General features: G+C 38.1%; 4 protein-coding genes across 7 annotated transcripts; 1 reads left to right on the top strand and 3 right to left on the bottom strand.

The window, feature by feature from the left end:
* Positions 1 to 12,993: 12,993 nt before the first annotated feature.
* npy1r (neuropeptide Y receptor Y1) lies at positions 12,994 to 43,787 on the bottom strand. The gene is made up of 3 exons (XM_084402938.1): positions 43,685 to 43,787; positions 32,725 to 33,566; positions 12,994 to 15,263 (listed from the first exon to the last, which is right to left on the bottom strand). Exons 2-3 carry the CDS (start codon positions 33,451 to 33,453, stop codon positions 14,847 to 14,849), a joined length of 1,146 nt encoding a protein of 381 aa, XP_084259064.1. The 5' UTR covers positions 33,454 to 33,566; positions 43,685 to 43,787; the 3' UTR covers positions 12,994 to 14,846.
* A 5,864-nt stretch (positions 43,788 to 49,651) lies between these two features.
* Positions 49,652 to 51,756, top strand: med28 (mediator complex subunit 28). The gene is made up of 4 exons (XM_084392571.1): positions 49,652 to 49,886; positions 50,188 to 50,254; positions 50,879 to 50,991; positions 51,167 to 51,756. Exons 1-4 carry the CDS (start codon positions 49,725 to 49,727, stop codon positions 51,362 to 51,364), a joined length of 540 nt encoding a protein of 179 aa, XP_084248697.1. The 5' UTR covers positions 49,652 to 49,724; the 3' UTR covers positions 51,365 to 51,756.
* A 138-nt stretch (positions 51,757 to 51,894) lies between these two features.
* tmem144a (transmembrane protein 144a) lies at positions 51,895 to 57,063 on the bottom strand. The gene is made up of 12 exons (XM_084392553.1): positions 56,837 to 57,063; positions 56,592 to 56,750; positions 55,655 to 55,777; positions 55,365 to 55,464; positions 55,197 to 55,277; positions 54,973 to 55,051; positions 54,506 to 54,582; positions 53,421 to 53,539; positions 53,226 to 53,345; positions 53,037 to 53,134; positions 52,897 to 52,950; positions 51,895 to 52,798 (listed from the first exon to the last, which is right to left on the bottom strand). Exons 1-12 carry the CDS (start codon positions 56,913 to 56,915, stop codon positions 52,715 to 52,717), a joined length of 1,173 nt encoding a protein of 390 aa, XP_084248679.1. The 5' UTR covers positions 56,916 to 57,063; the 3' UTR covers positions 51,895 to 52,714.
* An 8,006-nt stretch (positions 57,064 to 65,069) lies between these two features.
* Positions 65,070 to 105,755, bottom strand: gria2a (glutamate receptor, ionotropic, AMPA 2a). 4 transcript variants are annotated; one of them, XM_084390064.1, is made up of 16 exons: positions 105,461 to 105,754; positions 105,094 to 105,234; positions 85,225 to 85,464; positions 82,192 to 82,388; positions 81,983 to 82,036; positions 81,130 to 81,288; positions 79,837 to 80,004; positions 79,654 to 79,758; positions 77,354 to 77,461; positions 77,056 to 77,262; positions 74,868 to 75,235; positions 74,003 to 74,201; positions 72,997 to 73,244; positions 70,388 to 70,502; positions 69,278 to 69,412; positions 65,070 to 67,459 (listed from the first exon to the last, which is right to left on the bottom strand). In XM_084390064.1, exons 1-16 carry the CDS (start codon positions 105,531 to 105,533, stop codon positions 67,295 to 67,297), a joined length of 2,682 nt encoding a protein of 893 aa, XP_084246190.1. In that variant the 5' UTR covers positions 105,534 to 105,754; the 3' UTR covers positions 65,070 to 67,294. The 4 variants fall into 4 exon arrangements, with proteins under 4 accessions (XP_084246190.1, XP_084246189.1, XP_084246192.1 ...); XM_084390063.1 differs by lacking the exon at positions 70,388 to 70,502 and adding an exon at positions 70,937 to 71,051 and having other exon boundaries at positions 65,071 to 67,459; positions 105,461 to 105,753; XM_084390066.1 differs by having other exon boundaries at positions 67,345 to 67,459; positions 69,163 to 69,412; positions 105,461 to 105,755.
* Between the last annotated feature and the right edge of the window lie 420 nt (positions 105,756 to 106,175).

Here is a 106,175-nt window from a genome sequence, read left to right as displayed (position 1 = left end):
GCATTCAGGTTTAAATCGGGTAGACTGGAGACTGGTTTTAATATTTGTTTATGTGGTGTTTTTAATATGCTTTAAGACAAACCATGTGCAAATGCATAAGTCAACACCATTGCTATTTTCTCCTTTAAACTGCAGTGGACCAAAGACAGTAAGACAGTCGCTGGTGTTTCTGATGTCACAAACCTTGTAACCAATCACGTCAACGAGTGGATCTCTGAGCTGGTGTGAGTGAGTGGAGGCGGGGCTAATTTGCATATTAATAGAACTGTGTATACTAAATGAGGCAAGGGTGTAGAGTTACATTCAAGCTATTTTAAGGCATGAAGAAAATGTTTGAAAACCTTTTAAATATGTCATTTTGGTGATCAAAGATTAGTTTTGAGAAATACAATGATTGACTACAGAGGGACTTTAAGGCTGCAATTATGAACTATAAATATCAATTACAATTAGCGTTTTATGATATCAGCATGCTATAAAACAGCTTTTATACATCATAGTGATGACATTTCTGACTACCGGGGGACTTTAAGATAAGAGGCCTTATTTAGATTGTTTGGTAAGCTCATTTAAATTTAAGTCCATAAATATCAACATACCCTACTCAGCCAAGCTAAGCTGAAGAAACACCCTTATTGGCTAGAAGGAAAAAAGCAAGTAATTTAGTAATGTCATACAGACATTTTAAGCACTAATCAGTTTTCCCTCCATGGGTACATTTGAGAGATCTCTCTGCCAATGCCCACATCAGCCAACTGTAATTTATACTGATGCGCAATGAGGGGGAGAGGGCCAGTTAAAGAAATGCATCTCAAACATCTTCTTATTACTCCCCTTCTTTAGTTTCTGAGTGCTAAAAGATGTTAATCAGTGACTGCTAGTCTGGCTGTATGTTTTTGAGGAGCAAAAACTAAACAACTAACAACAAAGCTTTAACGATACGAGCCATTATTTTCCACTTTGAAAAATATGAATGAACCACTCCTTTGAGCATCTGGAAGCAGCCTTTTTCTCTCTTTCGCTGCCAGACAAAGAAACAGAAACATAGGAGCCATCATTAGAGCAAGTGCTTCAACACAACAGACGTAACACACAAAATGAGAACGTCGGCATTGCTGTGAGTTCTCTTCTCTCTTCCGTTTGTACAGTTGAAGAGAATTCCGCATTCTACATCCAGGATTTTTAATGATGTTGTGTGGAAGTGGATGAATAAAGGTTCTCTAGACTGCGGCTGCTGTGAGAGCTATAATCATTTCGGTCCAACATTATTAACCAGAGAGATTAGAAACAATCTTAATGAAGTGAGCTCATAATGAAGAGGACAGAGAGAGGGGAAAAATTGAGGAAAAGAAATTCAAATGGAATACTTAGCATCGTAAGAGACAGTGCTTTCATAATACCAGCACCCTCTTTTTGTTTGGTGTGTTCAGTTTCCTGTCTGATCACTGTGCCTGTGTGTGTGTGTGTGTGTGTGTGTGTGTGTGTGTGTGTGTGTGTGTGTGTGTGTGTGTGTGTGTGTGTGTGTGTGTGGCCCTACTTAAAGGTAGGGTAGGTAATCCTTTTTCTAAAAAAAAAACATTCCAAATTTGTTTAAACTGTCTTTATATACCAATACATAATTAAAATGTAAGTACTCTGAAAAAGAAAATATAAAAATCGAGTGACTGTAGACCTTTTAATCTGCAATAAACACAGCTCATTATTTCCATTCACTCCCACCCCCTCCCTTCTGAGCTCCTTCCAAAGCCACGCCCCCAAAACACATGAACGCTCGACGCCAAACGCTCAGGCTGGAACAAGACGCATTTATTACCTGAGACGAGTGGAGAGGAAGGAGCGCAGTACATACAGTGACATCATGTCAGAATCACATGTAATAAAATACCTAACTTTATCACTATGAATATAAACAAATAAGATTTATTTTAGTACTCACTATCAAGCCAGCATATCGATAATGGTAAAGTTTCATTCGGTAACGAGCTATATTTATAAGGCAAAACTAAAAACAGGTTGCATTGATACACGTTTTTCCATTACCATCAGTTACACTGTGATGAAGGTGAATTTCGTGTAGGATTCATAACATATACGGTGTTTTGCATGTAAGAGTTTCCATGATGAAAACATTGTTGACTCTAATGAAGACTAACGTACACTCCGAGTCCGGAGACAAGTACCGCATCGTCGGTTCGAGGACAGGTCCGGGGTTGAGGGCGAAGCAGAGGAGGTCGTTCAAGAGTGCGGGCAGGGTCCGAGGAAGTAGTTTTTGCCTTGTTTGCCTTCGCTGACTGCATGCAGGTGCTTTGAGCTGAATATTTCCGGGAACGGTGACATGTGATGAGTGCACGCAGGGCAGCGCGCGCAGTGGGGCTCGGGCACGAGACATGAAGGCATCTGATTGGTTCTTTACATTCGCACCGAATGGCAGTGATTGGTCAGAGTTTTTACTGTCCTGCAGCTGCTACAGAGGTCAGATTTTTTTCATTCCTTTTTCTAAACACATAATGTATTGACTACTATCAGGATGGAAGGACCATTTCACCCAGTATAAAAAAAATTGTTTCTGAACAGGATTACCTACCCTACCTTTAAAGGTTGTATCAGCGATTTCAGGCCCAAAAAAGGCCCAAACACAAATTATCAAATTCATCTAATCTTTCCTAACGATCCGCTAGCTGCCCGCCCCATAAGCAGGTCGTCAAAAAACGCGTCTCTGTAGGCAGCCTAGGCTCTGAGATCTGCACACAAAAACAGTTTGGGTGTTGTGAGCATAGTTCGAATTACAGAATCCCCAAAGGGACAGAAATATCAGTTTTGGGGGGGTCAGATCATTTTTCTGATATTGTGAAAAAATATAATTACAGTTGCAATACAAGTCAACTCCTATTTTCACTGTAGGAACATTTTAATATAAAGCGATTTCAGACACCCCTATTGTGGACCGTACCATTTTTAACCACCGAGATAGAGAACGACTTCAACTTCTCAAGCAAGTGTCCACGTTGAATGACAAAACGCTAGTTTCATAAAGTATCATTCTTTTCAACATTCCTTATTTGTATATTAAAAAATATTTAAAATAATCTAATTTAATACAGTTATAATTTTTCAATGTAAATTATTTAATTTTATTGGTAACAGCCTAGTGTCTAATTATTTTAATTGAATATATTTATCAAATTTAAGAATTTGAAATGAAAGATGGAGCATACATTTAATAAACATTAGGGGAAAATGCCCCCGGACCCCCCCCCCTAGAGATACCAAGCTCCACCAACAAAATAATGTGGGAAACACATTAGGCTATATGATGATCTAAAAAAAAAAACCACACATTTAATTATCTTATTATTAAAATACATTATTATGATTTTACCACCTCCGCCTCATTTTGAGCCAGGAAAAACCCTGAAATAGGCAATAGGCTTCTTGTAAAGGTATTACTTTTACCAGTAATTAGAATGGTATTTCAGTGCACTTAACTTCTAACTTTTGGGAGTTGATCAAAACAGTTCTCTTTTGGATATATAATAACAATGAGATATTCTGTAGCCTAAGTGATTATCATTTAGTCGCATGTTTAGACCTTGTATGTGTGTTGCACAACACGTTGCACTTGGCGATCACGGTGGGGATTGATATGGTAGTGGACCATGATGGTCATAGAAGAAGTGAAGGAGCAGTATGATGATATGATATGCAGTATCATATGCACGCAAAAACTATTTTTGGCGAATAAATGGATACGAGAAATAAATTTCGTGCTATAGATAAGCACTTTCACGAGAGTCTGGCAGAGAGTGGATCCTCATTTTCACCTACAGTGTGATATTTCATCATATTATCATGCTTAACACTGAGAATTTGAATAATTGAAATGTGATGATCAGATGCAGATATCTAAATCAGAGAATATCATAGGTTCGGGAGGTTGGCGGGTGGATTATTTATTTTTAACAGCAGATTCGGGGGACTCAAAGTGCACCAGATTAATGAATTTATCTTTAAAATGTACAAAATTTTCTTCCGGGGGGGCATGCCCCCGGACCCCCCTAGAGGTACCGAGCTCAATCCACAAAAATACTGTGGGAAACTCAGTAGGCTATATGATGGTCTACGAAAAATACACATTTAATTATCTTATTAAAATACATGATCGGGATTTTTAGCCCAGGAAAAACCCGGATTATTACATAGATTTTGGGTGGAGAAAAGTCTTTGTTCATCAATTATGCACAGAGTTAATGGCTCAACTGCAAAAACATGTTCTGAAACACTAAAAGTTAAGTAAATGAAATTATAGTATTATATGAAATAAATAAATGAAAATATGTAGGCTATATTATTACGTTTTTTTTTTTTGCGGGGGGGGGGGGGGGGGGGGGGGGACCCCCAAGAGCTTTGACACAATTCGAACACTGTGTGCATGACATCGCACATCCTGCGATGTGACTCTTTTGCAGATACGCACATCGCGCGATTTCGATGCTAAAACGTTTTGTCGTGCTGCTCCGTATGATTGCTATCTTACCAGAGATAGAGAAAAATCCTACTCCATTAAGTAAACGTGTCCGTGTCCCCAAAACGGTTGATAAGCAAAAGCGCTTCCCTCCACGTTTTCTGGTGCGCATCGTTCATTTTTACCACGCATGCGCACCATGTGCCCCCCTGCATATGTGGGTAATTTCGGCGACAAAACTGCCAATTTTATAATTTTTATAATTTTTATAATTTATAATTTCATAATTCTGAGATAATTAACTCAATTCAGAAAAACAGAGCAAAAACTTTTATTCATTAAAAATTATCTCGTAATTCTGAGATAATTAACTCGTTAATTCAGAAAAACAGAGTAGATTATTTTTCCTCAAGTGAATGCAATACGCTTCCGTATGATTGCATCCTCCAGGACGCCACATATTTTTTGGAAGCAAAACAAAAATTAGCAATGTATTTTATGATTCAGTGATGTTTTGTGGTATTAGTTCCATCCTCAAGATTATTGTACGTTTAAATAAAAATATCTTTATACTTCAAAAAATATAAAAATGAACTTCAAGTAACCATCTAAACGTCATATGAGCTGACTTAATACCTAACTAGCTCTTAATTTCCATCCTGTTCCTATTTGACTTGTTGGGAACATTTTATTGCCATTATAAAGAAAATAACCCTAACGCTCGTAAATAATCTTCTTTCAATTGAGTCATTTTAACAAGCAGTTAATTCAATAGCAAACAGTTCAAGATAAATGTTTCAATTCTCTCATCGTTGTGATGAATAAAAAATGCTAGTCTAGTTTACTGTCTATAATCTCCACCCAATATCTCTCATGTCTGTATACTAGCATCACAGATAGTTTGTTTACACACCTCTTATATGGGAATGTCAGCAGAATCAGCATGTACTCAGGTAGCACATGGGATAAACAGCCCCCGCCACTGCAATATTATAAATCAGTCAGTATGTTCAGGCAATTGACTGCAAAACACTGGATGAAACGGTGTGGCATTTTAAAAACATACACCTGCTGTCTTGACACACTGCCAGCATCCTCTTTAAAAAGAGATTAAATGTCTAGAAAGAGAACTGTGCAGAAAATGACTCTGTCATTTCAGGCATTTTTCCAAAGTCCCTTCTAAAAAACAATTTAGATAATTGCACACTATACATCTACAGATCAATCTTATATCTTCCCTTCTGTCACAGTCCTGGTTGCAGCAGAGATGGAACTGTATCTTAGTGCAGCAGTCTTTATTAATGACAAACTCAAACTAACAGAAATACTCAATACTTCAAAAAACTAGCAAAGGTACACACAGACAACGAAATACACTGAACAGGACTCAACATGGAGCTTCATTACGCAGCAAACAAGAGAGGTAAATTAACAAGACATGCCTGAACAGAACTAACTCAATTAGTAACCATGGAAACAAACTGACAGGGGGCAGAGGAGAACTGAACCAATTAACAGAAGATTAACAAAGAAATACAAACATGAACAGAACAGGAAAAGAGATCAAAAGATGGCGGCCATCTTGGTGGAAGACCCAGGCATGGCGGCCATCTTGGCGGAAGACACAGCCGTTTTACTCTCTGGAGCAGATTCGGGGATATCACACTCTGGAACGAACTCCTGGCTTTCACACTCAAGAATGGACTCTGAGATTTCACGCTCAGACCATTTTGACGGTCGTTGTAGAAGTCACACTGCAGGACTGTGAGTCAAATCTTCTGACACCGGCCGAATTTTGCCTGAGGTAAAATTTTACTGCAGCGCTCATTGATCGGCTGTCAGTTAACATTTCAAACTAACGATCAGAGACATCAGATTTTAGCCTAGGATCAGAGGAATCTTTTAGGATTTGCAAAATGAGTCTCAGACTGCCAAATCGTGGCAAAATCGTACAGCGTGAACCCGGCTTTAGATAGTCAACCACAATATACTCCAAGACTGGAAAACTGGACAGCATTTGGTTCTCAGCTGGCTTAGATAATATTTAGACAACAGGGAGAACTATGTTAACAACTATAAATCTGAGAGTACCTCTATTAACAGTGTTGTTACAAACTGTCCGAGACTTGGGTTGAAGATCCAAATGCAGCTTTATTGGGACATTCCAGAATCGTAATCCATCTAACAAGCAAAGGGTCAAACACACGGGCGAACAATCCAAATAAGCAACAGAGCAGAAAACACAGGCAAAAGTGGTAATACGGACAGAGAATCAGAAAACCAGGATAACATTCAGAAATGCAGTGTACAACATACAAGACTTCACAAAGAATGATAGAACACACAAGGCTTATGCAGTTAACAAGGTATTGAGACACACAGGGGGGCAGGGTTTCATATTATTTTGAAGTTTCCCCGGGCGCCGCCATTGGCTAGCGGACCATCACCTGCTGTTAGCATCACATTGACTCCCATTCATTTTGGCGTCACTTTGACAACGAATAACTTTACATCTGAGGCGTTTAAAGACTCCATTTGTCCATTATTTATTTCTAAAGAAACACGAAAATGTATAAAAGGCTCCATTACCTTATAGCTTACGTTATGGCCCCGTAGATGCAGTTTTTGTAAAAATAGGCTAACGATTGCGTCATAACCACGCGACTCTCTGTCTCACAGTAGAGAGATTACCGTATGGACAGGAGGAGAAGCTCGCGGGCAATCGGGGGGACGTGGAGGCAAAATGACAAAGTAATTAATCAGAATACTTAGCAAAAGTTTCTCCTGCTCCTAGCTCATGGACACCTCCTACTCACACTCTCCGTCTCTGCAAGTTTCGGAAGGGAATGATTCAGATTTCTCTTGGCACAGCTACTAGAAGACAGACGGGGTGCTCACGTCACATCTACGTCGTCAAGCTCAGTTTGAGTCTGCGCAGTACGCTCGACCATCAGGAAGTTAGTGCTTCTAATTAACTTCACTTGTCTCCGTTGAATCCAATGGGGTCGCTGTGTCCAGTTTATATACTGTCTATGGAGACACAGCTGAATGTAATCAAGCCTAATGAGTCCAGGCAGTGGATTATGGGAAATGCAGTCCATGATAAGATAGCACAAGAGTCGGGAGGAGTGCCCTCTCGTGGAGATCATGGGCAATCCAGCTGGTGGATGTGACACGTAGTCCCCCGGGCTCAATCCTTGGACCTTTCCTGTTTCATCTGTATGCTCCTATAGGCTAGATTATCCAAAAAAATGAAGAATACACCCATATCTACCTATAGCAAGCAGTTACAGCTTAATAGACTATGGCTTGTGCATTAATAATATGAATAAAAAATATAGTAAGAATTACTTTCTGTGTATCCAAACCAGACCTACAAAAACACATTCAGAAGTTCCTGCCTTCGACATTATCCTTTAAGTTGAAGTCTGTTATTCCTGTATTTTTCTTATGGTGTACACTGTAAAAAATGATTGTGATTTTAACAGTAAAAGACTGTAAAAATGCTACAGTGAAAAACTGTTGATTTGGTAACGGAAAGTTGTCTCACTATATACGGTAAATAACTGTGATAGATCTAATGGTACATTTAATGTAACTTTACTGTAACATACCGTTTAATTTACAGTTTTTGGAAGTAAAAACGAACAAGTCATTGTATAATTTACAGTGAAAAAAACGTAAATTGACATTCCCACAATTCCCTGCGTGACACTTCACATTTGATGTATTTTTGTTGAAATAAATGTTTCGTCATAGTTTTCTTAGTTTTTTTTTCTAATCAGTTATGCACATTAGGGTTTTATGTTACATTTAATGTTGTTAAATTAATGTTTATTGTATTTTTGTTACCATGATGGTGTTTAGTGTTTGTGTGCATGACACTGTGCAGCTTCTATCTTTGCCAATGTTAACTTTCTTGTGGAAGATCTACTTGTGATGAGCTTTGATTAATCATGTGACTCTCATTACTGCTGTGATTGTTGGTTGTCAGTGTATTATAATGGTACAAAACAGATATTAATGCTTAAATAGGTCGGTAAATTAACATTATATCAGATAATGAAATATGGTTTATTACTGTAAATTTTAAGGTAAGTCTGTACAACCTAAAATGTTGCTACTGTATTTTTTACGGGAAATTTCTGGTAACCACAGCTGCCAGTTTTTTTCCGTAAATGTAATGGATTTTTTTTTTACAGTGTACTGTTATGGATGTTTTTGCATGTTTGTGAGATAAACATTGTATCTTTGTCAAATCTGCTTTTATCTGATTTGATTTACAGTATGAATCTGCCAGTAAGTCAGTATATGTCCAGCAGATGTGAAAAAAAGACAGAGAGAGAGAAAGAGAAAGAGGGGAAGTGAGAGTGTGTCTTATATCATGTAATTTTGTTTTGACAACGTAAATGCAAACTATAAAACTGTCATTAGAATATTAACGGTTTCTAAAACCATACTATTATGTAGTTGACATATAATACGTTCATTCTCACGTGTACCCTCACACATAAATAAACACATCCTCATTATGCCAAGATCCTCCTTTTCATTAGAGTTTTTTTTTACTCATTACATTTTTAATCATTTACACTAAGAAATCCATTGTACTGAAAAAATACATAAACATGTGAGAGAACACAAACCCCATTTCAAAATGTCAAAATATTTAATGCTTCAGGGTTTTGTTTTGTTTTTCTTTAGGATGAAAGCCAGCTGTTTCGTACTTGCAGACAGAAGAGGAAAAAGTTGTCTAAGAACCACAACTCTCTGAAATGTCTACCTCTTGTTGCTAGGCAACCGATTTTGCCCGAGTGCCGCTTTATTACACGCAGTGTTTTAGAGCTTATTGGAAACGTGAGTTTGTAAACTTATAGTATCTTGTCAAGTTTTGCATCATAAAACGAAGCCTGCTGTGTGGCGTCTTTTGTCATGGTATCCGTTTGTTCGTTCCCAGTGACTGTCGTCACTTCTCCTTGTTGTCATTGTAGCTCATGGCGGCTGTCAGGAGTGTTTAAGTGCATGAGGCTCAAAAGTGAAGAAGAGGTGACCATCTTCCCTCTGGTCAGACTCATCCTTACATTCATCACATCCTCTCCTATTTCTATTACCCTTCACTCCATTATCCTTCACACTTTCTGTCCAACTGTCTGACATTTCTGTTCGATTAGTAGCCAGCTAGTGATGAATGACTAAAAATGTATCAACTTTTATGTTCAGGAAATGTTGGTGATTTTTCCTGTCACTCGGTCATTAGCATTTTCCATATATACACAATACAATATTGGTATAATTCTAAATATATATAAAACAAATTGCTAATATAGATGTTTAAATATATACAATTTGAACTCTTGTTTGCATGTCCTCAAGCACACGCTCAACACTTTACCACAATAGTAACCCCCAAAACACCAACATAACAGAAACTCTTTTAAATACCAACATAATAGAACATTAAACAAGTCTCCACATTTTCTCATCTTGCTAAAAAATAAAATAACACTTTATTTCCACATTTAGGCTACTCCCTATCTGTGTAATAAAGAATGGGAAATCCTTTTTAGTCACTATAATGCTACTTAAACCCAAATAAAGTCATTCAAGTTGTCTCAACTCAAATGGAATAAGTAAAATGGAAGATTTTTATTTTTTTATTGAACAAGCAGCAACAAGTAATACGCCTTTTAGTATAATCGTAAAAATGTCCAACCTTCTGTATAACGCTTAGTTCCACAGAAGATGAAGACGATGATTCAATAACATAAGATTTAATTTAATACAAACAGCCAATATGTGAGAGTGCACAGAGCACAGACAACAGCCAACAATGAACAAGCAACAGGAAGGAACTTAAATACATGGAGATGATAACTTAAAGACAAACAGCAGTGATGATTATTAGTGTAGTGTCTAAAGGGACTGATCAGTGGCGGGAACACAAAGATATAGAGACGTGTGATGAATGTAAACAAGCAAGTGTCAATGATCTTAACTAAACCTGAATATAATGGTGACACCTTTGTCTTTTTGCTGTGAAATCTTTAATGGTTTTTATAAACTAAATGTAAGAATAAATTATGTTGTTTGGAATATTTCAAGACTGAAAATTTTTTAAATTGTATTACTTGATTATGCATACATTATTATGGACAGATGAAACAGATGAAACAAACAAAAAAATAGCTTTTTGGCAGCAAACACTTAATATAGGTTTGGTTCATTCAGGGATAAAAAAGTACCCCATGTGTAAAATGAAATACTCTGCTGTATCTTTAATGCTGTGCGCCTAATTTTCTGCCAGAGGTCCTGGACATCTTGTTCAGATGCATCATGGATTTGATCACATACATAAAAATACAAAACCTGACAGCCTGTGCCCTGTGCTAGAAATCTTATAATGGGCCGTGGTTGGATCTTCCAACATGACAGTGATCCAAAAACAAACATCAAAATCAAAACAAAAATGGGTCACTGAGCACAAAACCAAGTATCTGCAATGGCCATCCCAGTTCCCTGACCTGAACCCTATAGAAAATAAGTGGGCTGAACTGAAGAGAAGAAGCGCCAACATGGATCTGGGAATCTGAAGGATCTGGAGAGATTCTGTATGGAGGAATGGTCTCTGATCTCTTGTCAGGTGTTCTCCAAACTCATCAGACATCATCAGCTGTTATCTTGGAAAAAGGAGGTTGTAAAAAGAATTTAATAAAAGGGGGCAAATAATTGTTTCCAATGTGTTTTGGAGAAAAACATTTATTTCATAATGTGATTTTCCCCCCACAACAATAAAAGGTTAGGTTTTTGCATAAAAAAAAAAATATATATATATATATCAAAAGGATAAACAATGCAGATTTGTTTTTTGGAGCCATCTTTGATCATATTTACCAAGGGGGCAAATAATTCTGACCAGCAGTGTATACCGGGATAACCTTGTTTCTCTTGAGAGCCCCGTGCTTCGCAGCATAGTTAATGATATGCTAATGCCCGCCCGCACTTTGACTGGATTGGTTACAACATGTTTGTGACGTAGAGGACAGGGGCAATTTCAAACCGCATCTTTGGTAAACTGCAGTTTTAAGGAGAAAATACTCCAAGTTGACTGATGAATTTGCACATGGTTTGTGTTAAAACATATTAAAAACACCACATAGACATATAAACAACATTAAACACTTGATTTTAACAACAAGGGGCCTTAAAAAAAAAAAAAAAAAAACACATAGGCCTATGTAAATTCTTATTTATTTTTATTTATATTTAAAGGCTCAATAAACTGTTCAATTTCTGACTATTAGTTTCACATGTCAGGCTTTACGGTTCAAACGTAAATGTAAAGTGTGCATAGCTAAACACATTAAAAATGGACTATAAGCCCCAAACTCTAAACTTCATGGGGTCTTCAGTTTGCTAAAAGGATTTTTTTTTTTTTTTTAAATGAAACAGCTCAGAGATCCAGATAAGATACAGAGCACACAAAAAACCATAACATGCATTTTTACATTTCAGATGTCATACTACAAAGAAATGTTGTGTCAGAGGTCATGTGCTAATGCCTATAGAGAGAAAAGATCACTGCACTCAGTGGAGCAAATATGGATGATTTTAATGCACTGCAGAACATCTCTGATGTGTCTGAACGTAACAAAGAGACACAATGACAAAAATCATGAAAGAAATGCCATATAGAATAAGCCTAGATATGGGCAATATAAAAACTAGAACATCACTTCAGAATTCACAGGATACTGGCAGTAAAATATTTCATTAAAGTAAAAAACACTGTATTCCTTTGGAATATCACAAGTATACGGATAACAGACAGTTGGAATATTCATAATGAAAACAGCACTTTCTGGAAATACATATTTCATTATTTTGCTTGTTATTTTCCCAGAACAAGATTCCCCCTTGATTCCCTCTAATGGTGGCAAGAGCATCAGCGCTCACTTACACATCAAAATAAATAAATATATAAATCTGTCAAACGTGTTTACTTGGGTTGTGATATTTTTGTTGCTCCATTTCTGGCCCTGTGTCACTAAGCTCTTGTGGGAAGTTAAAGAGCTTTCTCTCACGCTGAAAGAAAAAATGAAAGGCTTCTTCCTTTTTAAGAAATGCATTTTTGCTCACTTGTTTGCACCAACAACTGTGTCATTTTGATGGCATCTTTCGAACAGTCTAAATCTAAATAAAAATGTCTTATTAGCAATTTTCTAGGTGGACAAAAAATGAAGTGGACAATGAAAATGAAGAAATGAACAACTGAAATGACAATGAAAATTCAAGAAATGAATGTGGACATAAACTGAATGAAAGAATTAAGATTATATAGAGTATTGTTTGGAATATGTTTTTAATATTGCAATGTCTAAAAAGTCTAAAATAAACAAACATGGAGAAATAGACATCCAATGAAATAGTCATTATATATATATATATATATATATATATATATATATATATATATATATATATATATATATATATATGGTACATTCTGTACACAAAAAGTACAGTGCCTTCCTCGCATTGAACATACACATGCCATAGCAAAGCTCTATAATTGTGTCGCTTTGTAATCTGGGACTGTTTTGCACTGGGTTGATCATTTTGTGATTATACTGTTATAGTAATTTAGAACGAATCAATCACCAATGTTGGAAAAATCCCAACAATAGCAAATGACAGTCTGCACAAGCAATAGAGGAGCTTGATAACCACTACAATGGCCCTCTATTTATCATTCTGAGGGTAAAGTATTGTAACATATATATATATATAAGGAATACTCAAGGTTTTTATCAAAACAAACTTTTTTTTTCTTTTTTTTTTTGCTCTCACAAATTCAAACGTTACTCTAAAACTAAAACTTCAGTGTCCACATTGACCATAAAACAAATGGTGAAGGCAATACATTGGCAAAACATTTTTTTTCTAATATTGAAGGAATAAATCTAAATAATATTTAGAAAATCTGTCAGTAAGCAACAGTACCTCAATAATAACATGTAATATTCAAGTAGAGGTAATTAATATCATTATCAAATTAGAAATAGCAAAGCATACTTATGTTAAATTACAATCATTATGCATCAGTGCAGAACTACATTGATAAAACAATCTAAAAAATGCTGGGTTGTTTCATGTTTGGGTCAAATATGGACAAACGCAACTGCTGCTTTTAAAATTTTAATTAAAAATTTTGAACCAATGGTTGGGTTTGTCCATATTTGATCTAAACATGGGTTGAAACAACCCAGCATTTAGAGTGTACTGATACATTCCTATGTTTGTTTGTGTAAAATGTGGATTAGGTGAGAGTGGCAAAAAAAAAAAACACAAAAAAAACAAACAAATCAAAGCAAAAAACAAAACAAAACAAAAATCAAAGCAAAACAAAACAAACAAAACAAAGCAAATAAACAAAGCAAACCAAAACAAAAAACAAAGTGTTTAAAGCAGGGGTAGCCAATCCTTCTTGAAAGCTTCTAGCACCCCTAAAGACCTTGAATACCTGGTTCAGGTGTGTTTAATTATGGTTGGAAACAGGACGATGCACCCCTGCCTTAAACTAAACCATTGTGAGCAATGGCACAACAGCCTTGTTTACACTGACAGCGTTTTAATGGCTGGAGGTTGCCGAGCCACTCTGCTCAACTTTTGTCTCATCACCAACGATCGCTGTTACTTGTGTCGTCAGAAATGGCCTATTCCCATTGAAACAGAACAATGTCGGGTCACTTTATTGCTGCAAATTGCTGTCAGTGTGACAAAAACAGCCCTTTACTTCCTGCAGGCTTGCTTTGTCAAGGGATAAATAAGAGGAAAATCTATTTAGTTTTGGCTTTAGCACTCAGAACTCAGAGAAATGAATCCAGATCAGAAACAGAAGCTCAGTGTCTCTCTTAAAAGTCACATCTGACATTCATTATACATTTAAATCCACTTCTGAATTTGTGACCTCTTGGGCTTTGCATTAGTTTTCATTTCTTCTTTCTTCCCTCCAATTCAAACACACAGCAGGAAGAATTCATCTGAGTGATCAAAGCTCAGTCTGAACCTCGTACGATTTCTGTTATGTCTTCAGACTCTTACTTGGTCCCAATGAGCCCTCACTAATGCGGGACATTGGATGTTTCCCAAGTAATGTATTCAGCATCCTTGCTTGATTTTGTATATACAATTTTACAATTATACTGTAAAACAGTAGTTGCTTTCTTACAGCATAAGTCATGATAACAAACGGTATGTTTACTAACAATCACTCTTATTTATTTATTTTTAAATGCACACTTTTTTGAGCTAAATCTGAAGAGACGTTTTATCAAGACAGTGCATTTTACAGAACACAGACACGAGTGTCACTTACAAAACTGTACTAGAGATCAAGGCTACTAATTTGCAGTGACATCTTAGACACATCCGTTTGAATAGTCGACATGGCAACCATGTCATATTCATTCTCCCGTGCTGACACAATCTTGCAGAGTCGGAAAGCCCGAAGGTCACGCTGGAAGTTGCGGTTCAGGAACCCGTAGAACACCGGGTTTATGCAGACTGAGCACATGGCCGTTAGGTGACACAGGGAGAACAGGAGATTGTGGGTACAGTGCATAGCCACTTCATGGTTCCAGTCGATGACGGCATTGAAGACGTTCAACGGGAGCCAGCAAACCGCAAATGCCACCACGATGGAAAAGAGCATGATGTTAATCCGTTTTGTCTCACTGCTACGGTATTTGTTTTCACGTATTCTGTCCATCATGTTATTACGCCGCTGCAGACGAGTGTAGATCTGAGTGGAAGAGAAGATAAAAAAATCTTTTATTTATATCTCATATTAGGGTGGTAACACTTTTGGCCCTGTGGACAGTTGGTACATTATTTAATTTATCCAACAGCAATATATTTTCCACCACAGTGTCATTTCCACCACATATTAAACAATGTATAGTGTTAAATGCCCTAAGGCAATGGAAATTATACCTTACAATATTTTTTGGGGGGGAATGAAATGACTCCTTTGTCTTGGTAAAGCTAAAATCAGAGCTGGTATTTTATGCATTATTTTATTATTATTATTTAAAAAACATGTAAAATCATTTTATTGTATGTCGAATTTTATGTATCATATAAAAACATATATGATACATTTATAATTTATACATAAAAGGCAATTGACAAGTGACAAAAAAGAATGGTCTAAGGGTTCAGAGGGGTTTTAAAGTGCCCCTATTATGCTTTTTTCTGATATTACCTTTCATGTAGTGTTATATAGCTGTGAATGTAAGAGGTCCGCAAAAAATCAAAGATCAAAGTGCATGATAAATGGAGTTATTAGGTGCATCACAATTCGCATAGGCTACTTATGCACTATTCTACGACGTTTTGTAGTACAAATATTGAAAATAGTGTGTTCACAGAAAATGCCAAAAATAAAAAGTGCACTTTAAATACCCAGATGATGCACTTAATTAACTGCAAAAAATGAAGCGTGGAATGTTAGACATTTCATGCACTCAAATGTTGCAGCTTTACGTATTACGTAGCGGATGGGGAGGGGCTATCAGACTCCGATGTTGAATGACAAAATAACCTTATAAAATTCATAAACTACACGGTTGAGTGCATTAGTACATATTTGGGACACAACTATTGTCTCTCAAAAGAAAGAACTGATTCAGAACTGCCTGAAACAAACGAGTCGTCAATAATTCCAGTCTTACTTTCTGCGCGAATTTGCATAATGCCTGCATGTCCTCTTCACTGGCTGCCCACAAACAACATCTACTTTGAACCGGCAGTCACAACCAATCACAACAGACTGAATCGTTCGATTTTGACCAATCACAACAGAGTAGGTTCTCTAAAAGGAGGGGTTGAAAGAGACTGAATACTTTAAGCCTCATTCTGCGTTCAGACTGTTAGTCCAAATCCGATTTTTGTGCATATCCGATTGAAATCCGGAATCACATGAAATGCAATTTTTTCAAATCCGTTTCAAGCTACATCCATATGTGGTTTGAAATCCTATTCAAATCACATTTCTGGAAATCCGTTTCAGTCTGACTGCTCTGATCGTAGTTTATGTGACTTTCTCACGCCACGTAAAACGTAAACGTCCGACGCTGTTATAGGAAACATGCTGAAAGTCGCTGCCGAAACAAGGCTGTGTTGTTCCAAAGTGCAGAAAATAACAATATAAAGGAGACATGTTTGTAAACCGAAAGAGACGACAGCACGGAATAAAGCCACACATACCAGCCTCCTACGGTTCTGCCGCTGCCTCTGAAGGTGCAGTCAGAGCCCGTCTACGGAGAGCCTGTCCACTCCCTATTAAGCCCTATTGTACCGAATTTTGGTTGTAGTACCACCAGAGTTCCACTGGGGGCGCTCGCCATGAGTGCAAAATGAATGGGAGTCAATGGGGCTAGATGGCTAAATTTGTCTCTTTCACCCGATTGCCGTTGAGAAATCTCAGATGTGATTGTAGATTTTGCAAGTTCAACATGGGTTTTAGGTCGAAAGTTGAATGAACGAGTACTTTTGTCGTTTTGATTTCTTACAGGTTGAGTTGTTGCCCATAACACGCTAGCATTCTGCTAATGACGTCAGCATTCTGACGTCATTGACATTTTGAAAGACTTTTTTAAAGCAAATCTAACACCCAGCAATGTGTAATTTCTTTGCATCTCCTTTCGAATACAACATTCAAATTACTAGACAAAAAATTATATCCTGAGAAAAGTGGATTTTGAGGGGTATACCGCCATTGACCTCCATTCATTCTGCACTCGTCCTGTGAGCGCCCTCATATGGAATCAGAGTGGAACTGCAACCAGTTCAGAAGCCGGAAGTGTAGTGAGAGTGAAACTTCTCGCCATATTAGACATTCTCTGGTGCAGTAGACCAGTGAGGCGGCTACACATTGTAATGTTATCAAATTTAAACAAGACAACTCTACTGCAAACCCCTTCATGTTGCATTGCCATAGAAACCAATGCAGAAATTCCATAAAATGAAAGAGCTGCATGCATGGACACACAAATCGGATCTGAACAGTTGCGATACACTCAATAATTTTAGATTAGATTCCAAGCAGATACACAAATAATCGGATTTGGACTGAAAGTGCGAACGACCGTTGTCAGTCCAAGTCCGATTTTTGTGCATATACGATTGGAATCTGATTATATTCAACAAGTGTGAACGGCAAAAAATTACATGAGATGCGATTTTTACAAATCCGTTTAAGATACATTATATCCATTTCAGGCTGACCGTTCTAATCTGATTTCGTGTGGTTTATGTCACTTCCTCGCGCCACGTAAAAAGTAAACATGTCCGACGGTGTTATAGGAAACATGCTGAAAGTCGCTGCAGTGCTGGTCGAGCAGAAAATCACAATTATAATGGAGACCTGTTGAAGTTCGAGACCGGCGGAGACGACAGCACAGGATAAAGCTGCGCATACCAGCCTCTTACATTTCTGCCACTGCCTCATAAGACACAGAAATGCAGTGTGGCAGCTACACATTGTTATGTTGTATATAAAACAGCATCTGTATTGCAAACCCCTCCATGTTGCTGTTTTTGGCGTATACCTACCAACGCAGTGTCATTGCCATAGAAACCAAGCAGATATTCCAGAAAACTAAAGAGTGCCATGGGACACACAAATCGTATCTGAACAGTTGCCATACACATTATGGAGAGTTAATAATTTGTATAAGATTTAAATTGGACTGACAGTGTAGACACTGTGAGAAAAGAGGTTATGCTGCAATGTTTATAATGAGAAAATGAAAGTGCTTTTTGATCTTGGTTGCACATATGGCCTATTTGGAGACCTCCAAAGCAAAATTAGGAAGCTTTAAATAGCATCTAATGTGATCTTTATCAAAAAGGTTGTACACATCCACATTTAGTATATATTTTAATTAGATATGCAGTCTAAAATCAACACCCTCCACCAACAACCACACACAACCCTATGACATGCTTGCCAGAGCTCATAAACTATAGCTGACCTGAGGGCAAACCATCATTAAGAACACAGTGGGGGAAAAAGCTGCTCTGACATTTCAGATGATGATATCGGTGTGTATGTGTTTTCAACACAAGCTGACTGGCAGAATACAAACAGGACCCTCTTTAAGGGCTGCAAACATGATGTCGCAAGCTAAATAATGGTGTCACAGATGAATGTACCTCAGGAAGCACACTCAACACGCCAAAAACAAATCAAAGCAAATGCTTGGAAATTTCTCTTATTCCACTCTAACAACAAACAGAAGACAGATAACAGGAAAAGGAAAAGGAGGAATTGTCATAGTTTTGAAAACCTCTAAAAAAATTGGGCCTGAAAACCTTTTTGACATGCAAATTGCTTGTTTAAACACAAACTAACTTAACTTCAGTAAATTAATACAAAAAATTCAGTTGGACGAGCATAAGAAAATGTAGTTTGACAAATGTAATAAATATCAGTTAAACATACTAGAGTAAATTAATTTGACCTAAACCAAATAAATTGTGTCGACCCAACTAAACTGATTTATTTCAAATGAATTTAATTAAAAACTTTCAATATATTAAATTATTCACCAAAAAAAAAATATCATCAATTACTCACCCTCATGTCGTTCCAAACCTGTAAGACTTTCTTTCATCTATGAAACACAAATAAAAATACGCAACTAGTTTGTCGTTTCAAAAAGTTCATAAAGAGAATGTAAAACCATTCCCATATGGAATGAATCGGGCGGTTTAGTCCAAATTATCTGAATAGAAACGATTGCTTTATATGATGAGCAGATTGAATTTAGGCTTTTATTCGCATTTAAACATTGATCAGCGAACATAAACAGAAGCTCAACCGAACCTGCTTGACGCACGAGAACAAACCTCAGTGGTTCTTGTGGAAGCTCAAACATGCTGCGTAACACAAGAATGAACCTCATTGGTTCTTGTGGAAGCTCAAACATGTTGCGTAACTCAAGAATGAACCTCATTGATTCCTGCAGAAGCTCAAACATGCTGCGTAACTCAAGAATGAACCTCATTGGTTCTTGTGGAAGCTCAAACATGCTGCGTAACTCAAGAATGAACCTCATTGATTCCTGCAGAAGCTCAAACATGCTGCGTAACTCAAGAACGAACCTCATTGGTTCTTGTGGAAGCTCAAACATGCTGCGTAACTCAAGAATGAACCTCAGTGGTTCTTGTGGAAGCTCAAACATGCTGCGTAACTCAAGAACGAACCTCAGTGGTTCTTGTGGAAGCTCAAACATGTTGCGTAACTCAAGAATGAACCTCATTGGTTCTTGTGGAAGCTCAAACATGCTGCGTAACTCAAGAATGAACCTCAGTGGTTCTTGTGGAAGCTCAAACATGTTGCGTAACTCAAGAATGAACCTCAGTGGTTCTTGTGGAAGCTCAAACATGCTGCGTAACTCAAGAATGAACCTCATTGATTCCTGCAGAAGCTCAAACATGCTGCGTAACTCAAGAATGAACCTCAGTGGTTCTTGTGGAAGCTCAACCATGCTGCGTAACTCAAGAATGAACCTCAGTGGTTCTTGTGGAAGCTCAAACATGCTGCGTAACTCAAGAATGAACCTCAGTGGTTCTTGTGGAAGCTCAAACATGCTGCGTAACTCAAGAATGAACCTCAGTGGTTCTTGTGGAAGCTCAAACATGCTGCGTAACTCAAGAATGAACCTCAGTGGTTCTTGTGGAAGCTCAAACATGCTGCGTAACTCAAGAATGAACCTCAGTGGTTCTTGTGGAAGCTCAAACATGCTGCGTAACTCAAGAATGAACCTCAGTGGTTCTTGTGGAAGCTCAAACATGCTGCGTAACTCAAGAATGAACCTCAGTGGTTCTTGTGGAAGCTCAAACATGCTGCGTAACTCAAGAATGAACCTCAGTGGTTCTTGTGGAAGCTCAAACATGTTGCGTAACTCAAGAATGAACCTCAGTGGTTCTTGTGGAAGCTCAAACATGTTGCGTAACACAAGAATGAACCTCAGTGGTTCTTGTGGAAGCTCAAACATGTTGCGTAACTCAAGAATGAACCTCAGTGGTTCTTGTGGAAGCTCAAACATGTTGCGTAACTCAAGAATGAACCTCAGTGGTTCTTGTGGAAGCTCAAACATGTTGCGTAACTCAAGAATGAACCTCAGTGGTTCTTGTGGAAGCTCAAACATGCTGCGTAACACAAGAATGAACCTCAGTGGTTCTAACATATCAAGCAAGCATACTTGAGCTTCCGTTTACCATATCTGGGGCTGTATTCACAAAACATCTTAAGGCTAAAAGTAGCTCCTAACTTATCAGTTTAGGACAAACATTTTAAAATAATGGCTGTGTTAGTCCTAATTTTAGGACTATTACATTTTTGCTCTAAGAGTATTTCACAAAGCACAGGATCGGGAAAGGTCCACGAGTAGGAAATCGAACTGGCATAAAGGCTATCAGCGCAGATAATGGAACATTATTTCTGTCCATTACGTTTAATGGTTGTGTTTAAGGATCTAAAAAAATTGTCTATAAAATGGTAAAAGGGCAATTATACAAATATCTTTGATATAAAGGATTCATAATATTTTAAGTTTTTTAGCTGTAAAAACGTAATAATGTTTACGTTTAAATGTTGCCAAAATGTCCATATTGTATGTTTCAGCATCTATCCAAACATACAAAAAAGTATGTTTTATACCTGCTAATGTTACGTATTAATGCCTACGTATTAACAATGAGACCAGGCTGGAATAAAATCTGTTTATTATATAAAGCTATCATGTCTCTTCAGACAATTTGGACTAAACCACTGAATTCATATGGATTAATTTTACAATTTCTTTATGAACTTTTTGAAGCGTCAAAGTGGTAGTTGCGTGGACTGTCAATGGAGGGACAGAAATCTCTCAGATTTCATTTAAAATATTTTCATTTGTGTTTCAAAGATGAACAAAAGTCTTACGGGTTTGGAACGACATGAGAGTGAGCAATTGATGACAATTTCATCATTTCAATTTTTTGGTTGAACTAATCCTTTAAGTAAGGATAATGAAAAGGGACTACTTTTGAGTGCAGATTTTATTTTTAGTTTTGTCTAACCCTGTAACGCAGCGGTTCTCAACCTTTTTTGGTCACGCCGACCTTTTAACCTGGTGCGCATCCATCCAAAAAGTTGTGTGATTTTGTGAATCTATGGGATGGAGCCGTTCTCAAAAGCCTCGTCTTTCTTTCCTAATGATGTAAAAGCATTCGGTCCATTAAGAACAGAACATCTGTACAAGCTCCACTCACTGAGCATGCACATGCATATGCATGCATAACCGAAACAAGATGAATGAATTAAACATTAGTTCATTACATGCCAACAGATCAGAGTCTTGCTAACACAACTGACTCCAGACTTTTCCCTCCTTCTTATTTCTAGCTCTACTTTCCTCCGTTTTCATTCTCTCTCTTTATTTGATGAATGGCAACACTGGCACAGAGTCCTGTGACCTGAAATAACTGCATGACACAAAACCCAGAGGCAGAGAAAGAGAGAGGCTGAACACACAGATTGAGATGCAAGTGTTTATCTGTAACTTATTATTTACTTCAGCTCACATTTGAAAGCCAGCATTAGCCAGGCTGGAATAGTGAATTTGTATACAGTTTGGTATGTAATTTGTAGGTTTGTCTCTATATCCAAATAATTTTCCATGGAAAGCTGGCTTTGTTTAGTGGGCTGATTAAATGTGGTTCTAGGTCAATTTTACTGACAGCTGAACATAACAAAAGTCCCTCAGTCATTAGGACGCATAAAGTAGTTGGCTCATACAGAATGAGACTGATCTGATGCAATCCGACAGTTGCTGCCCTGACCGGACAGCCAGAATCTTTGTCGGCTTCACATTCTGAAGTATTGGACCGTGGGATGGTTGGATGACAGTAGCACCTAAGGATCCATCTGAATATAATTGTTTTAGTCATTCTCTGTGGTAGTGATAGACCAAAATATTGGCCAGAGCGATTAATTGGCTAGTATGTGGTCATTTTAAGATTGCCAGTTATCAAAAGACACACTGTAAAAAATTTCTAACCTCCCTAACTCAAAATTTTCTAGTGACTGATAACATCTACATTTTTCAATTGGCCCAAGTGAAATTCTGAAAATTATTAAATTAAATTTACAGATTTTCACTTGGGCCAATTGAAAAATTTAGATGTTATCAGTCACTAGAAAATTTTGAGTTAGGGAGGTTAGAATTTTTTTACAGTGCAGTGAATAATGCACTTTTTCAGTTTTTTAAAGACTGTGATGAATTTGAAGTAAATATTATGTAAAATGAATGCTAATTTAACACTTATTTTGTTGTTTTAGATGCACATCTTATTCTCATCATTAAACTGTACTATTTGTAACTGTTTCTTCAACTTACAGTATATAGAATTCTTGAAAATCGTTTACAAAGCCCTACAAACCCTGGACCATAAAACCAGTCACATGGTTAATTTTTATTAAATTGAGATGTATACATAATATGAAAGCTGAATAAATAAGCTTTCCATTGATGTATGGTTTGTTAGGATAGGACAATATTTGGCCGAGATAAAACTATTTGAAAATCTGGAATCTAAGGGTGCAAAAAAATTTAACCATTGAGAAAATCGCCTTTAAATTTGTCCATTTATGTTCGCGATTGTGCTACATTCACTCACAAAAATAAATGTTTTATATATTTACGGTAGGAAATTTACAAAATATCGTCATGGAACATGATCGTTACTTAATATCCTCATGATTTTTGGCATAAAAGAAAAATCGATAATTTTGACCCATACAATGTATTGTTGGCTATTGCCACAAATATACCCATGCGACTTGTGACTGGTTTTGTGATCCAGGGTCACATATTTGCTACTTTTGCATAGAGTATATTGTTTTATCCTTGTCCCTGTGATGGTTATGTTCTGTTTTGTCCTGTCAAAGTTCCATTTTCACTGTGTTTGATCTGTTCCTAGTTTCCTCATTTGTTAATTAGTCCCACACACCCATTCTGTTTCATCCTGATTACGTTTCCTCATGTTTATAAGCCCTGTGTTTCCTCAGTACTTCGTCCAGTATTGTTTATGTTAAGTGTAGTTGTTATTCTGATTTACCCTGCGTGTTCACATTGTTTAACATTCTCTTTATTGAACTTTGATTTTGTGTCCGTGTTAGTCTACACGTGACATTCCCCTGGTTTTCACTCTTAAAATATGAAAATCAATTATAAAAATGATTTATTGCTTGTTTAAAACTATATCTAAACAAAGAACAAAATAATCAGGAACCATTTTGGTATTTATTGTATGGAAATTATTTCTACCAATTATTAAAAAAATTAAAATACAATTAAAACAGAGCTGCCCAAAGTTTGTGGCATCATTTTATCACATCATAAGATATAAAAGTAATTGAGATGAAATATTAGCCTAGAAATCTAGACGCACCCTAGCGGCAGCAAAATTATTTTAAACATCTTGATGTACGTCTGGCTTGTCAGGCTAATGAAATATGAGACACACAAATTAAAAAAAAATTAAGGTAAATATCACATGAACATAATATTGTTTTTGCGCATCTTTCCAATTAAGCTTTAGCAAGTTATCCAAAATGTGTGAAAACATTATATTTAATTATGCGTATTTAGGATACATAAAAAAAGCTACATGTAAAATTAGCCTTTAAATTAGACAAATGACAATAGCAACAACAACAAATAAAATTCAAAACATTTCAATCACCATTGGATTACACTCACCTAAAGGATTATTAGGAACATCTGTTCAATTTCTCATTAATGCAATTATCTAATCAACCAATCACATGGCAGTTGCTTCAATGCATTTAGGGGTGTGGTCCTGGTCAAGACAATCTCCTGAACTCCAAACTGAATGTCAGAATGGGAAAGAAAGGTGATTTAAGCAATTTTGAGCGTGGCATTGTTGTTGGTGCCAGACGGGCCGGTCTGAGTATTTCACAATCTGCTCAGTTACTGGGATTTTCACGCACAACCATTTCTAGGGTTTACAAAGAATGGTGTGAAAAGGGAAAAACATCCAGTATGCGGCAGTCCTGTGGGCGAAAATGCCTTGTGGATGCTAGAGGTCAGAGGAGAATGGGCCGACTGATTCAAGCTGATAGAAGAGCAACTTTGACTGAAATAACCACTCGTTACAACCGAGGTATGCAGCAAAGCATTTGTGAAGCCACAACACGCACAACCTTGAGGCGGATGGGCTACAACAGCAGAAGACCCCACCGGGTACCACTCATCTCCACTACAAATAGGAAAAAGAGGCTACAATTTGCACGAGCTCACCAAAATTGGACAGTTGAAGACTGGAAAAATGTTGCCGGGTCTGATGAGTCTCGATTTTTGTTGAGACATTCAGATGGTAGAGTCAGAATTTGGCGTAAACAGAATGAGAACATGGATCCATCATGCCTTGTTACCACTGTGCAGGCTGGTGGTGGTGGTGTAATGGTGTGGGGGATGTTTTCTTGGCACACTTTAGGCCCCTTAGTGCCAATTGGGCCTCGTTTAAATGCCACGGCCTACCTGAGCATTGTTTCTGACCATGTCCATCCCTTTATGACCACCATGTACCCATCCTCTGATGGCTACTTCCAGCAGGATAATGCACCATGTCACAAAGCTCGAATCATTTCAAATTGGTTTCTTGAACATGACAATGAGTTCACTGTACTAAAATGGCCCCCACAGTCACCAGATCTCAACCCAATAGAGCATCTTTGGGATGTGGTGGAACGGGAGCTTCGTGCCCTGGATGTGCATCCCACAAATCTCCATCAACTGCAAGATGCTATCCTATCAATATGGGCCAACATTTCTAAAGAATGCTTTCAGCACCTTGTTGAATCAATGCCACATAGAATTAAGGCAGTTCTGAAGGCGAAAGGGGGTCAAACACAGTATTAGTATGGTGTTCCTAATAATCCTTTAGGTGAGTGTATATAAAACACACTATATAATTTGAGATGTGGTGGGAATTTTCATACCTATCTTAAAAAATAAATAAATAAATAAATAAAAAAAAATGTCCACTGTTGGACTTAGCAACTAAATGAAATAAACTAGCAAGAGTGTGAAAAATGGCTTTGTTTTACTGTGGCGCAGTTTGGTCTAAACCACAAAAAAGCACAATTTTCAAATGAGAGAGATGGAAAAAACACAAGCGATGAAGAGGGAAAGAGAGAAAGAATGAGACAAATATGGATATGTGTGTATGTGGGTGTATGTGCTGTTCCATTTTTTAACTAACCGCCCATGGTTAATTGGGTGTAAAAGTGACAAGCGTCCTTGACAAAATTCGGTCATTTCACGTGAACACCAACAAACGCTCAAAAGCACTTGACAATCTGATCAGAGAACACTCATCACAGTGACGGCAGAATGCTCATTCTGTCACCCCACACACGCATTTAAATTTTTACAACTCTATTAGCATAATAATCTCCATATTAAACCCATTACTGGGAAGCTGGAGCTTGTCACATGAATCTTCCTTTTCATTTATGCCATTGTTTTATACATTATGTTTTGAATCCTTTGTATTGTCGCATTTCTCTATTAGTAATTATTACTGCTATTTTTGTACCGTTGGCAGGGGAGCGATTATGACTCATTCTTGTGATCTTGGAGGTCTTTTTGCACAGACCCTTTCTTCTCATCTTCTTTCTCACTCTCTCTTACTCATTTATTCTGCCATTCTTCTGACCAATCCCACCCTCTCTCCCTTCTCTTTCAAAACCTAAGTACTGGGTTTGTGTTGGCAATGAGCTGATGTGTCACATCATGTTGGCTGTTGGTCATGTTCAGTCAGAACATACACTCTGCTTTACTGAGCTATGTCCAAAGCCACTGGATTCTAGGATAAAAAAAAAACCTCAGCAAAAATCTTTCGACAATGCAGAAGACCAGAAGAGACATACCTTCTTTTTTGTGTGTGTGTGTGTGTGTGTGTTTGTTTGATTGCATTTTTAAGAATGCTATTCTATTGAACTAGTTTTGTGTCTGCACTTGTATCTGGTTTTAAAAAGTCTGCATGAATTTTCATTTTACTTCTGTAATGAGCAGTGTTGAGGAAGGTCAGTTTAAAAAGTAATGCGTTACTGTATTGTGTTACTTCCTAAAAAAGTAACTAATTGTTTTACTTAGTTACTTTTTATGTAAAGTAATGCATTGCGCTACTTTTGTCTTACTTTTTCACATCTGGGCTGGGCTTTCTTGTTTGTTTTTAATTTGAAGAAAAGTAAGAAAATATCTATTTTTGGCAAATGTAAAGGCCCTTTCACACCAAAAGTGAAATGACAAAGGAGAAGAAGATGAAAAAATGAAACGCAAATGTGACGTTTATCTAAATTCATTTTTGCTTATTGGTAAGGTTGAATTGGATCATCAAAAGTCAGCAGGAAAGACACTGTTTAATAATAAAGTGAGATTAAATACATAAAGTACATTTGTATTATTTAGCATATCTAATTATTGCAGGTTTGCATTTCACTGTTTTTATTCATTTTGAGAAATACTGAATCTGTTTTTGTGCAAGTGGGATGAGCAAACCCAGCAAGCAATTTTGCGTTTAAAAGACCTCTCCAAACACAGCCCTGACGTCTAAAACAGGCAGAATTTGGGCTGTCAGTGAGAATGTAATAGACGTCTAACCATAGCCCAAGAATAGACTAGTTATCTAGAACATGAACATGTCAAAGAAATGAAACCAAACACCTTGTAAAACCTGTTACTTTGCATAGATGATGGAATATCATGCAAGTTATTTCGGCAAATACGACATGTAACCAAATTCAAGGTTATTTGGGCTAGAAGTGGATTACTCATAGCCGGACTATATTGGGTCTAGTTAACCTAGACGGTGAAATGACTGCTATTGCTTGCTGGGAATGTTCACATTTAGTCCAGAACAACAATAACCATCATGTTTACACAGCACACACGACACCTCTGCACCTCACTACAGATTTCTCTCAACATGGGGACAGGAGAGGTTTCAGTCAATAAATGGGAAAACAAAGTAACTTGCATTACTTATTTGAAAATGTAACTCAGATATTTTGTTGTAAATTTAAAAAGTGATGCATTACGTTTTACCTGAAAAAAGTAATCTGATTATGTAACTCGCGTTACTTGTAATGTGTTACCCCAACACTGGTAATGAGGAGTATTTCAGAGTTAAACATTGTTCATTTTATTCATTTGGGATTTGAGTGGATGATGAAAAGAAAGGTGGGATTACAGAATAGTCAGACCGAACGTAAATTTGCTTAAATGTACTTAAGTGACATCAGTGAGAAAGATATTTAATTTTGATTAAATATTGATTCAATTTAAGACAACCACATTTCTCTTTGGAATTTCTTGTTGACTTTTAAGACCGTCCTCAACTCTGTGTTTCAGTGACATCAAGTCAGTCGTTCGCATCACCAGTCGCTAGGTCAAACACTGACTGACTTATTTGCTCTTTTTGCTCAAGGCTTTATAAAGTTTCTTGTTACTGGAATGTATTACCATGGCCGAAATTGACTGTGCAAAGGGATGCCTGGGAGTAAGGGGGAAAAAAAGGGAGTGTTATGTAAAAATGTTTTTCAAAATGTATTTTAGGACCGTCAAAATTAATTTAAGATATAAATTAAATATCCTTAACACTAAATTCTTTAAACCATTTAACACACTTGAAATTGTTTCATTCTGCTTTTTGAAATCATAAAATTATTCATGCTTATTGACAACTCTTGTTTCTAACAGTAAGAATAACGAATCTTTATTTTAAAGGTTTATACATCTAACATTATTGTAATAGTAGAAAAAAAACGGCGTCAACATAAAACAAAATAAATATTTTTATTATAATATCAATATAAAAGCCAGTTATTTAATTTAATTTATCTAAGGTGATACTTAGTTTATCACCTTGCCTTTATTGCCTCTTATACCTCTTCTAATGACTATTACATTTAAATCTATGAAGTATGCCAGCTTAACATTTACAAATAAGTACTTAGATAAGCCTGAATAAATGTCATACTGCAAAGCTCTCAGTGACATCTCACTGACCCCTAACCTCACTGGTCAGACAAAAGCTGAACTCCCCAATAACAAGAAAAGAGCAAAATGTACAGAACATCTGCTTGAATATCCTAGTTTTTCCACAAGAGACGTGTACTAGGCTGTGATACACCAGTCAGGATGTTGTAGGAGGGATTTGTTCTGTTCTGTTCAGACTAATATGGGAATATAGAATAAATTGGGCTCTCCACAGCCCACAGAGAGTCCTGACAGAGAATTAAACATTCCTGCAGCACCCATAAAATGATTATTTAGTGTTACATTATGTTTTGACATTCTAACCCTGTATATTTATTTTAGAGGAAGACAAAGTTTTTAGAGAACTGCAACATCAATCTTTTCCATAAAACAACCTTTCATAGTGACCACAGAATTTCAGCTCCAAAAGAGACAAAAAAAGCACTTTTAAATTGGTCTACATGATTCATGTCTCCTGATAGCTTTTTGTGAGAAACAGGCCGAAATGTCTGTAAATTATTCCCTGATAATCTTGATCTCAGAAGCAGCTCTCAAATAAAATATTTTGCCTATGATGACGTCTAAGGTTTTACATCACGAGACACGTCTAAGGTTTTACATCACTGGTTAAGAGACACTCAAGGACTAATGGCGTCTAATGCTACTGACGGCCAACATGCTGTGTGGCATATCCAAATAGTGAATTCGATCACTGAATAATTACTTCAGCACAAGGTCAATATAAACTTGTATTAAAATCACTGTATGGAAAATATACTATTATGTTCTGTAAAAAAAATTTATAGCAAATGAGTTTGTAACAACCTGATAGTGACAATGTTTCTAAAATGTCATTACATCTGAAATATTCTCTGTTTAACTCAAATATTTCTTGTATTGTACTCAAATATTTTTAAAAAATTATGGTTACCAATATTCTTCAAAATATTTTATTTTGTGTTCCGTAGAAGAAAGAAATGCATACAGGTTTGCAACAACATAGAGGAATATCCATTTTACCTGCTAAGTGTTAGATGTGAACTTGAATAAATAGTTAAACTTAATTAGGAATACATAAGGTTGGTCTCTTTTTAAAGAAGACACTCAGCAGACTTTTGCAGAAGTGAAAGCACTTCAAAAAATGAAAGTGTAAAAATGTATAGAAGTTTACAATTAACGTAAAGCAAAAACAACTAAACTTTTTGGATTTTATACAAAATATATCATTTACAAAATGATTTCGACTTTTTTGATTTTGGAAAAATTGCTTGAAAATCAAATCCATATATCTAACATAAGCAAGATGTGTTCCAAATTTTAAATTGATATTACAAAATTTGAGCCTGCTAAAAGGCTTTAAAGTAACATTTCCATGGTAAATATGTGATGGGGGAAAAAAGGCAATAGAAAGTAAAAAAAAAAACAGCTTTTATTTTTTGTAACAATGTAAAAGTCTTTATTGTCACTTTTGATCAATTGAATGCATCCTTGTAATTGTACAAATTGTAAAATAAGTATTTGAACACCCTGCTATTTTGCAAGTTCTCCCACTTGGAAATCATGAAGGGGTCTGAAATTGTCATCATAGGTGCATGTCCACTGTGAGAGACATAATCTAAAAAAAAAATCCAGAAATCACAATGTATGATTTTTTAACTATTTATTTGTATGATACAGCTGCAAATAAGTATTTGAACACCTGTCTATCAGCTAGAATTCTGACCCTCAAAGACCTGTTAGTCTGCCTTTAAAATGTCCACCTCCACTCCATTTATTATCCTAAATTAGATGCACCTGTTTGAGGTCGTTAGCTGCATAAAGACACCTGTCCACCCCATACAATCAGTAAGAATCCAACTACTAATATGGCCAAGACCAAAGAGCTGTCCAAAGACACTAGAGACAAAATTGTACACCTCCACAAGGCTGGAAAGGGCTACGAGGAAATTGCCAAGCAGCTTGGTGAAAAAAGGTCCACTGTTGGAGCAATCATTGGAAAATGGAAGAAGCTAAACATGACTGTCAATCTCCCTCGGACTGGGGCTCCATGCAAGATCTCACCTCGTGGGGTCTCAATGATCCTAAGAAAGGTGAGAAATCAGCCCAGAACTACACGGGAGGAGCTGGTCAATGACCTGAAAAGAGCTGGGACCACCGTTTCCAAGGTTACTGTTGGTAATACACTAAGACGTCATGGTTTGAAATCATGCATGGCACGGAAGGTTCCCCTGCTTAAACCAGCACATGTCAAGGCCCGTCTTAAGCTTGCCCATGACCATTTGGATGATCCAGAGGAGTCATGGGAGAAAGTCATGTGGTCAGATGAGACCAAAATAGAACTTTTTGGTCATAATTCCACTAAACGTGTTTGGAGGAAGAAGAATGATGAGTACCATCCCAAGAACACCATCCCTACTGTGAAGCATGGGGGTGGTAGCATCATGCTTTGGGGGTGTTTTTCTGCACATGGGACAGGGCGACTGCACTGTATTAAGGAGAGGATGACCGGGGCCATGTATTGCGAGATTTTGGGGAACAACCTCCTTCCCTCAGTTAGAGCATTGAAGATGGGTCGAGGCTGGGTCTTCCAACATGACAATGACCCGAAGCACACAGCCAGGATAACCAAGGAGTGGCTCTGTAAGAAGCATATCAAGGTTCTGGCGTGGCCTAGCCAGTCTCCAGACCTAAACCTAATAGAGAATCTTTGGAGGGAGCTCAAACTCCGTGTTTCTCAGCGACAGCCCAGAAACCTGACTGATCTAGAGAAGATCTGTGTGGAGGAGTGGGCCAAAATCCCTCCTGCAGTGTGTGCAAACCTGGTGAAAAACTACAGGAAACGTTTGACCTCTGTAATTGCAAACAAAGGCTACTGTACCAAATATTAACATTGATTTTCTCAGGTGTTCAAATACTTATTTGCAGCTGTATCATACAAATAAATAGTTAAAAAATCATACATTGTGATTTCTGGATTATTATTTTTTTGGATTATGTCTCTCACAGTGGACATGCACCTACGATGACAATTTCAGACCCCTCCATGATTTCTACGTGGGAGAACTTGCAAAATAGCAGGGTGTTCAAATACTTATTTTCCTCACTGTATATATATATATATATATATATATATATATATATATATAAGTCTATATTATCTAGACCAGTGTTTCTCAAAAGTGGGTCGCAAGACCGTTTTGAGTGTGCAAAGTGTGCAGTCAAAGAAACGCCGATTCTATGTGTTTCTGATGTGAGACATTTATTGTGACGACCAATTTGTACGTATTCTACGAGGCGGCTAATTCGTACAAATTCGTATGACCTCACTCGTACGAATTCGTACGATTTGTCTAAACCCCAGTGACGGGTAGGTTTAGGAGTGGGGTCAGAGTTAGGTCATTCGTACGATCATACACGTAACTTGTAAAATATGAACGATTTAACAAAAATCGTACGAATTCACTCATACGAATAGACGTGAGATCAGGTTGGTCAGATGCAGTTTAAGTAAAGAGTGCCTGAGAAAAACGTGTAGTCCTGATTCAGTATCTGGGGTCAGATGTCAGTGTCATTATTCGAACGTTATTTTCGTAACTTAAATACGAAATAAAAAGTCTCTCACCTAAAAAAACCCCTAACTTTCCTGTCATGTCAGCCATTATACTGTGCTCGTAGCGCACACACGGTGCACTGTATATCACTTCATTACAAATAAAGTGCAAAAGAAATTATGAGCATGCAACGTCAGTTATTTACGTTGTCAATTAGTAAGTCATGAAATTACCAAAAAGTACCAATACATTTTGTAACTGGTACTTTGTGTGTTAGCTGGGAAGGATTTGCATGCAGGTACGATGTTCATTTTATTCATCAGGAGCAGTATTTATATATATTTTTATTTTATTTTATTTTAGGAATTAGGTCAAATTCCTAAAATAAATAAATAAATGAGTCGCAGCCAGGTAATGACCATGGGAAAATGTGCGTCCCATTATGGCCAAACCAGTTGAGAACCACTAATCTAGACTATGCTATGTTGTACATGAAGATTTATACTCTTAATGTATGTCAACAATTAAAAAAAAAACACACACACACACAATCAAATGTATGACCTCTTCTTACTCGTCATTCTGTTCTTACCTTCAAGTAACAGATGAAGATGAAGATGAGAGGAGTGATGTACTGCAGAACCAGCATGCCAGTGGTGTAGGTGAGCTTGATTTCTCTGGAGGGCCACTCTTCCACACACACCACCTTTCCCCTGTACTGCTCCTGAAACACTGAGGGCAGCTGCTTCAGCGGGGCATCTGTCACCCTGGAAAACAACAGAAATGGTGTGGCAGTGAGGACGGCCAGTGCCCAGGTGAGGCTGATGCCCAGACAGGCGTGGTTCAGGCTGGGCCTCCATCCGCGAGGGTGCAGGATGAGTTGGTGCCTCTCAATGGCAATCAGAACCAAGGAGAAGATGGACACAGAGACGGAGCAGCACTGGACCAGGCTGTTGAGTTTACACATGACCGCTCCAAACACCCAGTGGTCCATGAAGGTGTAGATGAAGGTAAACGGCAGACACACTAGGGACATCAGCAGGTCCGAAACGGAGAGGTTTGCGATTAAGACGTTTGTGACGTTGTGAAGTTCCCGTTGCCGTGCAATGATGAGGATGAGAGCCAGGTTGCCCACAACACCCAACAGTACCACAGCACTGTAGGCAATAGCCATGATAACAAACAAAGAGTGGCTGCCGTAGCACTCATCATCGCCATATGAAATTGCGGAGAGGTTAGCCAAAGAGCAATTGGATAGGCCCAAGGAACAGTTCAGAGCAGTGACTGGTGGAATTGGTGGAGACAGGGCGGAGTCTGGCATTGTTCCGCCTCCTCTGCAGTTATTTGGTGTTGGTTTAAATCAGGTGATCTTAGACTCGTTCCCTCCAGGTAACAACCTTTCCAGGACCATGTTTTCGTAATTCTGACAACATACTGTGGGGACATAAAAAAACATCCAAATCAATACTTACAAAAGACAAGACGTCTCTCTCCTGTCATGTTTGATTACAGACCAATCCGGTTATAAAAATCAATACATTTTCTCTTCAGTTTGATTTAATAAAGAGTTATTTTAATCTTCTTGGATCACCTTTGTTGTTGACCTCATTTCTAAGAATTATATTACACTTTTAAAGGGCAAGGGCTCTAATGCACATTTAATTGGGCAATAATTATGAATCATCCAAAAGCATTTCTCAGGCGATGTATTAATATTAAAATATAATAATAATACTTCCCATTTCTAAAAGCTATAATTAAGCCTGCGTTGGTGTGCATGGAATTGAAAAGTTAATTAAGATTTTGGCATTTGATTCATTTTATTTGTATATTTAAAATTAAGCCATCAAATACTCCTGGCTGAGCTACAGCTAATAATGTGAATAAAGCAATTTGATTTTGGCGCACTGCCTAAAGACAAGTGCACACACACACACACACACACACAGTCTAAGCATTTTCCATTTGCTTCTATTGTTTTCATAGTAAGCTAATGATATATTCTACCCCCTAAATCCTTTCTGCATGTTTACATATTCGTTAAGACATTATTTAGTGTGTTGATTAAGCCATCTGCAATCTGCTCACATATTTCTATTTTCTTCTTTAATATACAATATGAACGCACGTAGACATCATAAAGATGTCATAATTATTATTAATTTGACTTCCAGACATAAGCACAGACAAAGTCCAGACATAAACTCTATGAATGACTCGCATTGGTCTATATATCAGAGTCTGAAGCAGGTTGTCAAGGTAACAGAGGTGACAAAGCCTCCTGTTTTTAGGTCTCTGGTTCTTTCATCTTTAGCTCCCTCTTCTTCTGCCTCTATCAGCAGCCAATTTCAACGCTCTAATATCAGCATGTTCAGTTATTGTTAATAAATTGAATATGTATTCGAACAACAGAAACATTACAGGAAGCCCAGCCGTAAATTTCTGACTAACCTTTCTTATTCATAGCAGGCCAATTCGCTTACAGTACAATAGTCTCCTATCCACATGAACCGCAATGGACGGAGGATAATCCCAATAGACTGAAGCTAAATGGCAGGCCATTCACATGCTCTGTGCAGAGTATTCCCTTGACAGTACTTTTCTACAAAGTGACCTTAAGAGTAGAGTGGGTTACAAAGGGAATACGCAAGCATTTGAAACAGGCACTTAAATGTCAAGATGGAGAAGGAGTCATTCATTTGTCTTTGCATGCCAGTAAATTGAAAAACTAATTAGGTGTGCAGAGTATTAAAAATGTATTCCAGCGACGTTAAATTAAACACTGCATTAGAAAGGTTAACAATTATCATAAGAATATTTTACTGTCATGGACAACATATGGCAAATGCTATGACAAATAATACACCCTATTGTTTAATGTTCCAGCGGAGCCTCGTTAATACATAAACTGTGTGAATAATAGTCTCTTATCGCACTGACATTTATACTTAATCATTTAACACACTCTTTTATCCAATGCAACTTCACACTAAGGACGTGGTAACATGAAAAGTGCTGCAATCCGTTTCAAGATTGTTCTGAGAACTAGACACTAGAACAGAGATAAAAGCGAGAAGTGGTGAAACTTGCATTTGCAGGTTTGAGTCGAGTGCTCACGGAAGAGATGTCTTTAGATGTTTTGTGAAAGTTGAAAGACACTTGGCTGTTCGGGTATCTCGGATATTTGATGCATGCATAAAGCATATCTGGGTTATGTTTGCTTCAATAGAATAGAGCATTCACTGAATGACAGTCTGACAGGTCTGTTTATCTTTTGAAATAATCTGCTAAAAACCATAAAACCTACCAGACAAGTTGCACTAAGTCGACATAAAATGGAAATTCATCCCATCTGTTTTCTAAATGTGAGTTATCTTTTCATCCATGCATACGTTTCATTTATTTGTATGTCCTTGTCATTTTTAATCAAAATGTCGATATTATACGGAGAAATGACAAACTTCTCTCAGACTTACAATACAGACTTCTCCAATCATTACTTTCTCATAAACTGTTCTTTCATTTAATCTACTGCTTACATTCAGATCTGCCTCCACAAAAAGTATTTATTTATTTCATTTCTTTTCCCAGAAAAGATCTGTTGCTACTTCCGTTACATTGTGACTTTGATGTAACATGGTCCAGTGCCCCGTTTTAGGATCTGTCTCAATTCTCTTTTACATCTTTCCTTCGCTAAATATTTCAGCCTAAAATTTCAATTTATGTATTTGAAATGCATAAAAAAAATGTTTTTACAATAACCAGGTTTATATATGAAGAGTTCAGATGCAAAAGCCTCTAAATGCCATCTGAAATTTTCTTCTAGAATGATAATTTTTATCAAGTTTGTATATTTAAGTTCAGTAATTTCACTTAAATGACAATTAATAGGTATCTTCATTGCCATTTAAGTGAAATTATTGAATTTAAATATACGAGCTTGATAAAAATGATCATTCTAGAAGAAAATTTCAGATGACATTTAGAGGCTTTTGCATCTGAACTCTTCATATGTATCACCAATTAACCAATTTGCTTAAATCCCATACATTTTAACTAACTGAATATTGTTTGTTCCACAGCCAGCCATACTTAAACCGTTCATACTTTTTGACAAAAATTCCTTGTTTTCACTATTGACAGATTTATGTTGATTCTAAGCAATTTGAATAAATGCATTCTGAAAATATTATTATTTGATGAATATATTATTATGATTATTATTACAAAACCTGTAAAGTTAATAATAGACTATGCCATGATTTCTTTGAGTGTTGAAATCTTACCTGTTTATGACAATGACATGCATCACATTAAGTTTATTGGATTGTTTATATTAAAACTGGAAAATTTGCAATTCAAATACACTGTAAAAAACTGCTGCTTTCATCTTTAAGTACAATCACCTTGGCTGTATAAGTCTTTATACCTTTAGTTGCATTACCGGTAAATTGACTTGAAAAAGTGGAATGTTCTATAACTTAAAAAAAAGTTGAAAATTGTTTAAAGAATGTAACGCTACACCCTTGCTTCATTTAGTATACGCGGATCCATGAATATGAAAATAGTCCCAGCCTCCTATTAATCACACCAGCTCAGACTACCTGATCTACTTGGTCAACTGCAGTAAACACTACACAATGGCAAGTAGAAATATTGGTTTAATTCAGCCATATGTTTGAATCATAAACTGATTCAGAAGACGAAGAGGAAGAGCAAATTATACAGGATCATCTACATGCCATAAAGTAGGCTGACAGAATGGTAATGCGTTTTATGTATCGCATAACGTCGGACACATAACAGTTATTGATATGGTTATCTTTGTCTTGACTATGTTATCAAACAGCTATTAATGTGTTGCTAATGTTACCCTAATGAGTCAGACAGCTGCCTTCTAAAAACCAGCGTCCTTACAAACGCTTTGAACAAGAACGTCAGTGGAGAAAGGCATATACTTCTTCATAACATCGTTATACACATCATATACATACAGTGAGGAAAATAAGTATTTGAACACCCTGCTATTTTGCAAGTTCTCCCACTTGGAAATCATGGAGGGGTCTGAAATTGTCATCGTAGGTGCATGTCCACTGTGAGAGACATAATCTAAAAAAAAAAATCCAGAAATCACAATATATGATTTTTTAACTATTTATTTGTATGATACAGCTGCAAATAAGTATTTGAACACCTGTCTATCAGCTAGAATTCTGACCCTTAAAGACCTGTTAGTCTGCCTTTAAAATGTCCACCTCCACTCCACTCATTTATTATCCTAAATTAGATGCACCTGTTTGAGGTCGTTAGCTGCATAAAGACACCTGTCCACCCCATACAATCAGTAAGAATCCAACTACTAACATGGCCAAGACCAAAGAGCTGTCCAAAGACACTAGAGACAAAATTGTACACCTCCACAAGGCTGGAAAGGGCTACGGGGAAATTGCCAAGCAGCTTGGTGAAAAAAGGTCCACCGTTGGAGCAATCATTAGAAAATGGAAGAAGCTAAACATGACTGTCAATCTCCCTCGGACTGGGGCTCCATGCAAGATCTCACCTCGTGGGGTCTCAATGATCCTAAGAAAGGTGAGAAATCAGCCCAGAACTACACGGGAGGAGCTGGTCAATGACCTGAAAAGAGCTGGGACCACCGTTTCCAAGGTTACTGTTGGTAATACACTAAGACGTCATGGTTTGAAATCATGCATGGCACGGAAGGTTCCCCTGCTTAAACCAGCACATGTCAAGGCCCGTCTTAAGTTTGCCAATGACCATTTGGATGATCCAGAGGAGTCATGGGAGAAAGTCATGTGGTCAGATGAGACCAAAATAGAACTTTTTGGTCATAATTCCACTAAACGTGTTTGGAGGAAGAAGAATGATGAGTACCATCCCAAGAACACCATCCCTACTGTGAAGCATGGGGGTGGTAGCATCATGCTTTGGGGGTGTTTTTCTGTACATGGGACAGGGCGACTGCACTGTATTAAGGAGAGGATGACCGGGGCCATGTATTGCGAGATTTTGGGGAACAACCTCCTTCCCTCAGTTAGAGCATTGAAGATGGGTCGAGGCTGGGTCTTCCAACATGACAATGACCCGAAGCACACAGCCAGGATAACCAAGGAGTGGCTCTGTAAGAAGCATATCAAGGTTCTGGCGTGGCCTAGCCAGTCTCCAGACCTAAACCCAATAGAGAATCTTTGGAGGGAGCTCAAACTCCGTGTTTCTCAGCGACACCCCAGAAACCTGACTGATCTAGAGAAGATTTGACCTCAGGAAACGTTTGACCTCTGTAATTGCAAACAAAGGCTACTGTACCAAATATTAACATTGATTTTCTCAGGTGTTCAAATACTTATTTGCAGCTGTATCATACAAATAAATAGTAAAAAAATCATACATTGTGATTTCTGGATTTTTTTTTTAGATTATGTCTCTCACAGTGGACATGCACCTACGATGACAATTTCAGACCCCTCCATGATTTCTAAGTGGGAGAACTTGCAAAATAGCAGGGTGTTCAAATACTTATTTTCCTCACTGTAATTCAGCCATTATATTGCTATATGTACCCGATTTTTATTGTCCCTTATTAAAGGTGTTCTTGTGCTCACTGTGGAAAAGCCCCGCTGCACGCGTTGGTGGGATTGGTTACACGTTTGTGACAGTAGGAAACGGGTGGTTTCAAACTATAGATATAATCAGAAAATACTCAGAAATTGTGTTGGCTGATGAATTTGCACATGGTTTGTTTTAAAGCATATTAAAAACACCACATGGACATACATTTTTTACCACATGGATTCTTTAACTTATTCTGATGAGTTAAAGTAATGTAAAAACATGTTTTCATGCCTTATTGATCATATTATTTTTTACAGTGTACAGAAATCTTAAATTTAGGCCTATATATGTTTTGAGCGTGTCCTCTGTTTCTTATATTGTTGATGGTCACAAAGCTAATTCCCAGCTGTCCTAAGTAGGCCAGTAGTCCACCCAGAGGTTAGTTCACAGGACCCAAAAATAATAATGCGGTCACTATTTACTCACCCTGAAGTTGTTCCAAACCTGCATGCTATTATTTTTTCTGTGAGACACAAAAAATAAAAACGATAAAGATTCACCTTGCACCATAAGTATTCAATTCATATATATTTCTAAATGTCTACATAAGAGCCAATCGCCAATTGATAATGTCATTGCGTCATCTTTTTTTAGTTGTGATTTGAGAGTTTAGAAACTAAATGAATGAGACAGCTGTTGTCAGATTTCATTGGCGATTTCAAACATGAAATTGAATCGTAAGCTTAGTGAACAGCTTTGGAGAATTTGATATTTCCCCATTCAAAAAAGATAGGAGCTGTAATTGCATGACTGAAACAGCTGCCCGAGAGGCGTTTCAAAGATGGCCGCCAAGTGAAAGGGACTTTTGATATATTCAGAATTTTCTGATAATCATTCTATGAGTTGGGTCATTTCACTCAGTTGATCCAGTTTCGAAATCAAACTGAACAATTTGTTCACAAATCAGACTCATCAGGTTCGAGATCAAGTTCAACACACTGTCTCAATGATCAACTTGCAGCTCAAGTTATGGAGAAGCCCACCGGAAATGAAAATAATAGCATATGGCTTCAAACAGCTGGTTCTTTTTAGAGCTCTTTTTTTTTTTTTTTTTTAAGTCACTTTGAATAAAACAGTCTGTTAAATTATTAAAGTTAAATTTGAATGAGATATGAGACTGTTATTCTTTTAGACTGTTATTCATGAGACTTCACTATACATTCAATAGTCACAGCATTTTCTATATGTTGTCCATAACAATAAAATAAACCAAACATACATTGGTTAAAAGTAAAAGTTTTCTATTATACTATTATTCTATTATTTTTACTGAGGTTTTATGGGAAAATTAAACAGTGTGTAATATTTGCCTTTTCCTTGGTCATATGTTCATTGGCCATAACAATAAAGTTAATTGTTACAGTCATTCACACTATGAACTGCGGCTGAATATAAAAAAAGATTCTTCAAAATATCTTCTTTTGTGTTCCTCAGACAAAGAAAGTCATACAGGCTTTGTAAGACCAGGAGAGTGAGAAAGAACTGTCATTGTTGTGTTAATGTTAACTATTCCTTTAAAGTCCCCCTGTGGTGAAAATCAAGCTTTTAGTGTTGTTTATGTGTCTATGTGGTGTTTTTAATATGCTTTAAGACAAACCATGTGCAAATTCATAAGGCAACACCATTGCTGAGTATTTTTCTCCTTAAAACTGCAGTGAAACAAAGACGGTCTAAAAAATGAGTCCCAAACTACATTGTAACCAATCACGTCAACGAGTGGATCTCTGAGCTGGAGTGAGTGAGTGGAAACGAGGCTAATTTGCATTTTCATAGAACTGCGTATACTAAATGAAGCAAGGGTGTAGAGTTACATTCAAGCTATTTTAAGGCATGAAGGAAAACACTTTAAATATGTCATTTTGGTGATCAAAAGTGAGTTTTAGGGGCACAGTTATTGACTACAGGGGACTTTAAGATACATTATAGCACTGTTGTGTCTCAGAAACTTGTGATTACTGGCAGCCCAAACAATATCAAATTAGACTGTATGGTCAGTACTGACCAGTTTTTTTAAGGAGTCAATAAACTATGAAATTAATTCATTCATCAGCAGAGGCTTTTAATGCCATTGCCAGGTCACCGACTGTGGTCTTTCTAGGGCCCATTGAAGAAACTCATTGAAGAAACTGAGAATGTGCGCATAAAGAAGCTGATATAAATGGCATTCAAATCGAGACTTTGAGGATCCTAAACAAGTTTCTGAAAACATGAAATGCTCCCATTCTGTGCTGGGTAAATTACTTGCAAATTGTAGTCGGTAACTGATTCCAAATTACATGAAAATTTTTTTTGCAGTTAATAATGTATTCCATTACATTTCACATATAAGGTAAAATAATCGAACTACTTTTTGATTACTTTTGACCTTACTAATTTATTACATTGATTTGAATAGGATAATCTTGTAATTATATACAATACAAAGAACAAAAATAGATTCTGTACTTGGTTATCCACAACAAGTGCATGAAATATTACATTACATCAGGGTTTCCGAGACTGGGATTCGTGATGGAACTGCAGGTGGTTTGTGAGTTAAATGAAAAGCTATTAAATAATTAAATAAAATAAATAATAAATAAAATAAAATAAAAACACCTAGGGCCTACTTAAAAGGATTAATATATATAAAAAATGTCATATGACCAATAACGGACAAAGAACCGTGAACTTAATTTTATTATTTATTATTATTAAGACTGACTTTTTTATTGACCTATTAACTCAAAATCTCAGGGGGTACTTCAAGTAAATTAGGTCAAAAAGGCTCAGCTGACAAAAAAAGTTGGGGAATCCCAGCAAATATGAAATATAAATTTGTGCATTTTAATGTGTTTGAAAGACAAAAGCCTTCTACAGACAGCAATAATGGTTACAGACCCTTTCCAAAAAATGTGAATATCATGGAAAAGTTTATTTATTTCCATAATTCCATTCAAAACGTTAAACTTCCATAGATTATAGATTCAGGGCCCACAACTTAAACGATTTCAAGTATTTAGTTGTTTATTTGTACATAATTTGGGCTTCCAGCTCATAAAACCCACGAAAACAGGATTTAAATTTTTTTGAATATTACATGAAATCACACAGTAATTACACAGTGATTCATGGTCATTGAACCAGGTTTTGGTTCTTTTGGCAGTGTGGGCAGGTGCAAATCCTGCTGGAAAATGAAGTCAGCATCTCCATAAAGCTTGTCTGCTGAAGGAAGCATGAAGTGCTCTGAAAATGTCCTGGTAGACGGCTGCGTTGAGTGGACAGCACAGTGGACCAACACCAGCCGATGACATGGCTCCCCAAACCAACACAGACTGTGGAAACTTCACACTGGACTTCAAGTATCTTGGATTGTGTGCCTCTCCATTCTTCCTCCAGACTCTGGGACCTTGGTTTCCAAATGAGATGCAAAATTTGCTCTCATCAGAAAAGAGGACTTTGGTCCACTGTGCTTTATTAAATCTGAGTCAACGCAGCCGTCTACCAGGACATTTTCAGAGCACTTCATGCTTCCTTCATTTTCCAGCAGGATTTGCACCTGCCCACACTGCCAACATAACCAAAACCTGGTTCAATGACCATGGTATTACTGTGTAATTACTGTGTGATTTCATGTAATATTCAAAAAAAATGTAATCCTGTTTTCGTGGGTTTTATGAGCTGGAAGCCCAAATTATGTACAAATAAACAACTAAATACTTGAAATCGTTTAAGTTGTGGGCCCTGAATCTATAATCTATGGAAGTTTAACGTTTTGAATGGAATTATGGAAATAAATGACCTTTTCCATGATATTCAAATTTTTTGGAAAGGGTCTGTAAATGACTCACTGAGTGATAATTTAAATAATAATTCATGTTCGTCAGGAGTTGATTAGATATGCAATGTTTCAATGTTGAGAAAACACTTCTTTGAGTCCAGTGATGAAATGCTGTGTGGGTCTCAGTTTTCAGTGACAGGCACATGACTGGCTGGTCTGTATGTGCAATTCCACAAACCCGAAGACCTTCTGAACATAATTATTAGGCTTTTTTAGAGAGGAACATTTAAAAGATAGTAGTATGGATAATCAATGAATTATTAATAATCCACAGCCATTGTGAGAATAACAGGTAATCATGTAATCAATAAAAAGGTGTAATTTAGTCTGATTGTGAGTATTTTAAAAACGTAATAATCTTACAATAGTGCTTAATTTTTGGAATCAGATTACGTAATCCAGATTGCATGTAAACAGTTACTATTCAGGACTACTTCCATCACAATTTGAGGTCTAATGACAAAAAAAATGACATAACATTTTTTTCCAAATAGAGCCATTGGGAGCCATGGGAACCAAGTGAGGGAGAGAGACAGTACAAAAAGACAAGCAGGTAAAGAAGGAGAAGGGTTGAAGAACACAGTGACATATCAACTGACAGAAGATGCGAGAAATAAGATTGGGAAGGAGAGATAGAGAGGGTGGAAAAACAGCTGTTTTAAATTATATCTGATGCCAGCGTTTTAGAAGCAAAACTGGATCCCACATCATGTAAGTATAAGCTATGAGCCAGTTGCAACTAAATAGTCTACCTCTAACCATCCAAATTTATCAGGAGAGAGAGAGAGAAAGAAAAAAAAACAATATCTGAGAAGCACAAAAATCAATTCCCCCAAAATATAGTTTTAAAGTTTTACGAAACAGTTATAAAATCTGACAAAAACATATCTGTCTTTCATAACACACAGCACCAGACATCCTTCGGCTTGAATGATGACACAAAATGAACTTTGATATTTTTAGCCTGCACCAGGAATTTATAGAGCACCATAAAAGACAAATTCACAGAGTATGAAAGCAATTACAATAAAATATATCTCGTGTTGAAAAACAATCTTGACAAGACACAAAGAGATTTGATTTGAGCTCGCCAACACATTACCTTGCCTCCTCTTAACAATCTGAAATGTGCCATTAAATCCTAAAGAGAAAGATAAACCTATCCAAGGAAAACATTTAGGCTAGGTGTGCGAGGCATCTCCTCGCTGTCCTTTCGTTCCCACACTTTCAATGAGAGCATTAAGATCAATTATTGCGCGTTATTGCTTCAAACTCCTGAGCTAAGTGCTTTCATTGAGTGTATCGTAAACAGGTCAAAGTCCTGCAGGTACTTCAGTCCTCATAGCCTAATGATCCTTTCTTTGACCACCAGCTGCGCTTAGTATTTTTGGTGTTCAAAGTTTATTGAATTACACATTATAAAAATTAGCTAAATCTATTTAGCCTATCCTACATTTCAATGCGTTTCCCCCAAAAACGTGTTATAGCGAATCGCGTCTTAACAGACAGAATAACATCAAACAATATAACGTGAGAATGAACCGCATTGCGTGACTGGCTGCTCTTAAATAATATGACATTTTCGTAAACGGAAAAAGCAGAGATGCTCACGATCGAGTGGATATATCCGGCGTGTCGCCAATTAAGCGCGTTCGAGAGTCTTACCTGAAGCGCTTTCCATAAAGGCACGCGCGCGTCTCCATCAGTCTGAATGAGTGAACGCGCGCGCGTGTGTGTGCATCACTGACACTGAACTGACAGCTGGCTCCACTGTGCCTCTGCACGAGCGCGGGGGTCCACGGCTGTCCGAAAACACCAAACGCAACCGATTCACAGCATGCACCGTGATGCATTCATGTGCTGTTAAAAACATGTCTCCAGTTCGTTTATTCTGAGAAACTATTCACAGGACTTTATTAAAGCTTTGTCATTTGATGGGGCTCTTTGCACTCCCTAAAATAAAGGCATTATTGGTGAAGAATAATTATTTTATTTTTTATACTTTATTTTAAAGGATTTTTCAAGAAAAAACACACAAAAAAACAAACAAACAAAAAAAAAACACATATATAAAGTACATTAATAAAAAGCTGCACAACAGACTAGGTGCCCAGAAAGCATATGCAGCCTAGACCTTAGAGAAGTCTTTGGGGGCCGACTGAGCTGTTACCTTGTCCAAATACCCGAGAAATGAACCCCAAACAGCGGAAAACTTTTCAATAGAATCAGTCCTCAAAAGTCGAAGTCTTTCCATCTGTATGACAGAGGTCATATCCATAATCCACATCTGGAAGGAAGGGGGTGAGGGTGACTTCCAGTTCTTAAGCACAAGTCTCTTAGCCACGACCATACCCAGCATTAAGGACTGTTTCAATGCACCTGAAAGGCAAGAGGTGCGCTGTGAGAGGCCGAAGATGGCAAGTTCAGCATCCGGTGGAAGAAGCTTATTGTAAGCCTTGGAGTACCAGTCAAAAATGCTTGACCAAAATCCAGACAATAAAGGGCGAAACCAAAAAGCATGAGAAGCTGTATCCTCTGCCACCTTACACCTGTCACACATTGGTGAAACGGAGGGGAAAATTGTATGCAATTTAGCTTTGGTGTAATGTAAGCGGTGAATAACTTTGAACTGGATCAGTTGGTGTCTGCTATTAACTGAACAAACATGTATCGTAGCCAAGCACCCGTCCCACGTGTCATCGGAGAGCTCAACTCCTACATCTTCCTCCCAGGCCTCTTTAAATCCTACAGTAGGGGCTGAGAGGCAACTTCCAAATAAAGAAACAAATTTAGAAATAAGACATACAGAGCCAGGAGGATTAAAAAAAAAATCGGACTTCACGTAATGTCTGATTTGTAAATAACGAAAAAAATTTGCATGAGGCAAATCAAATTTCTCTCTTAACTGATTAAAAGATGCAAACCGTCCCTCAATATAAGTGAAGAAGAACATTTAATGGAACCTTTCCATTGCACAAAAAGGTTCGGTCAACATGCAGAGGTGGGACAAAGTCATTGTTTTGCAAGTCACAAGTAAGTCTTGAGTCTTTGCATTCAAATCTCGAGTCAACTCCCAAGTGACAGAGACCAGCCTATAGTGATCAAAACTGATGTTTGTAAGTACATTTTATTTAGGCTAGTTACAGCTCACATTGACCAAAGTGCTATACAAAAATTATAAAATAGGCCTACAATAAAAGTAATAAAATAAAAATAAAAGATAATAATCAGAAAAGGCTAGAGTAAAGATGTGTCTTAAGTCTAGATTTCAGATGTCAGGTGGCAACTGATTCCATAACCGTTGAGCAGCAACTGCAAAGGCTCTGTCACCTTTCGATTTAAGACGTGACCGTGGGACATGTAGGAGAGCTTTATTGGCAGACCTGAGGAGCATTGACTTAGGAGCTGAATTCAAATGAGATCAGAAATGTAAGATGGGGCTTGTCCATAAGAGCTTTAAAAACAACCAGCAAAATTTTGAACTGAATTCTAAAAAAAGACAGAAAGCCAGTGAAGAGAAGCTAAAATTGGAGTGATATGATCACGTGTTTTTGCACTATAGTTCAGAGGCTAGCCGTCGCGTTCTGAACCATCTGCAAAGGTGCCAATGAAGATTGGGGAAGACCAAGATACAAAGAATTACAATAGAGTACAGACATGATGTGATAAATGCATGAATAACTTTTGACGAGATCATTTGCCATCCAGTATTTAATATCCTGAAGACAGTACATGAAGGTAGGCCATAAAGACTTTCCCAGTCACAGGGCTCAAGTTCAAGTCAAGTCTTGAGCCATTGTTGTCAGAGTCTAAGTTGAGTTGCAATGATTATATCAAATCGAGGCGCAAGTCATCACATTTGGGACTCGAGCCCAAGTCAAGTACAAGCCGTGATATTAAGTGTCTTTAATTACTTTTAAATTAATCATTTAATACAATGCACTTATTGTGTACATACATTGTACTTAAATAAAAAAAAAATACCTGCAGCAAAAGTGTTCTGCAATACAGCCTTAACACATCTATCAGTTATTATGTAAGTAGGCTACATTAAATACATCTAATATGAAGGATGACCAAAGGGGGGAAAAAAGGTTCTTCAGATTATTAAAATGTAAAAAGTCAAAGTCAACCTCAATGTCATTTTTAGTATACGTTGCATGGAAATGGATAAAAAGGAAAACAGGATAAACTTCAGGATAAACAGGGACACGTAGTAGACAGTTAATACATTTAGAATAAATGAACACAGACAATAGTACCACAAGGTACACAGAGCAAAAACAGGATTGACAGTTGAATTAAAAAAAAAAAATGGCATCATGGCGAAAACTCCCTTTTGGGACCTTTATTTTTAACAGTTAGATACAGGGAAAGTAAACGGGAAGCCGGGGCTAGTTTTTAGAGGAAAAAGTCCAATTACACGTGTGTATAAAAAATAGTTCAAAACCCTCTTAAATTTCAGGTAAATTATTATTATTATAGTGAATTCTGTCCTCCACACTAACATTTCATATTTTTTTGTGATAGCTGCTAAACAAGTGAACGCAATAAATCATACTGGCATATACTCAGGCATGAGTCAACTATATTATGATGACAGATTTTAACCGAAAGGTTGAATTGTGCTCTCAGAAAAAAAAGAAAAGAAAAAAAAATCCATTAATGTCAGGTCAGGGCAAGTTGTCACATGCATTTTAATTGTAAATTTATATACCTTTATATAACTTTTAGGCTACATTTTTGCTGCCTCATGAATTGGTTTGTGGTGTTATTAATTGTTTTTTAACATCTTGCTGAAAAGTCAATAATATTCACAGTACATGCCAGGCTATTGAGACATGTCTTCACCATGTCAACTGTGTTTAATTATCTGTATCTTTTATTTCCTAGGTGATAACAGTGAAAATGGTCGCCAATACTTTAAGTTCTAAGTTTTTTTAAGGTCTTTTAAAAATAAACCTACCCTGACAAATGCTGTGCAATCAGTTGAACCTGGAAACCTTCCACTGTATGCGTGATGTGAAATTTCTCGTACTCTCGTGAATAGAGCAGCGCCACCTGGTGGAGTAAAGTAGCGAGAAACTGAGTTCATGTCAATGGATACAATTCAGTTTGGAAGCATTATTTACTTTCATACAAGTCATTTAACTGTTTTATATTTAACACAGTCCTCTTGTAACAAAAATTTCACACAGTCCACTTAACCCCACATAAGCAAATGTAAGCAAAATAACTGAATTAGATATAGAATAGATAAATACTCCTTTTAAAAGGTTACATTTTCTTCCAAAATAAATTTCTTCAGGCATATTAAACCAACTACTATTCGACTATTACTATGTCAGGGTCAACTTAAAAAAAAAATTCTGTCATTTTATTTTATTTATTTTCATTAAACATGAAACAGACATAAAAAGTTGGTAAAACTATGTTGTCCAAAAAATGAACGCACAGGGCACTGAAGAGGTTTTGAAACACTCTTCTTACACTTTGACAACTAGACGGAAGTTCTATAGATTTTTCTGCCAATAACATTAGCAGCAGCTCTGGAGATCAAGCTCTTTTAAATGTCAGTGAACTTTCTCTCTGACCTGTTTGTGCGAGCTGTCACTTTTTATCTGCATGCTTCTTTTTCTCAAATTCTTTAAAAGGCCCGAGTCAGTGGGAAGGTCAAAATGGGCGAACTGTGAGCTGTTATTCATCCGTGTGTGTGTAATGAACAATGTGCAATGGCATGAAGCTGAAATCTACAAAGTTTGGTTTTCAGGATGCAATGGGTACAATATAAGAAACAAAATTAATCTCTGGGTAGCCTTCCTTTATGTCCCAGGTGTTGATTTTGGGGATTTATTTTGTTATTAAATCGGACTTGTTACATGTCTTGCATAATTTTTCTGTATTGTTAAAAAAAAAAACATGCCATTGCATGATATAAATATTGGCTAATTTTTTTTGCTTTTTTCCCCAAACATTTCCACCACAATGAACACGTGATTGTGATGGAGAATATTTTTTTTTCTAATAAAATGGTCTTGGTAAAGGGATAGTTCACCCAAAAATAAAAAAAATATGTCATCATTTACTAACCCTTAAGTTGTTCCAAACCTGTATGAATTTCTTTCTTCTGCTGAACACACAAAAAAAAGATATTTTGAAGAATATCTTGGTTGGTAACCAGACAATTGACGGCACCCATTGACTTCCATAGAAGAAACAAATAGGCTACTATGGAAGTCAATGGCCATTGTTAACTGTTTTATCACCGACATTCTTCAAAATATCTTCTTTTGTGTTCAGCAGAAAAAAAATAATTCATACAGGTTTGTCTGGAACAACATAATGATGACTGAATTTTATTTTGGGGTGAACTTTCCCTTTAAGTGAACTTTATATCTAGAATTGTTTGTAGGCTACCCTAAATATGCACAAATTCAGTTATATCACATCTTCACACTGTTTGGTTAATTTGACATTGTATAGCCTACATAATTCATTTCGCCAACAATTTAGCTACAATAGGCCTAAAGTAAACAACAGATGACGAGACTTTACCTGAAATAGACTGAGCTTCGCGCTCCAAATCGTCCCTTTTTGGACAGATACGAGTCTAAATAATATTTTTCCTATTTTAAAACGCATCACATTGTTGTTGGTTTTTTTTTCTTCTTCTTCTTCATTTTAATGGCTCTGAAAGTTTCCAGTAGACTATTTAGGTGTTAATTAGCCTACTTCACAGCCCACGTGAAACAACACGCGTTTCCTTTCTGCTGGCTAGGATAGACCAATCACAGTAGTTTGTGAATATGGGCTAACTGAAAAACTATTTTATAAATATTGCAAGAGAAGATTTACATTAACAAATAGTAATTTTAACGTACAAATATGTACAGACAAAAAAAGTCCTGAGAAGTCGTAGTTCTGAGTTTTAAGAAACTCAAAATTACTATGTTTGCATCCAAAAAAACAACAATATCATCAAATTCAGTGGCATTTTTTAATTGGTTTGTTTTCAAGCAACGCTTATGAAACATGGCATGTATGACTTGCATTGCACGCCCTGTGCAATAGGTGGCGACACATTACACTTTCAAGAAACTGAGACGCACGCGAAGAAGAGTACTTGTGTTGTTAGTGGAAAAATGGCGTCGTCCATGGGCGGAATGTTCACTGGTCAGCAGCCGTCTGGATCTCATCCACCTACAGGTCCAGGCGGTCCAGGTCAGCCAGGGCTTCTCACAGGCCCTCCCGGTAATAGAGGGGCAAATAACACTTTAGTAGATGAGCTGGAAGCTTCTTTCGAGGTGAGATCAAGAAAACTGCTGCTGCTAACATGCCACTGAAAGTTTCTATGCAATTATACTAAGAGTGACTGTTTTTATATATATATTTAAGATGACTATATTCTTGTTTTATATGTAATATATAATCACAAGTTGAATGCATTAGTAGAAATTAATTGTTTGTTTAATTGTAGATCGAAACGGTGTCATTATTGTCAGTGGAGTTATTATATGTAACTGTCAGTGTAGTAATATGATCGATGCTGTTATTAAATTATATTTTTGCTTTAAAAATGTTCTTTAATGTTTTTATTTCTCCCAGGCGTGTTTTGCATCTCTTGTCAGTCAAGACTATGTGAATGGAACCGACCAGGAAGAAATTCGGACTGGTAAAAATGTTTTGTATTCTTCTGTTGTTCCTTATAAAAATGACTGTAACCACTATGCTATGATATCAGATGGTAATTCCAGGGAATTTGAATAAATATTTATTTCTGAAGGATTACCATTTATATATACCATATACTATAAGCTGCTTCAAAGAATTCCATGACATTTCCATAGTGCCATGTCCAAAACATGGTAATACCCATTGTATTACCATGTTTTGGACATGGCACTATGGAAATACCGTTTTGTACATTTATCAAAACTTAGCAGATTCTACCATTAGTTTAAAATGCATTCATATATACATTTTTAAGACACAACACCACAGATGAACAGGGATAAATTATTACTGATATCACCATACTTTCCCAGTTGATTAATCATAGTACATTAAGTTTTCTGAAATATTATTTCGAATAAACACATTGAAGTGGAGATTTCTGGCTCAATGAGAAAATCTACAGATGCAAATAGAGTGTAATTTGGATGTTTTCTTTCTGCTTATCTGAAAGGAGGCATGTTATGAAAGCAGAATAGCCCAAAATCTTGACCAGTGCATGAAAAATCAATGGTTTTACCTATAATGTCTTGCCATACTGATTTAACCTGTTGTGATATTTCAGGGGTTGATCAGTGTATACAGAAGTTTCTGGATGTGGCCAGACAGACTGAATGTTTCTTCCTTCAGAAGAGACTACAGCTGTCAGTACAGAAACCAGAACAGGTGGAAAAAGAGGTAAACTTCTATTTTTGCCTTTGAATTCTCAGCAGCATTGATAAAAATCCAGCCGTACATTATTTAAACCATTACCACCTTATATTATAACCACCTATAACTTTTTACAGTTCCACTGTGACATTTGAAACACCGTATACTGTAGTTGAACTGTATGTGCTGTTTGGTCTTTCAGGATGCATCGGAACTGAAGAATGAACTCCAGAGGAAGGAGATGCTGATTCAGAAACACCTCGCTAAGATCCATCATTGGCAGCAGGTGTTGGAGGACATCAACGTCCAGCACAAGAAGCCCACAGAACTGCCACAAGGTCCACTGGCCTTCCTGGAGCAGGCCTCAGCAAACCTACCCGCTCCCATGAAACCAAACTGATGCATGTAGATCCAGAACCCTTTTCAGACTGTGTTCCAGGGGCCACTTCCTCTCTCCACCCAGAAAATTGGACAATAAAGCCATGTTGTAGACTCTGTTAGAGATGTGTGATGTGAAAACACGTTTCAAGAGCTACTAAAGGATGTTACTTATCTCTCATGAGGGGCTTGTAGGTCTGCCAGTAGGTGGTCATTTTAAAGCACTCAAGAGTCTTTAACATTTAGTCATAAGCATACTTGAGTTAATTTTAAGTACAGGTGTCGTGTAGAGGAACTATATTGACAAGAAAGGGCTTCAGTTGGGAGAGAATTAATTGGGCTAAAAGTTTTTTTCTTATTTTATTAAAACATCTTTTTTACAGTTTAAAATAAACATGTTTTGTCAAGCGAAAATTTAATTTATCTTTGGTCTTCCTGGCATGGCAGTCCAGCACTGTGCCTCCCTTTATAACATACTAGATCAATATAAGGAGACTTCCAGCTACCCACAAATCCAGTAACTTTGCACTTGAATATTTATTTCCCTTTTAGTAAAGTAAAAAAAACGAAGGCCTTTGACACATTTTGGCAACATAAAAAAAAATCAGCAATCAATTAATCATTAAATGGGTAAAAACCTGTAAATGACATGCTAAAATTTCACATTCTTTCATAAACTCAAAAGGAAATGATTTTTTAAAATATAAATTACTTAGAAATTATATAAAAGAAAACAAAGCCTACTTTCTAGACCATGAAGATTTTAACACGGTGATATTAATTACATTTCCCCCCTATATGTTAATGTAATCTCATTGCGAATGTAAAAAAAAAAATACAAATTAAGGACGTGGAAAATTTGCTTAATTGTCATAAAAATAGTCACCAACTTTTTAAAATGTGCTTTAAAATAGGCTTCGTTGTCTATATGCTATATAATTCCTTCTTTATCCTGTGCAGTCAGATCCATCAATATAATAAAAAGCAACCATTACATGTGCAAACATACAATGAAATGAGGTCCATTATAGTGTAAACATGACTTAAAAAGTGTGTTAATTCAACAGAAGTAAAATATAGTGAGATATAATTGTGTAACTTCCCAATAACATTAACATAACATCTGTGCTAATATTGCTGTAACATTTCAAGTATTTTAGGACCATATCCCTCCCTGATATAAACAATATTTCTTCTTGATTTTGTTCAGGTTGTTGTAGCTGCGTAACCTGTATAAACCGCATAATAAATCTCCCATTTGCAGTATTCAAAATATTTAAAACAGCAGTGATTTTAAAATAAAAAAATATAATGTTAAAACGCTCCACCGAAGACTTTGTTTTGTACATTTCTCGCTCTTGTCTTAAAAGGTTTAAACCTTTGAAAACGCAGTCAATAATGCCCCAGATAGAACAAGACAGAAAGCAACGACGAGGACAATGTAATTTCGCCAACCCTGAGGGAAAGAGAGGAAGAGATGGGGAGTTCAGTTCAATATAAAAGCAAATAGACCGCAGGAGCAGAACTCGTACACCAAACACACAAAGTATTTACCTTCACTTCTTTAAACACTACAACACCCCAAAGAGCAGCAATCAGTCCAGGAACCTGAAATGGAGCATTAAATATCAACGTTAACATTAAAATACAAATGTACAAAGTACAAAAAGGTCCTTTTGAGATCTGTCACTCACTGTGGTGATAATAGGGAAGCTCACTACAGCACTGAGATAGTGGTTGGCCAGGAACCAGCAGCACGTGGCAATACCCCACATGATGCCAGAAAGGAATCCTACATGGAAAAAAACATCAGAGGTATGAGGAAGAAAGATGATAAACAATTCAAAAGGAAGTGAAAATTAAACTGAAGTGATGGCGTTTACCTGGCAGGACTGCTTTTGGAAAAACTTGAGGTTTGTTTTTTTTGATGGCACAGTACAGGAGGAAATACACTGTACTCGTGAGGAAAATCCCACTATATTGTGCAAAGACGTAATCCAGATCTACACAAACAAAATGCATTATAGGTCATATTTAAGAATTGAGCCAATGCATATCATGAGGCAATCTGGATTTACCAAACTGGCTAGCCCCGCTGTATTGGCTATTTGGATCATCTGCATGATTTTTAATGTATAGAACTGGAACAAATGATGTCCCGTACAGCACTCCAGCGACGACAGCAAGACACGTTCCACTGAAAGACATAACATTCAAAGCTCTTTTTATACAAATCGTTTAAGAATGCATTATTCTTATTAGATGCAGTATGAGCATGCAGCTACTCTAATAATTTAATAAGAATTTTATTGCGGTTGATAATATTAGTCCAAAAAGTACATTTACTTCTTTTTTTTTTTTTATTCTGTACATCTAGATGCTGATGCTATATACAGGGTTTCTGCAGGTCTCAGTAAGTCAAATTTAAGACCTTTTTAAGACATTTTAAGACCATAAAGATTGAAATTTAAGACCTACACGACGCATTATCCAAGTTAGATAGTTACCTCGGGATCATTAGAGTATCTATCTATCTATCTTTCTATCTATCTGGGATTATCTGATGTGTGTGTGTGAGAGAGAGGGAGAGGTAGATATTTTTTTAATAGAAAATTGTACTTTTGCATATTATACTGTAAAAACACAATTATTGTTGATTTTAGTTGATCATAGTTGATCATAACTAGAGAGGAAATGATGAGATGATTAAAGTGACCAAAATTATCACGGTTATCACAGAATCCTGTTCAAAAAGTACTAATAATACTACAGAATGAAGTCAATTCAACAAGTTTTATGTCGAAAAACAGCAAATAACAAATTGATTAGCATCAATATGCACTTTTTGTTTACGTAAACATTAAAATACCATTAAAAATGATGGCCAGATTTTAAAAGAGTGTCTTGCAACATGTTATCTGCTAACACGTACTTTCTGCGGCCAGCATTTCTGGAAATGAACGAGGGTAAACACTTTTTTAGACCTGACTAAATTAAATTTAAGACCTAGGATGAAAATCTGGCCGGTTTTAAGACTTTTTAAGGCCTTAAATTTAAAGTTCAGAATTTTTTACTTTTTAAGACCCCGCGGAAACCCTGTATATAATGTGAATTTAATTATTAATCCAATATGCAAGATAGAAGTGGGATGTTGCGTACATACACAATACGTTTGGTGAGTGGTCTTAATGCATCCACCCAGGAATCATCCGTTGACACCACAGTGTCTGAGTTCACAGCCTTCAAATTAAATTGATAAAATCATTTAACTGAATCATTTAAAAAAGAAATATTTAAAAATGTATGAAGAAGCCTCTAAAGGGACAACATGGTGATGGAAAATATATGAAATGGGAAGGAAGGAGGGAGGGGGGGATTTTTGTTTTAACGCTTTTCTATCACCCCGAGAACAAAGAACGGTTTTACTAGCGAACGCAAAAAGTAATTAAAATACTTTTGGGTTAATTTTCCCTGAGACACTTTTGCGTTCTCCCGAGAAACTTTGCATTCGCTCGGAAAGTTTCTTTGGGAAACGCAAACGTTTTCCTTCCATCTCATATTTTTGTCCACCACCATGTTCCCTTAGGGGCTTCGTAAAAATGTCACAATTTTCAATGAATGTCAACGTACATGGTCTATTAGTAAAGGGGTTTCTTCAGATGTTGATGACCTTTGAACATCAGTCTTCACAAAGAAAAAAACAATGGCACTGTAAACATACAAAATTTAAAGGATTAAAAAGGGGGAGGAAAAAAAAGAGAACAGACATTTTTTTAAATAATAAGACTTAAAAGTAACATCACACTCTGTTGCATACAAAAACTAAATAAATAGTATGTATGCATCACAATTACCTAATTAAACAAAGACCTGCTCCACAGGAGTTCAGTACTGGTTTGGAAACAGTCTCAGCACCAATACCAAACCAGCCAAACCTAAAATCAGCAGCAAGAGTCAGTGTATGATAAAGCAGAATATTAATAAAGTTCCTTATTTGGATTCTGAAAGCAGATTGTGCTTACCGTGAGCTGGCCCAACCCAAGAGCAAATTAAATGAAGCCCATATAAGAAGACCAATACCAAGCCCAATAGTCTTTACGATAGGAACTACAGTTATATTACCTATAGAAAACACACGTAAACATTGACACAAACATGTGACACAACTGAATCATCACTGAAAAACATAAATGAGAGAGTTTTTCAAATATGACAGTAAAACTTGTTGGTGTATGTAATCACACAATCTATATCTCAAGCAGTAATGATCAAATGCTAAATTATACAGGAATATTAAATAATTAGATGTTACCAGTAGCCCAGATGGCTCCTCCCACCATAACAAGAGGCCAAAATTTTGGACTGTTCAGAATGATGTTCACCACTAGGGAGACTGTCCATATAGCAGCACATAAAATCCACTGGAAAAACATACCTGCACAGTAGGGTGAACAGAAAATAAATGAAATATTATTGAGCACACTTTCTCTCTTCAGTGTGTTTTCAAAGCAGTATAGCCTATTATATTTTTTTTATATTTATTTCAACAACAACAACAAAAAAAGTATTATATGTCCTCTATAGGGACATCGAGACCCAGTAATATTTTTACCTGCCAAATTTCCCATACTTTTTGATAATAATTGGTTCCATTTTCTTTCCATGAAATATGAGGCATTCTTATAAAACAATGGTATTACTCTGTTACAACATTTTTTGCCCAGGACTCCAAGAGTCCCTAGAATCAACACTGAAAACTATACTGAATTTGGCACAAGTCCCCCTTCAGTTACTTAGCATTATTAGCATACTTAGCAAATATCAACATTTCGATGGAAAAAAAAATAGACAATTCTGTCATTATTGATTCACCCTTATGTTGTGTTAAACCTGTATGACTTTCCATCGAACACAAAAATAGATTGTTAGGGAATGACAGCCTCAGTTACCATTCACTTTCATTGCATCTTTTTTTGCCACACAATGAAAGTGAATGATGATCTTTTTTGTGTGCTCCACAGAACAAACAAACTCAGATAGGTTTGATACTGAGGGTGAGTAAAAGGAAATAGACTTTTAAATGTTGTCGAAACATTACTTGAAAGTCATTTCTGTTGACATTTAGTAACGTTACCATAAATATTTACAGTGACACGAAGAAAAGTCAGTTGAGAATCACTGAGCAAACGCATCAACAGGAAGACAAAACACACAATATAGTGTCAAAAAATAAGAAAAGCTTGACTAACCATCACCCGTATCTATCTTTTTCACTGGTACGAAGTTGCTCCCGAAAAAGACGGCGGCCACGGCGCAGGATATGAATCCATAAGTCAGATCAGACGAGTTGGTGCTGTTGGTGCTGTTGGACTCTTGCTGAAGGTACACGGACGTGTCTGACAGCCCCTCTATTGCATCACAGTTACATTACATTGTGTTTTACTCATTAAAGTTATCAGTTATCCTATGCAGAAACTACTTTTGTATTCTCTACCTGTGTCCAAGTGTTGCGCGGCGCCGGTGCAGAGCGCGCAGAAGAGCGAAATGATAAGCGCGGCCACGCGAGGATTCATTTTAGATTCACTCGCAACAGCCTTCAAGCAACTGACAAATATTCATAAAACTACTTTCATGCGGAGATTGCAGGATAATAATGTATTCCAAGCGAGAGCTGCTCAATGAATAAACGTGTGACTTCCGTGTCAGCTGACAGTCATGATCACATGATTGTAGACGCATCTTGGGCACGCGTGAATGAACAACACATATTTGAATGTGATGATTACTGACATTTTCACTGTTAGTGGGTGTCGTTATTTTGCTGACGGACGGTGGTTTGAAAAGGAGTGAAAAATAACTTCTTTGTTTTTTAGTTTAACAACGGGTTTATTGCTACTGCCGATTGTATAACAAATACATTGTGTTTGAGATAGCATATAGGCCTATGTTTTTTTAGATGAACTGTGTGGTTCATTGGTGCTATGAACAGATTTTAGAAGGGGAACTGAATTATCGTTATAATAAAAAAATAATAAAAAAAACATCAGAAGCTCAAAACTATAACACTGTGTTGTACGTTACCAGATAATTTTTTTCAGTATTGCAGGTGAGAAAATAAATTATTCAAGTTGTCCTTTTTCAAGTTTCATACAATTTCTGATCGTAATATCATTAGGCTATCATCTTTCATTCATTTCATATCATTATAGTATGCATCAAGACAAAAGTCAAGGCCAGTTTAATTTCATGAACAAAAACATCTACTCGCTCTAAAACAAAAAAAACTTAATGGAATTCTAAAGAAAACTGAGCTCATGAAATATAGCCTTTTCCTGGTAAATTGCCGTAAAATTGCTAGAGTGCCTTCTGTGTGAAGTGAACGCAAACACGTCCCGGGATTGATACAGGTGTTGTGCCGAATTTCTCACTGCAGAACACGAAACCCAGGGGGAGGAGTTGGATTCAGATCCAACTCCTCCCACCTAAACCTACCCATCTCCACCCCCTGATCCCTAAACCCACCCCTAAACCTACCAATCTCCACCCCTTATATCTAGATCCAACTCCGCCCCCTGGATCTCGTGTATTGCAGTGAGGTGCTACTGGGAAACTCGGAATTTCGACCCCCTGCCAAATTATTACCAGAGCCCGTCTACGGAGAGCCTGCCCACTCCCTATTAAGCCCTATTGAACCGAATTTTGGTTGTAGTACCACCAGAGTTCCACTGGGGGCGCTCGCCATGAGTGCAAAATGAATGGGAGTCAATGGGGCTAGACGGCTAAATTTGTCTCTTTCACCCGATTCCCGTTGAGAAATCTCAGATCTGATTGTAGATTTTGCAAGTTCAACATGGGTTTTAGGTCGAAAGTTGAATGAACGAGTACTTATGTCGTTTTGATTTCTTACAGGTTGAGTTGTTGTTGCCCATAACACGCTAGCATTCTGCTAATGACGTCAGCATTCTGACGTCATTGACATTTTGAAAGACTTTTTAAAGCAAATAAGTGACTCTAAAAAATCTAACACCCAGCAATGTGTAATTTCTTTGCATCTTCTTTCGAATACAACATTCAAATTACTAGACAAAAAATTGTATCCTGAGAAAAGTGGATTTTGAGGGGTATACCGCCATTGACCTCCATTCATTCTGCACTCGTCCTGTGAGCGCCCTCATATGGAATCAGAGTGGAACTGCAACCAGTTCAGAAGCCGGAAGTGTAGTGAGAGTGAAACTTCTCGCCATATTAGCTCAACTGAGGGGTTTGTGTGGCAACAATAGCGTGCTGAAATGTCAAGTAATTTTCGTTTGTCTGCTTGGGGCTCGAGTATAATATAATATTCTCTGTTATTACCCCCCTCGTCAGTACCTGATTGCCTAATCCTAACCCCACCCCTAATCCTAACCCCTCCCCTAATCCTAACCCCTCCCCCACACAACTAATCCTAAACCTACCAATACTAGGGGGGTAATAATTTAGCACAACACCTGTAAGGGGTGTGTCGCAATGATGACGCGTTAGGGCTGTCAAAAAAATTATTCGAATTTCGAAATTTCGTCGAATTAAAAGAAAGAAAGAAAGAAAGAAAGAAAGAAAGAAAGAAACACATTCGAATGCAAAAACCGTGCATTCGAATTGTTGGCGTGTCAAGAGGTGCGCGAGACATGATGATGACGTAACTGGCGCGGTTTTTTTTCTGTTAGCTTATATAGTTTAGTGTAAGCTGTGCGGTTGCGTAGTTTATTTGATAAATGGTGGGAAAAGGCTTCCTGCTGACGAAACCCCTCTCGGTTGGTGGAAAAAATCTTGCGGTATGTGCACATATTGCTCGGCTGGCAAAGACAGACACACCTGGCACCGGTCAGAGCTGAGCGTGTGTTTTCATCAGCTAGAAACATTGTCAATAAAAAGCGCTCAGCATTCGCTGCAGATCAAGTTGATCTTCTGGGGGTTTTGACGAACAATATGTAGATGTAGTGAATACAATTGTAGTGTAGTGGATTGTTTCTGAATGGCAGTTTGCTATTTTGTGTTGATGTTCATTATGCTGTCTGTTGAAGCGTGTTTTCTCGGTTACTGATGCTCGAACACAGTGTTATGCACTATTGTAGCCTAATTGTCCTTGCATGCACACTGTGGATGTGTATAGGGCATCACGTCTTTGTTACTTTGTGAGCCACAAACACCTTTGATACTTCAGTAAGGGCCAGTGAAATTGGCATGTGGAATTTGCATGCCACTCCCCCGGACATATGGATATAAAATTAAGTGGTTTGCTCCACTCATTCAGGTTTGAGCTGAAGAGCAGAAGTCCAGGCCGTTTCAGCAAGTAGTTCAGTGTTGTGGCAGGAGGGACACAATGTCTTCATCAGAGAATGGAGGTTACAATAACAAGATGTTCCCTATCTGTCACTCACTCAGTCTATGAGAGGGGGGGATGATCTAATTTGGATGTTTCACTTTTATAGTCTTTTATAGCTCTGTCTCTTAACCCAAAAATTCTGTCATCATTTACTTTGGTTAATCTTCACAACAACTAAGACATTTTTAATGAAATCTGTTTCTGTCCCTTGAGAGTCCAGGTAACCATGCATAATAATGTCATGAGGGCATTGTAAAATTAATCTGAGTCTTGTGAAAAGATACAATCACTTTATATGATGAACAGATTTAAAGCTACAATATATATTTTTTTTCGCCGCTAGGGGTCGCTAACTTCTTACAATAACAAAGGCGTAGATTGATGAAGCAGTGATAAGCGGAATCATGGAACTTGCCGTCATGTCGATGGATCTAATAATGTTTATGAATGAGTGAAAATATTCATGTTTTTTAACATGACTGTGGTATGGCACGATTGCTAATGAGAGACAGATATGAGCACCACACGCGAGTCCCAAGGATATAAAAGAAGGACATTTAATTCTACCGAACTATCCGCAAGTGCTGAATTAATATTCATACAGGTCAGTTTATTTGATAAGTTTATCTGTCAAATATGTATATGCATGAGCGGCGTCTCTGTCAAGTCGAAGTTTGCCGCGAAGCTCTCAGCATCTTGAAACGCCACGCCGATATTGATCCTCGTTTTAGTTCTCCTTTTGTCCCAAAGTGTGCTTGCCATGGTCCATAATGTTTGAACGAAACAACAACAGCGTGAGCGAGTGTGCCGCTAAACATTACGCAGTTGTCCACACTCCACATCTGTTGCCATGGTTACTATGGCAGTACAGGTGGAAACCAGGGATAACCATAGACGGGATTACGCGGATATTATGTCATTGATAGGTGACAAGTGACGGGCACTATTCAAAATTGTGAATTTCTCTTAATTTACAAATTCTTGGAAACATTTGGGATAATGTAAGTACATAATTGAATATTTTGATACAAAATTCTTACATATTGTATCTTTAATTTAGGCTTTTGTTTACATCTAAACAATGATCAACACACATTTGTGTTTTGAAGATACCAAAGTCTTATGAGTTTGGAACAACATGAGGGTGAGTAAATAATGACTGATTTTTCATTTAGTGCCTTTAGTGGGTGCCTATCACTTTAGTGATTCTTTAAACTTTTTTTTTTTTAAATACCACACAGTAGGTTTAATGTCTCAAGTATCATACAGATAATTAAACAGATAATTAAAAAAAAAATGTTAGGATGATGTGTTAGAAATCACATTGTTTGCGTTTAAGTTTAAGTGACGTTTGATAGGCTAAACACCGCTCAATGTTTTACATCAAAAGTAAAAAAAAAATTCTACAATTCATTATATGTTTTTAAAATATTATTTTAGAATTTTTCCATTAACCTTCATTTGAAAGTGGTCAAATCTACAAACACAAATCACAGATAATCTTGGTCACAAACAACTCCCAACATAAGAATGAATAAGTGCCTCAGTGGCCTAATATTGATTGTTTGATGGGCCATGGGAACATCTGGATCCCAGTGCAGCTATTACAGTTAATAATGTCAGTTATTCTTTATTAGGCATTTGGATGTTATATGGATACTAAATGAGAGATAAAGTCACCATGAAATCGACGATTCTTATTTTTGATGGAATATTGCAGTATTTATTATAAATTCATTTTCTGTGCACATTATTGTTTTAAAATCCATGTGCTCCCATAATCTATAATCAAAATAACTTCACTGATGACTTGTTTACTGACACAAGGATGGGACAACCTGTCACTCACATGAGATCACAGCTATAGGAAACAACAACGATCCAATCAATTCCTGATTAACAAAATCAAGTCCCATCCCGTTTTTGTTTTGTTTCAGAAGCCGTTTCACTCGGATACACATCACAATAGGGAAGAAAATATTACAACTAAATCTATTCATCCTAAGGAGAGAATAATATGAGCAATACAAAATTATAGAACTGTTCATAGAAATATTGAAGTAGAAATTAGGATGTGTAGGTGAGGACTTTAAGACAACAGAAAGAGACAATAAATACATAGATATAAATAGAACTAACATGCATCGATACTACTAAAATGCACTATATTTTGTAATGCATCAACATTTATAGAAAAAAGTACTTGACGAAAAGAGCGCTTAGAAAAAAGTTCTAGATTTCGAAGGTGAAGAGGAATTCATCTGTTGTGATGCTCACCATTGATTTTGTGCCACTTTATGTTTGTGCCATGACACACAACTGACTCATTGATTGCAGAAATTTTCTGAAGGGAACATAGATTTTACTTTGGGTGCACATCCAGTGACTATTATATATGTAGGTTCAGTGCCTTGAACCTTTATGCATGGAGAAACTGGTGGCGAGTGGAGTGAGACAGTAGGAATGTTTACATGCACTATTTTTTGTCAATCTGGATGAATCTAATTCGATTTCAGATTCTAAAAGTTCTGTTTGTATATTAACCCCTTCCTCATCACCCCCAATTTTGGCAAGTGCTGCATACATGAAATGCCCAAAATAAAAAGGTTACTGCTCATAAGTAATTCTGAATAGAAACATAACACACATACATTTAGAAAGCCAACCCTTGAGAGTTTATAGTTCAAGACTCCAAATTAACCAGACTGTTATTAATATTGAGATATATAAGCTCAAACATATTTTGAACTAAAATAATCTGGGATCACCAGTGATCCCTGACAGGTAAGGGGCTATTAACTTTGGTTATTCAATTCACATATTTGTTTATGTGTGTAACATGTATTCCGAACAAAACTTCTACATCATCGGATACAAAATTCACTTTTAAAGGAACACTCCACCGTTTTTTGAAATAGGGCTTATTCACCTTCTTTCCTACATTTAGATAGGTGGGCAAATGCATTTTTGTCTCAGTGCATGCATTGTTTTAGTTTGATAGGGTCGGCGCTAGCTTAGCTTAGCATAATGAATGGAATCCTTTGTTGCCAGCTAGCATGTCCTGAGTAAAAGTGATATAAAAAAAAAAAAAATTACCCCACCTAATTACTTCTTGTGGCCTGCGTATTCACAACAAGTACAAATAGTGATGCAGATTAACACTAGGCGATTTCCTATGCAGATATTGACTTGGGACTATATTAGGGGGAAGCACAGGCGAAGCACTGCTACTTGGGCGCAGAGATATCACGCCCAAGTAGCAGTGCTTCGCCTGTGCTTCCCCTTAATATAGTCCTTAATATATAAGTCAATATCTGCCTAGGAAATCGCCTAGTGTTAATCTGCATCACTATTTGTACTTGTGAATACGCAGGCCACAAGAAGTAATTAGGTGGGTTTTTATTATTTTTTATATCACTTTTACTCAGGACATGCTAGCTGGCAACAAAGGATTCCATTCATTATGCTAAGCTAAGCTAGAGCAGACCCTGTCAAACTAAAACAATGCATGCACTGAGACAAAAATGCATTTGCCCACCTATCTAAATGTAGGAAAGAAAGTGAATAAGCCCTATTTCAAAAAACGGTGGAGTGTTCCTTTAAATTGTGTTTTCATCTAAATGTGTCTTTGCAGTGTGTGAACACAACCACCATACAAGGAAAAAAATCCATTCACTCCTTTCTTTTTAATCCTCAAAAAGCCTAAACACTGTCAATAATCAAGCCGTTTGGATTTTCAGAGGAATATGATGTCATATTGCTCATGCTCAGCCCACGACTGATGAGGACTGTCCCGTATTAGCATATTTCTGCCCTCAGCCATTTGTATATTGTCTGCCAAGGTAGCACTTTATGTGTCTTGTGTCAACACCCCCCACAGAAGAGAGGGTGAGCAGTTGCTCATTATCATTTAAAGAGACATGCACCGAAACGGGTCGCTGTGAACAGAGCTGTTTTTGAGGAGGTAAAAAGGGTGTTGTTTTACACAACCTTTGAGGAATTTTAACCAAAAGTATGTTACAAACTTTACATGAAGACCCTAAAGAATCATACCAACTTGTGGAAAATGGGCATCCAATGACCCCTTAAGCATATGCGCAGAACCACAACGATAATCGCTGGAGCAACCATATGTTTTTGTAGCTAACATTGTACTAAAAATAGTCTAATTTCAGGGACTCTATTCTGCTGTTTGTTGATGGGACCAGGGCCCCTAGTGGTGTTAAAGAATCTGGGGCCCCATCTCTTGCCATATGTGCAGAGCGGCCCAGGGGCTCTAGTATTCAGATCCTTTGGAAGACTAGGACTTCAAGACTTTGGAGGCCCTTGATAGTCTGAGGCCCCAAGGCACTGGCCTGGTCCATAATCCTGGATAGTGTTATTGTTGATGAGCATAGCTAAACTGTGATGTATTACCAAGCTGGCTGGGAAGATGGGGAGCTCTGTCTTGGCTTAGCTGAGCTGAGCTGAAGGTCATGTTCATTCATTCAAGATCGTTGCAGCCCCTGTGGAATTGTCAGGCTGGAATGAGAGCAGAGCTGTGTATCAGTGCAGCAGAGGTATGAATGTACCTGGATGTAAGGTCCCAGCAATGTTGTGTATATTGAGAAGAGGACTGGTCGCAGCACTGAACCCAGGGGTACCCCTATTAAATACAATATGCTTAATAACAAATAAAAACAGTGTGCTTAGATGCATCGAGTGCAATGAATACATGTTAAAATGTGCAATCATGCACGCAACCATGATTACAAACGGATACCTAAATGTACTAATACTTGATACCTAAATTGATTTGATGATAAATGTTAATTGGCTGCAACAGACTCAGCTTTGTTTGGCAACAGGAGATTACTGATTTCTTATTGGCTGATAAAGGTAATATGGAACTAGGCACAGCAAGAGGAAACTCAACTGCCGAGCTGCAGATGCTGTGCCAGTCTGTTTGCCTGGGAGCCTTGCCTGAAAAGAGAATGTGTGTGTGTGTGTGTGTGTGTGTGCCAGAACAATAACATGGCATCACCCTAACATCAGGCAGTAGCCATTGGTCTTTCACTAAGAAATGAATAAGAACGCACACATATACATTTTGGCAATTTTCCTCCCCCCAAAGGATAGTCAGGTTATCAGAAACAAGAATCAATATTCAAATACTATAGCTTGTTTATGAGTACATAGAAGCACAACACTAATGTGTCCCCAGTAAACACTGAACACGGCCACATCTGTTCCTGTGCTACTGAGCTGCTCAAAGCACATTAGCTTGAACAAATCAACAAACCCTTTTCATTAGATCAGAGCAGGGTCTAGATTTATTTTTTGCCACATCTGCCAATGGTATGTAAATTGAGAATAACAGTAATTTTCTTTATAGGCCATGAAAATTTATTTGAAACTATTCAAAATACATTTTGTCCTAATTAAATTATTTAGTTGGCTATTGAGTTGCAGCAGGCGCCGCCTTTCTGTGAAGCTGCACCTGTCACAAAATCATGATGACATATTTTGTTGCTCATAACTTAACTTTAGGAATATTTCTGTAAGAAAAGAAAGAAAGAGGAATCCTAGATTCCTAAAACGTTTTCATCTTTCGTGTTAATTTTGGACCCAGGATGTGAAATTATGTGTGAACAGCTGACATGCTTGTCCACCCCCTCCTTTCTCATTTCCATGAAACAGAGTAAAACAGAATATCAGAGGATTCTCAGTCTCTGTTTATTCCAAAAGATTCCAAAAAATAAAGCAATCAGTCCACATTCCATTTAGAAAAATGTCCTCCATTTCATCCCATGACAGACTTTCCAACTGAAATGATGCTAGTGATGATGAGTCCATTTGTGTGACTGTATGAGAGAGCTTGGTACTTCGCTCATAGGTTCCCAAGCGTACTCCCAAAATGCACAATATGAGCAATCCTCTTTGTGTGCGTGAATTTGTGTATCATCCAAGATTTTAAGTTATACACATGAATGGTTTCTATTTACATGTACAGTACATATACATATAAAACTAATGAACAAGATTTCAGTTCCACACAGCATGGCATAGAAAAGGGTGATTGGCTTATACTTTATCAATGTAATTATCAATATAACTATCTGTAATCCTCTCCATCTCTTAGTCTTCAAGTCATAACTGGACTACGGAAATTAAATACCTAGTTTAACTAATATCAGTGATATACTTAATCATTGCTTTTATAAAAACAAACATAACTAAAGGTTGTCATGCTTTTCACAGTTAAAACTGCATATCGTAGTGCACCTTATTAAAATACAACGCATTTGATATGAAAAACAAAACAAAACAAAACAAAACAAAAAAAAGCCAGTGACATAGATAACAAACCCTTGGGTAAAGGGTGCTAATTTTCAGTCTTTACATTTCCCCATAAAGAGACAATATTAATAAATGCATCTGAAATGCCTTGACATATTTTGGCCCACTGCAATATTTGGCATTTTGGGATATCGTAATATATTCATAAAGTTCATATATTCATATGCAGATCCATCTTAATATAACAATTTCAATGTATAATCTAAATGGTGAAATGCAGAAGGTAAAATATTATTTAAAGATTTTCTTCTTTTTTTTTTTAATTAAAAGACAATTATAAAACTACTGCTTGCATCGTCCATAGGCAAGAAAAACGGATCCGAACACAGTGATCCAAAAAATTAACATCACAAGAAATCAAACCAGTGAGGAGGAGAAACAAAACTACTCAAATCATTTTGTTTTTTCTTTAAGTCAAGCATTTGCATGGTAACATTAACATCTAATAAACAAAAGTGTACTTATATACATAATTTATTATACATATCTCATATAATAAGAAATGATTCTTCAAACATTTTTAATATATCATGTAGATTGAGTAAACAAAATCACATTTGATGCAGATGTTTCGTGTGCTTGAGTTCTTAAGAATCAGAGATTCCAAAAACATGTTGCTATGGAAACAGGTGTCGAGCTTTTCCCATTGGAATTATTTTCAATGTGTAATGTTCCTTAGTGCAGCATTGCAATGTTATCACTTACAATGTGAAAAACGTAGATGAAAAATGAAGTGTGTTTGTGTGAGTGAATATATGAGCAAAATGAGGTCATATTTTATGCGCGAATGCAAGTGTGTGACAAAACGAGAACTTGGAAAAGCAGTTATGTAAAATGTACACAACAAGAAACTTTATAGAAGTGTGGCTACAGAAGGTTTGTGAAGTTGTCTGCATATGTACACACAGCAATGAGCCTGTATACCTTTTTTATGTGTCTTGTCAGCATGTTTTTGCAAATGTTAGTTGTACACATGACCGTTGATCAAAATATGACTCCACTGAACAGTAAACATATGTGTTAAAGTGTTACTATGCATGTATGGATCTGACATCATGTGTGTGATTCATTGTATATGAAATAATTAACTATTATCACATACATATATATGTGTATATATATATATATGTTTGTAAGAATATGTACACGTGTGTTTGATTTGTATGAAAGTGGGGGTACAGCATGCTTGCACCAGTGTGTGTGTTTGTGTGTGTGTGTGTGTGTGTGTGTGTATGTGTGTATGTAAGGCACTCAGGACATCTCGCTCACACTCAGAGGCATTGCCATGCCAGGTCTCAGGTACGGCACAGCATGGACGGCTTTAGAGAAGTCTGGAGTCAGCACTCGCCCATTCTCCCCTGTACTGCCCGTTATAGACAACCTGGCCTTACTGCGCATAGCATCTGTGAACGTCATCTGTTACCAAACACACACCCACACAAACGGAATATATAAATACACAGATTCACACCCAAATGCACACACATGAGAGAGAAAGAAAACAAATAAACATTCATTAACGTTATTCAGTGCATCTTATATGAAATACAGATTTTTATTTGATATTTTATATAAACTGTAGATGTTTATGAGGAGCAGATGGGGTGGAGAATGACTGACAGCTAATGGGTCGGAGCATTATATCAAAAGCAAGCGGTGCAGCCAATTCACAAACAACCACAAGCGTCGATGATGATAAACAAACGGAAAATGATGTCACTCCAGCTGAACGAAATGAGCTAATATATATATTTTATATATATATATATAAATTTTTTCCCCATCTATGAATCCTCCATCTTTTGATTCCTTTAATCCATTTTACCCTCCCTCTGTTTATCCCTTGTCCACCTTTACAATATTTCTTTAATCTTCAATCGTAATCACGTAACAAGCTTTTAGGCACCATATCAAAACTGTGCTGTCAAACAATTGCTTGTGTGATACTGTTTTTTAAAGAGGTCATATCATGAAAAATCGAATTTTCCTTTATCTTTTGATATACTCTACTGTGTTTAATAGTTTGGTGTCAGTAAGATTTTTTTATTTATTTAAAGAAATCAATACTTTTATTCAGAAAGGATGCATTAAACTGATCTAAAGTGACAGTAAAGACGAGCAGCACAACATCGATAATAAGAAGAAATGTTTCTTTAGCACCAAATCAGCATATTCAAATAATTTCTGAAGGATCATGTGTCACGGAAGACTAATGGCTGCTGAAAATTCAGCTTTGCCATCACAGTAATTTGCCATCATAAATTACATTTTAAAATATATTAAAATGAAAACAATTGTTTCACAATATTACTCTTGTTATGTATTTTTTTTTTTGCCTCAATAAGCAAAATAAAAAAATAATAATAAAAAAAATCTTACCGACCACAAACTTTTTAATGGTAGTGTAGTTTGATATACTATGTGATGTTTCAAAACAGAAAACTCCCTCCCTATTCCAACAAGACCATCTACTGAAAGTAAGATGCAAAAATAGTATTTCTGATGTAAACTAAATGTATAAATTAAGACAAGACTGCCCATATTTACACTTCAGTGATGCCTGTGCTGTGTTTTGAAACTTGATCTGCATGTTGCAGTGAAGTAATAAAGAGGAGGAAGCAGAATGATGCTATTATGCCAGTTAACTGATGATACTTCCAAAGGATCCCAGTGTTGGGAAAGAGTGATACATCACATCTGGTCGGCATGTCGCATACGGTGTAGTTGCTAAAGTTCAAATTTTTTAACGCATCCAAAGTTTAAATCGGATCTCAAAATTCCCACAAAGCCCCTGTGCGACTCCCCATAGCAAATGATGACTTGTGGTCCATCGGCTATCGTTTGTCACGTGCAGTGGAAAGGCGGCTTAAGGCTCAAAGCAAAGAGGGAAACTTACATACAACTAAATTACCGCCTAAAATTAAATCTTTCCAGTGGACCTCAGGGAAAACAAAGAAATTGGGATATGAAAACTATGATATGACCCCTTTAAATCTTTGACAAATACCATGCCTAGAGATTCGTGTAGTGGCGATGAAGCGCTAGGCATACGATTAAAAAATGACAAAAAAAAAAAAACAGTGAACAAACGACAAAAATATAACCTCTGCCATTCCTACCCCACTAGATCTTAACACTCTCCAGCCCATAAACGTTGTACCCTTCCTTATAAGTAGCAAAATTCTGAGAATTCTGCGAGGAAGAGGAGGGATTTAGAGCCTGAGTCTTGGCAACCTTCATGCGTTTGGCCTCCGCGCGAGACTTGTAGCAGAACTCCACCAGAGCGACCAGCATGGCCAACCCGAGGCCGCCCACCAGGATGTAGAAGACGCCCGCAACGTTACTCAGGCTGAGGGCGCTTGTCTTCTCCTGCAAGGGGTGAAGGACAAAGGTCAAAAATAAGGGAGAGAAAGGATGACAGTATGTCAATACTACTGATTATCACTGTATATTTAATGACTTTTAATTTTATGACACATTATAAATTTAAAGTTAACTGCTCTAAATAGACTACAAAAACAATACAATATTAAATGTGTATATGAGTGTCTTAACAGTAAATCACATAGAATACACAGACGGCTACAAAAATACAACAGGACAGTGCGGTGCAGTGTGTGCACATAAAGAAGGAAAAAAAGACGCCACCTACAGAATTGCAATTAAAGACAGCTGAAGTAAAAGGCAAATATACAAACAACATTTACAGCATTGGTGAGGGAGAAGGAGAGACCGCATGGGAAAGAGAAAGAGAGATAGGAGGGAGAAAGAAAGAGTGTAAGAAACAAAAAATAAAAAGTAACAGGACAAGTTGTCAATAAAGCACACAGAAATACAAAGGAGCACAAGGAAATTCTGAGCCTATACAGGTATGAGTTTAGTGTTTGTGTGTGAGGGGAATGTGGATCAAGTACACACAATAGTGCATATAAAATATGACTTTGCTATGTGTCTCTTGCATGCATTACTGTGTTTATATCACCCTGCTTGTATAGGCATCATTGATTGTATACACAGGTCAGGCTCTGATTCATGCGGTGGTAAATCTGTGTGGGGGACTTGCTTTGACACACACACACACACACACACACACACACACACACTCTACCATAGGCTGTAATTCTTTTTTGTACAAGCTTCCTTTCGTATCGCTCTCATACTCTTTTCCTCTCGAATACACAAAGACCCACACACTCAGTCTGTTGATGCTTGGATTTGGATCACCCAAACTGAGACAGTGTTTTCATGCACACACACATACACATTCCAGCCCTGCCAGACACACACACACACACACACACACACACTCACACACGCACACACACGCTCCCTGCATTGACTGACCTTACTTCCAGAGTCCTTGGCTCCACATTCTCCCTTATCGTACCACCATTTGTTTTTCAGCTTGTCTAAGATGCCTTGCTCACTGAGTTTCAATACTGCAAGGTTTACTGGCGTTCTTCGCGTATGGGAAATAACATAAATAACATTATCAATGTTATTTTATGTTATTGTCAGTAACATTTGCACTCGCTAACAGCGCTGGTAATGATTCAGCCCTGAGCGTGGTGGCGATCGGCAGTCTGCGCTCCATTTGGCAGTCGGCAAACGCGGCTTTGCCGTGCCAGATGTGCACAGACTCATCGCCTTGAGCAGGAAGCAGAAACAGCGCCCGTCAACAAGCCTTTTACCTCTAGGAATGTTTTTTTTTTTTTGGTAGTTTAGATTTTATTTGAGTGTAGATGTGTCTTACTGAAAGCTCTCGTTGGCTAATTGATAGTATAATCAAGAAGGTGCCTCGGCTTGTTTCCTGGGACAACTGGTTGTGCTTCTCGCTCATTTGCATTTTGTTCATTTCATTTTTTACCCATATGTCCCAAGCACGGGTCTGACCTTTGACTCCCCGCCTCCGCTGCCGCACTCTCCTTTGTCGTACCACCATTTGTTTTTCAATTTATCCAGAAGCCCCTGCTCGTTCAGTTTTAGCACTGCAAGGTTTACCGCGTTTCTTAAACAAACGATAAAACATACTTGTCAGACAGCATGAGGGGGGGGCGGGGCTGCAGCGGGCCACGCCCCCCACAAGTTGCATAGAATGAATGGAACATTGGGTTAGACAATCCATCAATCAATCAAATCAACCAACCAATCAAAATCATGTTAAACAACCCATTAAAATATAAGGTGGTCGAGCTTTAAGAGTTCTTTTTTAAACTCAAACTCTTGTGGCAGGAGGCTAGAACAGAGGAGGATCAGCAATAGTATCAGTTATTACACAACCGCACATACATATCCTCAAATCAGTTAGCAGAAAACAATTTAAGCGTTGAGGCAAACAAATCTGGTTAGATGTATCAAGAAATACAGCATGCATAGTTCAAACAGTGCATCATCAAATGCATTCATAATCAAGTTACTGTTTTCAGCCTCTGAATCATCAGCTTAAACATTCTGTAATGCTTATGGCGACCATTCAAAATTCAAGTGCCCAAACGCATGCATTGATTATTACTGCTTATCAATAATAGCTTTTGTCATAACAAAACAGTCTGGTTGCAAGAGGCCATTGCTTCAGTCATTAAGAACAGACATGCATTCAATAAAACAGATGCTAATGGCAAACATGAGTAGAAGGGGTTACAGTGAACTCAAATTAGCAAATTAGCTCTTTGGTACTAAGTGTAAATCTTGTCCCCAGTTTTTCACTACTACTACACTATGCTTTGGTTTAGAGGGGGTAGAAAGCTATTAGCAATATAGTTAATAACTATAAATAGTTCAACCGTTTGCCAATGTTTGCTTCATTGAACACATGGCAGTCGATTATCAGCAAAACAGGAGAAAACAAGGCTTCAGAAATTGTAGACTATTGGAGGGGGGGGGGGGGGGGGGGGGGCACATCTGAAACCTTCTCTTCATTTATCTACTGTGAGCTCCACGAGTAGACATTGGTAATTCCTGGAAAAGAATCACATGAGCTAATCTATTATGTTTAGGGCTGTCAAAATTATAATGGTAACACAAGCAATTAATTAAATGTTTAACGCCGTTAACGCACTTTTCATATATCAGCAAACAAACAAAATGATTGACAGGCAGAGTGTTTCGGCTTAATCACCACTCCCCTGACTCAATTGTAGAGATCAAACGATAATCGGTTTTGTCAATATTTTTTTTCCAATATTTAAGCATTTTTCTTTAATCGGATATCGGTTTTGTAATACAGGCAATGGATTTCAGTAGTTTTCAGTTTTCGTGTTCAGTAGGAACATTCTGAGTTGAATTTCAAGAAATAATTGCTTACTGCACTGTTAGTTATCAAGCTCATTAAGTATAAAATATCACATGTAAGATTAAGTCCATAAAGTACATGAAAATTGTTACATTATTTATTGCAGATATATATATAGACATATTTCCACTAATTACCACACTCAATAATTACACTTAATATTTAACTTTTCTTTTCTCAAAAAAGGAATTGAATGCGTTAACGTGTTAACTAAATTTTTTTTTTAATTAATTTAAATATATATTTTAATTATCAGACAGCCCTAATAATTTTTTATATAATCTCAATTCATTGTGCAATTTTATTATGGTGCTCACTTGCTTCCTATTAAAATCTTACAACTTGACTTGTTATTAAGCTTATGGTAAGATTTGTTCGACACTACATTATACTCCATTTTCTATGCCATCCTTGTCGAGAGCACCGGTTGCTAGGTAACCTGCTTGTCTCCTGTCAGCTAGACTTTCTAAAGCCCTCACTATCTCTCCAGTTTCCTTGGTAACTCTCTACACTGGTGTTTATGCTTAGGTTACCACTCATCCCTACACTCAGAGCTGCTATTACCTAGTTTACCTCATTTTAAAAGGGGACCCCCGGCCTACATCAGGGTAGGTGGGATACTATAACAACATGGGCCATATTGTTATACTACTCCACCCACCTTAAAGCAGATCCCTTGGGTGTAGCGATGCCGTAGCCTTTAGAGTCAAGGTTCCCGCCGACCTTCATGGTGTCGCAGGGCTTGCGCTGTTCGATGTACTCATTCATAGTGGACTCCAGAAGGTAGGCATATTTGCCTTTGGATTTCCGGACACGCAAAACGCCTTCCACTGTGTTTTTAACAAACACCGAAGGTTCTGCGCTCTTCATGTACTGCCACATCTTGTCAAAGAGAGCAATCTTGGATCTCTGGTTAAAGTAAAGACAGAGACAAAAAATAGAGACAAAGAAAAGGAAAGGTTTAGATTCAAGGTATTGAGGAAATGTCAACTTTTTCATTCTAGATCCTAATATCAAAAATAGGTCAATCAATGACATGATGTTTTTTTTTTTTTTTTGCCTTCATCTAGTAATTTATTCAAAAATACATTACAATGCAATTCATTATTTGAATGCACAACATACAATGACTTAAATACACTTCTTCAAAGATGAACATGTATTTAATATCTAAATTAAAATTCATTTTGATATTTTTAAAGGCGATTAATTCAAAAGTTATAACAAAGATAAAACAAATTCAATTCAATTTAATTTAATAAAAAATATATAAAAAAAAACTTTATTTAGTACATTGGCATAATCTTTTATTATTATTACTTAGTAAAATATTAAGCAGTTTTTCTAAAATATTTTAAATAGTCTTGACCCTCATGTGTCAAGGTCAATAAGATATCAGATAATTTGATCTTTTCATGACATGACAAGGTTAGTTCAAACCCACAAAAAAAAAAAACAATGCTATTTGTGAATTAAAATTATAATTAAAATTAAAAACGTTCTGGAAAATGATTATTTGTACACTCATATGTATCTAAGGTCTAAGGACAATGTGTTAATTTTTTTTTTTTTTACTTGATGGTTACACCACATGACATATTATCCATGGCAAGTTAGGCTGTCTGCAGCCCTAAAAAATGAATTAAAGTCCACTTTGGTTCACTCACCCTAAAGAATTCTTTGGTGGAGCCTGCATCCAATGTCCCATAGGCAATCTCGGTCTGTTTGGCCAGGTCTTCGGCACTCTCGATAGGTGACACCATCCTCTCCACAGTAAGAAAGGCAGCCAGGTTAGCCGTGTAGGAGGAGATGATGATGAGGGTGAAAAACCACCACACACCACCAACTATACGGCCAGACAAGGACCTACACACAGCAAACACAGTCAGCCACACACAAACACTCACATGCTCCACCAACAGAACCAGCATGGTGTTACTGTAATATTTCAAAAGAAAGAAAGAAAGAAAGAAAGAAAGAAAGAAAGAAAGAAAGAAAGAAAGAAAGAAAGAAAGAAAGAAAGAAAGAAAGAAAGAAAAGAAAAGAAAAGAAAAGAAAAGAAAAGAAAAGAAAAGAAAAGAAAAGAAAAGAAAAAAAGAAAGAAAGAAAGAAACCCCTTTACTTTGGAGAAAATGGGGAATATGCAGCCGAAACACGGTACCACTCCAAGAGGGCAGGAAACGGCGACCTTGTGCACTTTACTGTTCCCAGCCGGATGAGTATATGTTCACAGAAGAAATGTTCAACCAAATTTTAAACCACAACTTTGATTAAACATTTCTAATCCTGTGTTAGCTCTTTCTTCTTACCCATGGAACACTGAAGTTACTATAACTTACATATAATAATAAGATATTTTACAAGTTAAATAACATCTAGATTATTTCCAATGGAAATGGATACGAAGCAAGAACTGCAGGAGCGTGAACATACACAAACCACGGCAATGGTGGGAAAACTGTTGGTGCACAAAGACGAAAGCACACCCCACGCGCTAGCCAGCTAGCATTAGCGCTCACTGCACGCACCAACCTTGGCGAAATATCGCATCCCTGCTGCATAAAAGCGCCCAGAGAAAACCATAGACTATTAAAGATGCCAAATTCGTTGGTAGATTCGCTAGGGCCCAGCTGCCCATCCTCAAACTCTTCAGTGTGCCACTCGTAAGGGCTGAAGCGGCTAACAAGGAAGAGCACAACGCTGACTCCAATGTAGGCGAATACAATGCACATCCAGATCTCGTAGGCCAATGGGTCCAGGAAAGAGAAGACACCCGGCTTGGATTTCTGTGGTTTCTTGATCATAATGGATATGCCAAGACTCATGAAAGGTTTCGAGAAGTCGATCACCTCCTCTCTGACCAAAGTGATGGTGAGAGGAGCTACAGCTATGTCTGCTTTCTGTCAATAGTAAAAAGAAGAGGAATTGGGTAAATGAGAGACATACACACATATATAAGAGATGTACACTAACGGTCAAAATATTTGAATAATTCAAGTCCCCCTGTGGTGAAAATCAAGGTTTTAGTATTGTTTATACGACTATGTGGTGTTTTTATATGCTTTAAGACAAACCATGTGTAAATTCACATGTCAGCACCATTGTTGAGGATTTTCTCCTTCAAAGTGCGGTTTGAAATCGCCTGTGTTTCTGACGTCACAAACTACCTTGTAACCAATCTCGTCAATGAGTGGATCTCTGAGCTGATTTGAATGAGTGGAGGCGGGGCTAATTTGCATATTCATAGAACCACGTATACTAAATGAGGCAAGGGTGTAGAGTTACATTCAAGCTATTTTAAGGCATGAAGTTTTTTTTTTTTCAAGGAAAAAAATGCTTAAATATGTCATTTTAGTGATCAAAGATGAGTTTTAAGGGATAAAATGATTGACTACAGGGGGACTTTAAGAAGACTCTTTTGCTCACCATTTGATAAAAAATTCTAATTCAAATTAAAACAATATGTTTTGAAATTTAATTTATTCCTGTGATGGCAAAGATGATTTTTCAGAAGCCATTACTCCAGTCTTCAGTATCACAGTGTCCTTGAGAAATCCTAGAATTTGTGTTTCAGTAATTAATAATGGTTGTTGTTATGATCAATGTAAAAAAAAATTTTTTTTGATGCTTAAAGCGGGGCTCAGTAACTTCGGGATTTCTTCGCTGTATTCTCGCTTTTTGCTCGCAGGTTTCTCTCTAGAGCTCCCCCCACAGCTTCGGAATAGATATTTGACAACACTGTTGTAAAAACTCGTTGGCGATTCTCAGACACCAGAGGCTAGTAGATCAACGACATCAAAGCAGATGGGATATTCTTTAAAACGTCTTCTTCATTCGGGTTCGAACAGCGTGAGGGAGCGCAATAATGACGGCATTTTAGCAGATTTCTTTTGGCCGTAAAGCAATTGTTTACATCGCGAGACCTGATATCACGCGAGACTTCCTGACGCGGCGGCCACCGGCCCGCCGCCCCAAAGTTGCAAGTGCATATTTTCCGCTCACGGGCACCAGGGGGGTGCGAAACGACCACCATTCACCCCGAAATAAGTAATATAACCATTCCAATGACTCCGAAGCTGTTCAGTTAAGGTAAAAAAAGTGACTTAGTTCACCTTTAAAACTGTGATACATTTTTTCCCAGGCTTCTTCTTTAATGAATATTTTTTATTTGAAACAGAAATTCTTGGTAACATTATAAATGTCTTTACGGTCATATTTTGACTAATTTAATGCATCCTTGCTAAATAAAAGTTTTTTTTTTTTTTTATATATTACTTTCCCCAAACTTTTGAATGGCAGTATAAAATGGTTTACACAAAAATATTAGGCAGCACAACTGTTTTCAACATTGATAATGATAAAAATTGTTTCTTCAGCAGCAAATCAGCATATTAGAATGATTTCTGAAGGTGTGACACTGTGACATGTTTTAATGTGTCATGTTACACTGAAGACTGGAGTAATGATGCTAAAAATTCAGCTTTGCATCACAGGAATAAATCACATTTTAAAATATAGAAAAATAGAAACATTTTATTCTAATAATATTTCACAATATTAAATATTAAATAAATGCAGCCTTAGTAAGCAAATCCAGAAGAGACTTCTATCAAATATATATTTGGACCTTTAGTGTATGATGAAAATAACATTTTCCTGGAGCTGTTGTTCACTGTTTCTCAATAGTGCACTCGTGTGAGTGAGTGTATGCTTTACTCACCCCATACACCAGTTCCCCAACCATGCCATTCCAGATCTTGGTCTCAAAATCTCGTGCGCCATACTTTCCATCTTCTACAATCCTCAGCTGATACTTAAACCCACAATGCTTAGCAATCTCAGCAGCCAGGTCCACACAGTATCCTTCATAACGTTCATTATCGGTGAATAACTCTGCATTCTTTTTCATCATTACATATGGTGCCTCCTACAACATGCAGAGAAATATATTGACACATTTACAAAATTTAAGTGATTTCAATTGCTCTGGATATAGAATATCATGGAATATCTCTTACCAGGATTGTTGTCACAACCACAGTTTTATTCTCCATTCCCATGGTGTCGTTAGGGAAAAGGTCAGATTTCGTCACTGCCATTTTGTCCATCTCATTCCAGTAACCAATCTGAGAAAAAGTACACACTCATGAAATAGAAAGTGCGCTTTTGTTGAAAATACAAAACACAAATAATCAAATGTTTACCACGTGCTAAGAGTTAAGGTTAGGAATCAAGACCCAGACCTGTTCTAATGTTTTTGTTTTGGATATAGGGTACCGTTAGTGGCTCTTTAGTGTCTGTATTTTGCAAATGTAGACAGAAGACTGTACTAAAATATTCTGACAGTGTTTCCTACATCGCTATTCAGTGGTGGTGCTGTGGCCCGACTGAATCAACAGTGCCAAAAAACAACAACAGATATTATGTTTGAACTGGGCTGTCTGCTTGAAGTCTGACTTGAATGTGATGAAATAGAAAGACTGTTTGCAGTTAAATAAGACAAAGACCATAAATTGTCAACACACCTTTATATTGTTTTGGCCCCATCCTCACAATCAGTGTGATCTGGTTTAATAATTACTTTTATAACCAGTTCTTATAATGTATCACAAAGGCTAAAGAATAATTTCCCATCTTTCCTAAAATTCCACATACCCCTCACCCCTAATGTATTCAGAATTTTTATTAGGCCAATGGTTTCAGCTACCAATGAAAGTGTAGTACTTTCAAATTGGTTAAACACACTTAACCCATTCTGCAGAAGTCTGCCAAATCTTTTTTTTTTTTTTTTTTTTAAAGAAGTCTCTTATGCTCACTGTTACGGTGTCCAGTCTCCCTGGTTTCCCCATCTCTCAGTCACGAGCGCCCTCTCCCGAGTTCTAGCGCAGTGCATACTTCCCCATTAGTATGCATCATTTGTGCAGTTATTGCCTTCACCTGTTCTGCATCAGTGCTCATTTGCTCAGACTTTATATGCCTCGTTTACAGAGTGCTCCTTGCGAAGTATTGCCTCACTAAGTGTGCATGTCCGAGCCGTTTCTGAGTACCTTGTCTTCCTGTGTTACTGACCCTCGCTAATCTCACCTTCTCTGATTGTCTGTAGCCTGCCTCTCGACCTAGTTCCTGATCCTGACCTTGTTTCTCAGCCGCCTGCCTCGACCTCTTGCCTGTCCCTGGATACTGTTTGCTCGCCGCCTGCCCTCTACTTCCAGCCTGGTCACACTCTCCTCTCGCCGTGTCTCACTCAAGTATTCCAAAGTTTCTCATTACCTGCCTTTGTTAATAAAAGTTGTTGCATATGGATCTGCCTACTGACTCGTTACACTCACAAGGCTGCATTTATTTGATTAAAAATACAGAAAAAACTGTAATATTGTGAATTATTATAACAATTTAAATTAATTATTTTCTTTTTTTAATACATTTTAAATTGTAATTACTTTAATTCCTCTGAGGCAAAGCGGAATTTTCAACATCCATTATTACCAGTCTTCAATGGCCTATGATTATTCAGAAATCATTCATGCATTTCTCATGAAACACCGGTGCTCAAGAAACATTTCTTATTATTATGAATGTTGAATAGAAAGTTCTAAAGAAAAGCATTTATTTGAAATAGAAGTTTTTACTTTAAAAATGACAGTAAAGACTTTAAATCAATTAAATGTGTCCTTGCTGAATAATTTTCTTAAGTAAAAAACAACTTGCTGACTTCAAACTTTCGAATGGTAGTGTAGGTAAAGACACAGATAAGATGGTAGTTTGAAAAACAAACAAAAAACATTCAAATATGCGGTAACACTTTATAATAAGATTCATTAGTTAACATTAACATGAACTAACAATGAGTAATACATTTGTTACTATATTTATTAATCTTTGTTAACGTTAGTTGATAAAAATACAGCTGTTCATTGTTTGTTCATGTTAGTTCACAGTGCATTAACTAATGTTATCTAATACAACTTTTAATTTTAATAATGTATTAGTAAATGTTGAAATTAACATTAACAAAGATTAATAAATGCTGTAGAAGTGCAGTTCATCATTAGTTCATGTTAACTAATGAACCTTATTGTAATGTTACCAAATATGCTATTAAAGAGTATTGCTTGAGTTCATTTTTATTTATTTATTATATAATTATTAGGACCAGTAATTAGAACTTATTGTAGGGCGGCGGTGCAGGACTCATTATTTGGTCTCATTAAGTGCTATTGAAATCAGAATATCTTGTAAGAATTCTTCAAATTCCCATCCCTACTAGAAATAATCAAGATCATGAAAAAAGCAGAGATTTAGTTCCAGTCTGTGTTACCTTCACAGGGCCACTGTTTTTCAGCTCCATGACATTGACTGTGTAATTCACTCTTCTGCCGTACTGATCGAATTGAATATTCCCTGTTAATCCATCCACACGCACCTGAGCAAACACGCACAAATGTTAAAAGGCGTAAAGTTCTCATACACAGACAACAGGCATTGTGTTGGAAGGGCGGACCTGTTTAAGAGCACGCTCTATCTCCACTCCTTGAGCCCACGGCACCGCAGGATTGGCCAGGCAGTCTCCGTTGTTGCCACGGCGACTGATATCAATCCTTTGTTTATGCAGAAAGCGGAATGCCTCTGTCATTACTTGCACAGCATCATATGTGAGAGCGGAAGTGTACTGCAAGGTAAAGAAATATGAAGACCATAAAAATGTATTCCACAAGTCTCTTTTAGTGTTTAAAGGCCTGCCCTGATATACTTCAAGCGAAATTATAGAACTAAATGGTGTGGTGTCATTTTTAACAAAATCAGGCCAAAGCGAAGTTCGTTTAGAGTTCGTATGAAAAAAACAAGCTTGCCAAAGAGAACTTTCCGGTTTGGCTTAGCTGGTAAACATCTTCGAACTACCATTGAGTGGTGCAGGTATGACGTGAGAAGCGGTAGTCTAATTCACCGCTGCGGTTCCTTCGAGATTTTCCTATTGGGTTTTTCAATTTATGAGTAAAATAAAGCCAGTGATAAACATAACTTGACGATACTTTGACGATTTGTTCTACAACGTAAACTGCACACACTCACACCACACAAGCTGTCTTATCTAGTTACTTATTAAAAATGTACGTTTTCAAAAATGACCATAACTGCTACAAAATTCACGTTTTTGCTATGGGTGTGTGTAATTTATGTTGTAGAACAAAATGTCAAAATATCGTCAAGTTATGTTTACTAGTCTTTATTTTACACATATATCGGGAAAAAAAACATAGGAAAACTGCGAATGAACCTATTTTTTTTACAGTCTATGGAATGAACCAGCGGCGAATTAGACTTCCGGGTTCTGACGTCATACAGGCACCACTCTATTGGTCAGTGGTGATTACATAATAGATGGGTGCGCTCTGAGGCTCCGCCTTCTTTGACGTGGAAATCTTCCCCGGTTAATTATTTCTGTTTAGTCAGTCGAAGTCAGACGTCCGCAAGTAAAAACATGAATAAACTGGAGAGCCTCTTTATAGTAGAAATTAAAGTTATAATTCTAATTGAAAGAGACACTGCCACTGTTTTTTCATGTTTAATTATGTAAAGCTGCTTGCTTCTACAGAATCAGTTATATAAAGTTCTATATAAATGAACATGATGCGACTTTACTGGAGTGCGGACTACTTCGCCATGAGTATATCTGAGCCATTATGATAGATAATATAACATTAATAACAAATATAGGTTTGATGTTGACTACGTTCAAAAATGTTGTGAGCCGCATCTTTATTGCAGCATAATTTAAATATTTGCACTCCTTCACCCTGATTCTGCTATCTGCTCCAGGGTACTCCTTCTCTTCCAGTGCTTCCCAGCGCTGGTCAAATTTAGCAACAAGCGGGTCATCAAAATCCACTATCTGGAATCCAGATACATTCGCTCCTCCATACTGAATCTTGGACAAATCTCCATCCACAAAGCCCTGAAAAACACACACACACACACACACACACACACACACACACACACACACACACACACACACACACACACACACAGACACACTTTCTAATAACATAATTCAAGTTATACACGCTATTGTATTGTTAGTATCACAAACAAAAATGCTAACTCACTCATTCTCTCACACACAACATACACACAAACACACTCTGATGAATGTCATATGGATTTGGAACAAAAACCCAGCTAACAAAAATATGTTCTAAGAATGTTTTGCTAATGTTTGCAGTGATGGAAATGTTATTTCTGAATGTTCTCTGATCGATCAAAATGTCCATTTTTTTTGTGGTTATGCAATTATTAAGGGAACATTCCATTTTATCATCCTGCAAACATTTTGGGAACGTTACTTTTTAATGTTCAACAAACAAGTAGTAACATTTAAAAAATGTTAGACCGACATCCAACAAAACGTTTCGGAAGTTGTATTAACAATGTATAAATAATGTTTTTGTGCTAATGTTTTGAGAACATTATTAAAGACTAGATAAGTTTGAACAAACGTTTTATTAACGTTATTGGAAGAACGTTTCATAACTGTGAGAGAACCTTTTTCAGAGGTAGATGGTGAGTAAATGAAGACAAAATTTTCATTTTTCAACCTTTTCTTTAACTGACAGCAATAAATATACATTATATGCTTGACAACTTACAAAATTTGCAATGATGTAATGATATCCTTTCACATGTCGACCGATCGTAATGACCTGAGGGGAAGCAGGCAAAAAAAAAAGTCGTTCACAAGAGCAATTTAATTAAAGAGTCACATAATGAATGTTAAAGGTGTACGCAATACATCATTCTTTAACTACATTTCTGACCTTACACGCATATTGTAAAGTGTTTTTAGTGCGCCGTTCACCTGCTCCATAATGTCCTTGACTTTGTCCTGTTCACAGTCTAGGATGACTCTCCGCTCTTTCTTGTTCTCCAGGTCCTGAAAGAGGGAGCGATATGCCTCGTCTTTCCACTCATCCTTCAGGTTTCCAACGTTTATGGCTGTTACCTGCCATTTCCTCTCTGCTGCTGTGTCCAGCACTGCCTGCAGGGTTGACAGACCTACATAGAGAGATGCACAGCATGTGAGCATGTGAGTGCTTCAAATCAAATGTCTTCATAAAAATGTTCATCAATCTGCTCAAGCTTTAATTACCTTTCTAAAGTGCAATTGCTTTAAAACCCCACGTCTATTAGCTTCACTGTGTCTTTTTAAACGAGATTCAATCGCAATTACGGCTTACTCTCTGTTTTAACCACTGTTCTACCGTAATCAACCACCACTCCAAATTACACCCAAAGACCTTGATATCAGGTATTTTTATTGCACTAGAGGGGCCCTTGAGACACCTTTTCTCCTTCATTTATCATTTCTCCTCCCCGCTCTCTTTATTACAACATTCTCTCTTTTGGTCATTTGCTCCTTACTCCTCTTCTCTTAAGCTTTCCTCCTTCCTGCACATCTCTCCCCCTCTGCCTCTCTCTATCTCTCTCGGTTGATTTCATATCTAGGTCTTGGGGGAGAGATTTATTTCGCTGCCTCAAACCAGAGATGCAGCATATAACGGACACTCCAGTCAACGGTGAAAACATTCAGCCAACATAGTCGCAATGACAGACATTCTGACACTGCCAAAAAATGTGGGTAAGAGCTCACAGAATATGTCCAAGACTGAGTTACGATATGCAATATTTGTTAGCCTTTTTACAATACTTGTTACATAGAAATATGTATGTATTTCTCAGAAATTATTTAAAAAAGATTATATATTTTTTTCAGTCAGAAGAACCATAATTTCAACCAAACAGACAGTAATTGACTTTTAACTTATCTGGAAACCTTAACATATCTGAACATTTTAAAGCTGCAGTCCGCAGTTTTTCCTCTTTGTCGCCATCTCTGTCCGAAATCTGCAATTGCAGTTATTCGCGGAATTATCAACTTTACGTGCGTTGTGCCTCGGCATGGCACAGCGCGGATGAATCCAATGTTTTGAGACGGCTGTCAGTCACCGCGCTGGTGGTGTGGATACTGTCATTCGCAATCACAGATTCTGCTTTTTGGAAGTATGACCAACATAAGAATTTTCACTGGAAAATGTCGTCTGAACAAGTAAGTATCATCCAATTTTGTTCTGCCCAACTAAGGGGAAAAAAGCATTGCAGTAAATCGCGCCGATTAAATCTAACGATCGCTTATCATATCACGTCAAACCGTGCAAATTATACTTTGTTCTCAAATTGTTAATGTTAACAACATCAGCATTGCGTGACTACATTTAATGCCTTTCCAATATTTATCCTTGTTTTCGCATGGGCCCGGTTGCAGGCTCATTTTTTCTCCGAAGTCTTTCGCGTTTTACAGCGGGTGAATCTCCTGGTGATTGTCGTTTGAACCTTTCTGGATCCGCCATCGAATTGCTAAGTTTAATTATATGAAGTGCTGTGAGAAAAGGCTATAAATCTCCACCTCCAACATCCTCACACGCAATATAGCCTACTAGCCGGGACACCTTCTTTATGTGTACAGATGTGACGCAATGATGCAAAGACATGCTCGAATTTCCCGCGGAAATCCACCAGTACCACTGGAATTAAAAACATTATTACAAGCTTACCGTTTTAAATCGCGCTAAGGCAAGCAGATAGTGTTGAACACTGGCTGGTTATGTACTTGCTCAAAAATTTATTTTGGATAATTTTTAACCCAAAAAAGCTACTTTTTAAATTTAAAGCAGCTTTAAATTTGTGATTTCCAGGCCTGGAAAAGTCATGGTCATTTTTATAGTGAATTTAAGGTTTTCTTGCTTTGCTCTTTATGAGTGCAATATAAATAATATTGAAAAGGGCTTTATCCAGTAATAAAGCTAGATTTCAGCTGGATTCCTGTAACAACTCGAATAATTATGGAGATTTATTGGTCAAATAATTTCTGAAACATTTTAAAATATATAAAAATGCCACACACAGACATTCGTAAACACACACACACAAAAAAAAAAAAAAAACACCTTTACATCAATTAACAGAACTTAAGCAGGAAAATGGCTTTCTTCTAGAGTTGCTGTACAGCCAAAACAATCTTTCTTTGCATTAATTTCCTATTATCACTGTAAAGCTGCTTTGAAACAATCTGTAGGCCTATTGTAAAAAGCTAAATAAATAAAGGTGACTTGACATTGGAAACACTGGCACTCTCATCAGAGAAGAAAGGATTTGGGAAACTAGTCTTCAGAAAAGGTAATAAGCTAATCTTCAGGAAAATTTGCTAAATAAAAAAATGCATTAAAATTAGAGAATTGACAATGTTACTTAATTGTGAATACTAAATGCAAAAAAACAACAACAACCAAACATTGTGTCTTAATCAGCTGAGGGTGGGACAAGTGACACATGACAAGTTAAACTTGAAAATTGCTTGGATTCTATTTTTGCATTATCTATTTTTTCAGATTTCCCATAACACTACATTACACGTATTATACAATATTATCTGATTGGCTATGACTGTATCATTCTGCACAGCAGTTTTAGTTGGACAGATAAATTGCTTGTCAAGTCACATCTGGTTAGGTATAAAAGACAAAGCCTGCAAAAAAAAGTAATGAAAAAAATAAAAATAAATGACAGAAACCAGGTGTGAATAAAGCAAAAATCAGTGAGTGAGTGAATGAATGAAAAAGAGAAAGCGAGAGAGAGACTGTAATGTGCTTATCTGTAAGCACTCCCAGCTCACATGCTCTTTCTCCAAGAGGCGTTTCACCACAAAGTAATAGGACTATTGATTAAATTCTCTAGTGTATGTGTGTTGATGCGTGTGTGCAGGCAGCACTGAAAGGCCTTGCCTGAAAAAAAGATAAAGAATGCATGCATTTCTCAAAAGAGAGAGAGTGTTTACCTCTGTCGCTGTCATACAGATAGGCAAACTTCTCCCACTTGTAATACTCCACAAGGCTGATGAGAGGGCCTTTGATATCAGGCCTCATCTGCAGAACAAACTGGTTGAGTCCGTCAGCTGGAAAACTGGGCGTGATGAAGGACACGTGCAGCGTCTCGCAGAACGACGTGATGGTGTTCACCGACTTCTTGTCGTAGAAGCCAAAGATGGCATAAACTCCTCTGGAAAACTGTGAGCAAACTGAAAAAAAGAAGAAGAAAAAAACAGTAACAGCCACAAATATTTACAACACCGCTCAAAACTAGATGTACCGCATGGCGGTACAAAATATGACCGCCGCTCAGGCCTGCACTGGCTTTCCACAAAAATAAATGACGTGGAGCAATTTGGCTGTATTGCGTGTTTATGTATATACCTAAAAAAAGTAGTAGTATGTGCATGTCTGTCTGTGTGTGTGTGTATGTGTGTGTGTTTGTGTGTGCGCATGTGTGTTTGTGTGTGTGTGTGTCTGTGCATGTGGATTTGTATGTGTGTGTATGGGTGTGTGTCTGTGCGTGTGGATGTGTGTGCATACTTGCGTTTGTTTGTATTCCTGCATGTGTGTGTGTGTGACAGTATCATCCTAAACCAGCAACCCTTCGCTCAACAGCACCATCTACAGGCCGATGAGTGTACAGTCACTAAATGTGCACATAAATGAATTTATTTTATACCCCCCCATGGATGAAATTCTACGAAACTTAGCATACCCCCAGAGGATGTCAAGTTAATCATACACATGAAATATGGTGCAGTTCTGAACATCTCCACTGAAGATAGGGGCGATTAAAGCAGAATAATATTGCATTTTCATTTTTTATGGGAGGGGCGCAAATCACAAATGAGTGATTATGGGCTAGGTTGATGTGGGCCCTTAAGACCAACATACCATAAACATTTCTTCATCCTCGGTTCCACGGTTCAAGTAGTTATTTAGGAAAAACTGCATTTTTTGGGTTTGGGGGGGCCCAGCGCGGGGGGGGAGTGGCCCCCGGGGACCAAATGAAATTTTTCCGTAAAAGTCTAGTGGGGCTACATGCCCACCAAATTTCATGTTCCCCGGTGTTTCGGTGTCCCTGGTATCGTTGACGGAAAATTCAGTAGATTGACAAAAAAAAAAAAAAAAAAAACCTTTGACAATCCCTATGACCGTCATAATAAACAACGAGACACGTAGTGGAAAACAATACCACAATTCTCTCAGTTCAGTTCTCTTATTCTTAACATCATAGGAAGGGGACTATAGAGTGCCTGTAGTTCTAATGGCTGATATACTGTACTAGTCTGAGAGTATTGAGCTTAATCGCATCTGATCTGGGAATGTGTGACTGAGCATTGAAGAGAAAGAAATGGATTAGATACAAATGATGCCCACTCGGGCCAGCCGGGCTTTTTAAGCACTATAAATCTATGCAAACATGATATACACACTAACTGCCAACAACCTGAAGTATTTAGTCTTTAGTTGATACTACATTTTGACAGAAGCCACTAAATGATCTTCACTGCAACCAATAAGATAGAAATCAATTGAAGAATTAAGTGTGTTTACTTGCACTCTGAAGGTTCTGAAGCACTAAATAAATAATTCATTTTTTAACATGTCATGTAATCTTTTTAGTCCAACTGAAATCGTGTCAGTATCTTTTTAGGAAAGTCGGACTAATAGACCTATAGTATATATTGCGATTCATCCAGCATGTTAATCAGAAAAAAAAACTCTAGTGTTGTCCACAAATACTTTCAGAATATTTCGAATGCATATTTTGTCATGTATACTTGGATAGACAGATGGACACTCAAGCTGCTTGACTACAAAGAAGCCTGCTGTATGTTGAAGAAAGACAGTTGATCTAGTAGTTAAAGAAAACTAAATAAACCTGGCACATACAAATTTATCAAAATTAAACCCTGAACTGACCTAAGCATACATTCATCTAGTTCAGAGTCAGACACACTATTTAGATATTTCTGATAAAAACAAGCTACTGTATCTCAAACATAACAAGATCATACACAGCACCACAAATGTATCAGCACTGTGAACAACATAAAGACCTGAAATTTAGACATTTATACAATATCTATACAAAAAATCTAACAAAAACAATTGATATTGGTAACAAGAATACTCTCTGTAAAAAACCTTTTAGACATAGATGATTCTCTATAGTCAGATTTTATCAGCCAATGGCGTTTAACATCAATGACAAATCCTAGGTTGATGCATCTTGAGTATATGTACAATTATATGCTCAAGATTATGTCTCTTTAATATTAGCACAATAATGTACAATTAGTCATTTAATACCATCTGCGTCATTAGCGAGTGGGACATGTCCTGACCACTTTTTGCTGATTTTGAAGTTGAATTTGTACCCACCACATTTTGAAAACCATTGAAAAAAATTGAATGTGGAGGGCTTACAACGCAATGAAAAAGCAATTCGTCATTTTTAATAAATAATTAATATGTAATGCAAAATACTTTTGCACTGACCAGACAGGCCTGATCTATAAACCTTGTCACACACATATAGTTATTTAAAAAAAAAAAAAAAAATGGCTTAAGTGTGTACACAGCACCTGCACACTCTGGACTGCGTGTACACACTCTGTCACACTCTATCCATTTACACATTTAGATTAAATAATATATGCCATATATAAAATACATGCCAGAGTTACGCACACAAATTGCATTAAAATCATTATCCAGAAGTTAAAAATGATATGAATTTAAGGTATAAATATAATATTACAGATGTGCAGCTTTTGGAATATTTTTCCCATGACATGCTACATTTTAATATTTTAATAGGGAGGCAAGGAGGATTGCTTGGCTGTGAAATTTTTTATTGCTTTAAATTATGTTATTGCAGAAAACACAGTTGGTTGCTGTTGGTTTCATTAAATGTGCTAGTATAAAAAAAAACACATACAAAAAAAACAACACACAAATAGCAGTGAACTGATGCTGAACTCTGATGATGCCCTAGTATAAATTATGTTTATACTTAATATTTTTTGCTTCTAACTACCTTTTCAGCGCAGTTCTCCTTATACAAAATCAGTATGCAATATATGTTTGCCATGACAACGTCACATACTCACTGCTGCTTTGTTGTCCTATAGTAAAGGAGCTTGAATATTATATTTGGAGTTCCAATAATTTTAGGTTTCATCATGAATATTTAAAGGAAATGAAATGCCCAGCACCACCATAACACACCACTTTTTAAGATGAAATTACGCCAATAAAATCAAATTTGTATTATTTTTTTAATGGAATATTACATTATTCATTAGAAATGATTGTGCACATCATGATTATATTTTTTGTAATTCATGTTCCCCCATAATCTTTAATCAAAATAACTTTCCCTCTCTCTTGCAGCAACATCTCTTCTCTTTGACTTGTTTATTGGTGTGAGGGTGGGACAACCTGTCACTGTCGCAACTTCCGTTTCATGACAACTTTAAATACTATTTATCTGAATATTATAGGTAGTGTTTATGGTTCTCAATTTTAGAGGTGCACTGAAGGGGAAAACATATGATCATATATATATATACCGATGAGCCAAAACATTATGACCACCTGTCAAATATGCTGTTGGTCCTCTGCGTGCTGCCAAAACAGCACAGACCTGCTGAGGCATGGACTCTACAAGACCCGTGTATATTGTATATATAGGTCACTTATGCCCTATTTTGCATTTGTAATTCCATGTGTATATGTACAGTATGTGTGCTCATCGAACTATGAAACATATTCATAAACTGTGCTGCAACTTGTGCTCACACCGAGTGATCTGCAGATAATCCGCATGCAGTCAGAAAGCTAAATATGAGACTTTGATCAGCAGTCACACAGAACAGTAGAGAGCGCCTGCTGCTCCTGCTGCTGTGTCTGAGCTGGCAATGCCACACATCAGGGCTTATGGGATATGCCTGTGTGTGAACGGGGCTGCACACATATGTGCACTGGGGATTCATTTGTGTGTCAATTGCTCTAGCTGTTTAAACGTCTTGTCAGTACAGTAGGGAATTTCAGTATGGCAAATTTGTATGCCATATTCATACTGGGAATCGTGAGCAGAAAACAATTTTTTCCCAGCATATTCTTCCAGTTTAATAAAAGTTAGGATACTAAAGGATAAGTAATAAATACAAATATTTCAAACAAACAAATGTCTCTTCTACAATTTGGTTCTTCACTCATAGTAACATTTCTATTTAAAACTGTTTCATCCTGAAGAACCATTTTTTGCTAGTTTAGAGTTCTTTATTCCTGCCTTTTTTTAAATCCTTTCAAAGACTCTTATTATTGATTTTCTGGAGCTCAAACATCCAACTAAACAGACTGTAAACACTCTCAACGTACTTGATATCCTTCTTAAAATGTATAATGAATATTAGTGCTCCTGTATTGTAAAATGTTACCTGTTTTTTTTTTTTTTAACAGAACATGTGACAAGCTCTGTTCAGTTTAGGACTCTTCTCTCCTCTTTAGCAAGTAGAGATATTAAAGTTATGATTTATATTGTTCGAGTTTGCAATTATTATTTGGGTTTATGCATAAACATGCCCAGTCACAAAAAATAATGAAAGCTATCCCATGACCTTTATCCCCTTTTCCTTTTCCCCTCACATACTGTCTATTCACAAAGGCTACTTAGGACTTAATTAAACTTAATTGCTTTTACCTAAACAAATAGAAAAGACACACTGGGTGTCACTGTCACTGTCATCTGTTAGTCACCGTCTGCATTACATGTCCCATCATCCTCTCCGGCTCACACCTGCACTCACATCTGCAGAGAGAACATCTGGCCGTCCGATCGAGGAATACGTGCAAGAGTTCCTGGAGATTTCAAACCAGGTCAACTGGACAGATGACGTCCTAGCGAAAGTGTTCGGGCTTGGACTGGATGATCCTCTGCACAAGCCAGCTTCAGCCGTAAGACCAGAACCATTCGCTCAATACCTGGATCGTGTGCTGTTGTTGAGAGGATCAGCCTTCACCGTGGGTGAGGCTGAAGATATTCTGTTATATTCTATTATTACTGGATACATGATTGAGATTATGTAACGTATGTTCTGTTTAGGTTTATCGCCTAGTATCATCAGTGTTTATGGGTGTTTGCTACTTTTCCTTTGTGTGGATTTAATAAAGACTTTACTTGTTCCTTCAGCTCAACATCTGTCAGTCGTCGCTCAGCCTCCACCATGGACTTCCAGGTCTCCGGCTGCGCCTTGACCCTCCACCCCCTCTGCTTCATTGGGCGTCTCCTTTCATCTGGCTTCCACGTCGTCGTTCATCCCACACCCGTGTCTGTTCTTCCAATTATATCCCTGTGATTTAAACCCTGAGTTCTGTTCAGTTCATCGTCCGGTATCGTCAGTGTTTATGAGTGTTTGCTACTTCTCCTCCGTATGGATTTAATAAAGACTTTACTAGTTACTCATCTTTGTCATGCACTTGTATACAGCCATCCCATGAGAGAACTCAGCAACAAAACTGGAAATCTTGGGAAATTAAGTTTCTGCTAGGATTTTATTTAGAAATTTCAATATGCTTCCTACCTGACAAAAGCGCAATGCAGTGGAAAACAAGCTTACCTCTTTTCAGCTATTTCCAGGCAAATAAGTTACAAAAATAACATGATAAAATGCAACACTTGGATCTCCATGCATATAGAGTAGCTGATATGTTGTTTTGATAGCAAAAGTGCTGCTGGTCTTACGTAAAGTAAAACTGTTGCAACATTTTTCTTTGTAATTACTAAAATGGTGCTTGTTACCCCCTTGTTTCATATAGTTACAGGGTAAGTGTAACATCTGCAGGCTGTAATTTAAAGTTACCCCATTGATACCCTGATAGTTACATGGTAAGTAAAATAAAGTTCCACGGCTCTAGCGTGGTTTTTCCGTGACTGCCCAAAGCACGTGAATATAAGGCACGTGATTGGTTGTCAGTTGCTAAGCATCTAGTTGTAAAATTTGAACACTGCATCATTTCACACAGTACAAACATACCCCGGGTAAAAAGTGGTGCTAACCCCGCATCTAAATTTCAAGTGTGAAAAGCTTCTCTACCCGGGGTTAAAAGTGGTGTTTAGATCGACGATAAGGGTTAAGCGCAGTGTGAAAAGACCTTGGGTGTAAAACCTTGGCCTTGATCATTTCTCTCCTCTGAATTAGGTCCGCCTTCCCCCATTGCTGGAAATGGGTAGTTGAAAGTCCTCCTCACCCATGCACTGATTCCCAATGATGTCCTTCAACTTCAGCCTGTTCTCTGCTTGTGCCACTACTGCATCTGTTGCCTACTTGTGTCCTGAACTTGTGATGACGCCTGCACCTCTGATCTTCACCAGAATATCTGTGCATCATTACAGCCTTGCACTTCATCACTTTGAACTCTTCAACCACTGTCGATAGGGGTATCTTTCTCAACCATTCTTACAACTGTCTCTCTGTCCTGGATACACTGCTTCTGTCATTAAGAAAGGGAACATACCACTTCCTTAGGCATTTTACAGGGACTTCATAATTTGATGGTATAACCTCCCCCTGGACTTGAAGTTGGAACTTGCTAGTCATTTTCTCATTTCTGATCACCATAATTCTTGACTTCCTTGGTTTGAAATGAAAGCTTTAGTGTAAGTTCTGCCAGGAAGACTTATTACTTTCTCATCTAACCAATCATGTTCTAATACTCATAGTATAAAAGATAGGTACTTACACATGTCTGAGTTTGCAGATGCTGACACCAACATTCACCTCCATCCTCCCCACCACCACTAGGATGGTCCCTACCCATACCTCCCAGGGGGTCGGCTGCGCCCCTGCCTTCGTCTTCAGGCAGGAAATGCATATTCTGTTACCCTCGGATTGCGAGCTATGGACGCCAAAGAACTTTATAACGCAATACTTTCTGGGCTGTTAATAAATGTATGCTTTGTTGCATCATTTTGCCTCCTGAGTCTTTCTGGTAGAACTTCATTCTTGCCTTTGCTTCTCTGGTCTGCTCTTTTCCAGGACAATAGGATGATGCCCTTTGCCCATATCCTACACAATAGTTTCCATAACCTGCGGAGTAACATCGGAGATCTCTTGTATACTTTATAAGGCATACCACTGGAGCAGATGCTGATTTGGCTTTCTGTACAATTTCCTGGGTTTCTCTCCATTTTGGTTCACTGGTGTCAAACTTTTCCTCAGGGGTTTCAGTTCTGAACCCCTAAAAGTGTCATTATGAATCTCTTTAAGGAACACCCCCACAACTTCCTTAGGGCTGGTCAACCTCCCGGATCTTGCTTCTCCCAACAAAGTTTTGGTGAGCCTATATGGGTCCTTCATAAACTGAGCTCTTTTGGACTTCTCCTTTCTTAATCTCTGAGACCTTTCTAAACTTTCAGGTTACACCGTCGTCTTCACAGTCCACCGGTCAGATCTTTTATGCCCTCCTTTTCATCTGCACTTTAAAACTGCTTGTTAAGGGCCAGATTTACTAACAGCTTGCGGCAGCACAAACCCTCTTTTGATGCTAAAAAACTACTGTCAGGATTTACAAAAGAAAACATTAGCACTGAAAAGGCGTGGACACTGTTATTTTTGCGGCTGACCTTATTGCATATGCATTTGTAGGAGTTCCCTTTCAGTCGCTCACGTTCGACGTAGTCGACATTACGACTGATTGGGATCACGTTTAGGGAGCCTGTCATCTTCGAGTATTGATAAAACGAGCCAATGCACACATTGCCGTGCAAGCTTTGCATCCACGCTCCGCCCCGCAGTGCGGGTATAAATACAGAAGTGGATGCACGCACCACTTGTCTTTCGCTTCGGAGCCGATCGGTCTTCATGACGGTGTCTCTGAAAAGTGTTGATTTATTCAATGAGCGAGTGTGTCGGTGCTTCTTCTGGAAGTCTCTCCCGGTGTTGGTGTGTCTATAGTGCAAGTGCAGCGGTGGTCGCGAGCCTTCTGAGCTCTCAACTGCTGTTTTAACAGCATTCCTTTTTGTGTTTGTTTGTCTGACGGCCGTTGAGGGCGAAGAAAGTGAGTGCTTCACTGGTACAAGCTGCACCATCCCTGTCAGTGTTGCCGCGATCATTCCCCTGTGTGCTCCGGCACTGGTGAGAGTTTTTCATTTCCTGGAAGAGTAACATGGGTGCGTTTGCGTCTTTTTCAAGATGTCATTCCACCCGTGCGTTTCTTTATGCGATCGTTCCCTGTCCCCCTCTGGCGGTCACATTAGTTGCATCACATGTTTGGGATTACAGCATGCTGAAGCAGCTTTTGTGGATAGTTCATGTTCTTATTGCGAGAACAAGACTATCGTGGTGTTGAGATCGAGACTCGCCTTCGTTCGCAAAGGTGGAGTCCCCATTACCACACCCCACCCTAAGGTGCCGTGTGGGATGGGTGATCAGAGGATCATAGTGATGGCTTCCCCGCCCGGTAACCAATCCCTTACCAGAGGTCACCCGCGCCAGACCTCTGGTAACTCCATGTCTCGATGCGGAGGTTCTAGGTGATCTACCTCAAAATGATCGTAGATACCATCACTTCTGCGAGAGAACCCTCTAAAAAAATGAGGTTTGCTTATGACCTGAAGTGGAACCTGTTCATTGAGTGGTGTTCTTCTCACTGAGAAGACCCAGAAGATGTTCGATCACTTCCGTGCTTTCATTCCTGCAAGATGGGTCGGAACGAGGGCTGTCTCCCTCCGCCCTCAAAATGTATGTTGCCTTTATATTAACGCACATCATGATGCAGTGGATCCAAATCCATGGGGAAGCACGACTTGATCATCAGGTTCCTGAGGGGAGCAAAGAGACTGCGCCTTGCGCCCCCTCTATACCTTCTCTTATCTCTCGTGCTACTGCACTCAGACACCTTCCCTTGAGTCTGCAGGCAGCTGAGTTAAAAATCCTGTTTTTAAAGAAACAGTTCTCCTGCTTGCTTCCTCTATCAAGAAGGTAGGGGACCTGCACGCATTTTCGGTCGAAGAATTGTGCCTGGAATTCGGGCTGGCCAACTCTCACGATATCCTGAGACCCCGGCCTGGATATGTGCCCAAGGTTCCTACCTCTCCCTTAAAACGGGACCAGGTTGTAAGCCTGCAAGCGCTGCCCTGTAGGAGACAGATCCAGCCCTGGCTTTTCTCTGTTCCTTCCGTTCCTTGCGGTTATAACAGGACAGAATGCAAAGCCTCAGGACCTCAGACCAGCTCTTGTCTGTTACAGAGACCAGCAGAAGGGAAGGCTGTTTCCAAGCAGAGGTTGGCCCACTGGATAGTGGTTGCCATCATCTTGGTGTGTTTACCCAAGGTGCACCGTGCCCACCTGGGTAGTGAGCCTCCAAAGAGAGAGTGTAGCTCCTTCCTGGGCGTTGATACAGGGTGCCTTGCTGACAGATGTTTTTAGAGCTGTGGGCTGGGCGACACCAGCACATTTGCTAGAAAAATAGCCTATGTGTCGAGCCAGTTGCTTTCCGTGGGCTCCCTTCACATGAAGCCAGTTTAACTGTAAGCCCGGTTCGAAGTGTCGGCTTGCTGCGCCATTCCGCTCCTATGGACTGGATATGTGCACCATTCTTGCTCCAGTAGAGTTCCTCTTTAGCCGAACCCTGTTGAGTTCCTCCACACCCTTCGGCATCGGAAGTGGCGGAGCATCCGAGGCCAGGCCTAACACTCGTATGCACTGGTGGAACCTGTGCTAGGCTGGGTCCATTTGTTGTGATCCCTACGGCGATCCCATAAGTGTATTCTTCCACGGCACGGCTCCCGGCGGCCAGCCTGTGTCTTCCCTTGGCAGAGCCTGCTCTGCCGTCACTGACCGATTGCATCTCCAGTGACATTCCATATGTTGTACTGCCCGGTAAATCTGCCCAGTCTATGTGTATCCTCCACATGTTACCTCCCTACGGCCAGGATGTGGCTTCCGCAGCGTATTCCTTTCCAACGAAAGGGCACACTTTCCCAGTGTTATCCAAGTCTGACTGATTGGGTCTTGCGGAACAGCAGTGACTTCCCTGCCCTAAGCCCTGCCCCATCTCCGCCTCAATAATGTGGGGGATCAGGAGGCTTTTGTCTAGGCACTGGAAGGTGGCAGCACTAGTGGCATTTTAATAGGGATCCCAATCAGTCGTAACGTCGACTACGTCGAATGTGAGCGACTGAAAGAGAACGTCTGGGTTACATATTTAACCCTTGTTCCCTAAAGGAGGGAACGGAGACGTAGTCCCGTCGCCACTGTTGCTGGAGCACTGCTGACTCCGGGCTCCGCTTGGCTCCTCAGCGAAAAACAAGTGGTGCGTGCATCCACTTCTGTATTTATACCCGCGCTGCGGGGCGGAGCGTGGATGCAAAGCTCGCACGCCAGTGTGTGCATTGGCTCATTTTATCAATACTCGAAGATGTCAAGCGTGATCCCTAAGCGTGATCCTAATCAGTCGTAAAGTCGACTATGTCTCCATTCCCTCCTTCAGGGAATGAGGGTTACATACGTAACCGAGACGTTTCCCTTTTCAGGCACAAAATTTATGGGAGGAGAGTATTTAAATGAATCACGCAAGGTGATTTACTAAGGTTTGCGCTTGTCAATGTACTTGGTGTTTGCGCCATTATTTACCGCCCAAAAAAAGCATGTCTTAAACCAGACACTACCTGGTAGATTGCATTGGTCATTATGGAAATGATCTGACTGCGTCTGTGTTCTTTAATTTGCGCGTCGTCAGTAGATCACACGCAGACCTTTCCATTCCCATCGATGCTGTTTTGGAATTGCGCTCTCACGCTAATTTTCCCTGTTTAGTAAATCTGCCCCTATGAGTCTTGATTTCTTTTATCAGATTAAATATCTCTCTCTCCCTCCTGTTGGGCCATTTTCCAGGTGATCCACTGATCCCCTTTTCTCCTCTGTGCCAAAGCATTCTCTGGCCATGCTGAAGATGATTGTTGACATACTATAAATGTTCCTACTAATACTGCCTCTAGAACTCTATCAAGGTGAGGGTGAGACAGATGCTGAGAGGTCTCCTGTGCATTCTATACAAATAAATGTCAATTGAATTGAATTGAAAGAAATTTCAATGAATCATTCATTTATCTGATTCATTCAACCCACTGCTTCATTCAGGAATGAAACACAACTACTGTGTTGCTCGGAGACTCATTTCAGCTTTGGCTTAGTTTGAAACTTTTCATTGGTGGAGGGAAAGTTGACAAAGCAATTGGCAATGTTGTGTTTACAATGTAAGTTATTCAATCCTAACTTGTTTATTGAACTGAAAAGCAATACCAGCACAGATGCTCCTATTGTACCCAGAACACCAACTTGCTTGAGTGATTTTGATTAAATGTAGTTATTTTTGCTGGAAATCTAATGATTTTTTTAATAACCATGTGGTACTGCCTATTTTAAGATAATTCGGATACTTTAAAAATTCAAATGACAATATCTTCTGACTCTTCTTTTTTTTCCCGAACTTGATGGATGCTAAACAAAAACACACGATTATTAATAACAAATTAACTGTGTTGTAAAACATGCCTGGGATGGCACATCAATTGAATTAGTATATACTGTATTAATGCGCCAAGTTGCAACATTACTCGACAACCAAGGACATGTACTTGTGTCACACCTCTTAATAGCAAGTGATATCATGTTTTTCACCCGCTACTTTCTTATCCTCTCACTTTTGAAAAGATTGATGGCCTCATTCATCTTCTGACATGCAATCCTCTTTAACCTTCAAAAACATGCTGTAATGATCAGGTTATCCTTGCAGGCACATACACATTAATGACATTAATGAAAGAGCCGTTTTCTCTGCAGAGTACCAAATCATCACGTCATATACACATTCCTCGTTCAAAAGTCGACTGTATTCTCCTGATTAACTAACCTCTTTAAATAAACCCCTGCTTTTCTTGACCCCCCCACCCACCCCCCACCCCCTCTTTTTGTTCCTCAAGGTGATTGCAGATTGTTGGATTGAAAGACTGTCAGTAAAGGAGAGAAAATGCTCAGTCACTCGTTTTTCATCCTGTCTTCAGCAATAAATCCTCCACACCCCCTTCTGGACGCGCTGATGTGAATATCTTTAATATAGCACACACACATACAACACACACCATCATCATGCTGCCTTCAACATGCTGGTGTGAAAGAGATAGTAGAAGTTACAGAGAGATCATTTTATAAATGCTGAGCATATTATATGTGTGCCACATACAGTGTCAGCAGAAACTGTTATTTTCATGTGTCACATATATACATACAGTTTACAGAAAGATTTACCGAATTCTTTCTGCTTTTTAAAGATTAAAAATGTTATTCTACTGAGAGCTAAAATTCCATGTTTCTCTTAAGCTTTATACATATAAGAGCAATTTAGTAGCGGGTAGGAAAAAAATATAATGTAAATTATGTAAAATGTATTTATAAATTATACATTTTTCACTGTATAATTTGGAACACGTGTATACATGTTCTGTCCATCTCTCTATTTAGGGGTTTGTGGCATCAAAAAGTTTTTAAAAACGCTGATTTAAAAAACTGAAAATGGAGCATCACTGGGAAAAAAATTATTCACTGGGAAAAATGTTAGAACGACTGGCTCAATGAAACACTATCATTCAAAAGTTTGGGGTCTGTAAGATTTTTGAAAGTCTCTTACGCTTAACAAGGAGGCATTTATTCGTTAAATTGTTTTCTATTTTAATATATTTAAACATTTTATTTATTCCTGTAATGGCAAAGCTGAATTTTCAGCATCATTACTCCAGTCTGCAGTGTCACATGATCCTTCAGAAATCATTATAATGTGCTGATTTGGTGACCTGGAAAAGTTTCTTATTATTATCAATATTGAAATAGTAATGCTGAAAAAAGTTGTGCCAACATTTTTGTGAAAAGTTGTTACAATTCTTTTCAGGATTCTTTGATGAATAGAAAGTTCAAAACAACAGCATTTATTCAAAATATAAATCTTAGTAACATTATGTTGTTATTTTTGATCAAATAAATGCATCCTTGCTGAATTAAAGTATTAATTTATTTCAAAAATAACATAAAATAAAAGAAGTTGTAATGACTGGCTGACTGTACGTTATGCCATTTATAACACAGCTATTTAACAAATAAATAAATAACAAATGCCCATAAATATTGATCTGAGTTGAATCTGTTCTATGTGACAAGAAATGATTGATAAGGATGATAGGTGAGACATGAAACAAGCATGTAAAAAATCAGTTGCCTGGTAAAATAATGCTGCGATTAACCAACCAGAATCAAGGAATCCATAGAGCTGTGTTACAATTGTTGGTGCGTCACAGTAAAGGGTTGTTGTTGTATATAGGGTGATAGGATGTCATATCTGGCGGCAAGCTTGAGGCATTGTATGATCAGTGTTAACATTAATGTTATTCAATCTGACTACTGAAAAAAAAGCTTCTGTGTTCCAGGAACATAAACTCTAACATCATCAAGGAATATGCGTAAGCAAATAGGACTATCCGAAAACAAACATGCCTTTGAAAGTGTTTGAACAGAATAACAGTGACTGTTGCACACTGAAGAATAAACAACATGTAACAGCAACAACAATGCTGAAACCTTTCTAGGGCACATATCTGTCAATAGAAGATGGGTCTCCGATGAGTCACTTCAACCACCTCAAGGCTACAAACAAGCGATAACAGAGTGCATGTTACACCATAAATGTGTTTTTCGCTATGGTAGACCATAAACTGTATAAACAATTGGCTCTTCTGGCAGTGTGTTTCTTATCATATGCTTATATATTTCAGAGAAAACTCTGCTCAGTGCCATCTATATATATCTGCATGTGGGTGAATGTGCTTGGGTGACAACTAACAGCAAAGGAAATCCCTTGTGTGTGTTAAATGTACAACATTATAGGTCTAAGCATGTTTGAATATAGCATGACTAAATACTAGGCCTATTCATCTTCCAGATGCACTGAATACAGATTTTCTAATATTTGCAGTCCCAAATCAGTAAACACATCCCTCTATATCCCACACCCCTTCTCACGATAAAATGCCTAAGCAATTTCCATAATGTTATGTATGCATACCCTGGCCTGAAGTATCATTGAGTTTTTGTGTGTGTGATGTGTGTATGTGTGGGAAGGGTGTGTGGGAGTGGGCAGGCCGCTCACATGAATCAGCGGCTGTTCAGGCCGCTGAGACAGACTTGTCGCAGTGAAGCTCACATTGTGAAGCATCAGTGTTTGACATCAAAAGGAGCCATGCCCACCAAGAGAAAACTCATTCAGGTTATTGGATTGGGTGAAAAATACACTAAAGAGGCCAAACCAAGTGTCTCCACGGCCAATTCAGATTTGCTCGATTCTGTCTTCAGAGAGACAGAGTCAAGCTACGTGTTTGACGTGTAAAATTTTCATTGCATAGATTTCTATTTAGTAATGATGTCTTACAATATGCAATCGTTAATGTATCTATACAATATTAATCATTTATCAAAAGCCTGTTTGATAGATTCCAGAGCAGGGATGAGAGGTCTGCCTAATTTCTGCGAAACGGGTTGTTTCAAAAACGTGGTTAAAAAAATGATTAAATTATTCATTAGCGTGATGACGTAAATACATCACAGCAGGGTTTTTGACATTCTGACGTGACATTTAAATGCTCTAAACGTATTTCTTTTTAAACGTATTGCTGTTTGTTTCAATAAGTTGCTTGTTTTCTTTCCCAGTTCAGTCTGTTGCAGCCATGATTCAACTCATAAAAACATAAAGGAATTTATATACATTTAAATAAATATAGCATTTACATTAAACTACTATTAATCTCCAAGATGTTTAATTGTAACATTTCTGCAATGTCCCCTCAGTTGTTTCAATCTAAATGACTTTGGTATCATCAGCTCACACATCGGTTCTCGGCTCATTATGAATCTGACATGTTGGATAGAGACAGTTCTTAGTTCAGTGAATCAGTTTTGTTACGTGTGTTCGACTTAAAGCGGCGCTATGCAAACCGTTCGGTCTGCGCATCGTCGCTTCAAGTCGAACACACCTATTGACTCGGAACCGCTCTGGGGTGCGTTTCCCAAAAGCATCGTTAGCCAACTATGTTTGCAAGTTCCGTCGTTATCAGCGTAGTTCAACAAGTCTGTGTTTCCCGAAACGAACATTCGCAAATTGTGTGGTAGGAAGGACAGCTCTCGACCTGTGGTTAGAAGAATAGTTTCTTGTTTTTATTACATGTGGACTTAATAAATCCTTATCTTGAGCCAAATAAGCAAGCTGACATTCAGTACAATCAGTATCTTTTATTTAGAAGACATACCGTCCTTTACGTCTTTTAGTTTGTCAATAGATTTAAAGCACCATTTTTAAAGAGTGCGCATGTGGAACGTGCTCTACTACATAAGAATGAGCCTATGATTGAATCTGGAAATAAAGCAAATAACTGAGAAAAATATGAGATAGTCCTCAGATGACATGTCCGTAATTTATAGCAAAACATCTAGCATTAATTCTCAAAGATCTCAAACAGATTCATTAAAAGCACTTATTACTCCGCCACCTGTGTGACATCATTAACCAATGTGGTTGAACGACCAATTTGCGACAAAACGGTTTCGGGAAACAGTCGTAACTAGCTAGTTGATTTCTTCAACGATGCATCGTACTATGGTACTGAAGCAGCGAGTTACGTCATTGTACAGGAAACGCACTCCTGACCAATTCAGTTCAATTTATGAATAAGGGTGTGTTCACACTTGGCATGTTTGGTTCTATTAAAATGAACCCTGGTGTGATTGCTCTGTTAGTGTGGTTCATTTGAATAAGTGTGAACGCTGCCATCCGAACCCTGGTGAGCACCAAACAAGCGGACCAGGACTGCTGAAAAGATGGGTCTCGCTGTCATCCGAACCCTGGTGAGCACCAAACAAGCGGACCAGGACCGCTGAAAAGATGGATCTCGCTGTCATCCGAACCCTGGTGAGCACCAAACAAGCGGACCAGGACTGCTGAAAAGATGGATCTCGCTGTCATCCGAACCCTGGTGAGCACCAAACAAGCGGACCAGGACCGCTGAAAAGATGGATCTCGCTGTCATCCGAACCCTGGTGAGCACCAAACAAGTGGACCAGGACCGCTGAAAAGATGGGTCTCGCTGTCATCCGAACCCTGGTGAGCACCAAACAAGCGGACCAGGACCGCTGAAAAGATGGATCTCGCTGTCATCCGAACCCTGGTGAGCACCAAACAAGCGGACCAGGACCGCTGAAAAGATGGATCTCGCTGTCATCCGAACCCTGGTGAGCACCAAACAAGCGGACCAGGACTGCTGAAAAGATGGATCTCGCTGTCATCCGAACCCTGGTGAGCACCAAACAAGCGGACCAGGACCGCTGAAAAGATGGATCTCGCTGTCATCCGAACCCTGGTGAGCACCAAACAAGCGGACCAGGACCGCTGAAAAGATGGATCTCGCTGTCATCCGAACCCTGGTGAGCACCAAACAAGTGGACCAGGACCGCTGAAAAGATGGGTCTCGCTGCCATCCAAACCCTGGTGAGCACCAAACAAGCGGACCAGGACCACTGAAAAGATGGATCTCGCTGTCATCCGAACCCTGGTGAGCACCAAACAAGCGGACCAGGACCACTGAAAAGATGGATCTCGCTGTCATCCGAACCCTGGTGAGCACCAAACAAGTGGACCAGGACCGCTGAAAAGATGGGTCTCGCTGCCATCCGAACCCTGGTGAGCACCAAAAAAGTGGACCAGGACCGCTGAAAAGATGGGTCTCGCTGCCATCCGAACCCTGGTGAGCACCAAACAAGCGGACCAGGACTGCTGAAAAGATGGGTCTCGCTGCCATCCGAGCCCTGGTGAGCACCAAACAAGCAGACCAGGACCGCTGAAAAGATGGGTCTCGCTGCCATCCAAACCCTGGTGAGCACCAAAAAAGTGGACCAGGACCTCTGAAAAGATGGGTCTCGCTGCCATCCGAGCCCTGGTGAGCACCAAACAAGCAGACCAGGACTGCTGAAAAGATGGGTCTCGCTGCCATCCGAGCCCTGGTGAGCACCAAAAAAGTGGACCAGGACCGCTGAAAAGATGGATCTCGCTGTCATCCGAGCCCTGGTGAGCACCAAACAAGCAGACCAGGACTGCTGAAAAGATGGATCTCGCTGTCATCCGAGCCCTGGTGAGCACCAAACAAGCGGACCAGGACCACTGAAAAGATGGGTCTCGCTGCCATCCGAGCCCTGGTGAGCACCAAAAAAGCGGACCAGGACCGCTGAAAAGATGGGTCTCGCTGCCATCCGAACCCTGGTGAGCACCAAACAAGCGGACCAGGACCACTGAAAAGATGGGTCTCGCTGCCATCCGAGCCCTGGTGAGCACCAAAAAAGTGGACCAGGACCGCTGAAAAGATGGGTCTCGCTGTCATCCGAACCCTGGTGAGCACCAAACAAGCGGACCAGGACCTCTGAAAAGATGGGTCTCGCTGCCATCCGAGCCCTGGTGAGCACCAAACAAGCGGACCAGGACCGCTGAAAAGATGGGTCTCGCTGTCATCCGAACCCTGGTGAGCACCAAACAAGCGGACCAGGACCGCTGAAAAGATGGATCTCGCTGTCATCCGAACCCTGGTGAGCACCAAACAAGTGGACCAGGACCTCTGAAAAGATGGGTCTTGCTGCCATCCGAGCCCTGGTGAGCACCAAACAAGCAGACCAGGACTGCTGAAAAGATGGGTCTTGCTGCCATCCGAGCCCTGGTGAGCACCAAAAAAGTGGACCAGGACCGCTTAAAAGATGGGTCTCACTTCCAAACGGACTCTGGTCCGGTTCGAATGAAATATGAACGCAACATGGACCAAAGGCATGTAAACAAACCAAAAATGGGACATGATGTCACAAGATGCAACCCTAAAAAGGACAGAATGCTGAAGCATACCTGTTTTTTCTCGTCATTGTCGCAATGTTGCCTATCACATTTCGGTACGGGCAGAACCACGTCTCATCGCAGCAGATCGTTTTTGTGTGCGAGTCTGACAGAGGGTTTTCTTGCCTCTGTTTTGACTCCTTTACACATTTTATAAGCTCTTCACGAGTTCTCAGCTGGTCAAAATGAAGAGTAGCGTCGTCAGTTCTGGAAGGTCACGTTAGTCAACTCGCATCAGCTGACTCAGTCTCAACTGATCAACATCTACCTATAGGAATACGACATCTATCATTGTATACATATATAAGCTTGTCAGTATTATCAACAGCTATCGCATTTCTCAGGAGCTAATTACCCTCCTCCATCCCCAGCTCCTCCTCTCATCAGTCAGGATTTGGCATTCTGATTCCCCCTGAATCAGACTAAAATTCTCTAATTATGTTGTACATTAAAATTAATTAATGATATCTGCAATTCATTCATGTTGGTTCTGTTCTGTTTACCCTAAGGAGAGTTATTGCTGCACTCCCTGCTCTTATCCATGCTAGGCTGCATGGATGCACAGGGAGTTCTTGCCCAGAACAGAATCATACCGCCAATCATAACTGTATGCTAATTGTCAATCGTATTTGACGATAGTGGTCCTGACAGAAATAGCATCATATGCAGGCTACGCACACACAATGAGCACATTTAGACAATCACACATCATTGTTTAAGATGTTCAGTAAGTTCTGTCGCTAAATATACGTAATAAAAGCAAACAAACAGGTTGTGAACATATCCTATGCCTTAAGGTTCTGTATCTTTAGGTTCAATGTTAAATTGGCAATGTGAACGCGAAGCGGACCAGGACTAAATGTTGTTGTTTTTTTGGTCCGGACCAAACAAACCAAGCAAACCGAACTACAAGTGTGAGCACCCTAAATCGTTCAGGCTGGATTTGTGAATCCATTGAACAGAACCACTCAAACCAGTCTGGATGTGATGTAAGACCAACAATTTTAAAGAATCTATGTGACACAAACTCAAATGCACTAATAATTAATCGCATTTTCGAATTGGGTTAGCATTTCATCATTCAGTAGCCTACTGGTCTTCATGCCTCAGATGTAGCCTAAGAAGATGCGTGGGGGAGGGACGCACGCGCAAGGTCCTCATGCCTTGCAAACGTCTGTCAAAAACCCTTTCATTATACATAGACTATTGCAAAATTAAAATCTAGAAATTGTACCGTAAAACATTCAACACCACATGACACAAATACGTTTCGAAGGAGGCAACCTGCTGTTTCATTTGCCATCGAATTATGCAGATGATGGTAAAACGGGGCCATCTCCTCTCTGTTACTGTGGAAACCATCATCATGCTGCTCCCGCGGATGGTAATTATTATCACCCCCCCACCCAAAAAAAAAACCTGGTTTATATAACGACCATTCCCAACGCATAGTTTACACAACCAGACAGCAAGAAACAAAATGTGCCACAGTTCAGACTCATTAGAAGCTAAAGTGCTTGAATAATAAACTGAGTGACTGCCAACATCCAGCCCCCGGTCCTTTCATGGGTTGCGTAAAGGAATAAATAACACACCAGCGTTAATAATAGAACACATGTATGCAGGCGATAGCTATCTTGTGTTAACTAAAATAGGAATAACACATAGATCCTGCCATACAGGCTCCTATAATATTTAATATGGCATGAATGCAGGATGAATTAATAAAATAGGGAGGGAAACTGGCTATGATCACACCTGTGCATGGACAGGCTAATTTATAACAGCATCTAGATTAGTAGGCTATATATGGGGAATTAATTAGTTCAAGCGGTAAAAACTCCATGTTGACTTACAGCAATTTGTGATGGCGAAGCTGTTAGCCACCTCCAGGTTATCAATGTGAGGAGTGAGGCGGAATTCGGCCGTGCCGAACTGAACCATTCCGATCCGAAATGCGCTGTACTCTTGATCTGCTCCTCTGGGGAACAGGCCGCCTGAGAAATTAATACATTAAAAATTATTCAGAATTATATCGTAAGAAGAATCACGACACTGTCTCAAATTCCCAAAACAGACAGATTATATCGTTTTATCATGAAATTCGCACATGGTAGGCTACCCAAGTAAAGAGGACGTTTATATGTCATTTCTGTTATCAGAATTATTTGTATGATTTGATGAGCATGATCTAAAAGGCGTAGACAGGTGGAGTGCGCTCACCGATTTGGACGCTCGGAGATCCGCCGAGCGCCAGTCCCCATAACGCGGGGAAAAGGAGACCCGACAAAATCATCGTCTTCTGCTTATCCACGCGACCACATCCACCAAACGCGCACTGTTCACAAAACAGCGGGAACAATATAGAGTCGACACATGTTAAAATAAACCACAGTTAAAGCGCAGAGGCTCTGGTTATTCCGCTGTGCTGGTGAGGGAAAGAGCGGGCGCGATGATGCGGGAGTCTTCCTCTCCTCCTTTGCGGCTCCGTCTCTGAGACTCGTTTCAACTCAGTGGACACGGTAAGAATACTGATGAAGACGAAAAGAGCCGAGCGGAGCCGAAGCTGCTCTCATTTTGAACGTGCGCGCAGCAGAGAGAGGCGCGCGCTCGTTCTTGGACATCGGCTCAGCTGCTTCAGGAAATAGGATTTTTTTTTATTTGTTTAATTATATGTCTCGTGATTTCTTATTGTTATGAATTTATTGAATTAGAAAAGGCTTAATATGTGTCCACTATGAGGCAGAATGGTGACAGATGTTCCCCTGCAATCCAATAGGCTTGGGCTCCACCATCTTCTGTAATACAATGAACCGCTTAACCACCTTCACCCAGACTAATCAATAACTGACATACTCCCATTACACATATTACCATGAGCTCTTCAAACTTTTCCAGACCAATGACCTCTTGGTGGAGAGAGATGGAATCAGGAGCC

The sequence above is a fragment of the Rutilus rutilus genome, assembly GCF_951802725.1.
Source record: "Rutilus rutilus genome assembly, chromosome: 2".
Classification (NCBI taxonomy): Eukaryota; Metazoa; Chordata; class Actinopteri; order Cypriniformes; family Leuciscidae; genus Rutilus; species Rutilus rutilus.
Note: the sequence above shows the minus strand (reverse complement) of the source record. Positions and strands in the feature narration are given on the sequence as shown.

Bases quoted from the DNA above. Each gene is read 5' to 3' on its own strand.
- med28 (XM_084392571.1), top strand. From the start codon at position 49,725: ATGGCGTCGTCCATGGGCGGAATGTTCACTGGTCAGCAGCCGTCTGGA. The intron at 50,255-50,878 runs GTAAAAATGTTT...GTGATATTTCAG, and splicing joins CCAGGAAGAAATTCGGACTG to GGGTTGATCAGTGTATACAG. The intron at 50,992-51,166 runs GTAAACTTCTAT...TTGGTCTTTCAG, and splicing joins CAGAACAGGTGGAAAAAGAG to GATGCATCGGAACTGAAGAA.
- gria2a (XM_084390064.1), bottom strand. From the start codon at position 105,533: ATGATTTTGTCGGGTCTCCTTTTCCCCGCGTTATGGGGACTGGCGCTC. The intron at 79,759-79,836 runs GTCCGCCCTTCC...GTGTTTGCTCAG, and splicing joins TAGAGCGTGCTCTTAAACAG to GTGCGTGTGGATGGATTAAC. The intron at 75,236-77,055 runs GTGAGTAAAGCA...TACTATTGACAG, and splicing joins TTGGGGAACTGGTGTATGGG to AAAGCAGACATAGCTGTAGC.
- npy1r (XM_084402938.1), bottom strand. From the start codon at position 33,453: ATGCCAGACTCCGCCCTGTCTCCACCAATTCCACCAGTCACTGCTCTG. The intron at 15,264-32,724 runs GTAAGAACAGAA...TCTTCCACTCAG, and splicing joins TCTTCATCTGTTACTTGAAG to ATCTACACTCGTCTGCAGCG.
- tmem144a (XM_084392553.1), bottom strand. From the start codon at position 56,915: ATGAATCCTCGCGTGGCCGCGCTTATCATTTCGCTCTTCTGCGCGCTC. The intron at 55,778-56,591 runs GTTAGTCAAGCT...CCTACTGTGCAG, and splicing joins AAAGATAGATACGGGTGATG to GTATGTTTTTCCAGTGGATT. The intron at 55,278-55,364 runs GTAAGCACAATC...TGCTGATTTTAG, and splicing joins TTGGGTTGGGCCAGCTCACG to GTTTGGCTGGTTTGGTATTG.